This window comes from Xenopus tropicalis, chromosome 8 (genome assembly GCF_000004195.4).
Source record: "Xenopus tropicalis strain Nigerian chromosome 8, UCB_Xtro_10.0, whole genome shotgun sequence".
NCBI classification, from domain to species: domain Eukaryota; kingdom Metazoa; phylum Chordata; class Amphibia; order Anura; family Pipidae; genus Xenopus; species Xenopus tropicalis.
In genome coordinates this window covers 43,830,548-43,949,795 of record NC_030684.2, presented here as the reverse complement: position 1 = coordinate 43,949,795, position 119,248 = coordinate 43,830,548, and the positions used below count along the sequence as shown (strand labels likewise).

Here is a 119,248-nt window from a genome sequence, read left to right as displayed (position 1 = left end):
TTTGTTTTTTTATAGCTTCTATTTGTGCATTTTAACATTTAACACAATACAAGTATATACATACATACATACAGTATATATTTACATGAAGTAGATAATGACCAGCAGGTGGTATGGGGAGACATATTAATAATACATTATATATGTGTGGGGCAGAGCATCATAAGTGTCTAGGAACATCAGGATTAGCCTCCAGCCAGGGGGGGGGCCTAGATTTTCATAGGTCAGTTTGATCAGTTGAAGGGCTTTGTTGACCAGTGCTATCCAGGCTGGTACTGTGTGAGGTTGAGCTGCCATCCATCTGGTTATCAAGAGTTTTTGGTGTAAATTACCATATACTTGAGTATAAGCCGAGTTTTTCATCACTAAAAACGTGCTTAAAAAGTAAACCTCGGCTTATACTCTGCATACCTGCAGTTGCTGGCTCTGGTCCACTGGACGCGCTCCTCGCACCCCACCCCCCGTGGACGGGCGTGTTTCCGTGCGTACCTGCACGCGTGCACGTATGTGTACAGCCGCGCACCGGCTTGTCACCGCCGTCAGTACTCGGCGCGCACCGCAGTTACGTACTCACAGCTGGCGCGCAGGTACGCACTTCTCAGCTCTGTCAGCTCGCACCCAGGTATGCACGAACTTTTGGGTAAGGTCCTGCTTCCTGGCCAGTATTCAGCCTCCTCCCTGCCCTCTGGGCTCCCACTGGGGATTTGTACATGGCTAGAGCTGCACATGTATATGGGCCGTCTGCTCTTTCCTCTTATATGGGCTGCTGCAGGAGTCTCTTGGTGTCCAACTGCTGGATTAGGCTCCTTTACCATGTGTCTCTACAGCTGTTGCTGAACTACATCTCCCACAATGGAGTGAGTTCTACTACTGAAAACCCTATAACTGATTCCTTTCCTGTGTTTGTGCTTGAAATGTCCTACCTCTTGTTCCTTCTGTTGTTGATCCACAGCTCTCAGTATCTGCTATCAGTAGGTGCAGGGAGTTGTAGTTAATAGGTAACAGGAGGAACACAGGTTGGACACTCCTGATGTGGCTTATCCCTTGTCCTTGTATAGAGTCAGAGTGAGAGCCAGAGTCAGCCAGAGTGCGCGCAACTGCAGGTATGCAGGGACACATGTGGAGGGAGGGAGGTATTTTGCCCTTGTAACTACTATTGTAGTACTGTGGTGGGACTTGTACATTGCGGTCCAAGTATGGCAGCTTCCTTAGCCTTCCCAAACTTGCTTTTGTCTGCTGCTGTAGCATTTTTCTTTCCCTAAAGTTATCTATTTATTTATCTGTTATTTATTTGATTATTGAAACTTAGCAGTAGCGTTTGCATTTCCCATCCTAGGCTTATACTCGAGTCAATACGTTTTTCCAGTTTTTTCAGGTAAAATTAGGTACCTCGGCTTATATTCGGACCGGCTTATACTCGAGTATATACGGTAAGTGTGGACTAGTGATCTGGATTTATTTAGGGGCAGTATTTTGGCCACAAACCTCAATAGCCATACCTCTGGGGAGCAGGGGCCAGGAAAAGCTAGTTCATTCACTATATATTCCACCACCTCTCTCCAGTAAGTGGTAAGTTGTGGACAGGACCAAATTATGTGGTAAAAAGCAGCACCCCTTTCCCTACATTTGGGGCATATGGCACCTGGGTTATGTCCCATCTTTTCCAGTTTGCTAGGGGTAATATAGATTTGATGTAAAAATTTACATTGGGGGTCCTAAAGGGCCAGTTCAGGGGATACTGTATTGCAATGTTAGTGCTGAAAATTGAGACTTGAAAGCAAAGTGAAACTGCAAGTATCGATAAAACCTTATTCCCTGGCAGGCAGGCAGATCACATACCCTCAGGTTTCCCCCCAGTCTTTCTTCTGCATGCCAAGCAATTGGATTTTATAGGTGGCTTGTTAGTCCATTTGGCTGATGATAATATTCTGTACACATAAATATGCCATTGTGACCAGTGGCCAAATGAATTTACCTATCTCCATAATTCCATGCAAATTCAGGACAGCATACATGGTCTGATGGTAGCCAGACAAAATTATTAATGATGAGTGTAGGACAATCTCTGCCTACCCATGTACCCGTTTTAAGGTGCTCTTAAGGAGAGTCATGGCAGACAATGTGCCACGTTATTGTTCCCTTTGAAAAGACTGGAAAACACTCTACTTCTATTGCCAAATAATGAGACCAGGGTTTATAAATGATTAATCTACACCAGTGATCCCCAACCAGTGGTTCGTGAGCAACATGTTGCCCACCAACCCCTTGGATGTTGCTCCCCATGGCCTCAAAGTAGGGGCTCATTTTCAAATTTCTGGTTAGGAGGCAAGTTTTGGTTGCATAAAAACCAAGTATAATGCCAAACAGAGCCTTCTGTAGGCTGCCAGTCCACATAGGGGCTATAAAGTAGCCAATTAAAGCTGTTATTTGCAACCCAGGCACCTTTCATCATGATTGTGTTGCTCTCCAACACTTTTTCCAATTGAAAGTTGCTCGTCGGTATAAAAGGTTGGGGATCCCTGATCTACACTCTAATAGGCACAGTTACAGAAAAGTAAGTCACTGGAGGTGCTAATTTTTAGGCACCCCCCCAGTGGTTTTACCCCAGGCCAGTGCTCCACTTCTTTAAAAATTGAATTGGCCTCAGAATTTGTGTGCAGTGCTTAGAAGGAAACCATCATCCTCTTTGTTCCCAGCAATCATTTTCACTGTGCTTTTGGGTCTGCTCATGCGCCAAGCCTGACCTGCAACAGGATAATTACAGTGGTGTGAAAAACTATTTGCCCCCTTCCTGATTTCTTATTCTTTTTCATGTTTGTCACACAAAATGTTTCTGATCATCAAACACATTTAACTATTAGTCAAAGATAACACAAGTAAACACAAAATGCAGTTTTTAAATGAGGGTTTTTATTATTTAGGGAGAAAAAAAATCCAAACCTACATGGCCCTGTGTGAAAAAGTAATTGCCCCCTGAACCTAATAACTGGTTGGGCCACCCTTAGCAGCAATAACTGCAATCAAGCGTTTGCGATAACTTGCAACGAGTCTCTTACAGCGCTCTGGAGGAATTTTGGCCCACTCATCTTTGCAGAATTGTTGTAATTCAGCTTTATTTGAGGGTTTTCTAGCATGAACCGCCTTTTTAAGGACATGCCACAACATCTCAATAGGATTCAGGTCAGGACTTTGACTAGGCCACTCCAAAGTCTTCATTTTGTTTTTCTTCAGCCATTCAGAGGTGGATTTGCTGGTGTGTTTTGGGTCATTGTCCTGCTGCAGCACCGAAGATCGCTTCAGCTTGAGTTGACGAACAGATGGCCAGACATTCTCCTTCAGGATTTTTTGCTAGACAGTAGAATTCATGGTTCCATCTATCACAGCAAGCCTTCCAGGTCCTGAAGCAGCAAAACAACCCCAGACCATCACACTACCGCCACCATATTTTACTGTTGATGTTCTTTTTCTGAAATGCTGTGTTACTTTTACGCCAGATGTAACGGGACACGCACCTTCCAAAAAGTTCAACTTTTGTCTCGTCGGTCCACAAGGTATTTTCTCAAAAGTCTTGGCAATCATTGAGATGTTTTTTAGCAAAATTGAGACGAGCCATAATGTTCTTTTTGCTTAAAAGTGGTTTGCGCCTTGGAAATCTGCCATGCAGGCCGTTTTTGCCCAGTCTCTTTCTTATGGTGGAGTCGTGAACACTGACCTTAATTGAGGCAAGTGAGGCCTGCAGTTCTTTAGATGTTGTCCTGGGGTCTTTTTTGGCCTCTCGGATGAGTTGTCTCTGCGCTCTTGGGGTAATTTTGGTCGGCCGGCCACTCCTGGGAAGGTTCACCACTGTTCCATGTTTTTGCCATTTGTGGATAATGGCTCTCACTGTGGTTCGCTGGAGTCTCAAAGCTTTAGAAATGGCTTTATAACCTTTACCAGACTGATAGATCTCAATTACTTTTGTTCTCATTTGTTCCTGAATTTCTTTGGATCTTGGCATGATGTCTAGCTTTTGAGGTGCTTTTGGTCAACTTCTCTGTGTCAGGTAGCTCCTATTTAAGTGATTTCTTGATTGAAACAGGTGTGGCAGTAATCAGGCCTGGGGGTGACTACAGAAATTGATATTGAAATTGAAAATTGAAATTGATAAACCACAGTTAAGTTATTTTTTAACAAGGGGGGCAATCACTTTTTCACACAGGGCCATGTAGATTTGGAGTTTTTTTTCTCCCTTAATAACGTAAACCTTCATTTAAAAACTGCATTTTGTGTTTAATTATGTTATCTTTGACTAATAGTTAACGGTTTTTGATGAGCAGAAACATTTTGTGTGACAAACATGCAAAAGAATAAGAAATCAGGAAGGGGGCAAATAGTTTTTCACATCACTGTATATTATGTTCCCTGTGTGTCCTGTACATCAGTGTATCCCATACTGTGCAAATCACTGATAGATACAGTAGATAGAGGCTGGTGTTCTCAGTTCCTGCTGCTTCAATCCAAACTGGGCACCCCACAAATAGAAAACATGGTAGGTATCACCTTACCCTCTTTGTTATGCACTGACACAGACTTTCATGGGGTACATGTCAAAGCTTGTGTTTGTGTAATCTGTGTACCTTCTAGGGAGGCTCGAATGGGTCCTATACGGTGAACTTCTGCTTTGGCCACTATAAAGGTAAACATTTCTGTCAGGAAAAACTTTGCGGGCCGCTGTAAAGTTTATCTTTACAACGTAGTTCGTGCTGTGAATTTAAAACACGCAACCACTAAAGGAATACAAATCTATCAATACTCTGCCATATTTAGTTCGTTCTCTATCCCGCCCCAGAGTGTAATTAGTAAATGCAGAGAGCTTCGCCTGCCAACCACAAGATGGCCATAGCGATGCGCTTCCTACGGAAGCCGGCAAGTTCAGTTTTGTTTTGTAAAGATGGCGGAGGCTACAGAGCCTGAGCCAGCGAAGCTGTCGGAGCTGCTAGTAAAGGGATGGCGATTCTTGGATGAGGTAGAAGAAAGTAACGAGCCGACCGGAGCCCATGAACTCCAGGACAAAGTAAAGAGAGGAATCGGGTCGCTGGAGCAGGCTACTCGGATGGTTACCCAGCTGGAATTGTTCAGGTAGGGACTGCAAGCAGATTTAGTAGAAAGGGGCGTGGCGGGGAGGGCCTATAAGGTGCGCAACATCGGGTTAGAAGTGAGTGTTGTGAGGGCAGTTGGGCCTGGGTACACCCCGCCTTGTATTGTGTGCGCTACTGGCACTAATAATATATTGTTAGCATCTTAACTAACTGCCATGCTTGTGCTTTAAATCCCAGTTTTAACCTATAGGCTATTTTACCAACATGGAAATTGTAGGAATAAAACTGGATCTCCTTCCTACGATTTTCTCTGCTCTGTATAAAATGAGGGGAGGGTCTCTTTAGTGGAAACATTTTTCATGTGGCTCTGCTAGAAGTATTTATACAAGCGCTACTGCAAAATCACAAGTGGAACATGTTTTCTGATGCTGTAAATCCACACCATCGATTTTTACATAGTTAAAATGCATCTAGATTGTAAGCTCTACGGGGCAGGGACCTCTATACTCTTGTGTCTTTGATTCTTTACCTAATGCAACTGTATTCATTGTTATACTTTGTATTTATCTATTATCTTAATAAACCCCTGTTTGTATTAATCTATTCTACTGTACAGCGTTGCGTACATAAGTAGCGCTTTATAAATAAAGATATACATACATACATACATCTCATGTCATGAACAGGACCCCCCCCCCCCCCAAACACCAGTGTATTCATGTCTGTAGGCAATACTCAAAGCAGAGCTGTTGTTGCAGAACTACAACCTCAGTTGGGCAGCCATTGAAGTTTAATGCTGTTAAGTATGCCAGCCCTGGGTCCCAGACCCCCCAACAACACTGAAAATGTGTTGTCACTTTGTGCCTTTGAAAGCAAACTTGAAAGTCTCACATATGACTTTCCAGTAATAGGATGGCAGCCTGCAATAAATGTCAACATTCAAACTCGGGTTAAAATACTGTCCTACTTTGCTCATATATAAATAATTAATTTAGTGTTTCCATTTTGCAGTCGTAATGAGGATCTGGAAGAGATTTCATCCACAGATATCAAGTATCTCCTTCTACCTGCACTGCTGGGGGCCTTGACATTGAAGCAGACGGGTCTCAGTAAGAGATTGCAACACCTGGAGGCTGCACGCTCCTATTTCCTGGACTTTCTGACAAGGTGCCATGACTACAAAGTGTCTAAGTTTGAACTTCCCCAGCAAACTGCAGGGACAAGCCAAGGAGAGCAAGAAACATTCAACATGATGCGGCCAACACCAGCTCCTGGCCTGACTGCTATGGCTGTACAGAGGCAGGCAAAGATTGAGAGGTAGGAATGTGTTCTAATAGTCGAAACCAAGCACTTGTTGCTTATCCTCTTATTGATAAGAAGGTAATAAATACTAAATGTTGAGTGTCCAACAAAATAGTGCTAAATAGCGGCTAAGGCTGATGTGACACAGTGGTTTCTCCATCTCTGGCAGGAGAGAAACCAATATTTCTGTTTCTCATAACTCCGCAAATGGTGTGGATTTCCATTCTGCATGCACACTGCTAGGTGGATTGCATTCCTGCCACCGCGGTTTCATATGAGCCTAAGGCAGTTGCCCCTGTAACAAAGACTGCTGTACACAGCCATGTCCACTGTAATCCAATGCCCATGACTCTCTGATATGTGCCCTCTTAGTGTCTAATACCACGCCTGTTGTTTTCCTTGGTGGTGGAAAAAACTGCCAGTCTGCCACATGGAGTGTAACTGCATCCGCCTGTCAGTATTCAGCAGATTCCAGACAGAAAATGCTCATTTGTGCATTGATTGGGGAGGATTTGCATTTTTCCACTGGTGAAGAAAATGCAAAGCGTTAAGCCTAAAACTGAAGAATGATCCAGTAATCCCTTCCCAGAATACTGCCCATTAACTTTAATGGAAAGTCTATTTACACCATTTCTATCATTTGCCTTTGTACTTCATTCTCCAAAAAATTCAGATAGAAAACAATGCTTGTGCCATAGGGCCACAGTGCTGAAGGCAATGGGTTTCTTAAGCTCTGCTCATTTTCATAGCAGTTACTTTTAAAAATGTTAAGGCTGTGAAAACAGGGTTCCTTTATTACAGTGATCCTCCAATCAGTGGCTTGGAAGCAACATGTTGCTCACTAACCCATTGGATATGGATTACAAAAAAAGCATGTGCTTAATTTTTAATTTTTGAAAGCAAGTTTTAGTTGCATCAAAACCTGTGTACTGCCAATCAGAGTCTCCTGTAGGCTATTAGTCTACACAGGGGCTACCAAATAGCCAATCACAGCCCATATTTTGCATTCCCAGGAACCTTTTGCTTGCTTGTGTTGCTCTCCAAATCTTTTTACATTTAAATGTGGTTTACGGGTAAAGAAGGTTGGGGACCCCTGCTTTAGAATAATCATACAGCACCATTGTAGCATTAAGATTGAAGCTGCCTGCCCTCACTGTGATCTGCTCATTTAGTAGGGTTGCCCAACAAATGAATCTTTGAACAAGCTGATTCTACAATATTGCAGGCTTATGGTGGCTAATTCAATCATATGGCCCTAGGGCTTTAAAGAGATACTGACACCAGAAATGAAAACTTTTTTACATCTATCAAAACATTGTCTTTGCACAAGCTTTATAATTTTGCCATAAAAAGTATTTGCTGATGCTTTTCCATTCCTTATCGGATCCCCCATGTTCTTCTATGAGGGGGCGGCCATATTTGTCTGTTAGCATTAGAAGCTGTAACCGACAGGCTGAGAAGGGACAGTCAGGTTGGCAAAACAGTCAGGTGTAGGAACTTCAAGTAACAATTACTTACAAAACCAGCCCCAACAGTGAAAAAAGATCAACATGACCTATAGGGAACTTTTTATGTACAGTGGAGGAAATAATTATTTGACCCCCCACTGATTTTGTAAGTTTGTCCAATGACAAAGAAATGAAAAGTCTCAGAACAGTATCATTTCAATGGTAGGTTTATTTTAACAGTGGCAGATAGCACATCAAAAGGAAAATCGAAAAAATAACTTTAAATAAAAGATAGCAACTGATTTGCATTTCATTGAGTGAAATAAGTTTTTGAACCCTCTAACAAAAAAAGACTGAATACTTAGTGGAAAAACCCTTGTTTGCAAGCACAGAGGTCAAACGTTTCTTGTAATTGATGACCAAGTTTGCGCACATTTTAGGAGGAATGTTGGTCCCACTCCTCTTTGCAGATCATCTCTAAATCCCTAAGGTTTCGAGGCTGTCTCTGTGCAACTCTAAGCTTGAGCTCCCTCCATAGGTTTTCTATTGGATTAAGGTCCGGAGACTGACTAGGCCACTCCATGACCTTAATGTGCTTCTTCTTGAGCCACTCCTTTGTTGCCTTTGCTGTATGTTTTGGGTCATTGTCGTGCTGGAACACCCATCCACGACCCATTTTCAGTTTCCTGGCAGAGGGAAGGAGGTTGTCGTTCAGGATTTCACGATACATGGCTCCGTCCATTTTCCCGTTAATGCGAATAAGTTGTCCTGTGCCCTTAGCAGAAAAACACCCCCAAAGCAAAATGTTTCCACCCCCATGCTTGACGGTGGGGACGGTGTTTTGGGGGTCATAGGCAGCATTTTTCTTCCTCCAAACACAGCGAGTTGAGTTAATGCCAAAGAGCTCTATTTTGGTCTCATCAGACCACAGCACCTTCTCCCAGTCACTCACAGAATCATTCAGGTGTTCATTGGCAAACTTCAGACGGGCCTGCACATGTGCCTTCTTGAGCAGGGGGACCTTGTGAGCCCTGCAGGATTTTAATCCATTGCGGTGTAATGTGTTTCCAATGGTTTTCTTGGTGACTGTGGTCCCTGCTAATTTGAGGTCATTAACTAACTCCTCCCGTGTAGTTCTAGGATGCTTTTTCACCTTTCTCAGAATCATTGACACCCCACGAGGTGAGATCTTGCGTGGAGCCCCAGAGCGAGGTCGATTGATGGTCATTTTGTGCTCCTTCCATTTTCGAACAATCGCACCAACAGTTGTCACCTTCCCTCCCAGCTTCTTGCTAATGGTTTTGTAGCCCATTCCAGCCTTGTGTAGGTCTACAATTTTGTCTCTGACATCCTTGGACAGCTCTTTGGTCTTTCCCATGTTGGAGAGTTTGGAGTCTGCTTGATTGATTGATTCTGTGGACAGGTGTCTTTTATACAGATGACTAGTTAAGACAGGTGTCCTTAATGAGGTTGACTAATTGAGTAGAAGTGTCTAACCACTCTGTGGGAGCCAGAACTCTTAATGGTTGGTAGGGGTTCAAAAACTTATTTCACTCAATGAAATGCAAATCAGTTGCTATCTTTTATTTAAAGTTATTTTTTCGATTTTCCTTTTGATGTGCTATCTGCCACTGTTAAAATAAACCTACCATTGAAATGATACTGTTCTGAGACTTTTCATTTCTTTGTCATTGGACAAACTTACAAAATCAGTGAGGGGTCAAATAATTATTTCCTCCACTGTAGATTCATAATTTGAAAAGTTGTTTTTCCATGTCAGTATCACTTTAACGATTAAATTACAACCAGGGGTATATGAGTTGTCAGATGCGGACTCCGATCTAACGGAAAAAGCAAACCTGCCTGATAAACACCTGCCCGATTGAATGAATCTGAAATGCATCCTGCGTGTCATTTCTTTTTATTATTGTTCAATGGTTTCCTGTTGTATAAATTAGGTGTTTGGTTAATTCCCCATCTCTCTTATCCCAGATACAAACAGAAGAAAGAGTTAGAGAGTCGTCTCTCTGGCCTACAGGAGGCAGTGAGGAGCGGATCTGCTGATGAAGAACAAGTCAGGGAATTTTACCTTTTACAGCTCCAGCGATGGGTGTGCACTGCCTTGGAGGAGATAGACAGCATAGACCAGGAACTGCCAATGGTGAAGGCAAGAGAGGCCATTAAGAAGGTGGGTGAGTGACAAGTCACTCTCCAAGACTACTCTTAATCCACAGTAATCAGAGAAAAAAAAGATACCTTTGCCCTGTATGCGTTTTATGCGGCACAAGTTTAGCAATAATATTCACTGGTATGGTGTGCCCCAGTAAATAGCACTTTCCTTGTCATTTGAACAGCAATGGTTTGTCCATATTTTGCAATATATTAATGCAAACCAACTACATCAAACCCATTGCTATCTAGATTATATTGTAAAGTGCCTGTAACCTGAGCTTTAAAGGAACAGTAACACCAAAAAATGAAAGTGTATAGAAGTAACTAAAATATAATGTGCTGCTGCCCTGCACTGGTAAAAGTTGTGCGTTTACTTCAGAAAGTCTACTATAATTTATATAAATAAGCTGCTATGTAGCCATGGAGGCAGCCATTCAAAGGAGAAAAGGCACAGGCACATAGCAGATAACAGATAAAGCACTATTGTATTCTACAGAACTTATCTGTTATCTGCTATGTAACCTGTGCCTTTTCTCCTTTTTTCCAGCTTGAATGGCTGCCCCCGTGGCTACACAGCAGCTTATTATATAAATTATAGTAGTGTTATTGTAGCAAACACACCAGTTTTACCAGTGCAGGGCAACAGTGCATTAGATTTTTATTACTTTAAAGCTCTTTCATTTTTTGGTGTTACTGTTCCTTTAAGTTAAACAGAGACCACAGCCTTTAGCCAATCAGCTTGAGCTTGTATGCACATTAGCTTGATCTTCTTTACTTTAAATAAGAATCCGATGGAGAAATTGCCTTACAGAACCATTACTGGCAACTGACGCCTTTTGGGTGTCTCACAGGTTGTTAACTTTACACTATAATTAAGAATGTGCAAGATGTATCTTGATAAAAGTTTTATTCAAAGCAAAGAAGATTGTGTGGGTGATTATTTTGTTGCAACCCTCTGCAAGTGGGACTTAGAAAGGCATAATTATACTACCCATTATTTGTAATTCTAAACACCAGTAATTAAGTCTAAGCAAATCATTAAAGCAAAAAATTAATCTCTGAAATTGCCACTGTTTTTTTCTTAAAGGGAGCTGAGATCCCCCATCCTTCAAGGCCCACCAGGCCACCAATGAAACCCTTCATACTGACTCGTGATGCTCTGCAGGCTAAGTATGTACAGACGCTCCCACCTCTTCCTGTCCTCTCCCATTCCTTTCACCAACTGCCAATCTTCCCTTTGCATTTATGTTGGCAAATGATCTTAAAATGCACATCTTTTTTAAATCCCAGGGTTTTTGGGGCAGGATATCCAAGTCTTCCGACTATGACAGTGGATGACTGGTATGAACAGCACCAGAAGAAGGGAATCCTGCCAGACCAAGGCGTGCATAGCAAACCAACAGGTATCCTATGGTTCACCATACATTTCTGTATTGAACCAGTTATTATAGGCAGGCTACACTGGCTGAGAACAAGTTTTCATTTAGTGAGAACAGTTTTTCTTTTAGGGAATACAATTTTTTAGTGGGGACCGAGCCCTTCCTGAGGTTCAGCCATTGTGATTGTTGAACAAAGTGTCTGTCACTTGTACCCACTAACTTCATATTATTGTCTGGTTCTGCTGGGTGGGTGTAATATCAGTCATGAGTAGCAGAGAGATATTGGCTTTGGTTTAATATTGGTACCAAATATTATGATTAGTTCTCTACACACTTATTTTTTTTATCTCAATATAGTTTTATTTCAAAATAAGCATGAATCATACAGGCTACTATACAGGTATTGTAGTGTGTACAAAAAATCAAGACCGTAATGTGATGGAGCATTTTGGTAAGACAAGGATTGCGGACGTCAGTATAACGGGTAGTCTGTAGGCGTACCATAGGGGGCCAGAGGGGTTCTCTTGCGGGCCACTCTAGGTCCCTATCTTTTGTAGTCTTATATAAAAGCAGGGTAACTATAACTATGTACAATGGACAGGTTATGTTGCTTTGAGTTTTGTTAGGGGGACGGTCTGATGCCTTATTGCTTTTCTGTGTTCGATGGGGTTACAGTGAGAGGAGGGAGGTAGGGTAATCCGCCCCATGTCTGTATACAAGCCATGGCTCCCAAATTTTAATAAATTGTTTATGCGAATCAGATCTGTACACACTTTTAATGCCTATTCCTTTATGTACTACAGATGAGGAACAGGAAGCAGCTTTGAAAGAAAGGAAAGAGGAGCAAGATGATCCAGAAACTCTACAGAGGGCACGAAACTGGGATGACTGGAAAGATACCCACCCACGTGGCTATGGGAACCGCAAGAATATGGGCTGAGTTCCTGTTACAGCTCCCATTTTTTTGTATTATGTTACTATGTGACTTTATGAAATTGTTGGCTCCATTCATCAGGCTTCCTGTCACATGGGACTTGGTGTGCAGTGCCACTGTGTGCTTGGAGCCATGTGCCAGATGGGGTTATTCAGCAAGCAATAGTGATTTGTGTGCCTTCACTGTATGTGCTCTGGCCCCTTTTCACCCCATACTTGAGATCCTGTTAATATTTATTTCTTTAGTTTTTTTAAATAAATATTTTTTTTCTGCTTAAAGTGCATCTTTCTATTTGCCTTTATTACTGAGCTTCCACCTTGTTGTTGTATGGTAAATTTATGACAAAGTCTGAATCGCTTTCTACTGTCTCAGAGGTATCCAGTATTTATTACACTGGCCTTCAGGCTGAGCCTCCATCTACTTGTCTGGGCCTTCTGCAGTTTGGGAACTTGGCAGATACCAAAAATATTTTGTAAGCAATAAAATGAAAGGAGCCGAAATCTGTCTATTCTGCTCAGTAAAATGAAGATAGTGAGCAGCAAACAGTCATCTGATGTGTCTCGGGTCAGTTCTAAGCAAGACAACATCAAAAGACTTTTCCACCCAGCTTCATTTTGATACCGACTGTGTCGAATCAGCCAAAATAAACAGCAGGTGGTGCTGCTGTTTCAAACTAGATAGGCAAATTGTGTAGAAATGACTCCTGATGTCCTCAGTTGGAACATTCCTGCTGAGATACCAGGAGAACACTACCTGCCTAACTGCATAATACTGATGGTAATGTTTGGTGAAGGCGGGTTAATGGTTGGTGTTTTTTTAATGTTTTTGGTTAGGTCAGAGGTAATGAGAGTAAAAGCGAACATTATGGCTACAGCATACAGTGATATCTTTCCTACTTTGTGGATACAGTTTGACAAACACCTTTTCCTGTTTGCTGAGACAGGTGTGGAAAGAACTTGGTTGGCCTGCAAGAGCCTCAACCCAAATAAAAACTGCTGAGATGAACTGAAGCTCCAGCTGTGAGCCAGGCCTGATATTATTCTGACTTAGTCCATTGCAGTTCAGCTTCCAGCAGTAAATTGCAAATTGAAGCACCCTGTTTCCCGCTGTTGCTTTTGGTGTTAGTATAGGAACTTGGTGTGGGAACTGATTGCTATAAAATTCATTTATTTCTCTATAGGCCTCTTATAAACTTTCTATTTATCAGCTTTTTGAAATGAAAACCCTGACATAATACGGTAGAAAGTTCCCTGGATAGAGCATTTTCTCACTGCTGAGTCCCTCTCTCCCAGAAATATCTTTGCAACACACAACTAAAAACATGGGACAGTAGGTAACTCCCCCTCAAAAGAATCCAGTGGGGCACACAGATAACAGGCTGAGTTTGTTTTGGAGCAAGTTCCGTTAGCCCTGGACCAAGGGCACAGAGTTTCATCATAAAACGGAATGCTCCATGTTGTTCGTGCAGGGGGATCTGTCACAGGTGCATCTCATGCAAACAGCCTTCACTAGAGCACCCTATTTATTATCACTCCTTTGGTAAGCGCTTATGCTGTCGGTGGTATTGCAAACATTTTCTTATCTCCTGTATCCATGTAATAGTATGCCTTCATGTTAATTAGTGGCCAAAACCTTCACCCCTCCAACTTAGAGGTGGTATCGCCCAATAATGGACTTTCAAGACTCAGCGTAAATTAAAAACAAAAGCTAAGAGCCATGAAAACGATCATCGCTGCATATTCCAGGGACCTGCAAGGTGAGTCCTTGTATATATGTTGGGGGCCACTTTTTGCCCTTTATAAACAGCTGCAGAATGACATTTATACACAGGGCAAGTGGAAGGTGATATTGCCCAAGCTGTCTGATAGCAAGACCTGTGTAAATAAAGCTTTTAGCCTAACTCAACCTGTCACTGCTGAAAATGATAGATTTTTATAAACGGATTATGTAGGCAATATTTAGGGCAAATGGTTATTTAAAGTAAATCAGACAATATATTCTGAGAAAGGGAAACTGGCTTATAGCTCAGTTTCATGTATCAGACACAGTTTAAAATACTATAACTATTGCTTTCATTTTAGAATAATGAATGTGACAGAATGCAGAGCAAATGTAGGATATCAAGATAGGGTAGGGGTCCAAAGTGTTTGAAAGTGGCAAACTAGCTTTTCTACATGCAACACAATTTTGAAGACATCAGAAATGCAGAGAGGCAGGCAAGCAGGCAGACTTACAGGAACAGTCCAGTGTAAAAATGAGTAAAATAGATATACTGCCCAAATAAAACATATTTGTAATATAAGAAACATTTTTTATTTTGCGCAATATCTAAATTACCCAGTTTCATTTTTACACTAAACTTCCTTTAAAGGAGAAGGAAAGGCATTTTGACATTTTACTGCCAATAGATTTGTCACATTAGTGCCACCTAGAACGCTATATTTATTCAGCAGAAAGCTCTCAAAGCTCCCTCCGATAGTAGCTGCCATTTTAGCTTTGTCTTGGTAGCTTCCTGCTGCAGCTCTAGCCTTATAGCTCAGATTACACATTCCTAAGGGAGATGGGAGCAGGAGAAGGGAGGGGGAGTAAAGAGAGAACTGAGCAGACTTGTGCCCCAAACCTGAAGGAGCCCTAAAAGAGAGGAAGTCTGATACTGAAGAACATGTTCCCAAAAAAGGAGACAAGAAAGCCTGTGTTTCTTTTGATAGAGGACTCAGGAGACCTTTCTGATAAAGCTTACTTAGTTTTTACCTTTCCTTCTCCTTTAAGAGAGGATGATGGCTTTATGTGTAGATTGCACTGCGTTGGTTTCATTTCTCATATGTCTGCTTTATATTCCTAAATGGACTGTGTAAAAGAAATGAAGCATGTCATGTTACTACCCTGGTATATCTTAAAGATTATAATGCACTGGCACACTTTTGTTATTTACACAATATGTCCCCTTTATTCCTAACACTCAATACTGTGTATTGTAGGGAGCAGGTTGTCTCTGCGCTCAGCTTTGCGCTCTCTGCCTGCTACTCCTGCGCTGCCCCAGCAGCAGCTCCGCCCATGCCTACAGCTCTTCGCTGTTCTCCAATGGATCTTCTCTTTTCTAGTCATGGGTGAGTTCATTATATTGTGACACTGATATTAAGTTCTCTCTATTATTGTCCTGCACCTAAGTATACAATATGTAATATTAAATAGGACACTGTCTGCCAAGAGTTTGCATGTATTTGACTGGGTTTCTCCGGTTTCCTGCAACCCTCCAAAAACATACAGGCAGGTTAATTGGCCCAAGGCAGCCGACTTGCACTTGCCTCTAAGAGAATCCACTAGCCACTTGTTCTGTTTTGGTGAGGCAGTGAGTCGTTGATTCTCTGCTTGGGTATAAGTACAGGCCAAGAATCAGCTGATCCACTGGTATCAGCCCAGTTGTGTATCTGCCCTTTGAGCCACTGGGTCAGCCTGGGTGGAGCCACTGGGTCAGCCTGGGTGCAGACACAGAGCATATTTTGGCATACATTTTGGGGCTGTGTGTCTGCACCTGGGCAGACACATTGACTTCAGGAGCAGACTCAGAAGGTAAGATATAGTTAACTTCCCCGTATATTGCTATAAATGAAATAAATGTTTATAGCACTTAGGATGTGTGAAAATAAATGTAAAATCTACACTGTTTTGTGGCATAACAATAATTCACGTCTGTAGCATGAAGAGGAAGTAGAAAATCTGTACGTTCCTTAGTGCTTCTGAGAGGCAGCCCAGTTATGTAATAGTTAAAGCTGAAAAATGACAAAAGTTCATAAAGTTCAAACTTTGCGAAATATTCTCTGTTGATCTAGGAAGGTAAATGTAAACACCCAGCAAGGCAACTGCCATTCCCAATCTGGAGAACTCCCTACATGAATCTCCAATGTTACTTAATATCATTTAAAATGTAATTGATTTACTGTCATTAAGGTTTTTGTTATTGCTGCTGCCTTTTTTTGCCTCAGCCCAGGGCCGAATGCTGTGATGGCAGGGCCTGAGGCACAACAACCTTTCTAGGGTGCCATCAGCCCTTCTTTTGCCATCTAACCCTGTCCTGTGCTAGCCTTCATTTTTTAACCTTCAACCACTGCTCTTTAGGGCATCACCCTATTTGCATCATCTTTATTCCAGCAAAGCTTATATTTACTTTATCTGTAATAATGGTCCATAATTGCCATTTATATTGCTCAGTTCTTAATATAGTAAGCACATCCCTAGCTCCAATTCAACATCATACCCCCAGCTACCTAGAAAGTTTTGACTGATGGAGCCTAAAATACTAAGGTTAATGCCACACAGGGTGGATTCTCAGCCAGAAGATAAGCACAGATCGGAAATCTGCCCCATGCTTCAAAAATCTAATTATTGTGCCCAGGGCCGCTGCTGGCCAAATGGGTGCCCTAAGTAGAAATTTACTTTTGTGCTCCCTCCCCCAAATATTACAGAAGTAAAAATAAAATAATAAGAAAAAACACCTACTATAGGGGCCCCACACACAGTGCCCCCAATATCCCCCATAGTAAGTGCCCCCAATAGCCCCCATAGACAATGCCCCCATAGTAAGTGACCCCAATTGCCCCTATAGATTGATTGAACTATCCGGGACAGCGGGATGCACTATAAAAACCGGCGGGACAGTGTTGGGGGGTATGTTATAATATCTAAAAACATTTTTTTTGAGCAGCTGGGATGGTGCCCCCCTGGGCATCAGCCAGGTGCAGGCACATTTAGTTAAATATGCCGCAAAACTGTATATGCGAGCAGTTTGCGCCAAATTGTGCATAGTGCTGATGCAATGATGATGGCTGTAGGCCCAACAATCAGATTTTTAAAGCATAGGGGCTGATTCCCCGGGGGGGGGGGGGCATTCTGGCAGTGTTAGAGACAGTGAAAGAAGCTGCTTGAGGGAGAGTTAGGATGGCAGAGGCTAGGCCGAAGCAGCAAATTAGTGTGTTAGCCTGGTGTGGAGCCCTTGTGAGGTAAATGTGAGTTAAAAGTGCTGAAGCAATAAAGCTGGAATCTGGTTAATAAATGAGAATGCTTGTATTCTGCTATAATCGTACATTCTAAACCTGTGGGTCCTGCCAGTTTTGGCCAGCTCGCAGGGTGAGAGAGAGCCATAAATTGAGAATATACATTTACTTAATGTTTTTGTGCCCTTTGACCAGGCTTGTTGGCCCTTGTGATTCTTATTTATCTTTTCTTCACGGGTCTTTGGCCAGTTTCTGCTCTCTACATAAGCTGGATTTTGCTGGACTGGGACACGCCCGAAACTGGTAAAAATGTATTTTGCCCAATCCCTTTTAAATCCATAATAACAGCCAGATAGTTAGTCTTATTATTAAATCTGCGTTAGACCAGTAACATCTAAATTTTGATTGGTTACTTAGGGCTACTGGTCTGACAGAAACAGACGTGTGTAACACCTTGTATTACATAGTTACATACATAGTTACATAGGGTTAAAAAAAAAACCCATCAAGTTCAACCCATCCAAGTAAACCCAGCACACACAACCCACACCTACCAATCTATACACTCACATACATAAACTATAAATACAACCACTAATACTAACTATAGATATTAGTATCACAATAGCATTGGATATTCTGATTGTTTCAAGAACTCATCCAGGCCCCTCTTAAAGGCATTAACAGAATCTGCCATTACCACATTTCTAGGAAGCTGTCAGCTGTCGACATGTGCAAACCATTGTTCAGTGACATTGCATACTGTAGTTGTGTAGTTATGAGAACTCTATTCCATTCCAGATTATTTATTTGCCTCTCTTTTATTCAGTACTTGTACTGTTATATTCCCAGTGTATGCTGCTTTCATATTTTCTCTTGGCCCCCAGGAGGTCGACGCAGTCACTGGGTCCGGAACTGGGCTATTTGGAATTATTTTCGGGATTACTTCCCCATAAAGGTCTGCTGCGCATTATTGCATGTGAAAGACAAATGCAAGTATTACATCGCCATTGTATGAATGCAACACAACTGCTCTCCTCTATTTCTACATCTGGAGCCTCTGTGGCAGCCTGGGTGCAGACACACAAAGAGGATTTTGACTCTAAAATAAATACTCACACGTTTCGCTGCTCAAAACTGCACCAGGTACAGGCACAGAGGAGGGCAATTGTGAGCGTAGGGGCTGTTTCTCAGCTTATATGCAGTCTGAGAAACAGCCTTGTCTGGAATTAGCCTTAGCTTTATCTTTACAGATTTTTTAGATTTACAGATTGGTAACTGAATTTACAAGATTTGATCACTGTTGACATCCCGTGTGGCATCAGCCTTTTGATTAATTGGGCTCGGAATGGAATCTAAGGGGTGGGGGAAGTTTCAGCAGGCCTTCTGGTGATCCTATCAGATGGCAGTTGGCTTGTATAAACTAAACATTTTATCTGCCATTGCTCCTTCATGGAATGCTTGTGTGCAAGTGAAAGTAATGCAGCTCCCTTTCACTTCCATCCAGAACCATTTGTTTGGGCCATCAAATCATCTTTTGTGTCAGGGCTGCCCAACTGGAGGCCTGTGGGCTGGATGTGGCCCTCTGAAGGACTTTTATGGACCCCAGTCAGCACAAAGGATCCATAGACCTCACAGTATGACCTCATCATTTTAATTGAATCCAGGCCTTGAACATGTTATATGAGAAATAATTGTAATAGGGTGGACAGCCCTGGTTTGGGTCATTGGCACTGCGGTGGAAGATCTCATGCTTAATACGCATAGGGCTTCTGTCATAATACGCATAGGACCTCATAGGTCATTATTTCCCCCAGCACCCTTTTCTAGTTTCCTTTCATTTATGGTGCACAACTTCACTGGCAGTCTGTGGATTCTGGCAAATGCCAGAGGGGCTGCTGTAAGATGCCATAGACACTCACTATTTATTTAGGCCTGCTTGTTATCTCTTCAGATTTCTTACTTACTCCTCTCTTACCAGCTTTTCCTTTCCTTGCAGTTAGTGAAGACTCACAGTCTGCCTCCTGGCCGTAATTACATAATTGGATCACACCCACATGGTATTCTGTGCATAGCAGCATTCTGTAACTTCAGCACAGAATCTACTGGTTTCTCCAAGAAATTCCCTGGAATCCGTCCCTACCTGGCAACACTGGCAGGCAACTTCCGGCTGCCACTTCTACGAGAATATATGATGAGTGGAGGTGGGTGCATAAAGAAAGTTGTATCATACTTACTGTGATTTTCTTTTTCTGGCCTGTCCAAGTCAGCTTTTTTGTCACCCCTGACAACCTGTAGGCTGCTGCCTGAGGCAAGGTTCTCTCATGGCTGCAGAACCCCTGCTTTGGATGCACAGATCTTTAATGCTGAAGGGCTGTGGTTGCCTTGCCCAGGTACAGAAAACTGAAATATACGGTGTAACATGTCTAAAAGAATTCTTTTTAGAGCTACTTTAGAGCTTTTTATAGTTTTAGAGCTACTTCCATGTTTCAAAGCCTCCGTGTCTCTGCCTGCCCAGTTTCCCACATGTGCTGCTTTTGCTATACAGAACTCCAGGAACATAGTTCTGCTGTAAAGGCTAAAAGTGCTCTGTACCTGCAAATCATCCTTTCATGATTTTTATGGTGTAGTGTTTATAACTAAATTACACTATGTATATTACAAAAATTAATTCTCCTCTCACTGTTTTTAGTGTATTTGTGGCTAAAGTTTCCACTGCCTTTTACAGTGTTTTATTTACAGTATTTGTGGTGTCACTACTCTCTGCCTTGGACTGTATAATTATTTAGGATCCGAACTCATTGTTTTTGAAAGCTTGATTGTACCATAATTTACAGGTGCATACTGTGCATGTATATATATCACATGGCTGTGGGCATTTGGGAAAATAAGAGGATGTTTAGCCTCACTTCGATTTAAGTATTAAATATAAAAAATGTTTTGCTATTTTGAAAAATGGACTTAATGCAGGATTTTGCTGAATGAGCGCTATTAACAGATGAGTTTTGTAATAAGCCTGTTTTCCCATGACAGAATCCCTCTTTTCTGTTTCCAGGATTGTGCCCAGTGAATCGGAAGGCAATCAGCTATGTACTGTCTCAGAGTGGCTGTGGCAATGCAGTGGTTATTGTAGTTGGTGGAGCTGCTGAGTCCCTGTCTTGCCAGCCAGGCATTACCACTGTGATCCTGAGCAGGAGGCGAGGATTTGTGCGACTTGCATTGGAACAAGGGTCAGTAATATCCCATATATCAACTTATAGGGTAACAATGTCCAGGCAGTGCTTATTGCAAGTTAATCAGCTAAAGGTCCAACCCAGCTTTGCATTTATGTTCATTTGTGCTTTTTTTATTTACACTGAACTAGCAGATGGTAACTGTGATTGGTCGCTATGGCATATACTGTTTTAGGCAGGGATATATTTTATTCTGCTATAGGTTGAACAGCTCTTTCCAGCTGTATACTAGGAGGTGCACCATGAAGGCATGGGATTCTTGAAAGACCTTAACTCATAAGGTTAGAAATATTGACATAGAAGTTGCAAAGTTAAAGCAGGTCTGGACTGGCAAACTGTATATTCTGGCAAATGTCAGAGGGGCTGCTGCAAGACTCAGTAGGCAATTACTAGTCATTGGGTCTGTGAGGGACTGTTTAGGCCTCCTTGTGCTTGAAATGTTGGGACCTATTTTAAATATTAGTCTGGCATGGTATCAGGAGTAATTCTTTAAATGTTATAATAATGTATATTTAGGCTGTGTAGGTCTGGAGAAGAAAGGAAAGTGCTAGCAAATGTTTAAATGTTACAAAAGCATTTAAACATGAAATCAACGCAATAGCACCAATACAGTATCAACAAGCATAATATCCAAGGCTATTGTGATACTAAAATCTACAGTTAGTATTAATGTTGGTATATATAGTTTATGTATGTGAGTGTATAGATAGGTCAGTATGGGTTTGTGTGTGCTGGGTTTACTGGAAGGGTTGAACTTGATGGACTCTGGTCTTTTTTCAACCCTATGTAACTATGTAACTATATGTATTCATGCAGCTTAGTTACCATCAAGTCCAAGGTACTGTTTTATTATTACAGAGAAAAAGGAATTATTTACTTAAAACTGACTCAGTGGGAAATGGGCATCTTGTAATTTACAGCTTTCTGTGTAACAAGCTTCAAGGTAAGGAATCCCAAACCTGCAAACATCACTAAGTTGGTCTCTGGCTTTTTTTGCTTGTGTAGGGCAGACTTGGTTCCTTCCTTTTCCTTTGGTGAGAATGAGCTGTACCAGCAAGTCCAATTTCCAGAACAGAGCATTCTCCGTACTGCTCAGTGGAAGTTCCAAAAGCTCTTCGGCTTTGCTCCATGTTTCTTTTATGGCCGTGGCATAACATCCATAGAATCAAAGGGCTTTTTGCCATACCCCCGACCAATCACAACTGTTGGTAAGTATGGATTTTTATCTACAACTATAGACTTTGATATATACATTCCTCACTTACCTTTTCATTTTTATTGCTATATTCTAGTGGGTGAGCCAATAAGTGTTCCCAAGATCCAGGACCCAAGCCCACAGACTGTGGATCTATACCATAACATGTACAAGTGCTCCCTGCTCAAACTGTTCCATGAGCACAAGACCCAGTATGGACTGACAGAGGATGCTGAGTTACGGATCCTATGAGGGGCAAGGAGGGGAGAGGGGTGTAGAGTACAGGGCCTGTGGGGTGGAGTTTGGATTCAGGGAATGTGGGCATGGGTGGGATGTAGCTAAAGCCAACTATTACTTTAGGGACCCTGATGCATTTTGTGCTGTATCATGTGCATGCTTTAGCTTCTCATTTTTGGATGCTTTTATTTTTAAGTGTTACAACATAAATATTTTATGTTGTACATTAGATCAGATATGTATGTACAGTATATATAGTGTATCATGTTTTGGTAATTTTTTGAAAACACAAAATAAAAATGTATACATAAATAGGTAGATGTTGTTTTTACCCCCGAGTCTGTTTTTCTGTAATCCATGTCCTGTCTATATTGTGCCTGAGTTATCCAATTGATATTAATTTGTGTCAATAGACTTGGCTTAATGCCCCAAAACCAGTACTTTTCTGTTATTTAGCCCACCATTCTCCTCGTACTCAAGGGAAGAGAACATAGCCAATAGCTTTAATGTTAGGGTTGGGTGTTGAAATCAGGGTTTGGGGCTATGCTTTTCTTATAAGGCTCTGTGTTTGCTCAGTTTGTCATGTTTAGCTATGCAACTCTGCAACTGCTTTTGTTTATAAAGCAACCTCATAGTTTATAAAGTGCACCCACAGAGTGAAAATCATAAGGATAGGATAGGATCAGTGTGTCATTCTCGCTAAATGGTTTTCAGGTTTTCCCAAATCATTTAGGTAAAGGTGGCCCTAAACAGGCCAGAGCTAGCAACATTCCAGGCTTAGCAGCATATTTGCCCTTGTATGTGTTCAAAATAATGGCCGGGAGGGGGGGGGTTTGTGCATGTTTGGAAATACTATTGGTCAAGGAGCTCATTATTTTGGAAAGAGACCAGTCCTAGACTGGCAATATGAGGATTCTTGCAAATACCAGAGGGGCTGTTGGGCCCATGGGAGGCAGCTTGGGCCTCTGTGTAGTCTACCTGCCAGGGCCTATTTTGAATCCCAGTCCCACCTGGAAGAGACATTCAAGGCTCATCGCTGCAGAATACTGGAACATGGCTTTTCAAGGAGCCATAAGGGGCAAATTTGCTAAAGGAGGGGCATCATTTTTTCCATAACTGAAGGTTGATCTTTCATTATTGTTGTTCAGGCATTAATCTGTGTCTAGCTTATCATGTAAATATGCTTTTTTTAAAATGTTAAGGCCCTTGTAGCTTTTCTCAACCAGTGTATTTCAGTTAGAATGTCCCCCACCCACCACTTATGACTGGAAGCCCCATATTACTGCTTGTGGCAGGCAGTGTTTGGCTCAAACATGTGCATTTTTGGTCTGAGATGAAATAGTAGTGACAAGCTTTTTCCATTTATATCAGTGACGAAAGGCTTGGGTTGCTGGATTATGATACGTTTTCCCTTTGACTGAATTTGAGGTTTGAAGAAGTTTTTCTGCATTACAGATTCTTCTGTTTAATTTACTGTCTCCGTGACCAGTTGGGCACTGTAGGAAACTGGCTTTCATGATCCTTTTTCAACTGTAATTGGACAGAGATGCCATAAAAGAGGCATCACATCTCAACATTGCACAATGGAAATGATGACAGAGCTCATGTAATGTGCAATTCATTTCCTAGATTTGAGATTAAACCACGCACTATAGCTATTTTATGGGTGCACTTGAATGTAGTAAAGAACTGGGTTAAGTAACGAGAAAAGACGTACACTTGATCAAGGCACACCATATAATTCATTTCCTACTCACAACTTAAGTGTAGTAAAGAAGTAAATATCCTGTATTTGCACAAACAGGAAATATATCTTCCTTCCTACTCAGTATCACACTTTCTCTGCCCAAGATTAGCACCAGTATCACACTGAACATAGTGAGTTTGAAAATGCTTAAAGGAAACTTTCCAGTTGCCCTGGAAGCCAATCTGTCAGAGTTCTGCGCTGGTTGTAATGAATTAATATAAATCCTGCCGTAAGTTGTGACTTGCAATTGACGTCTATTAGTTATGATAATACAATCAGTAGGTATTAATTTCTTCTGAAGAGCAAATCTGAACTCCTCCCATCTGTCCCCTCCCGCCACCAGGCGCTTGTGGCTCAGTCCAGCAATGGATTTGAGGGGAAGTGGGGTACCCCTCTCCTGGGCATGCACCAATTAACAAGGGAAGGGGAGGAGCCATTGGAGGACGGGTGTATAGGGCAGCACCAGACCCAACTACAGCCCTGCTGTTTGGAGTTTACATAAATGAAAACTACCTCTCACTGATTGTGAAAGCCCATAAATATGTATTTTCACACAGGCAGCACAGAGGAGTATGGAGCACTTCTCTGCTGGCTGATATATACCTCTGGAGAAAGGATGTATGCCTTTACCCATATAATACCTAATGCTGCTTCTCAGTGCTCATCTCATATGCCCTTGGTATGCTAGGACTGTATTAAAGTGAAATGTGTTGTTGTGCATTGTTATTTCTGCCCTGCAGCTGCACTTTTTGTTGGCCTCCCCTGCTCCTGTGTGGGATTAGTACAGTTCCACATCTGTGGGCCTCTAACCAGTCCATTCATATGCGGGCTGTCCCCAAGCTTTCTCCCAACAATGGCTACCTGCTGACTGGAACTCGTTCATCTCTGTGAATTCCAGGACACAACGTTATTTTTGGAGTCTTTTGTTTACCTCTAATCTGACACCGCAGGGGTTCCTTAGCTCTGTCACTACTGTAGGCAAGTAGGTTACATCCCACCCTGACACACAAAAAGCAGAATGTTTTCCCAGGGCCTTCATTTTTAAATCCATTTACTCTTTCCAATATAAGTACCAGAATTTATATATATATTCCAGTGCATTATTATATATATATAAACTGCTGCCTAAACTAAATCAATCAGCTTGACTTGTTTTAAAGAGTAATGGTAGTAGCCAGGAGCAACATCTAGGGGCCATATTTACTTTAGCTGATCATATTGCCACTTTAACAGCCCCTGCTGCAATGTATTTTTATCATAAGACATTTTATTTACTTGTCACATGTTTCTTTCCTTCTGTGTGACAAATAGTAACACTGATGTTGCTGTAAGCAAACTGGGATTACTTATTCCATTTACAGTAGTGGTTGTTCTGTGTTCCATGCTCCCATCAATGCCGGACACAGTACACCCTTGTGCTGCCTTATCCCCCTGCTAGATGTGCATCTGGACACAAAGCCACTTTATTACCTGTCCCAACAAAGGAAGCCACAATGAGTGACAACAAGAAACATTCCAGCCTTGAAAGCTCGGGGGGACAATCCATTTTATTATGAGCCAAGCTCATTCTGGGAGTTTTTAAAGCGTAACCATGGGAATGTTTAGAACCAGGCGACAAAGCCAAGAATTTTTAGGAGAGAGAAAATGCTGAGTAGGATTGGATAACACTGGGATAACACTGGACAAGTCATAAGACTACTGCTCAAACAGAAACCCAGGGGTTAGTGTAACTACAGTTCAGCTTGCCCTACCTTCCCACTACAGGAATCATATGGGTACAAGTTATGTGATATTTGGAGAGTTTTAATGCTAGAGTTTGAAAAAAATAGTTATTTTAACTATAGTTCCCCAAAACCAGTGGAAATGAAGTATGGGATCACTTATGCAGAAACCCATTATCCAGAAAGCTCCGAATTATGGTGCCATCTCCCATTAAGTCCATTTTAAGCTAATAATTCATTTTTTTTTTCAAATGATTTCCTTTTTCTCTGTAATAATAAAACAGTAGCTTGATGGTAAGTAAGCTGCATGAATCCATATTGGGGGCAAGACAATACTGTTGCATCGATTTCATGTTTTTGTCATATTGTAGCTACATCTTAACAGCAACAAAATGCCCAGTTGTCTCAGCAGTAGAGAGACATTTAATAACTGATATGCCGGAGTGGTATTCTCATATAGAGGTTTGGTTTTCTTAGTCTTTGAGCATCAACTGAACACTTCTACACAAAAGAATCCAATATAGCAGGAGGGCAACTCCGCTCTGATTACACAGGGGTAGTGGTTATAAAGGCAAAACTACACAGGAAATTTTGGCAGATGGTGTTGGATCAACAGAATACATCCTACAAGTTGGATGTAGTCACATGGGTCAAAATAATGGAAACGATAGAAAAATCGGAAGTGTAAACTACATGAAAGAATTGGCACTGGACATGACATACCCATCAGGGAACTCTGGGCTGTGTATACATCTCACAAGACAACATTTGATGGTGAAAGACTTTTTTTCTCAATGAAATACATTGACTGCTGGATGTAGATGCAGGACCAAAACCCACCATCCAACTTATCTGATGTAACTAATCTAAGCCCACAAAATCTGAGCCCTTAAACAGCCCTTAGACTGCCAACCCTTGACTGGATTCTTGGTCCACCTGCCAATGGCCCATCCAGCTCTTCGTAAAAGAACATATACAAAGACTGTATAGGATTGTTCTGTTGCAGGTATTTTGGAGTGGGACAAGTGCAAATAGCAGGGCTACACCTTCCCCCACACCCCGTGCCCGTCTGGAACCTGTCAGCTACTTGTCACAGCTACTAAATGCCAGAAAATATCCTTCCATAGACAATACTGAGAATTTACATGGCATTTCAGGGAGATTAGTCGCCCGCGACAAGGGAGATTTGCCACGTGGCGACTAATCTTTCCGTGTGTCATAGCCCTTATACTGTAGAAATAGACTCTTCCAACCTCAGTGGGAAGTTTGAGCTGTATAATGTTAGTATTCCTCTGCAAAATGTATTAATGAAAATTAAATACAAATTGAAAAAACACACAGACACTGGTACAAATGCCCTCTTTACCTTTAATACAGCAAACAGATTCTTGTCCCTTTCAATGTCACACAGCTGAGAAGTTCATTATTTTGGGGACAATTCCTCATAGTGTCCCAATAATGTACAGCTTTTTACAGGGTTCATTGCTGGAAAAGCTTTAGAAGTACCAGTTTAATGTTCAAATTAATATTTACAATTCACAGTTATGGGCTACAGGTATGAGGTCTCTTATCCAGAGACCAGATATCATTTTTTTTTCTCTGATAATAAAACAGGACCTTGTATTTGATGGTAACTAAGCTGCACGTATCCATATTGGTGGCAAAACAATCCTGTTGGGTTTATTTCTTGTTTATTAGGTATGGTGACCCAAATTACTGAAAACACCATGTGCAGAAGGCCCAGGCCCATATAACAGATGCCATACCTGTAACGATGATCTTGCATCAGAAGACCTTCTTATATTTTTGGAATGTTCTGCAGCTCTCTTTCCTTCCAATAACTCTCTCCTTCTACATTTTTAGCTAACCTGTCCTTCTTGCTATACATTTTAGGTGTCAGGAGATTCCAGGTAGAGGTCCCCTCTGCTTCCCATGAGGATTCCACATGGCCTTCTTCATATTCCTGTGTTGCACCCTTCTTTGAGGACAGTCTCCATTTTCCTTTTTTAAGACTGCTGCTAATTTGTGTCTGAATCTCATCCTGTTCATCATTGGTTTTCCTGCTCTCTGCAATATCTCCCTGTCCAGTTGTTTTTCTGTTCTCTCCTTCTGTCACATAATCTTCCTTTTCAACTACCTCTACATGGGGAAGATAGTTTTCCCCATGTCTGTGTTCTTTCATATTGTTTTTGTCCATAGAGTTTCTCTTGATTGTGCTTTGATGATACACACTCTTCCTTTGCTTTGAGTCTTTGCTGGCTGTCCATCCAACCCTGTGCTCTCTGGCACCTTCTTCATTCTCATCTCTCACCATTCTGCCATTGCTCTGTGTCTCCTCAGCAGAAACCACAGGTAAAGGTCCTGTTGTCATATGGGGCTCAGGCTCTGGATGGGGCCCTGGGTGGTTTGTATGCATACACCTCCTGTGATGAACTGAACTTCTTCTCACTGTCCTTATCAGCCTACGTCTATACCTGTCATTGGCCAGAAAGTAGAGTATTGGGTCAATGCAACTGTTGGCACTGGCTAAAGGGCGTGTAATCTTGTATGTGAAATTTATCACATTGAGTGCATAACAATTGACACCTAGCAGACGGGCATAATAATACAGGGTTCGAGTGATGTGAAAAGGCATGAAGCAAATAGCAAATGCTATCATAACAATGACAATGGTCTTAATGGATCTCTTTTTGTATGATGGTAGAGTCTGATGGTTCCCATTGACAAGTGGTTTCATTAGTTCTCTTGCCATGAGTCCATAGCAGCATGCAATTATGAGGCACGGTATCCCAAAGAGTAGGCACATAATTCCAGTACTGTACTCCACATATTTGTCAAATTCTTCAGGAAGTGTGGTATCATGACAAATTGTGCCATTAACCTTTGGACTGACTGTGACAAACATTAAATTGGGCACAAGGCAGAGCATAACTGATAGCCATACCAGTGCACAGATCACATGGGCATGTTTAGCATTCATACACCTCAGAGTGGTTATAGGGTGGCACACCCCCCGGTAGCGGTGCACACTGATGCAGGTGAGGAACAGAATGCTGGAATAGAGGTTGGCATAAAAAAGGAATCTTACAATCTTGCAGAGAGCTACCCCAAAGGGCCAGTTGTTTTGGTCAGCATAGTAATAGACCAGAGTGGGTAGAGACAGAACATACAGTGTGTCAGACAGTGCAAGGTTAAACATATAAACTGTTGTGGGGTTCCATGGTCGCATTTTGGCAATGAATATCCATATAGCTGTTATGTTTAGAGGCAGGCCCACCATAAACACTCCACTGTAGGAGATAGGCAGCAGCAAAAACTTGAATCCCTCATTGAAAACACAACTGTCCTCTGTGTTATTAGTTAGATTCTTTGGCAGCGGTAGGGTTGTGAGCAATGAAGGGTGCAAAGTTGCCATGATGCCACCAGCCATCTGCAAAAGCACAAAGAAAAATGTAAATTGGATTAATACTTCTGTTAATGGCTACCATAGTAAATAGTACACACCAATCAGAAGAAATTCTGCCCCAATTGAGTAGAAAACTGGATCTGTATAAAGCTTTGGATGTATGCCTGCTGTAAGCAGCAGTCCCTCATAGTGGGCCATTCTAATAATAGAGGAAACGTCAGTAATGAAAAAGTATCTGAAATCTTTATGATAAAAAAGGTATATTTTTATTATTGAGACATTTTATCATATTCAGCAATGTTGGAAGAATGTTACATTTCAATTTTGCTGAGGACTTAATGTTATGTTATTGATAACAAAGCATTCTGTCATGCAAGGCAAAACTTTGCCCACCACGTCATTACCCTTCGGCTAAAAGAAGAAAGTTGGGTCAATGACAAGCCCCTGTTGGCTCCCTGCACTGAGCAGACCTTGTTTTTTATATTTTCTTAGCAAGTACTTCTGCTCTTTAAATGCTTGGTGCTTATAGCTAGGGCCCTATTTTCTATTTAGCTATCTTTATCTGCATGTGACCTTTTAGGCTTTCAAAACAGCACCTGCACCTTGTGGATTTGCCTGGGACACCCCTCCTATATTAATACTCTAACCCAGTCTACCAAGTCACATTACAGTGTGTGGAAAGGGTAAGTACCAAACACAAAGTGCTCAACAGCTCTTTATGTGTCTTCACCTTTCCTATCCCTGCCACATATATTTTGTAGTAAACGTGTATCTTCTTGGCTATAGGTCCAATGATTGGATTATTGATAGGGCCCTACAGAGATCCATCGGATGAGGGCCACATCAACATGTTAATGCACTCCAGGTCAGATGGGATTTTCATACCTGCCTAACTGATATCTTGATCATTTTTGGCCATAAATCAGTTGGGCAGGCCAGTCGATTGTCCCCATACACTGAGCAGATAAGCTGCTGACTTGGCCTAAAGGGGCCAAATCAGCCTCCTTAATCTGTTTTATACCTTTACCCTGCAACTCACACCACTTTAATTTGCCATGCAGTGAGAAAGAGAAAAATGATTAAATCTCTGCTATCATGGGCAATGAACTGTTTCAAAATGCCTTTCCACCTGCAACAATAGGAGTTCTGGTGGAAAGGTGACTTTGCACTTAATTGCTGTATATTTATACTAATTTATTTATTTACTATTATAATGTTGTCTTCCTTGTGTGTACCTTTTTATATTGTAACATTTTACAACCCCATGCAGCCTAGTAGAGTCAGGCACAGAGCTGGCATGATAATAGACAACACATTTACTAGACACATACACAGTGTCATTAAATGATCCTGTCACACACCAGAGTGTCTATACAAAACCCTATGAACATATATGGGTAGAAATGGGAACCCTCCTTTTAACGAGGTTGTGTGCTAATGAAACATCCTCATACTGGTAAATGGTTCCCTATAAGGGGATATTTTAGGTTTCATTTCTCATTTGTTGTTTTAGCATGGTCCTACTCACACACAATAAACCAGACAGAAAGTTGTATTTGTAGTTTACTGCATATTGGGCCATACAAGAATATAAGACTATATACTGTATATATCCCAAAATAAATCCACTTTATAGAGAAATTTACTCCAGTTCCACATTCCTGCACATTTTCCACGTGTCTGAGTTAGCCAGCCAGTTACAATCATAGAGGGTATCGAGATCCATCACAGAGAGGCTAGTATGGGATTACTCCATGGCACAAAACCCTCATTAGAGTGCACAAAATTAGCCCAATAAAATGCAGTGAATTGCAAAATGCTTTCTGCCCACTGGTTTAATAAATAAAACAAAGCAATAGTTTCTGTTATTATGCAGAAGAATTCGAGACTTGGTTAATTTGAGCAAATGTGAGAGAAGCGGATTTGTGGTGAGGCCACAAAAACCCTTGGCCTAGGGTGGCATAAATTTAGGAGTGGCATGTCGGCATGCCAGCATGCCGCCTAGCCGCAAGTAATATGTGCTCACTTATGGGCACTGGGGGTGGGCCGCGCATAAAACTTCAGTGCATCCTGTCCCCAATGCTCAGTATGTGAGCGAAAAGGATGCGTGTGTGCATCTGGGAGAAGGTATTTCATTCTATTAGGGCAGTGGCACATGGGGAGATTAGCCGCCAATGATAAATCTTTACTATTGCGGACGACTAATCTCCCCGAAATGCCATCCCACCAGCAAGAATGTAAATCGGTGGTGGGATGGTATACACATCACTTTAGCCACCTGAAATTGACTTGCAAGGAAACTTTCGGCGACTTCAGGGCGACCGGAGCAACGCGTATGCCATCCCACCGCTGATTTACATTCTTGCTGGTGGGATGGCATATCAGGGAGATTAGTCACCTGCAATAGTGACACAACGGTGCAGAAGTCCATCTGGCATAATTTACAATGTTCACTGTCAGGGGCGGGCCAAGCCGACCGGGCGCCCTAGGCAACCCGGTCGGCCACCTCGCCCCTGCACCTTTCCCCCACCTCGCGTTTCAGCGCACATGCGAAGTTCCGGGGGGGGCGGCTACGCGATACTTCATTGCCCCCACCGTGTAATGACAAGCGGCGGGGGCAATGAAAAAGGAGCTAGGGGTAGGCAGGAGAGGCTCCTATCTGGCGCCCCCCAGTCGCTGCGCCCTAGGCCAGGGGTCGGGAACCTTTTTGGCTGAGAGAGCCATAAACACCACATATTTTAAAATGTAATTCCGTGAGAGCCATACAATATGTTTGACCGCGGATGCTGCGGGGCAAGGTAGGGTGGGTCCCAAGGATGCCGGATGCGGATGCAATGTGGAGGAGGGCGTGGTCTGTGCTCGGACGTTATTTTTTTATTAAAGATTTGGCAGTGAGCCAGATGCAGCCATCAAAAGAGCCACATCTGGCTCCCGAGCCATAGGTTCCCTACCCCTGCCCTAGGCAACTGCCTTTTCTGCCTACCCCTAGTTCCGGCCCTGTTCACTGTGTATGAATGAAAATTGCACCAAATTCTTTGGACATAAGTGTACTGTGCCTATTGACACTGGGCATGAAAGGCACCCTGGACTGTTTAGCAGAAGATAGTGGGCAGGGTAAGACTGGGCCTGAACAACAGTGGAAAAATATCAGATGGGTCCCTCCAGCCCATGTCAGCTCCTTGCCTGGAACTTGTGCACTCCACCCAGCTGCAAATTTAAGTAACACGGTATGGTGTGGCCACAATTGTAAGGCGACGTGACACGGCTCATGTGTTCATCCACCATGCTCAAAAATCTTAAATTGGGTGCAGAGCAGAGGTTAAGTATATACTGTAGATGAAGCAAAGGTGATAAATTGATTTATTTTGGTCACATATACAGTGTTTTTACAGGCAAAATTTAAGGCCTAATCTTTCCCTTATCAAGCCTGTCTGTATATGTGACCTAAATAAATCACTATTTCACCTTTTCAGTAAGGAGTGCTGCAGTATTGCTTCCTCCGTAGAAATAGCTGAAATCAACACTACAGAAGGTGACAGTTTATAACTGTGAATGCTCTGAAGTTGCACTGGCATTTAATGCTTTATTATCAGGCAATTTGAGCCAATTTCAATTAAATTGCTTGCACATCACTCAGTGTGTGGGACCCTCAGGCAATTGTTTTGATCTCCTGACCTTAAGTTTCTTTTGAGATTTGCTCATTCAGCTTATATGTCTCAGAGTGGGCCATACAGGGACTGGATTACATGCACCCAGTATTATACATTATTCTATTAGTGTTAGCACAGCGGTCTGTAGAATATCATTTGGGTTGGGAAGCCATGACTAAAGGATAATACATGCAATTTTAGTATCGCCATTAAGTAAAAAAAATATTATTTTTATATTCATTTTCATATACTACTCTACTATACTACTCTGGGGAGGATGGCTTTTGTACAGCTTCTTAAAAACAGTCACTAGGGGTCATTTACTAATGCAAGTGCAAAGTATAAAGACCAAATATGCAAGCAAAGTAGGCAGTGTAATTCCAGTGCAGAGAAGCTCAGGCATCAGAAACTGCATTGCAGTATGCAAGTCAGCTACGTGTGTGTGTGGGTGCAACATGCAAAGGGGGGCCCTGAAAGTAACAGCCCCTCAAGGCAGGTAAACATCCCTGGGCTCCTATTCACCCTGTACTTTGCCCATTGTACCTTATTCAGAATAGTGTGTAAGCAAATGGTGCAAGGAGCAAGTATATAGGAGCATGTACGAAGGCAAGGGCCTTTTTGCGTAGGAAACAGATCCACTTTGTGTACATTTTTATGCTTTGCACTTGCTTTTGTGTTTGCAAATGAGGCTTTGTGGGCACAATTTAAAGCAACGTTTCCTGTAAGCCACGATCTCATGAGCACGCATATATATTCTGAAGCCACATGAGGTTTGGAAACATATAACATTACGACCACAAATGCAGTGTGCAGACTTCTTTTTTATCCACAATGTAGCATTTTTTTCAAGAATCCCAGAGTAAATGGGCCTGTGAGGAGGAGATGTACCTTAAACTGCCATTTTGCCGTGTCAGGATTGTGTTGTTTTCTGTGTTAGTTGTCAAAATGGTGTCAGTGGATGATTCTTTTGGATCAAGCATGCTGGGTATAATGACAAAGTCACTGGGGGGACCCTAGACCTACTCTCACTTGCCTCAAGGGTTCCCCAACATCAACAGGTGCACTTATGTGCAATTGAGGGCAGGAGAAAGTGTGCTGGAAAAATGTGCTGGAAAAATGTCTATGTGGCCACAAAACTTCATGCAGCTACTGGCCTCTTGGTGGGTTGCCAGCATCTGAGCATTATGGGGATTCCTGATGCCCTAAGGCCCGAAACAAGGATGATCTGTATCTCATTCAGCCTTTAGTACAATGACACAAAGTAAGATTCTTTGCCGATGCTTAAATCTGCGCTCCCACGGGCAACAAATCTCCAATAAATGCGTTGTAGGGCAGATTTAACCACGGGTGACAAATTTTACCCTGTGCCATTGCCCTTATTGGAATAAAATTGCTGGCTAATGATGACAGTGGCAGAGCTCCTATGTCTTTTTCTCAGAAGCAAATGTTTGTCCCATGATTACTGAACAGCTTGGAAGTAAACAACCCAGTAGCAATTATCACGCCTTCATAAAGTGCTGCAAATCACAGGCAGTCCCTGCCAAATTGGCCCCATTCACTTCTCAGTTATCTGCTGGGCTAGTTACATTGCACCATAAAAGCCAGCTCCATTGGACAATAGGGCTTATTTTGTGTCACTGAGCACCTATGTAAGAGGATCCCACTGTTTTCTAGTACAGCTTAGTTTGGGCAGTGCCCAGCATTAATATGTGCAATACTAGGACACTGCTCACTGAGGTAATATTGTCTTCGCTTAATATATAATGCACAGGCTCAGGGCAGTTGCCCACTATAAACATGATTATCATCCTTTATTTTTATAATGCCAACATATTCCACAGCACTTTTTAAAGTTTACACATCACTTACATTATTCCTTGCCAGTGGCGAGCCAAGCTGGTCAGGCGCCCTAGGCTAGCTCCCACTTGCCCACCAAAGAGCGGCCGTGCACTTTGACCAAGTAGGGTGGATGGAGAGTGATGAGTGGGTGGCACGGGGATTGTGCAGTGGAAATATAGGCCTGGGCAAGGGATAGGCAGACAGAGAAGATACGTGCCTAGCATCCCCTGACCTAGAAGTGTAACTAACAAGGAAGCAGACCTCACAGCTGTGGGGGCCCAGAGGTACAGGGGGCCCAGTGTATGTCTGATTCCTTCATTGTCACCTGCACTGTTGTGTGTGTGGGGGGGGGGTGACCAGCATTTTTGCTCCTGTTAGAAAATTTCCAGGCCCGCTCTGCACAAAATCACAGGGGACCGGCAATGGGAGCAAAATCATAGGTCACCCACGATTTTGGGCAGAGGGGGCCCAGTACTCCTTCCATGGGGTACAGGGCCCCCGAAGTTATGCCCCTGCCCCCACTGTTGTGCCCTAGCCATATGCCTCTTCTGCCTACCCCTAGTTCTGCCCCCAGTCCAATACACAAACGTCAATTTTATTATAAGTCAGTTAGATGATGCTTGTGATTACTGGCAGGAAACAGTTTCAAGATGTACCAGAGTAACTGGGTACAATTTTTTGTAATGGCATCGCTAGTAAGTCTTTTCCCCACCTAGAAGCACATGGGCATAGACATGTAAATGTGGCTGTTAGCGATGTGTAGGTTGAAAAAACACAACCTGCAATAGACTCTAACCCACAAAACCATAACCCACAATATGGTGCCAGTGTAGGATCTGCGCCCTGCCTGTACCCACGTCTTTCCGCATTGAACATTTTTCCTGTACGTGCCTTAGGTTCCAAGACTGGGAAGCTTCAATGCTTGCCCAAATTTTAACCTTAACCCATCTGACCTAAGGGGTAAACCCACAGGTCCCACTGGTTGTGGGCAACCTGTTCATCACTAGCGGCTATGATCCTTTATGAATTTACAATTCCCAAGGTGCTGGTGTCATATGTGGGTTTAACAGTGATAGATGTCCAACTTAGGTAAGAATGGGAGTTATGTGCTTACCTGTTGTAACACAGCCCCTTGTTACTCTCCGGTACACAGCATCCCAGGCAACAGGATTGCCCTCCTCATGTCTCTTTCTTCTCCAACTTGGTTTTAGGCATTTAGTCTCTTATAGCCGACTGTGAGAGGAAAGTTCTGACTCTGGATCTCTAAGTCAGCGTAGTCTTTTGTCCCTGTCTGTGTTTGTCCTCTCCACATGTCAGTAATCAGTTCCTCAGTCTCTCAGCTCCTCTCTGGGACATTCCTGTGAGGCAGCCCTAGTGTCTGCTGATGGGACGGGGGCAGGGTTAAGGGGAGAGGTAACAGGGGAGGAGGGGACACTAAAGGGGGATGATTTCAGAAAAGTACTAAACAAACTGCAAAAGCCTAAATAGTGTGAATTTTTTATATATATGAAATATACTGAACATTCAGTGCAGGACTGCATGCAAACATAGAAACATAATGCATAGTATAAGAGTATTTTTTATCCTGTCTCTCCACTCAGGTATTCAGTGTAGCTTCATATCAGAGCTGCCAACAGAAACTTTGGGGCCCCGAACAAGTTATTTATATGGGGCCCCCCATGAACACAAGCGTGCAGTACCAACATTTTGCCCACACAGCTGCAATATAAACAGCTGATGTTACTCTATAATAAGCAGTTCATATAAACAGTATATATATATATATATATAAAGAGTTCCATTGATTAAAGATCAATTAATTGTCAGTTCATTGGGGGGCAGTGGAGTTTGCCTTAAGTTTAAACCCTACACTCCTTCCTGCCCCTGCTCTACACTGTCATTGCTTGATATTGAAGTTACGTGAGTCTTGGCAAAAGTTACGTAAACTAGTCAGTAGTAGTTCATAAAGATAGTAAGAATAATTAATGTGCTAATAAGTCAGTATTTTAATGGGGGGTCAGTTTATACTATAAGTTACACAAGTTTCTTTGAAAATAATGTAAGCTTTTGCATAAATTACATAATTTGTGTAAGCGTAGTATTAGGTTTTTAATTCATTGGTGGTCAGTTGAGTTTGTCTGTGCAAAGCCTCTCTGCATTGTCTTTTGCTTGATATGCAAGTTACGGAAGTTTTTGGCAAGTCACACAGTTTTCTAGGCAGTTTTTGTTGAAGTTACATAAATTGCGTAAGTTTTGGTGTAACTGTATGCTTAACTTAAGCGATTTACGTAACTTTCAGAACTTACAGAAGAAGATTTAACGGGAGCCTGATGCAACTGTACCCCCTCTCCCCCCTGATGGTGGATTTCCTTCCTATAATACACAACATGAAAAAGATATTCTAATAAATGGTACTTAGTGATGTATTTAATTATATTCAGTACTTGTGTCAAAACTTGTGTATAACACCAATAACACTGGGGGCACATACTTTGTATATAAAACACCCACCCCTGTGGCTGTGTACCTTTATATGTTAACAAAATTGTTCAATTACCTACAATGTCTTAATATTTTACAATTAAGGTTATATTATTCCTAATACTCATTACACTTCATGAAATGTATATGAGATAAAGCAACCCCAAAAGGGGTTTATGTTAACTTTTATTATGTTACAGAATACCCTACTCCTAGTTGCCATTAATTTTCATTATCTATTTTTTTTATAGACCTTTCCATTATTTGCCTTCTTCTTCTGCCTCTTTCTTCCTTTTGAATGGGGGTCTGTGAGGCTACAATTTTATTGTTAATGTTACTATTTATTATTTATTTTACTATGCAGCACTTCTGACATTCATATTCCCATCTCTTGTTCAAAGCATTACCTGGTTGCCAGGGTTAATAAGACCCCAGCAACCAGATAGCTGCTAAAATACCAATCTAGACAGCTGCTGAACAAAAAGCTAAATAACTAAAGAATAATGGAAAAAATCCATAAAATGAAGACCAACTGCAAATTGTCCCAGAATACTAATTTCTACATCACACTAAAAGTTAAGCAAAGGTGAAATACCCCTTGAAGCTTTCTCTGAGAGCTGACCGCTGGGATTGTGTATAATAATAGAGATCACAGTCCCTAAAGTTGCTGGATAGGCCCAAGGCTATAGATAGTAAGGATTCTGAAGGAAACATTTACAATAGATGTGTGAGAAACAGGTCAACTTCCCAGGTATAGGGTGGCCATAAACAGTTTTGTTGTGGGACCCAGTAACTTCCCATATCACTGCAGGGAGATGAGTTACAGCTAGATAGCTGGCAGCTGAATATTCTAGATACAAAAATGTTCTAAAATTTCCAATTTACATTTTGTTTATGCAAAAACATGACCCCAATCTACATTTTTACATGCATTTTGTTCTTTGCATGTTGTGTGTTCCTCTGGAACTGGGATGAACTCCTACCATTTCTATTGCATTCAGCAATCATCTCCATCCCCGTATGTACCACTTGTGCCACATGATGGATGGCACTGGAATGTACAGATTAGAAAACATAAAAAAAAATACTTATAATACCTATACACACAAAGTTGTTCGACAGGGTTTGTAATATCGCATTGTGCCACATATAACCACTTTATATGGCTATCCTGTTAAATCAGAGCTATCGCAAACTGTGAGTGATACTTGGGTTAACCAGGCCTTCCATTTAAAGATTACCTTGGTTGATGAGGTTCCAGTTTTGGTGAGGCTGATCTTTGGTCACCCATGTTCTTGGCCAAATAGGTCTGATACAATTGTTTGGTCCTGGGCCAATGACTGGATCAACAGGTAAACTTTTCTCTGCTGGTTTATAAATGCACATGACCGGTGTGCCATTAGCCTAAGGGTACTTTGTTGCAGACTGGCAATGTGTAGATTCTGGCAAATGCCAGAAGGGCTGCTGTAAGATGCCATAGACACTCACTATTTATTGGGCTGGTGGGGGGCTATTTGGGCCTCTGTGTACTTGCAATGCCAGGGCCTATTTTGAATTCCAATTGGGTCCTGCTTTGTTGTTTTGTTGTCTGTGCTTATCTTTTTTAACGACAGTGACAAAACATCAAGGGTCCCTTCACACTGACATTAATGTAAATCACCAATGGGAAAACATATGAATCGCGTTATTTTTGCCTCGCGAGGTAACATCAGGCTACAAAGTATAAACAAAGTGTTCTCCCTCCACCGTTTAACATTAATGCCAGCTGGAAGGGAACATCCTCTGTGCCATTGCCATTGATTGTTGGGTAATTCTGCTCCTGGACATTTCTAACTGTGTGATGGATTGCGGCCAGAATAACTGCATCAACCTCTCTGTACACTGCAACTCTGGTGTGAGAGGCAGGGTCGGACTGGCCTCTGCAGGGCCCCTGGGGTTCCCCAAGGAGCCTCCACGCACCCCAGGGGCCCCTTCTGCATGCTCAATACCCTCCCCTGAGCAAGCATACCTTTCTACTTATCTTTGGTGTATCAAGGGAGGGAGATCAGACAGCAGGGGAGCGCCATGGGGATCAGGTCTGGTTTGGCGGAGCCCACAAGGGCCTGGGCTCACCAGTTTTTTTTCCTGGTGCCCCGTCGGCCCAGTCCAACCCTAGTGCGCTGTATATCAAGAGGATTTCAAGGCATGGCTATGGATGGGCAGGGGCAGATGCTGCCCAACTCACTGCTCATTGCACAGACCACAGCAATGGAAGGGGGTCCCAATTTGCTAATATAGAGAATGCAGATCCATCTATAACATACTAAAAGTTAATTTAAAAGACTACCTTCCTCTTTGAAAAAACAACAACAAAAAAAAAAAACTAAAACGGGAAACATGAATGAAACCCAGACATTTAAAACACATATTTATTCCAGAACAAATTATTGGTTAACATATATAAATCTGTTTTAGGGTGACCTGATCACTTGAAAATTCAGGGACACATCTAATTAATACATGTTGCAGGACAGCACTGATTGCATTTAAAATAAACTGCAATCAGTGCAAGTGATCTGGTCACCCTATTTTATATATTAACATATTACTCATAAATATGTTTCCCTGCTAGTAAAGAACTCAAAGTTTAAATAATGGGCATTTCATGTGGTTCACATGTGGGTGACATCAGAGCAACAGTTGCCTTGAAAACTACACTATCTCTACCAATATCTCTACAGCAGGAAATAAAGGTGCTAAACAAATGTTCCCTTATCGTGATCAATTTAAATATGTTAACATTCATGTAGGTAAGCTCCACTGGTGCAGAAGCAGGCAGGGATGAGTAACTTCTCTCCTAAATGCTGACATAAATTGTAGTATAATACAAAAAAACAACTGTTTGCACTCATATAGGAAAGCTTGTGCATGCAAACTGTCTGCTTGTAGTAATAACAATATGGGTTTGTAGCTTTTTGAACATGATAGCATGTAAATAACCTATAAATATGTGTGAGTGAGTAGCAGTATTGATATGAGATGTCCCTCAAGGCAAATGGTTCCCAAATAATAGTGTTACCGCTGCCATCTAATGGCAATTAAATGCAATTTACACAAAGCAAGGTGTGTGTTTTGTGCTCCAGACTGCCAAGATGCCAATATAGAAGCAATACAAGTACTTGCATCTCCTAGATTTCATTGATTTACAATATATGAAGCTTTTGTACCACCACCTGGCTGCAGAATTATAGCTAAGGTTCATCATACTTAAACATTGCATTTTAGCTTGTCAGCAATCCTAGTTGTCAGCACCCTTTGTGTGAGGCCAGGGACCTTGGAAAGGAAGAAAATATGTTACATACTAGCACTACAGCATATAGAAATTCCTAAACCCTATGCTGCTCAGATTTAATACTACAGCATTACTGATTGCTCCAATGTAGGTAGAAGAAGAGCACTGGATGGACTGAAAATAAACATCTTACATAGTACATCTAACATAATCCTACATTCAATCTTACATATCAATGCAGAATACCACCCTCTTACAGGACAGGCACATGCTAGAGTAGCTGTTCTATATAGACCATGTCTGACCTGGGAAAGATTGGTCTTTGCAACAATCTGCCTGGGGTTTTGAATTGTATTGAAGTTGCCCACTTCACTTTGCCTATACTGTATATGAAGGATATTTCAAGCAACTATCGATGGCATAAGCTCTTCTGAGGGGGGCACGCACAAAATGAGAAATGTCCAAAACAGCCCCAACTGGCCCTATATTGTGTAAATGTTTTAAGAGAGCAAGCTCTGACATACAGGGATTTCTATTCATCTCAGTATCTAAATGAATTAGTCTGGCTTTGCTCCACTGCTTCCAAAACATTGACCTTTTATTTCTATCAGTACAATACTGACCTGGAGGTGGCTTTGCTGGGTTTGCTTATTGGAACCAAGGCAGAATTTTTTCCCATCTCGGGCCTAAGGTCGAATTGTCGCCCATGTAAACCTGAACTCTGATGATCTCCACTCACAAGTGCTGAGTGGGGTCTTGGAGAGGTCGGGGTACTAGGCATTCCCTCAAACAGAAAATATTCAGCATTGCTATAACTCTCCATCACACAGCACAGACTTGCAGGGCGGCGCCTGTGGAAATGCAATTTCGGTTTTATAACAATACATATGGCCAACTAATAGCATGGATTATGGACACTAACATTACTCAGGGGGCAAGTAGTTAATACTCAGCCAGGACAGGGATACAGACCACATTTCTACACATTTGCACATCATCCAAACAATGAGAAAGAAGAGCTTATCCTTTCAAAATGGCATTTTGTGTAATGCAATAAAACTTTCCTACAGGTCTCAAAGTCTTTCTCTGTGTTTTTATCATAATACATCCCCTATTGTAAAATATAATGGTATTAGGAATTACCAAAACTATACAAAGGCACCAGACCACTGGATGCTGTTATAGATGTTATGGATCTCCAAGGTGACAGTTATTTGCTTATATCTTGGCTTATTTTTTTTATACAAGTCATGTTAAAGTGACATCACTAAGTGCTGCTTTTTGAAGACCATACATCCAGTAATGGTAATTGCAGAGCTTTTAGTTATAAAGACTGCAATCTCATAAAGGTACGATGTCACTGCATGCATTTATTTATATAAAAAGAATATACTGTAACACTCAAGGAGACATATTGTGTAAAAATCAATAACGTATCACTATACTCTTTAAATGTAGAAGGAATGTACTTTAAAAAAGATGGGTTTTGGGCTGGTTTATTGAGAAATTCCCCCTAAGCCCTACTAGTCCCACCCATCTGTTCTACTTCCTCCTGCCTCCCCTCCCAGCCTGCGCAGGAAAGCAGATGGCACTCAACACACTGCACTGTAGGATAGGAGCCAACCAGCAGCTAGCCTAACCTGATAGGGAACTGAAGTCTGTCTTTGCTTGTGTGACTGCAGGGCTGTTATTGGCTTTCCCCCTACTACTCTGCTTCTGGCAGAGACCCTTAGTACATGTCCATAGCAGGTCTAAACGGAGCTCCAGTTAAGGGGCCATTTTTAAAGATAATGATAATTTTTAGGCCAAAGTAAAACCAGCACCATATATTATTCATTATTGCCTACAAGATTGAGGGGGAGGGGTGTCACTTATCCTATATGTCAAGTTCTTCTGTGTGTGGTATTCTACAGCATATTTATTGTATCTCAGCGGTGTAACTAGGAGAGCAGGGCCCGCCTGGGAGTGGGAGTGTGTTGTGTTTCCCAGTGGAGGGGCAGACTTAGGGGGGCTTGGTACAGTTTTTGCACCCAGGCCCATGGTCCCCTTGTTACGCCACTGTTGTATTTATAATATCGGTTAGCTGGAGTAGCTGATAAATATAGACTACCAGTCACTAAGAGAAGGGAGTTTGTAATACATTAGGAGGATTTATCACCTGGCTGTTCGTGCTAAAAGTTGGGAAGCTGAAGGATTACGTGGAGAAACAGGAGCACATGTGAGCAGGGAAGAACTCTCTCTTACTGAGGAGAGACCTGAAAAATATGGCATTAGACTTATCAGTCTCACCTATATACAGAATACATACATTTTTATGCAGCCTCACAATATACTAGTGCCAGTCTTACCTTTCTCGTTATCTCCCTGCAGGGTATTGGGGCTTTTCAATGGGTTGACATCAAGAAATCTGCTCACTATAACCCAGCCCCGAATGGATCCAGTCTCTTCTCCTCGCTGGGAAAGGAATGCTTGGAAATGATGGTCAGTGCCACTGTTCAGTGGGTTTACTGAGACACAACATTCACCTAGAGGCATAAGTAGAACTGGTGGGTAACATATATTTACTTCAGTACATTTTCATTGCCTTATTTTACTTTCTATTTCTGCAATTCTTGTTTTGGAATCTGTAATAAATGAAAAATTGGCATTGGTACACCCAGCACTCTGTAGCCCAGACACTAATTATTTCTCGACTTGGGCCCACCAATATCCAGGAAAGCACAGTCTCATACATGCCCACTCCTAAAACTGGCCAATTGTTGGTAAGTGAGCAGCCAGAAGACCAACTGATAAACAACTGCTTTTTGTAGGACAAAGCCCAATAAATAGTGACTGTCTATGGCATCTTACAGTAGCCCCTTTGCCTGGATCTACTTTTAAAGCCATGTCTTTCACATGTACACTGTTTAGTAGAAAAGGTTCTGCACATGATAATGCAGGTCTAAAAAAAGTGTCAGTAAGTGCCCCCTACCATATGACTCTCCCCCATCTGTGGATCGAATGTTAAATAGTATGTGCCTGGTCAGTGCGGATCTTCTGTCCTGGCCAACCAGTGTTATCTGGAGAGATACACAGTGCAAGTTGTTGGTACAATGCATCAACTAATGAATTAGATCATTCATTCTCCTTGAAATGCTTCTTACTTCTGGCAAGTCTAGATCCGACCATCCTAGCTTCAGAAATGCAGAGCCCTCAGTGCTGTGGGTGCTGTTTTCCTTGCTTTGTGGGGATCCTACAGAAAAGAATTAAGAAATAGGTTGGTGAATAGGGGTACACTGGCATATATCTTAATACTGTCCTCCCCATGCATTCTAGAGCTATTAGAATGCTGCCATAACTTCTAATACTAATGAATGGAAACATTAACCAATGCAAAGTATTTGCTGCTGTTTTGTCGCCTATACTAAAGAAAATTAAGTGCAGGTGTCCAGGGAAATTTTCCATCCCCGATTCATACCTCTATATAGATTTAATGTTTTCAATTCATAAATCCAGTATACTTCACATTTTAGCAGACCATCATTCATTATATTCCCGTGTTTAATGTGAAACAAAACCTTTGCCTATCCCCTATGTCTATAAATCAAGTGTTGCCCCAGCTGACTGTGTGGACAAAGTTGTGTCATTTACTCCTACACTCATGTTACAGTTAAAACCTGTACTTTTAAAGGACAGAATAATATGAAATCATGGGCAAATATTTAAAATGACACAGCAGAGATAGATGTTTGTAAGACAGGACAGGAGGAGAGGAGGGAAACAGTAAGGTTCAGAAAGAAGCTGCCTCACCCCTCATACACACAGATCTGAACTCAATGAAACCTTTGGATCGGCTCTGAGTTTTAATAATGGCCTCAATGCTCTGGAATCTGACGGTGCAGCTGGTATCTGTGAAAGCAAGGAGATAGCATTGACATCAAGTAAGAGAATTACTCTAGTGCTCTCATACAGAAAGAGATAAATAACTGCCAGGCTTTGGGATGTCTATCTTTTGACAGTCTGAGAAGGTATACATATTTTTCAATCTGACTTTATCTTAAGTGGAATAAAGCTTTGTAACAAATCATGACAGTATCGCTAATGTTACAGAACTGAGCACAAGGGGGCAGTATTTACTGTCTAAGAGCTGCAAGCAAAAGGAACATGCATAACTTCTGTGGCACTTAGAATATGGTAGTACAGACTGCATATTTTGTAGCTGCTAACTGCAACTCCTTAACACATCTACTGTATGTAAACGCATTTAGTTTCATTATAATCCATGATGTGTATGACACCTTGCTGGGATGTGCAGTCGAGTCCAACCTCAAAGGTGGCAAACACAGGGGAGTGGTCACTGGTCACAATGTCTTCTGTGCAACCTGTAATGAGATAATGTGGCATTCAGTTATCTGTTTCCAAATATCTATGTAGGAATACAAACAGTATTTTTGACATAAGATACGATAGTAATACCTAAACACCCTGGTGTGTGGGACTGGGTCAGTGTCTGTGAAGGCCAGCCTGAATGCCTTATATTATTATCTATTTATATATAGCATCACTATATTCTGCAGCACAATTCTGCATCATTCACATTCCCTAACCACTGGAACTTACAGTCTCATGTCCCTATTACATTTACACACACACACACATACACACACACACAGGTCAGTTTTATCATTAATAGCTGAAGGGTCGCATGTCTGATATCCTGGGTTTAATAGAACTTACCATAAGATGTGCACTTGATATCTGTGTCTGGGTATGATGTCCAAAGGACACGGTCACTCCAGCATGGGGCAAATAAACGAGTCTAGAGAGAATGGTTTTGTTAGCTCAGTTCTTAGATGAGTAGTCTAATTATAAAGGAAATGTAATATAATGCACAAGGTTTGCTCAAGTTCTAGTAACCCATAGGATACAGTATTTACTGACCTGCTGCTTGAAGCTAATTTCTAATTGGTTGCTGAGGGATATTAGGCCTACAACAAACTTTGGGCCAGTTATTACATTGCCACTGTGCTGTGACACTGGAAGCCAAATGTAATCATAGGCATATTATGGTTAAAGCTTTAGTCTCACCAGTAGAGGTGGTACTCTATGAAGACTTAGGGAGAATTGTGTATAGCTACAGCTATTATTTACAACTACATTTATCTATACTTTTGTGGTAGTGGGTATTGTACAGAGGGGAAGGCTAATAGCAGTATGTAATAAGAGAAAGCAAAGCTAAAGGGGTGATGTGCACACACACATGGCAAGGGAGGGAGAGCAAGGCTCACTCCAGTAGTCCTGGCTTTGTGTAGATCATAGCTTCGGGTCCCTCTCTCATAACGACAGGTTGGGGGAAATGTAACTGAATCCTCCTCTGTGAAGTACAAAGAAAAATAAAAGTCAGATACAGATTTTCCCTTACATGTTGTTATTTAACAAATACATTAGAAATAGTGATATTTCTCAAATGTATTAATGTATCAATGGCACATTTAAGAGGTTATAAATATTATACCAGTATAAATGATAAAAGGACACATAATCAGGTTCATCCAAATTAATCCTATGGCTTATTGCATACTGGTGCATGAAATGTGTGCCTGTGAGAACTGCCTGTGTACAGTGCATATTATGCAGAGAAAACAAAGCTATACAAGGAAATAATCTGATACTGGCCAAGCAGTGTTCCCCACATCTGTACAGCAATTACGGTTCCTATTCTCCTGGGTGACTGTCTAGCAGATTTCCCCTATGTTTGCACATAACTTTCCTACATCTGCAATAAATAGAACAGGTTTGTTATTTTCTGGGAACAGGAAGAGAGTTTAATTTGGACCAAAATAAAGTAGAGTCAGCTCCAAACACAATCACCTACCTGTTTTATTTGGTACTAGAAAAAATTAACTATTTGTACAGTTTTCCACATTGTTTATTGGGCCCTCCTCTTTGATTTTCTTATGGCAGTCACATTGTTAAAGGCAGTGAGAAAAAGAGAGGGGAAATCCCACCAAGGCAGTACATCCCATGTACAACCAGGTCTGGATTTAAAATATAGGCTCTTTAACAGGTCCAGACCAGAATTCAAAAAAAGCCCTGGCATTTGAAAAAAAAACAACCCACCTAACCAGGCCCAATAAATAGTGAGTGTCTATAGCATCTTACAGCAGCCCCTCTGGGATTTGCCAGAATCCACAGACTGACAGTGCCTATGTGTCTTTTCAGAAAAACCTGTGTTCAACAAAAGGCTAAAATTTCCTAATACAGTGATTCATGCAATGGCTAGTGAAGCAGAAGAGTGCCCTCAGTGGGGCCCCTGACTCATGTACAGTTTCAATGCATGAAAAATTAATCTCATTCCTAATGTGGTTCCCTTAAATTCCTCATGTGGGGCTCAAAAAACTGCATCTGACACACACTATTAGTATGCAGAACTCCTTCGGGGAATTCCCAGCCTGCAGGAGAATGCACTGTTAAAGCTGATTCTGCACTAGCTCCAACTGTGTATGCTCCTGCTAGCCACGAAGAGGATCAGAAGGGAGTAAAGAAGGCGCCTGTAATCTCTGCTGTGCTGCACTGCATTTTTATTTCACTTGTTCAAATAGGGGCACTTTTCTATAAAATAGACTATTCGGGGTGGAAGAGGTGAGGGAGCTGATGATTTTCTACCCAGAGGGGTTTAGTTCTCCTTTAATATAAGATAATAACTTGATGATATCTTTCAGTATGAGCTATGAGAAAAACAGATCATCTTTTAGCTTATTTTAATTATCTTTATTTCAGTTCTATTATCTTATTAAGACAAATGTAGAGGGAAAATAAAAAACAAAGGTATAGTGGCCCTTTCATATTTTTATAATTTTTATCTGATTCTACTAAGCTAAAAAGGGTTAAGAGGCAGGAGTTCGACCATACATCCTGCTAATAGATTTTATTCTGCTGTCACATGTTTGTTTGCTGGACACTCACTGAATCCCAAGAAGATTTTCTTCCTCTCACGCTCCTGGCTGAGTTGATCTACTGGAAGCAGAACCTGATATCGGCCACTGTACACACACTGAAGGATATCCTGTATTGAGAAGATAAAGTACCTATCAGGAAGACCATGTGTATAGATCATAGGGCAAAAGGGAAGATTATGTTATTATTGTGATTATACTTCATTTACATAGTGACAGCACGTTTTGCACTGCTTCAGGTAATTGTAAATGATTCCTACTTCAGTCCCTGCCCTAAATGGATTTACAGTACAGTTCCTGACAAACGTTAATCAGTGAATAACAGAACATGAATTTAATGGAAAATGGCAAAAGGCATTAGATTATGGCTGGATATATTTGTATCAGTGTAAAAATACAAGAAAAACCATTGGCATCCTAGTTAGGGGTGCATTCACATTGCAGTAACACTATTCAGTACAGACATATTAGTGAATTAAGGGCTCATTTAAAATAGGAAAGGCAAGGTGCAAAGTGAAAAAACAGGCAATAAGCACCATTTTGCCCACAGTGCACCCTGGCACCTCTGAGTTGCACCTGGGGATGTAATGTGCTCCTAAGCTATAAAGGTGAAACTACTACCAGGGATCTCACAGCAGCTGTTGTGTGCTAGTGCCAGGTGCTATAACTGTGTGCAATGTTCAATGATGGGCACAATTTTGCCCCATTAACACACACTGTATAGTAAATTACCTCTTGAGTATATAGGGTAATTTTTTAATCTTGAGAACCTGAGTGGATACATTGGAAATTTAGACATTTTGGGTTATTACCAAGAGGGTGTTATATAAAGAATCTTGAAACATGTAAGTGGTAAGTTGGTTATAAGGAGAAAGAAGAGGAAATAAACGAATAGGAAGCAAAGCAATAATAATAAAACCTAAATAGTCATTACAATGTGTAAGGACTCTGGGATAGTCGGTACCTGCAGGGGCATGCTTAGCCTGTAGTTTAAATCTCCAGCCCAAAAGAGATGTGTTAACCTCAATGGGAGCTGGAAACACTTTAATGACTCGTCTCCAAGTGTCAGTCCTCGCAGAATTTCCCCATAACTCTGATTCCTCCTAAAATAACAGGGTGATATAATTAATTATCAAAGAAGACAGCAAACAATAACTAAACCCATAAAGCGCAGCACCTGACTCATAGATAATAAGGAACTTTTTATGGATGATGAATATTGGGTAGAAAATCTCCCTTGTCACGGGCGACTAATCTCCCCAAACTACCATCCCACCGGCGAAAATGTAAGTCGCCGGTGGGATGGCACATGCTGCGCAGGCGATTTCGGCAAATCGCCAACGTTTTCCTACAATGTATATAAGTTGGGATATCTCCCCATGCAAATGGCATAATTTGTACTGAATATAGATCCCCTCTTCCAGTGCCATCACATTTTTTCTAAAATGAATAGCAGCTTTCACCCGGAGGCCATTTTACCTTTGACAAACCATCAGTGACATTTCCATACAGCACGTGTGCTGTAAAGTTCATGCAATGAAGAATGCAGGCTTACACAGGCACAGGCTTTTACTTTGATAAAAAAAAGTTCTGCTTGGATTGAGCATGTAATGATTAAGCTGAGCTCACGAGAGGAGGTTAGGAGAAAAAATAGGAGCAGACAGCTGTATATGGGAACCAGTAATGGCATCTCTTCATTGGCTGCTAGACTGGAGGGAATGTTTAGTAATATGAGTTGAGAAGAACTGAGCATGCTCAGTAGCCAATAGCCAAAGTAAATTCCTGAAGGGGGATGCAAGTGGGTTAGAGGAGGAGAATGATTCCCAAGTGATTAAGGGGATGCAGCAGCCTTACTATTAACCTTTGAACAACCAGAGTGACAGGTATCTAAAGATTTAAAAGAGGCTGTTCATTGATTAAATTTTTGCGTGGGGGGTTTCCTGTTCTACTGCAACTTGTACCATAGGTTACTGGAACAAGAATTTGCCTATGTAAAAATGATCTCCTGCTCAATATGGTCATACTTATTTAGATATTGATTTACTGCGTCAAGAAATCTTCATGTACGCCCTTTGTGATCCAGGTGTTGGAAAAAGGGTCATATGACTAGACCAGTTTAATCTTGCCAAGGCCTGAGTGGCAAACTTGAGTAAAGATCTGCTCATTTGGCCACCTAGCCCATGGCTGGCCACATTTAGCCTGGTAGTTACTACGGTAAGTTACTTACTTCTGCACTTTCTCATTTCCTGACACCAGGTGACAGGTGACAAAACCCAATGATATTCCACAGAAGTCAAGAGATGCACCAACAGCCCCCCGATGTCCTGAAGTAAAATAACACTTATGGTAAGGTCATATTATAATGTGCCCAACAGAGCACAGGATTCCATGTCACAGTTACCACATACCCAGAGTATTGCTCATTCCTGTTCTCACACTGGAAATCTGCACATGAGAAATCAGACTTTCATATTCTTGTTTCACCAGCAGCACGAGTTTCACTCCCCCCAGAGAGTGCATAGAGACCTTTCCAGAGGGAATGGTTGACAGTTAATTCCACACTAATGCCTAATTCATCAAACCAAACATTCCACTATTTTCATTAAGAAACTGAGATTTATAAGTCTGCATTATGCTGGGCACACGCCCACTAAGATAAAGTCATTCATCCTGGTCTTGGAACTAATGGATCTGTGGCCAGTTCAGCAACACTAAGGTCAAACCAGCTAATAAATACACCAATCTCTACAATGTTCCAAAATTATAACCGATTTTCTGTCAATAGTTGATATCTTTTGGGCCCTAATGTGAAAGGTTGTTGGAGCAGTTGTACTGATAATAAGTAATTTGGCTGGAAATATCTGACCATGTGAGGGTAGCATATGTCCTACCTAGGAACTGTGCCATGATCTTCACTGTTCAAAGCTGTTGTAAGTAAGACTTTTCATTAACTGCTTATAATGTAGCATAAAAACAGAATATCCTAAAGCTTATCTTGCTGCTCTACACATCACTGGAGATGAACAAACTAAATATGGAGTGAAGCTTTCAGTACAGGCGGCAAGTAAAGGTTATAATACTTTTTATATGATATAATTTTGCCTCGTTATGAACCAATATCATGAGTGTAAAATAATCTACATGGAAGATCATGGACACAGCTCTATATAAAATAGACTATATACATATGATTAATATCTCCTGTATCAGTATGTAATCTGTAAGTTTTAAATTACAGGTATAGGACCTGTTATGCAAAATTCTCAGGTCCCGGGGTATTATGCATAAGGGGGATTTCTGTAATTTGGATCTCCATACCTTAAGGGGTTGTAAACCCAATCACAATGCTGTCCTACTGCACACTCTAGTTTTGAAGTTGTCGAAAAACGATGATATTGTATCATCCCTTGTGAGTCCTTACCCGAAGGCAGGTGCTCCGATGCCCATGTGCCCAAGGCTTTCGCCAGTGAACAGCATGTGCGGGCAGACCCACCTTCGCCGAAGCTAGGGTGGGGACCACCAAGTCTTGGCCTAGGGTCAAGCCCAGAGGACTATGACACCTATCCAGGGTGCACAGATCAAACACAAAAAGTGTGCGGAAGTGTACGGGTGCAATGCCATTAATTGCCTTGTTCAGGCTCCAGCTGGCAGCTGGGCAGTTTCAAAAATAAAATTCCTCCCACAGGAGGTAAAGCATGATTAGGCATAATAAGCATGTGCAAAGCCTCCGACAAAAAGGTCGGCAGCTCTTCCCTAATGGGAACACAGCTTCTCCGCTTTCATCAAGCTTTCTGCTTCGTCACTAAGTAGCACTTATCTGATCTGATACTGATAAGAACAGATACTACACTTGATCTTAGCCAAAAGGCCTAGAAGCAATCGAAAAACGATATTATAGATGTAAGAAAATTCACCACTGAGCATTCTACTGACTAAAAAGCTCAATATAAGTGCAGGAGAAGTAACCAATGAGAATGCACTATGTCAGGCATCTGTTATCTTACATATAGAGATAATTATGTCATTTTTTTTCTTCATATACAGTGGTGTGAAAAACTATTTGCCCCCTTCTTGATTTCTTATTCTTTTGCATGTTTGTCACACAAAATGTTTCTGATCATCAAACACATTTAACTATTAGTCAAAGATAACACAAGTAAACACAAAATGCAGTTTTTAAATGAGGGTTTTTATTATTTAGGGAGAAAAAAAATCCAAACCTACATGGCACTGTGTGAAAAAGTAATTGCCCCCTGAACCTAATAACTGGTTGGGCCACCCTTAGCAGCAATAACTGCAATCAAGCGTTTGCGATAACTTGCAACGAGTCTTTTACAGCGCTCTGGAGGAATTTTGGCCCACTCATCTTTGCAGAATTGTTGTAATTCAGCTTTATTTGAGGGTTTTCTAGCATGAACCGCCTTTTTAAGGTCATGCCACAACATCTCAATAGGATTCAGGTCAGGACTTTGACTAGGCCACTCCAAAGTCTTCATTTTGTTTTTCATCAGCCATTCAGAGGTGGATTTGCTGGTGTGTTTTGGGTCATTGTCCTGCTGCAGCACCCAAGATCGCTTCAGCTTGAGTTGACGAACAGATGGCCGGACATTCTCCTTCAGGATTTTTTGGTAGACAGTAGAATTCATGGTTCCATCTATCACAGCAAGCCTTCCAGGTCCTGAAGCAGCAAAACAACCCCAGACCATCACACTACCACCACCATATTTTACTGTTGGTATGATGTTCTTTTTCTGAAATGCTGTGTTACTTTTACGCCAGATGTAACGGGACACGCACCTTCCAAAAAAGTTCAACTTTTGTCTCGTCGGTCCACAAGGTATTTTCCCAAAAGTCTTGGCAATCATTGAGATGTTTTTTAGCAAAATTGAGACGAGCCATAATGTTCTTTTTGCTTAAAAGTGGTTTGCGCCTTGGAAATCTGCCATGCAGGCCGTTTTTGCCCAGTCTCTTTCTCATGGTGGAGTCGTGAACACTGACCTTAATTAAGGCAAGTGAGGCCTGCAGTTCTTTAGATGTTGTCCTGGGGTCTTTTGTGGCCTCTCGGATGAGTTGTCTCTGCGCTCTTGGGTTAATTTTGGTCGGCCACTCCTGGGAAGGTTCACCACTGTTCCATGTTTTTGCCATTTGTGGATAATGGCTCTCACTGTGGTTCGCTGGTGTCCCAAAGCTTTAGAAATGGCTTTATAACCTTTACCAGACTGATAGATCTCAATTACTTTTGTTCTCATTTGTTCCTGAATTTCTTTGGATCTTGGCATGATGTCTAGCTTTTGAGGTGCTTTTGGTCTACTTCTCTGTGTCAGGTAGCTCCTATTTAAGTGATTTCTTGATTGAAACAGGTGTGGCAGTAATCAGGCCTGGGGGTGACTACAGAAATTGAACTCAGGTGTGATAAACCACAGTTAAGTTATTTTTTAACAAGGGGGGCAATCACTTTTTCACACAGGGCCATGTAGATTTGGAGTTTTTTTTCTCCCTTAATAACGTAAACCTTCATTTAAAAACTGCATTTTGTGTTCAATTATGTTATCTTTGACTAATAGTTAACGTTTTTTGATGAGCAGAAACATTCAAGTGTGACAAACATGCAAAAGAATAAGAAATCAGGAAGGGGGCAAATAGTTTTTCACACGACTGTACACTGTAATCAAACACGGGAATAAAGGACAGACTTCCGGATAATGGATCCCATACCTTTATAAGCTATAGTCCTACTGTGTTTGCATCATCATAAAAATAAGGACATCCTAATAAATGATCCAACAACTATCTGCTAAGTGTAAATATCTTTGGAGGAGAGGTTTACCATATTGCTTCATTTACATGCTCCCTACAACAAAGTCCATATTTATTGCAATGAACATTAAAAATAATTTATAGTAGGGCAGACCATGGCTGTACCTCTGTTTCTATATGGCAGGCCATCTATTTACTATACTACATGTTCAGGGAACATTTTTATGTTTTATTATCAAAAATTACCATAAAAGTATACTGAATTTTATGTAAATGCTCACCACTTTGAACTGTTTCCCTGTGTGGGATATCAGTGCCAGTCTTAGAAACTCGGCCCACTCACGGTCTCCTTGCGGGTTTTCCTGGGTTCCAACCATGTATAAATCATGTGAGACACAGGGGCCAGTGTCCTCCAGACTTCGCCCTAGCCCTCTCGAAGACAACCAGGAGGAGATTGAGCGTGGAGGGGGGGAACCACCTGAGGACACAATGGAGTTAAACTGTGTCTGTAAGACTTTTTAGATATTCTTCTGACTTGGGGAGTCAATATATTCCTGTTTATAAATTTTAAAAATGTAAAGTAATGCAATACATATTGTGCCTGTGTAAGTCAAAGATAATATAAGGGAACTGCTATCAGCCCCTGTATATGCCTGATGCCAAACGGAGCTGATTCTTGGCCTGTGGACAAAGGTAGGCTCAGAATCAGTCCTTTAGTTAACATCAGCCTTATTGTGTGCCTACATCCGGAGCCATTGTGTCGGCCCAGGCGTAGGCTTAGGGCCGTGGCAGACGGGGAGATTAGTCGCCCACGACAAATCTTCCTTGTCACGGGTGACTAATCTCCCCGATATGCCATCCCACCCCCTTGAATGTATATCGCTGGTTGGTGGCATATGCGGTGCGAGCGACTGATCTTCCCGTCTGCCATGGCCCTTATAGAGTGGATTTCAGCTCCTAAATGCATACCAAAATCCGCTTCATGTGCAGGCTGATTGGCCTGTGTTTATTTACAGGCTGAAAATCAGTCCTATGTGACATTAGCCTAAAGGTACCTTTCACTTATATAATTACCCATATTCCAGGTCCCGACAAACAAAGACAAGCTTTTGGGGCAATTCTTCTTAGGTTGATTTCTGTCTTGTTGTAACCCCTAGAAAAACACAGCATGGGGCAGTCACTCTCTCAGCTCCTTTCGACAATAGGCAAACTATTTCTGTTTTATTACTCACATCTTGAGGATCTGTTTTGCCTGTTCTGTTACTGGTGGCAGTAACTGGTACTCTTGGGGACATTGAGCCACGAGATGCAGGAGAGGTGGCAAAACTTGTGAGACTGTCCTTCAGTGTTTGTACAACCTATGGAGGAAGTGTGACTAGAGTTGCAACTGGGTGATGCACAATGGGGAATGATGCCCCCACTCTGGACTATGGACAATTCAGATTTTAAATATTAAGAATAAAACATTACTAGTAGTCATGAAGACTGAAAATGAAGAGAAAGAAACTACTACAATGGGAAGACCTTTGCTGTAAGAATTAGGCATGCCACAAGGCAATGCAGTGAATCAAGGCAGACTTTATGGGACAGCTTCTCACAGGTGAAGCAGGTGACAGACTGGAGCACTGGTTGCCGACATAGAGTATATTAGTAACAAAAAATACACTTTTCAGAAGATAATTTCTCTTCCTCACACACACTGAGGTCCTCCTCCAGAAGCAGTCGTGTAACTATAGAGGAAGCAGACCACACAGTAGTGGGGGCCAAGGGAACAGAGGGGTCCTGACCAAGGGGTTAGCTTCCTCTATAGTTAAGAAAATAACCTTCCCCAGCCCACTCTCCTACCTGGATGCAAGAAGAAGGGATCTGAGATGTGAGAGGGCAATGGGGGAGGAGGGGGCGGGGAGGGTCCCTCTGAATGTTTTCTTTCGGGGGAACCCAGCACGCTATTGTTACGCCACTGTGCAGAAGCCCTCCAATCAATGTTTTCTCTAAGGTGTGCGCTTGTGTGCACACATGCAAATTTTGAGACCAGCGCAAACAATAAATTGTGGTGAGCAAAAGAATTTTGTGTGAAAACACATCATTTTGTACTGTGCACAACAGTTTTTTAAAAGTGCACACAAAATAATTTTTTTGCGTACACAGCCAAGAACTAATTAGAGGGAACCTCTATCATGGGGTAGTGCACTAGCAGAGCCATTTAGGGCATCGACACACGGGGAGATTGTAAATCACCGGTGGAATGGCATACGTGGCACCACGATTTGCCGAAGTTGCCTTCGGCAAATCGCGGCGCCACATATGCGATCCCACCGGCGATTTACATTCTAGCCGGTGGGATGGCATTGCGGGGAGATTAAGATTTCAAGATTCAAGAATCAAGATTTGTTGCGCAGTGACTAATCTCCCCACGTGTCACTGCCCTTAAGGGGAATCCTCCCCCAACAACACATCCCACTATACGTATCAATCTCCTAACTCACTATGTAGCCCTAACAAGGTACAACCTCCATCTGCTCTGGCTAGGCCAAAGAGGAAGATCTCTGGCTCTTGAACTTCCTTATATAGGCTCTTAAATTCCCTACAGGCCAACCTTAAGTGCAAACACCCACAGAGTGACTAACTCGTCTGCAATAGATCGCTGCTATCACGGGCGTGAAGTTTTCCACTCCAAAAAGGGTTTCCAACAGAACAACAGAAGTCATTGGTGGAAAGCCCTTCACATTGATTCCGAAGTGACGCAAAATTGCCTGCAGGAGGAAACTTCACGTGAATTCGTAAACCGAAGCAATGCAAAAGGGCTTTCCACCAGCGACTTCTATATTTGTCAGTGGAAACCCTTTTCGGAGCGGTTACTTGCCCACGATAGCAGGGATCTATCTGTTAATTTACTTTCGTTAATTTGTTGATCTTATAACGGAAAAGGGGGCAAATCTGAAATCATCTGCCCTTCATCAATATGGTTTAAATACAGTAAATATATAGTACTGTCTCTGTGTTATCAGAAATATCACCTTATTTTCCAGACTGGCAATGATCTCATGAACAGCAGAGATATTATTCATTAGTCTGTCCAACATCTGTAACAGGGATACAAAATTATATATATATAAAATTAATATATATATAATATATAATAATGTTTACAACTATATATATGGCTTAAAGTGAACAATGACTGGCTTAAAGGATGAAATCAGCATTATATGCAGAACTGCTCAATAGAAGGATGCATACATCAGACATACAGATTGCACACCAATACTGACAGATACTGAAGGCAAGGCTCTTGTCATGCTCTTTTCCCCTTCTTCTCCCATTTCCATGCTCTTTTACCCTCTTGGTCCTCCAATCTCCATGTTCTTTCCCCCTCTTCCCCTATCCCCATACTCTTCCCCATTTCCCCCCTCTCCACAACTTCCTCAATCTTTGGCATATTCCACCTTATATATAAGGGCTGTAGGACAAGTAGTGTTTTGACCACTGTGGTGTTCAGGAAGTACTGCTTATTTTAATCCCCCAGTTATCATGCTCTTTTCCCCTTCTTCTCCCATTTCCATGCTCTTTTACCCTCTTGGTCCACCACCATGCTCTTTCCCCTTCTCCTCCAATCTCCATGTTCTTTCCCCCTACCCCCCTATCCTCAGACTCTTCCCCTTTCCCCCCTCTCCACAACTCCCTTAATCTCTGGCACATTTCACCTTATATATAAGGGCTGTGGGACAAGTAATGTTTTGACCACTGTGGTGTTCAGGAAGTACTGCTTATGTTAAAACCACCTTCATTGCCAATAGCAGAGCAGGCACCACTTGCTAAATTCATCTATGTGGATGGGATTCTGGGACATACTGCAGCCTGACACGTTCAAGGCAGTAATATCTATTTATATGTATCAGGACTGAAGAATCCACAATGCCCATGGAAGTCTCTCCTGCATACCCCAAAAGAAATGTCTATGGATGCAGGAAATTCAGCTCAAAATCCAGTTTTGCCACTTAAAGCTTTGAAGGGTTTACATACTTGCTCATCTTCCGAATTAAAATCTGAGATCATCTGGCCAAAAACCTTTGTAAGTACCCTCAGGCTGTTCCAGGTGACTCCAATCTCTCTGAAAAAAAGCAGAACCCCAGTTTATTTGAGGTAGATTTCGGAATTCCCTGCAACCTTAACAGTAAGCATTTTGCATGTTTGAGTTTGAATAATCCTTTCATTAAACCAGACACCAATAAAAAATGCTGAGTAAAGGTGGCCATACACGAGCAGATCCGCTCGCTTGGCGATGTCGCCAAGCGAGCGGATCTTCCCCCGATATCCCCACCTACGGGTGGGCGATATCGGGGACCATTTAGGTAAAAAAAATAATAATCCGATCGTTTGGCCCTGGGGCCAAACGATCGGATTATGTGGGCGGCAATGGGGCAGTCGGATCGGGGACCGCATCAACGAGCCGATGCGGTCCCCGATCCGACCAGATTTTCTAACCTGGCCGATCGAGATCTGGCCAATTTCAGGCCAGATACCGGTCGGCCAGGCCGCTCTGCTCTCCCCATACACGGGCCGATTAGCTGCCGAATCGGTCCAAGGGACCGATATCGGCAGCTATAGTCGGCCCGTGTATGGCCACCTTTAAGCAACCATTTAGCTTTTCAGTAAAATGACTTGTGAGTTTATATCATAGTAGCTGTGGATAGTAAATAAAAATCAAGTTCAACATTTTGTCCCAGGAGAACATCTTTGTGCAGTGCATAAGAGATGTGGGCAAAATTTAGGTACTATGTGCTTGTGTTCATGCAAGATTTCTGGCCCTGTAGGTAGCGCTAGAAAGTCCTTAAAGCAGGGAGACATAACAGGCATCATAAAGTTGGCAGTTTAAACCTGTACATGAATTTGAGATATATTAAGCTCTGCTCAAAATAATAATAATAATGACAGGGCAGCTTGTGTAAAGACATCAAAGGTACATTGATGTGCACTTTCACTTGGGAGTTTCCTCTTCATCAGTGCTTATCAGAATGGAAACATTTCCATATGGCATTAATTGAAAAAGACAGACTGTATTCTTGCTAGAGGTACATTTTTGGTAAAGACTGGTAGAATAACTGGCACCTGTCTAGCTCTCTGCATTGCTTCTCTAACAGAGGACTCAAGTGGAACAGGCCCAGGCCTTGTTTTCTGGTGTCTTCCACATCTTCCTGCAGTAACGTCCTCTGGGTACCAAGGGCCATTCCTCTCTGGCATGATACTATCCTTGTACCTGTGTATGAGATATCTTTCCAGCCTGGGGACTTCATAGTTTCAACATCTGTAGAAAATAAATAGCATATTAAACAATGCAATTAAATCTAATAACTTGTAATTTGTTAATTTGTCATTTGTGGAACAAACAAGGGAAGGCTGCCCATTATAACAGAAATGTTCCCCTTTTACCCAAGCAATAGAGAAGGGATGGGGAAAAACCAGACATGCTGAAAATATGACTCAATATTTTCAAGCCAAAAGAAGGCCCTAAGACCCAGTGGCTCGGAAGCAACATGTTGCTCCCCAACCCCTCGGATGTTGCTCCCTGTGGCCTCAAAGCAAGAGATTCTTTTTAAATTCCTGGCTTGGTTGCAAGTTTTAGTTGCATAAAACCAGATGCAGTGCCAAACAGAACCTCCTATAGACTGCCAAACCACAGGGGCTACCAAATATCTAATTGTAGCTCTTGTTTGTTACCCCCAGGAACTTTTTTCATCCTTGTGTTGCTCCCTAATTCTTTTTACAACTGAATGTTGCTCATGAGTAAAAAAGGTTGGGGACCCCTGCCCTAAGAGCTCATTTTTTCAGGCCAAGATATAGCCACTCTCCTTAATAAAGGAGGTGGGGAAAAATAACGCATTCATTTAAATTACACAAATTCTTAGAAAAGTACCCTGATCAATTTAATTTTCAGGTTAATTAATGCTTGTAGGAGGTAAGTTAACTATCGATCTTGAATCAGAAGAGGGGAAAAAAGACAAAGTGGGATGGCAGGCTGGTTTCTGGCAAATCTGGGCAGCTAAGTGGCAGATGAGATTTAATGTGGATAAATGTAAGGTCATGCACCTGCGATGTAAAAATATGCAAGCCCCGTATACCCTTAATGGGACTGCACTAGGCAAATCCATAATGGAGAAGGACCTTGGAGTCCTTGTAGATAATAAACTTGGCTGTAGCAAGCAATGCCAGACAGCAGCTGCAAGGCAATATAGAAAAATTATAAATAGCGGAGCACCACGAGGATAAAATTAAAATCCAGTCTTTATTCCATCATTAAGCGTTAGACCCTGAGGGATGTGCATGTGCCTTTTATTTATGATGGAATAAAGCCTGGATTTTAATTTTATCCTCGTGGTGCTCCGCTATTTATAATTTTTCTATATTGTCTTGGCTTTTGGACCTTTGGGAGTGGGTCTGCGTGACAGCACACTTGGGCTTGCGGTAAGTGCTCCCGTGTAATGTATTTTGTACTTTTAGCAGCTGCAAGGGCAAACAAGGTTTTGAGCTGTATTAAAAGGGGTATAGATTCACGGGAGGAGGGGGTTATTCTCCCCCTTTACAGAGCGCTGGTAAGGCCCCATCTAGAATATGCTGTTCAGTTTTGGTCTCCAGTGCTCAAACGGGACATTATTGAGTTAGAGAGGGTCCAGAGAAGGGCAACTAAGCTGGTAAAAGGTATGGAAAGTCTCAGTTATGAAGAAAGACTGGCCAAGTTGGGTCTGTTTACACTGGAGAAGAGGCGCTTAAAAGGTGACATGATAACTATGTATAAATATATAAGGGGATCATATAATAACCTTTCTAATGCTTTATTTACCAGTAGGTCCTTCCAATGGACACGAGGGCACCCACTCCGTTTAGAAGAAGGGAGGTTCCATTTAAATATTCGGAAAGGATTTTTTACAGTGAGAGCTGTGAAGTTCTGGAATTCCCTCCCTGAATCAGTCGTGCTGGCTGATACATTATATAGCTTTAAGAAGAGGCTGGATGGATTCTTAGCAAGTGAGGGAATACAGGGTTATGGGAGATAGCTCTTAGTACTAGTTGATCCAGGGACTGGTCCGATTGCCATCTTGGAGTCAGGAAGGAATTTTTTCCCCTCTGTGGCAAATTAGAGAGGCTTCAGATGGGGTTTTTTGCCTTCCTCTGGATCAACTAGTAGTTAGGCAGGTTATATATAGGCATTATGGTTGAACTTGATGGACGTATGTCTTTTTTCAACCCAACTTACTATGTTACTATGTGTAAATGCCAGAGGGGCTGCTGTAAGATGTCATAATTTTCTGGGCTAATGGGGGCTGTTACTTACAGTCATTAACCTGCTCAGTGCTGAGTTCTGCTTCACACCCCACAGGATACTGTAGTGCTGTGATCAGTCCATTCTGTTTGTGCATATATTCATACACCAAGTCGCTGAGATGCTCAAATTTCTTTACATCTACACCCTGCACAGACTGGAAAGGTGGAACAAGTCAGATATATGGGACCTCCAACAAGAGCATATTCAGGAGATGAAGGAAAGGGGCACCACAGAACCCAGAGGCACAATAAAGAAGAAAGCACAAAGGCACACAAGCTCACATGTCACTAGTGTTACTGAGAGAACAGTATGGCACCATAAGGGTACAAAGGGAACGATCACTGGTATAGTAAAAATGGCTATAGATAGCTATCTATGGTGCTGGCCAAGAACCTTGGCTCAAAAAACACACATAGCAACTACAAATGCCTTGTTCCATTGGACACTCTCAGGACCTTCAGCCTTTTAGGGCCGTGACACACGGCCTTGAAAGGAAACTTTGGTGACTTCAGCAAATTGCGGCGCTGCGTATGCCATCCCACCGGCGATTTACATTCTAGCTGGTGGGATGGCATTGTGGGGAGATTAGTCGGCTGCGACAACGGAGTGGCTCATGAGCAACGCATTGCTCACCATCCCCTTGGATGTTGCTCTCAGTGCCCCCAAACCAGGTACTTATTTTTGGATTCCTGACTTGGTGGCAAGTTAGGGTTGAATAAAAAAAAAGATTTACTGCCAAATAAAACCTCCTGTAAGCTGATTGTCTGCATAGAGGCTTCCAAATAGCCAATCTTAGCCCTTATTTGGCACCTCCATAAAATTTTATAATCCTTGTGTTGCTCTCCAAGTCTTTTTACATTTGACTGTGGCTGGGGAAAGGTTGGGGATCCCTGACCTAAGCCGTCAGCAACTTGACAACCTTCCTTACTACGTTACTCTTCCCTAACACACTCACTAAACACTGTTTTTTTCTCTTTAACTAAACACACAACCAATACTTACTGTTATGTATTTGCATAAGATGTGTTGTGTTTTATAAAGTTATAAGAGGGTAAGCTGTCTGCATTACTATACTGCACTACTGATTTAACACTTTTACCTAAACAGCAGGAATTCTACACGCACACTGGTCTCATGTCCTCTCTCTCTTAGATTGTAAGCTCTTGCTAACAGGGCCCTCCCCCTATCCTAACAATATGCAATTATATTGCATATTATATATGCATCTATTCTGGTGAAATGATTTTCTGCATATATAAATTATTATGTCTTGTATTTGCGTCACTCTGGAAGATGGTGTAATATAAATAGTAATAATTATCTATCTATCTATCTATCTATCTATCAATCATCTATCTATCTATCTATCATCTATCTATCTATCTATCTATCTATCTATCTATCTATTTATCTATCAATCATCTAGCTATCATCATCTATTTATACATAATGAATACTGAATATATTTAATCAGGAAAGCTTACGCGCACCCAATGCAAAAAATAATCTTTTCAGAATCAGAAGATTGATACTGACTAATTTAGGTGTTAGTATCATGTTATCACTGCTCAGAAATGGGTAAGCCAGAGTGAGCAGACCATTCAGAGAAAATGGACAACGTTCAAAAATAGGTGTTGTGGTTTTTGTTGCTGCCGCTGCTGTAGCAATATCAGTAGTAGTAAGGTGGCTGCTGGGACAAAAGGTGCTTGCCTTGTGTCCAGCAGTGATTGTGGTCATACTGGGGAATGATGATAGCAACTGCCCAGAAGCGTAACAACAGAAATATGGATGGAGCACTTAGTGCTACATGTATAAATAATACAATAATAAATAATAAGCCTTGCTCTGCTCAGGGACTATAATTACTGGGGGAATGCACCCCTCATTAATAATACTTTTAGCTCTCCTTTAAAATACATGCAACACACTGCAGCTTCAACAAAAGAAAAAACATAAAAAAAATGTCCAGGTATGCATGTCCTTAGGGCAGGGTACACATAGAATGAGATCAGAGTTGTATCAGAACCAGTGGCAAACCTGCACAGAGAGCAAGCCACAGTCATCTGGCAGGACACGGTATGTGTGTATCATATGTTGGTACCTATAAAAAAAAATAAATAAATAAATAAATGTAGCAACAAAGTTCATCATTATATATATATATATATATTTTAGGAAACTACCACTAAATGCACCTCTTGCTTCATTAGGGGTAATGGAATAATAGAAGAATTAAAAGCAACATGGTGGCTCAGTGGGTAGTACTGCCTTTCAGTATTGGGATCCTGAGTTCAATACCAGCCTAAGCATTCTCAAGATTGCACTCTGTGTGTAGATTCCTCCAAAAAAATATGACCAAGTTAATTGACTGATAATTGGTAATAGACCATAGCGTGTATGATGGTAATAGACCACAGTGTGAATGTGATAATGACCTTAGACTGGGGCAAGGACTGATGTTAATAATGTATATTTTGCCTGTAAAAACAATTTGGAATATGCCAGCACTATATAAATAACGGGTAATAAATATTTATTTGCTCCTGGTCTAGTGCAGATTGTCTGCAGTGATTGTAACGGGGGTTAATGTGCTCAGTGGTCTAACTGTCATGTCTGGGATCATTGGAGTGCTTATAATCCATTTTCTGCAGTGGTCTAACTGTCACGCCTGAGATCATTGGAGGGCTTATGATCTATTTTCTGCAGTGGTCTAACTGTCATGTCTGGGATCATTGGAGTGCTTATTATCCATTTTCTGCAGTGGTCTTACTGTCATGTCTAGGGTGATAGCGGGTGTGTTTGGTGGGCCACTGCTGTTAGGTTCTCTGGTTGACCCCAGTGTGACAATGGATAGTATCTTGAAAAATTACACAGAATGTCTAGTTGCTGCAGACTTATTGCTACTAGATACTGGTATTCCATTCTGACTTCCATTCTTCAACTTTCAATTACAATTTGTATGTGATTGTGAGGGCTAAATTACCATAGCAACCAGTCACCAGTTGCAATTGCAATTCTAAGAGTTGCAGAACAAAGGTTTCAAAAAACACAAAAAAAGGTTTAAAGGTGAACAACTCCTTTTAAGTCATGGTTTTGTTCTGCTAAAATGGCAGTAAACAGAAAGAGAACATTATATGTTGTTGCAAATGGAATAAGATAACTCACATGAGACATATTGCAAATGCCCCGTTTACAGATTCACTCTGACGTACAAGGAAGGCACCATCCCGCCCATCTCGTATCAGTAAGTGCTCTGCCCATGCCTGGCTCATATCTGCATGGTACCAGTGCTCGCCCATTTCCCTCTGTGCCACAATTTCTTTCTGAAATTAAAGGTGTTTAAAGAATTTAGAGGCTAATCAACAGTTTCTATGATGTGAAGCCAAACTGTTATGGTTACAGAAAACATGTATGTGAGTAAAGTAGTAATAATTACTGCAAGAGGCAAAAGGTAGAAGCACGTTGTCCTTATCATCTGCAATAGGGGAGGTAATAAGGACAGGGCCACATTATGGCCTGTGTCAAGGAGAGCCCCAGCCCACTGCTTAACACTTTTGACTCTAATTCAGTGGAAGAGCTAAGGGGGTAGTGGGTACCCTGTGCCCAAAGCCTGTACTGCACACACTGCAAATCAGAAAGGAAAGGGGGCAGCTGTCCAGCAGTGCCTAGATCAGTACTGTTTCCTAATACAGCACTGCAGTGACAGATAAAGTACAGGGAGTTGAACAACGCAGTTTGCAATTAATAGCCCCAAAGACCTAGCAATGTCAGCGGCAGCAGAAATGGTATTTGCTTTGTACATTTGTTTTTTTAGGGGTGCACCAGTGTTTGTGCCTAGCACCTGCTCTAGGTAAAAACATGAGTTTCCCTATAACATTATCTGAGACACCGCAATAGGGGCCACAGGAACTGCAACTGCTACTTTTACCTACATCACTGATTTTGACACAAATGGACTTCCCCCTGGTTATAAGAAGCTTGAGGAGGACTACCCCCTGCTCCGAGGCTGCTAAACATGAAAATACCCAATATATAATGAGGCCACACTGGAGCTCCCTCAATATACTACTTGTTTAAATACAGGCCAAAGCTAGCCTTACAGAGAGTGATATTTTAAAGAAGTGAGGGGGAGACAGTATATAAAGGGAGCACTGAATTTCTAGGCTGCTGATAGCATCACTGATCCAGATACAAAAAAACTAAATCTTTTTTGTTTCAGTGCTCTCATATGCTTTCTAAATTGAAGTCCCAAATCATAAGCTATTTTACCACTGTAACACCACTTTAATAATGCAGGTAGATTAGATATTTCAAATAAAACAAATGACCCTATGCCTTACTATTAATTTGGCATTGATTCTAATTAGTTACTGCCACATACACATGTTAAATATATTGAAGCACCCTTTTGTGACCCAAGATTTATTCAGGACCCCCTTCTCATGAAACAAGATTAAATTAAATGAAAACATGATCATATCCTTCACCCTGCTTTAGTTTTGAGAATCTCTAAAAACAAATTAGCATAAAAGACCCAGATCACCTGACCTGAAGGCTGTGCCCCATCTATTTCCATGTACCCCCTAAAAGAGTTGTTTCACATTGTGGCATCCTCTGGTCTAAATATTAGTCCAAGTCAATGTGAATGAATAAATAGTTGAACTTGCTCTCTATTCCATATGTAAGTTGTGAGTGAACCCCTGGGGGCATGGGTAAAGACTTGCCTGTTAATGCTGATTGCTGCAGGGTCCTCACGTTGTGTTGTGTGAGCTGTTGCAGAGAAACTAGTGAAGCAGAGTGAGTAGGAAGGAAACTGTGTCTCATCACCCACAGAACTGTGGCTTCTACAGAAGAATAAAAGCGTTGGACAAAAAGCATATTAAATGTGAATTTATTCAGAGATATCAAATCCAGTTGCTCAGGGAAAAACTTAAAGAGCCAAACTGAGGGAACAATGGGCTAACAAATTCCTTTTTCTGTCAGTTCAAGTCACCTTATGGGGTTGTGCGAGGTTGTGTAAATCTCTCTCCCACTCCAAGGAATTTCCACTAAATTAATTATGGGAAGTTCATTTTTAATCTTGTTTCTGTTCATCTCTGAGCATTTAGTAGGCAGAAAAAGCTAACCCTGGTCTCCAGGTAATTAGAAGATGGACAGGGGTTATAATGTGGCAGACCCATTTTTCCCTCCTACCTCTAGGGCTGGTACCACACGGGGTTATTTCTTGGCCTTAACATGAATCCACTATGCAAACAACTAAGTAACCTTCCTGTCCCTGCACAATTTCCCATAGGAAAATATTCTGTCAATAATAATGGCAAGTTGACTCACAGACTTCTGAGACTGAAAATTGGAAACGTAAAAAGTTAAATAATCTGTATATATAGCACTCAGTCTTCGGCTTTGTAGATTATAAGGTCATGGAAATGCTCATTTTAGAATCTCTGCAAAATGCTGCATTACATGTTGACACTATATAAATAAAGAACTCAAACAATAATTCTGAAAACTTGTGTCAAGTGTATATAACTGTAGGGCAGACAATCTGTACAAATGCACAAACGTTTTGCTATGCAGCCAGATGCCCCTGGCAGTGGGGATGCAGAGTCTATTACCTCTTGAGCAGTAATGTCAGAAAGTTAAGACCTTCTCCCTCATCCTGTAATCCACTTGAAGCCTTTTCTTTAACCTAAGCTTCTTCAGACAGCTAATAATAAGTCACTGTTTCTGCTGCCTCCCCCACCCTCCCTAATAGGATTTCGGATTTCTCTCCCATCCACTTTTTTTTCATGAATTGGGGGGTCAGACATATATAAGCGGTAGTGACAAGGGTCACCAAAACCATCAGTGCAACTGAAGTCCAAGAGAACTGATACAGGTAAAATTTCTGTAAGTATCTCTACTGTTTATTTTATATTTATTCATATATTTCTCTATGAGAAAAAATAAAAGTCGGTATGGGTTATATATAGCTAGGGGAAAGTAGTGGGTGTATTATATAATGTATACATGTATATTTGTACTTTTTCATTATTCTTAATGTGTGTGTGTGCAAGCATACACTATGTACACAATAGACTCTATGTGCAGAATCTTCTCGACTTTTACAGTTCCCATATATAATTAAAGAGTTGATAAATTAGCCCCTAAAGTTTTTTTCTGTGTAATTCATGTAAATCTTGGAGATATGAGCCAATATAAATCTAATCTGTAATCTCAATCTAGATACAAGATCAAACAGATTATAACTGTATAACTGAGAAAGGCATTTATGACTGGAGCGCCCATGTGGGCTCTAATATACTGGAAAAACAAATAGAAAATGAGAGAATAATATATGAATAATTTTACCGATTTGTAAATACTAGTACTAAATTGCCAACAGCAACCAATCATCAAATAGTGCTGAACAGTCGACTACAGTATGCAAAATCAAATTTTGGTTGCACAGAGGCTGATTTATAAACAAAGGTGCTCAATGGCACAAGAAATCATCAATTAGTTTTGAATAGTCTACTACAAGTAAAAGCAAAGACTGTTACTAATGGCAGCCATGGTACCTATGTTCACATTTGAGGCCTATAGCCCTGTCTTATATTAAAGTTAGGGTTAGAATATTAAGGATATATGATGGTGCAGAGTAAATAAGGACTTTTGGGAATTGAAAAATGTATAACTAGGACTTGTACTTGCATGCAGAGGTCACTGACGGACATATGCTGAATGCAACAGCTATACTTTATGACAGCGTAAGCATTATTGATAGAATCAAATTTCTATGTAGGTACCTGAAGGCCTGTACCTAGTGCGGTAGTTTTAGGGGGGTGCCTATATTTAAAATACTTTAAAAAAATCTATGAAGCCTGCCACTGCAGCTTGCAGCTAGATTTGGCAGTGGAGCTGAGGGCACGTGCACTTGATCAGGACATGCATGTGATTAGGAAATGCACATGGTCAGGACATACACAGATTGTCCTGCACGTGGACCCATCAGCAAGAGGAGAGGTGGAAGTGCGGTGCAGTGATTACTGAATGATTTTTAAGTTGGAAAATATAGGGTTTTACACATACTATTCTGCCTTATTCCTCCCTCTGTTTCTCTCTACTTCTGTTCCTGTGCTGCTATGAGTCTCAACATGATGACACAAATGAAAATGAGATTCGAAAGGTTTTGTGTTCTTAGCTGGCTGATAAGAGGATAGACATAAGAGCAGCTACAACTTGTTGTGGTTTTGGACTGAATGGACCTACTATGGGATGTTGTCTTTATTTCTTTATTCCTTACACTACATTTTGTGTAAGAAGCAATTTACACCTTTATCCACTCTGATATAAAATATTTTATAATTAATGAATTGTGCTTATTTACTGTATTGTATTTATTGCTTGTGCAGTTTTCCTTTAAAATACTACAATATACATATTTTTTGCTGGCCATTTGCATTAGAGGTAATATTTCTAGCCTATATATTCAAAGGGAACTTTGAACAGTTTCAAAGTACAAGACTAATGTAAATTCCCAAAACTAAATTTTTAAAAATTTTAGCAATCAGCTGATTGCATTTGAACATTGTCAACTATCAACCAGTATAACTGTAATTGCCTTAGGGACATCTGCTAAATAGGCTGTTGCACACCAGACGTGAGTTGCCTGCAAGCAGTCATATTATATCAAGTTGTTAGCAGTATGGTTTTTGGGGATACAAAAAATATTATCTGAGCCAAATCCCGGTGCTACTTTCTGATGGATATGCTTGCTAACTAGAAACAAAATTATTTTTAAAATAAGGACTACCTTCAGATTAGTAAGAGAATTGCCACTACATAAATACTTTAAAAGGTGTCAGCAGGGACTATAAAGGTCCTTTAATACTTGTATATTTAATTTTTAAAATGCTGTTGTATCCCAATATTTCAATAAGAATAAGAAGCCTGTGCAACATTAAAAGAGCCCAGTGGGTGGAAATCCTCCTCTGGGTGTATAGACCATAAATTCACTAGGCAGGATGTTACACAACACTGGTGAGCAAGTGTGGCTTATTAAAAAAAAAAAAAACCTGTTATAAATGTATGCGATAGCAATGTATTCTAGGAAACAGACATTAAAGTACCAAATGTTTTACTTTTTTAGACAATTCCTATTTTGGATATAATGCTTTATGATGCCAAAAGAGGCAAGCGTAGAAGTAGCTTGTGGGTTGTTACTGTTAATGATGTTATCAGCAGAAAATCCCACAGCTAGGTCTTATTATATGAGAGCAACACTCCCACCTTCTCTCAGCACGTATCGAAACTAAAAACCCGCAAATATAGAGCACACAATCAGGCATAACTGCATCCCAAGAATCTTAGTGTAACATACACTGGTATAAACAACAGCAATAAAGGTAGAATGATACTATGTTTAACCTGCTGTGTAGCCTGGGGGCACTATTAATGCCTACAGAGTAATAAACAGGTCAAAGTTTGCTCCAGGTCTGTTAAACCAAACCATTTGAAAAAGGAAACCAGTAAGTGCTGCCTGCTATTAGGCCCAAGCCAAGTGTTATATTTGTGGTTCTGTCACACTGAACGGATATTTAAGACTGCAAAAATGACTGGGCCCTTTACAGCTCTATTGCCTATATTACACACTGATTTTTTAGCTTTTTTTGCGAAGCACTAGCAAAGTCATATCTTTGTCAATATCACTACTGTAAATGGTGCCCCAATATAATCCCTTTCACTAGGATATCTTCTTCTATTCATGGTAAACAGTTTTGATATGATGTTTTGATCTATATTTGTATACCTAACCCTAAGCATGATAATATTTTATTAAACTGAAGTTCAAATACTACCAATCAGGGTGAGAGTGAAGACTACATAGACAATCTACAGTTTCAGGCATTATATATAGAATAAGAAGAGAAATATACAGGTAGTTGTCTGTGACAATGTTAATGTTTCTTATCAGTATTGTTTGACAGTAATCTGACTTCCTGATAAAAACACGCACCTAAGGGCTCTGGCACACGGGAAATTAGTCGCCCGCGACAAAACTCCATGTTCGCGGGCGACTAATCTCCCCGAGTTGCCATGACCCGCCATCCCACCGGCGAACATGTAAGTCGTCGGCGGGATGGCACACGCGGCGGCACGTGTGCCATCCCGCAGGCGACTTACATGTTCGCCAGTGGGATGGCGGGTCATGGAAACTCGGGGAGATTAGTCGCCCGTGACAAGGGAGATTTGTTGCGGGCGACTAATCTCCCCGTGTGCCAGAGCCCTAAGAACCATTAACCTTGTATCTCAAACGCCAATATAAACGCCATTTATGTCCACTAACAGATATATTGCAGTACAGGTATGGGATCTGTTTTCCAGAAACATATCCAGAAAGCTCCAAATTACAGGAAGGTCATCTCCCATAGACTCCATCAACTAATTCACATATTTAAAACTGATTTTCATTTTCTCTGTAATAATAAAACAGCACATTGTATTTGATCCCAACTAAGATATAATTAATCCTTATTGAAGGATTGAAAACAATCCTATTGGGTTTATTTTTTATAGAGATCCAAATTACAGAAATATCCCTTATCTGGGAAACCTTATGTCCCAAACATTTCTGCAGTAAAACAAGAAACAGTACCAAATCATTCAGAGCGTGCTTAATGCATAGATTACACATGTAGCTAAGATCTAATCATTGTACAGTTCCCATTTCTTTCTCAGAGGCCAACAATCTTGCACAATTGTCAGGCCTTATTATGGTTTGTTGTGGTAACCAGGTGAGCAGTTATGAAGTGGTGTGCTCCAAAATGGACGCACAATTCATTAAAGTAATTATGTCCACACCTGTTCCTGCACTTCTTTCTGGGTAGAAATTGCTTTCATCCTGCACCTCTAATAAATGGTGAACAAGTGCACCTACTGATGTTGGGAAACCCTGGAGCTACTGTCACCCTGAGCCTGGTGGTAGCAACAAAGTTTTCACAGCGAGTTGCATCAATAGACGCACCAGACTTGCACCACAATTGCCAATGCATCACACAAGTCACTGATGCCATCACATAATGAGGTTTCTGGACAGCCCCTTGAAAAACCAGGCTATCCAAGTCAAAACCTGGCATGTGGCAACCCTACAGGGTGGCTCATTATTTGTGTCACTATCTGTGCTCTGGTAATTTAATTATCTGCCTTGCAAAGGTCAAACAGGGAGTCACTTCAGTTTCCTTGTTAGCCCTGTTTTATTCAAGAATTTTTGTTTAAAACAATAGGGAAACATAATGTTCAGCACAAGACCTCTTTACTAACTTATGTGGAACCGGGGGGGGGGGGGGGGGGGTACGGCCCTTTTAAGTTTTTTTTTACCAATTAAGGACGGGTGCTCTAAAGTAAAATGTGAGGGGTTTGATTGGGTTGTAATGATTACTAAGGATTCAGCCTGAGTTTTGTGCTTCTCTGTTTAAAAATAAAAAGCTTTGTTTATCACAATTAGCATATGCAACCTACTTAGTCTGTCGTTCCCAAATATATTCACTTCTCCATATTTGAACGGTGCATATATGAATTATTCATTTTTTTAAATACAGGCTGCAACAGAAAACATGGCAGAAGGTTCCAAGTAAGTATGCACTGACGCACTGATATTTTTGTGTTTGAATTATGAAAGCTGTCATCTGTCATCTACAGGCACAACTGCCCTAGATCGCATTAAAATGAATGGCTGTTAAGCTAACTGGGTGATCGTTTGCAACACAATTATTCTACCCAAATTAGGTTATGATATGAACCACACAATAAAAATCAAGCTCCAACAGCAAAATTAATGCAAGTATCAGAAAGAATATCTTGGTCCAGTTTCATGCATAGCTCCTTAGTACTACCAGAGCCGCCACTGTATAGTACATAAACTTCTAGTTATGTTACATATCCCCCCCCCATTAGCTCTGTAGTTATTTTTGCAGAAAGCTGCAAAAATACAGTCTGGACAATGGAGTTGGGAAAATATTTGTTGCAACTTTCACCATTATGATGATGTTGCTAAGATTGACACAGCCTGTTAAATTACATAAGTAATGTGCCTATATTTGTTGTTTATTTGGTACCTATTTGTGTCTTTGGTTTGTGACTTTGTATGTTTATGTTTTTGTGTTTCTATGTGTCTCATCAAGTCAATTCTTGCGCACCTGTTACTATTTCCTCTATCGTCCACTTTTTTTTCCAAAGGTCATGCTTCACAGGCCATAGTTTCATTTTAAAATGCAAGATTGCTATTGCCCATCAGAACCATACTGGCAATATGTGGGTTCTGGCAAATGCCAGAGGGGCTGCTCTAAGATGCCATAGACAGTCACTATTTATTGGGCCTGGGGGGGGGGGGCTGTTTGGGCCTCTGTACACTTTAAGTACCAGAGCCTATTTGAATCTTATTCAGGGCTTGTTGCCCACCAGTGGATCTTCATGCAGGCCCGGATTTGTGGAAAGGCCACAAAGGCCCGGGCCTAGGGTGGCACAAGTTTAGGGGCGGCATGCCGCCCCGCCGCAACAGAATTTTAAAATTTGGCTCCCATACGGAGCAGTCGGGACCTCTCCCCACTGCTCCGTATGGGAGTTTAAATGTGCGATTGCGCATGTGCACTCAGGGGGAGAGGGCGCCGCGCCATTGCGCATGCGCACTCGGGGGGGGGGGCGGGGGCGGCCTCGGGGCACCGCAAAGTTAAATCCGGCCCTGTCTTCATGCACCCCAGGCTGCTCGAGGATTCTATAGACTTTTCATAACATCCTTGTAATATAATGTGGTCTTTCAATGTGCAGTGTATTATTGATGCAATAAAAACCTTCCTTTTTGAGCTGCAGCTGAGTGACTGCAGTATCTATCCTGTATTCAAATATGTACCCTTTACCTGTGATAAATTGCTTAATTGATGTATTCCTTGCCTGGCACCTTTAAAATAGTCTATTGATGAGCAGACAACATTTTATACAATGTAGATATAAAACTTGTTTGCAGGAAACCACAAACCTCAGAATTAACTTATCATTTTTTTAGGGTATTTAAGAAGTCCAGCGCTGATGGCAAGGTAAGATCTTTACTACAGCTATTCTTCTATGCCAGGTGCCCATACAAATGCACTGTAACTTGGCCTGTAACTTACATCAGCAGATTTAATGTTGATCGTATTAATGGTGATTAAATCACTGGTTTAATTGTAATCTTTAAAGAATACATAATGGATTAGATCCCCGCTTTAGATAAGAGGATATAGGATATATGCACATTTGCCATTCTCCTTCCTTTACCACTTTAAGACCACCCCTCCCCCTAGAAGATGCATCTTCTTGGTGACTTTCATGTCCCACAGTGCTATTATATAAGATGATAATGGGATTGGATAGGGTTATCTGATTACAAAACTAAAGGAATCTTTGTAGCGTGAATGTAACTCGACAAAGGTTCATTTAATATCAAACTCTATATGCAATGGTAATAATATGCCCCAGCCAATAATAACACTACTTTCTGTCTGTTTTTTTAGCTGTCCATCTATCTAGCAAAGCGGGACTATGTGGACCATGTGGACCATGTTGAACCTGTAGGTCAGTACATCAGCATAATTCCCCATTATCTGACCAAACTGGTCAACATTTGCACACACACACACATATTGGGATTTGTAAAAACCTTATTTCGGATCAGAATTTGCTTGGAATCATATGGATTCAGACTATTTGGTATATTAGTTGTGATCCTGCCTGCCTGACACAATTGTTCAGGTGATTGCTGAATGATTGGATCATGCTCTCTACTGAATTTGCCATTGTATTTTACTGAATTGGCCAATGATCTTCTTAACTGTCAGGTCCAGACAATAGCACTCAATCAACAATGTATTCAGTGAGATAAACGACCATTTATTGGCTCAAAATTATACAAAACAATTCAAAAAAGCAAACATACTATACCAAATGACAAACAGGTGCATCCCAGTGCCTCATGGTACCCATACTCCACTCTCCTAACGCATTTCGCACCATTGGGTGCTTCATCACCTCCTCTGATGAAGCACCCAATGGTGCAAAACGCATAAGAAGAGTGGAGTATTGGTACCATGAGGCACTGGGATGCACCTGTCCAATAAATTGTTTTTAGGGGGTCTATGATTTAACTTCCATGGTTAAATAAATGTAGCTGTGTAGCAACCTCTGTACTGAGCATATCAAATATCATCTTTTGCAGATGGAATGATTCTAATTGACCCTGAATATCAAAAGGACAAGAAAGGTAAAAACATTTAGTTAAACTATAAATACGTTGTCTTCTATGAGCATGATCCTATATAGGCACACATAAGGCACTCCATTATCAGTTACAAGTGAAGCTGCATTAATAGCCCACAGATGCAATGGCATTCTTTGATAATGGTGGGCTCTGGGATATTTTCTGCACTCTCCATTGCAATCTGTGTTGGGAGGCATCATGGAGCTCTGCTGTATTTTTATTACTCTTGCTTTTCTTGGAGAAAGTAGATACAACCGACTGCATCAGTGATCACAGACTAACAATTTGCAACTTGCCTGAATGTGCAACTCCTTGCCCTCCATCATGGGAGAGTAAAGAGCTGCACCTTAATCAGAATACTGTGCTTCCTGCTTTAAAAGGACCTGCATCCATTGCTAGAGAGTGACACTTGGGCATCCCCTGGAATGTACCAAAGTAAGTTATTTAGATATGGAAGGCATCCCTATGGAAGATAGGGTTGTACACTGTGAAAGATGAAAGGAAAAAAAGCAGCAAATACCCCAGGAGCAAGTGTTCAGTACACAAGCACTAAGTTGTGTAATTTTCAGGGTATTAGTAAACGACCCAAAGGTAGGAAGCAGAGGTAGAGAGAAAACAATTTGTCCAGTAGATAGAATACATTTTATAAAAATCCAATAAAAAGGCATGGAAGATGACATAATATAATTATTTAATATAATGATTATCCATCTCATTAAAATGTAATTAGATATGTACTGTATGTATGTAATTTTTATTGAAATTGCTCTGCTTGTATATACGGCACTCTATTGAAATAATACATTAATAGAACTGATGGGGAAAAATACAATAATAGAATTTAAATACAAAATACAGTTACAGTCAAGATAAAATGCTAAGTGTAAAGAGACAAGAGAGAGACAAGCTACCTGCCCTGTAAAGCTTACAATCTATTTAGGCTCATTAATACTTATTCTCTCTTTCCTCTACAGTCTTTGTGACTCTCACATGTACTTTCCGTTATGGACGTGATGACCATGAGCTCATTGGCTTGAGCTTTAAGAAGGATCTGTACTTTCTGCATTGTCAGGTGTACCCCCCATTGCCTGAAGATAAAAAGGCCCTCACTCCGCTACAGGAAAAGTTAGCTAAAAAGCTGGGACAGAATGCATTTCCCTTCTGTTTTAATGTGAGTATCCTATATGTGCAGAGTTTATGAGAGCGGATAGGCTGTGCAATGACCAAATCAGAATCACAATGTCCCACCCTGTTTTACAGATGGCCACAGATTTGCCATGCTCAGTGACACTTCAGCCTGGACCAGAGGATACTGGGAAGGTTAGTTACAGGTGCACTAAGAATAAAAGTCCATTGGACAAAACCATGTTGCATTCTCAAGGTGACCACTAAACTATAATTATATAATAAATACACAGGCAGAAATGTGCTTGTACAGGTATATGACCCGTTATCCAGAATGCTAGGGACCAAGGGTATTCTGGATAAGGGGTCTTTTCGTAATTTGGCTCTCCATACCTACTAAAAAATCAATAAATCATTAATTAAACCCAATAGGATTGTTTTGCACACAGTAAGGATTATTTATATCTTAGTTGGGATCAATTACATGGTACTGTTTTATTACTACAGAGAAAAAAGTAAATCAGTTTTAAAATTCTGAATTATTTGATTAAAATGGAGTCTATGGGAGGCAGGCTTTCCGTAATTCGGAGCTTTCTGTATAAGGGATCCCATACCTGTATACCTTATATGAAATAACTGATGTAACTGTAACTGAGTTGCCTCTAAATAAGAACCTCTAAAAGCTATTTGTTTGAACAACAGTTAACCAGACAAAACACTGAAAAATTATTTCTGGCTGTAGTCCACTTACCTAATTGTTATCCCTTTTTCATTTTCTCATGAAGTTTTTTTTTTCCTTTACAGAAATGTGGAGTTGATTTTGAAGTGAAAGGTTTCTGTGCAGAAAATGTGGAAGAGAAAGTACCCAGAAAGTAAGGGTCATATGCCCCTTATTGGTTGTCCTCAGGGCAGAACACAGGCGGCAATAGGCACTTTAGTTGTAGTGACTCTGTAGGAAGCAGATGTGCAGCTTAAGCCTTCACACACAAATTGTTGGGAGCAATAAGTTCAAACAGGGATACTTCTTATTGAATAGGGGCACAATTAGTGGCTGATAATATCCATTTTGCCCATTTTACTATCCCTCACTGTCTCCAGCTACCATAGCACTGCAGAATACAGCCCTTACATTCACTAGTACTTCACTCACGAGGGGACCCCTCACCTACTCTGCTGAGGCCTGCACCACCCCAGTTCTAGATCCACATCCACCTATTTCACAGGGGCAAATTTAAGAGTCTTTTTATAGCTAAATACCATCCCATTTTCTTTTACTGGGGAGTCACCAAATAATTCCTCTACCCTATATAACTCATCACACCTGGTCAAAAACGTAGCTGTACAGATACAATCCTAACCCTCTACTGGACACTTTTATCATATAGGGATGTTACCTTTACCATTTCTATTTCTAGTCTGTAGTTCTTGACTTCAAGTTTGTGTGAGGTCTGTGACTGCCTTCCCTCCTGCCTGTCCTTGCTTTCTTGTAATTATGACTTTGCCTGGCTTCTGACTATACTCTACCTCATCCTTGTCTGTACCTTGCATTCAGCCTCACCATAATCTTTGTTTATAGGTCCAGCACCCTTCACCTCCTTTGTAGGTGTCTAGGAACTTCATGCAGAGAGTTTTTGCAACAAAGCAGCTGAGGGTCCTTTCATTGTGTTAGGGGCTATTTAGGCAGAAGAGAATGCTATGGTTGGGTTCCTTGAGTGCACCTTGGTTTTGAGTCACCCGAGTTCACAGTATGTCCCAAGTACTTGCAGAGGATCTTTGTTTATTGCCTGATTTCACCAATGAGTGTAATGTTGATAATTACTTACTATGGCAATATAGAAACAGTGTGCAGCTCATCATCAGGAAAGTGCAGTTTGCTCCAGAAGCCACAGGACCTGCCCCATGTGTCCAAACAACACGGCAGTTCATGATGTCAGACCGACCACTACAGTTGGAGGCTTCTCTGAACAAAGAGGTAAACTTTGAACTAATATAAAAGTTAAACCTGAACTAATGTGTTATCATAACCAGAACCGCAATTACCTTTGGCATGTTTCTTCATGCTTAACACTGCAAATATGAAGCAGCTTGATATTCTAGTATGAAGGCAGAGAGTTAAAGGAGCAGGAAAACTAAAATTACTTGGGGTTACCAAATGTTAGCAGAAAACCCAGGTTAATTCTGTATAGACTTGGCATATAGACATGACTATTCTGTCAGTTCTTATACTACAGGTGAAGAAGGTCTCACTCATTAAAACTTACATTCTAGAGGAAAGAAGACATTTCATGAAGAACACAGTAAAAGCTACATAGAATTTGAGCTTAATGCTTTCACCTTATACATACAAAGGAGAGACAGCTAGGAATAGTGAGAGCTTCCTGAAAGAACAATGCTTTAAGTCTAGGCATCACATAAATGGGAAAAAATATTTTAAAAGAATGGTATAGCTCTCAAGGCATGTATGTAAAGAAGGCGACTCAAGAATGAATAGGAACATTTTTTTTAAATAATGTATTTCTTTCTTTTTTTATTCCTCCCTTTGTATTTTCACAGATATATTACCATGGGGAACCCATTGGTGTCAATGTAAAAATTACCAACAACACCAGCAAGATTGTGAAAAAGATTAAAATCACAGGTGTGTGAGACCAATTTATAACTCTTGGTTTAACTATTCAAATGTGCATATTCATATGAATGTGATAGATTATGCTAGATTATGCAAAAAAGCACATAAATTCTAGCACAAACATGCTAGGGGGAGAAGAATTTATTAACATTGTAGACAAACATCACCTGTTGTGTTGCCCATAGCAACCAATCGGCAATTAGATTTGAAAGGTCACTAACAAGTTAGAAATCAAAAGCAAAGATATAATTGATTGCTATGAGCAACATCACTGGTGATGTTTGTCTCCAGTGCTAATAAATACACCCCTAAAAGTTACTAAACTTTTAGTAACTAGGTAAATAAACAATCTTATTCTCTCGTTACATGCCTTCTAATTACCCATTTTCTGGTACTTAAGATATAGTCCAGCACAGTGGGTCAAATCAGCTTGGTCACACTGGGCAAATGATAAATTCCATTAGGGTATTAGTGTCATTGACCTTAGACACCACAAAAGGCATCTGTGGTGAGGCTTAATTTCTGTTTTTCTGCTCAGCACCTTTCCTATACATGTTAAAGTTGCCATGCAAACAACTGCCTGGTTTCATTTCAAGTTACATTCCTTCATTGTATAGTTATAGATTTGTTACCATGGGTTGGTAGGGGCAATTTAAATGCCAAATTGGAAATCACCAGAACAAAAAAATATTTTACAAAATATTAAGACTAAATGCAAAATGTCATGGAATAAAATTGTTTTTGTTGATGATTTTTTTGGTTTTGATGATAAAAGAGCTGATGAAAATTGACAGATGTGCAAGTGGGGTTATTTAAGGAAATACAGGCCAGTAAATTTTCATGTTGGCTGTTGACCCAATGCATGTAACAAATTGACCTAACACAAATTGATTTTAAGGTGTCATACATTTACAGTCATTCTGGTAACAGACTGGAAAGAAATATGTGAGTGTGTGTGGGGTTATTTATCTCAGGCAGTAATATGTAGACACATTCAGTAGACTGATCTTATGTTAAAATGTTAAAAAATACAATATTTCTTCTTTTGCATGGGTGTAGTGGAACAGTTGACAGATGTGGTTCTTTATTCACTGGACAAGTACACCAAAATTGTATGCTGTGAGGAGATGAAGTAAGTGCACAAGATAAGGCAGGACTGAAGTAACAGAGAGAGAGAGACAGAGAGAGATATAATAATAAGATTCAGAATCAAATATAAATATATGAAGCACAGATAAATCAGGCCATATTTCTGTTCTCTCTTATATAGATGTACATGATCATAGGACTCATGCAGTCTAGAAGTATCTGGGTGTGTGTAATGGACAATAATATAGAAATGTAGTGCTGAACTCTTCAGGTTAAAGCAAAGATGAATTCAGTGCCATTAATCCAACTTTGTAAAAAATAAAAAGGACCTTATTTATATTCCTCCCCATGTGAAGACTTTAATACTCTATCAAAGCCAGAAATAAGATCATAAATAATTACTGCTTAGTGATGTTATTAAGTCTCTGGTCTTTTTTAGAACCTTGATAAAAGAATCAAGTCTCTGGTTTTGTGCCTTTATGTGGTCATGAAACTCCTTAGTAACTCCAACAGGGCGACATTATTCCAAATCACAGCAGACCAGAGTGCATGGGTACAAGCAGATACTAAAATATGTCTCATAGAGTGTGGTTGTTGTTAGTAACATAAAAAAATTATCTAAGAGTATTGTAGCTGCCACTCATTAAGAAATATGCCAATGGTCTTATTTTCATCTTGCACTTTTTACTCGATTTGCATTGTTAGTTTAACCCTTTATTTTACAGCCTCTTATTTTTTTTTGTTCTCAGTGACACAGTAGCAGCAAATGGCACTTTCTCTGGGTCTTATTCTGTGACACCGCTTTTGGCCAACAACAGGGAGAAACGTGGACTGGCTCTAGATGGCAAACTGAAACACGGTGACACCAACCTTGCATCATCTACAATGTAACTATAACATTTTATACTCCTTATTAGTGCTTTCTAATCTGTCACAATAGCCAGCTTGTAGCCTAGACCATACCTACTAGTCTCCTTCTTTTGCAAGTATTTAAACGCTAGCATTTTGAGTTGTTCATATATACAGTATGTGTAGGCATGTGTTTAGTGTGCATAGTATAAGGCATTATATAAACTAAAAAAAAAAATGTGTAGAGAACAGTGTACTGTAAATGTAAATCATACTTTATCTACTATCATCGCTTAGCCTACGGCCTGGCATGGACAAAGAGGTGTTGGGAATGCTGGTGTCGTATAAAGTCCGAGTAAACCTGGTGGTGGCCAGAGGAGGGTACGTAAATGGAATGCACTTACATTTATATATGTGAATGTGTACAAACTGCAGTGGTTGAAGTACAAGAGTAAAAAAGAATATAATACAATGGGTGGGACTTTGTATAGATAACAGATATGGCTGCACACAGTAGAGCTGATAGCAATCACACAGTAATAAAACAGGGAGTTGAATTTTAAAGCAAACCAATGTTTTTTTTCCACACATATAAGGGCTTCCTGCACTCACCACAGAATGATTCTTATACTCTGTAATGGTCTAAAGGTGGCCATACACGAGGCGATTTCGCTCGTTGTGCGATGAACGATTATATCGACAAACGATCGTATGGCGATCGAGTTTCCATACGATATGCCATCCACGGGCAACGATAATTCGGGAAAGATTTCGTCGCATCATTATCGTAAAATACGTACGATCGAATGTCGTTGACTTCCGCTGCTGGCAATCGTGACATGCGCAGAGAACAATCGTTGAAAGACAAATGTCTGACACTCACACCAACTGGCAGATTTTATCGTTAAACGACCAAAATTTTTAAACCTGGCCGATCGATTTTGGGGACGATAATGTCGGCTCGTTTAGTGGGCCGACGATCGTTCGTACACCACCAACTATACGATAACTTAACGATAGCATCGGATTGTTCGGGAATCGGTCGTTTGTAAGTAAAAAATCGGTCCGTGTATGGCCACCTTAAGGGTGAGAGAGTTTCCAGTAACATGATTAATATGCCACATTCTCGTCCCAGGGAGGATCATTGTTTTAATGATGCTACAGAATCTGTAATGAGAATTATCCTTGTGTTGTCTACACCATTTGTTATTTAGCCTCATAATTTTATATAATGTTTCTTATCACATCCCCAGACTTCTCATTCAAAGGAAATGTCACAGGGAGCTAAATACTCACCCACAAAAGATCTCTGCTACCATGGGTGACTAACCACTCTGAAATGCCTTTCCACCGGCAATAATAGGAATCACCAATGAAAAGGCCTACACATTGCTTTGGCTTTCTGAAGTCACGCAAAGTTGCTTGGGAGTAGTTAGTCACTCATGGTAGACCTGTTCAAGTGACTAACTTGCTCCATGTGCCATTAGCCTAATAATCCTTTAAAGGTTAGGTAATCCTTGCAAGATCTTAGGGTGGGGGTCCCCAAACTTTTTGACACATGAGCCACATTCAAATGTAAAAAGGGATGAGGAGCAACACAAGCGGGACAAAGGTTCCTGGGGGTGCCAAATAAGGGCTGTGATTGTCTATTTGGAAGCTCAGTGTAGACTGGCAACATACAGGAAGCTCTGTTTGTCAGTACATTTTTTTATGCAATCAAAACTTGCCTTTAAGCCAGGAATTCAAAAAGAAGCACCTCCATTAATGCCACTGGGAGAAACATCCAAGGGGCTGGTAAGCAACATGTTGCTCACGAGCCACTGGTTGGGGATCACACGGAGCTACTTGACATTGCTACAAAACACCAGAAAATACCCTGCCATAGACAACACTGAGAATTGTCTCTGCTAAAACACACGTTGAAACAGTTATCAGTATTGTCTATTCTGTAGCTGCGACAAGTAGTTGGCTACAAGTAGCTCATTGTGTCATTCCCTCACTATTGGACAGTCAAAAGCAGACACACATGGTAAAGACCAAGATATATCTAGATATATAAAACATATCATGCATTAGTACACTTTTTTGTTTTCAAGCCAAGGGCTTTTGTGGATTAAGTCCTAATAGAGAAAATAGAAAGTATTGTCTGTAGTTTGGGACCCATGATTAATATCCAAAAACACTCCTAAACCACTTACTATCACCAGCATATTTTCACGTGACAGTCCCGTTGTACTCACAGATCTACCCAGTGACAGCATTGGGAATGTATCCATGGTGATGGCAAGATATTTGGTCACTGCCCATTTTCTCACAGCCCTTTAAGTCACTGTAAATCTTATATCTTCTCTTTGTCTTTGCAGAATTCTGGGTGACCTGACATCAAGGTAATTAAAGGAGAATAAGTTAGCATATTACTGGTGCAAAGCATTACCATGAACATGCTTTTATATAAAAACAGAATATTCGGGGGAGAATTGTGTACACAAAATTAATTATACCTAGAAATCTGTATGGCAGATGGTTTATACAGAGGATGGTTTGTAAATAAAGAATATTTCGTAGTATCATAGTATATTATAGTAAGATCAAGGATCTCATTCACTTAATGACTAGCAAATTTGCAAACCAGGCAGCAATATTTTTTTACAATAATGACACCAGCTCAGTATTAGTATGAGTTACCTAAGCATTTGATTAATTGTATTGGTATCACATGGTAGATCAATTTTGTACTGTTTAAATGTATGAAAATTAGCAGTTCTTCATATTGGCAACATCTATTGTTTCCAATTGTGAATCAATTCAAGGAAGTCTGTTGTCTGATGAAAGAAAAAAGAATTCTAAGCAAGTTTCCTATATATACATATATTAAACACTTTTGATGGTTCTACAGTTTGTAGATATGATTGCTGTTGAAGGAGGTATCTCTTGGCTGTTTATATCTGAACTACTGAGCCTGACTTCTGAAACCAAGCAGCCATGTTTGCTTGGGAAAATAACTAAAGCAATTTTAGTATATTACTGGAAAAAAAATGTTTCCCCCCAATAAGATGACAGGAAAAATGTCAAGCTTTAGTAAATCTACAGTTAAGTATCTCACACAATATCAAAAGCAATGTCTTATTATACTGTACATTACCTTACATGGTACATTGTTTTACCTTAATGCCATTGTTCTTCTAAATATCATTATATCAATCAGCCTGCTACTTCACACTTCAATATCTACATTTGTACCTGGTATTATTAAATGTAGCTTGTTATTTAACTTATATGTTTTTGCCCTTTAGTGATGTGCTGGTAGATCTGCCACTTACACTGATGCATCCCAAACCATCTCCGGGTGAGTATATTATTATTATTATTATTATTATATATTAAATAGCTTAGTTTGCCTTTGCCTTACACATAGCAGGCACATTATCCCCTTTTTTTCAGAATGGGTCAGTATGTCTGCACTCTTTTAGCACATAAAATAATTATGTGGTGCTTGTGGAGCTAGAATCCTTGCAGAATATCTCCATTCAATTCCAACAACTAGTAATATGGGAACTGCATCACATGATTAGGCACTAGCCACTTTAATAGGCATAAATATGCCTTATGAATAGGCTTGAATTGTTGAATTATACCAAGGTATGGTTTTAAAAGATATTGAGCTGAACTTTCTGTAGAATCTTTCTGTATCTGTGCTTTATTGGCAATATAGATCCAACTGGTACACTACAGCCAGTCATTTGGGTGCAGTGGATTTCAATGGCAGCTTCACATGCACAAGTACACATCATCCAGCTGCAAGAAACACTATATTCCAGAGTTTTACACAAATATGACAGAGTTACTTTGAAATACTTCCTGACTTAACTATAACATTTAAAAACTAACACCCTGGCAGTCCCCAAATACTTACCTGTGTCTTCCTCCGACACCTATTTAACCATGGCTTCTGCAGCACAAAATACCCAGAAAGCTACTGCACTTATAAAAGCAGTGTCTCTGTCCTATGGAGTCTTTGCTCTGCCTGCAAATCCAACATGATTGCTGCAACAGCCATGGTGAAGACTTGGTGGGGAGGTGGTAGTTTGGACAGGTTAGGGTGATGGCACACATTGTAATTAGGTGCCCGCAATAAATCTTCTCTACCGCAGGTGACTAATCTCCTGCAAATGCTTTCCCATCGTCAATAATGTAAATTGCTGATAGGAAAACATACTCGTTGCTTTGGCTTTGCAAAGTAGCCTGAAGTTGCCTTGTGAAGAAACTTTGGGCTACTCTGGGAAAACACTTTTAAACCTGCCAAATCCTCAAAGTGACTGATATCCATAATTCATGGCTTGTCTCAAATACTGTACCTATAACAGTTTTTGGATTTTTTGTGTATAGCATTTAAAATGTATGTCACAACCTTCTGTATCACATAAGATTTGACACCAGAAATACTCATATTTTGTCACAATTTGTTGATGCTGCAACATTTGGACACATGGAACCTACAGACCAGACAAAGTAAGTAACAGCGATTTTTTTATATTAACACCAAGATCATTGTTTAGTAATACTGGACACTGTAAACCCTGCCCTGTGCACCCATAACCATACTACTAATGCAGCTCTGTTCCCAGGGCAGGAAACAGAGACAGAAACTGAGGGTCTTGATCCTAATGTCTGTTCTATTGTATAACTGAAAAAGTGTATCAGAAATAGTTTTTGGGTAGATCTTGTCGTGGTCATGCCAGTATTGGTATAGCTATATTTTAGTGTAACTGGCTAATAAAGGCACTCTCTTTATATATATGCACATTAAAACTCTATACAAATAAACAGAAACTGGTGGAATTTCACTGTGCCGAGTTTAAATTAAACTCTTTGATTAATATGCCGCACAGTGACTGATGAAGTTAGAATCAACAAGATATTTCTGCTTGTTTTCTTTGTATAACTTTAACATCCTCCTCTATTACAGTTGTATACCTATACTTCTTTTTGTTTTCATATCTGTTTCTATACCTAAACTTGTTCTTGTTTACTCTGCAGCATTGAGGATGTGGTGATAGAGGAATTTGCCCGGCAAAAGCTTCAGGGAGCAGAGGGTGAAGATGACAAGGAAGATGCATAAAGTGAAAGCAGCAGTTGAGAAGCTGACAATGCAGATTGTAGAATATTGCACTGTACTCTAACACTAGTCTTTCCCTGGCATATAACCTTGTGAGTGTGTGAGTTGGTTACTGGTCCATACATATGCATCCTTGTTTACATGTGGTATGAGATGTGGTCTTTAGCTCTGACAAACATTACCAGACTAATTCTTAAAAATAAACAATAAATGGAAATTCTTGCTATATCTTTTAGTCTTGTATTCTGCTGTTTCTTTAGAGGTTCACTATCACTACTGCAATATTTCATTATGGAAAGTAGCACAGAAAGATCAGCAACTGATGCCATCTGTAGTACAGCAGCATGATTCAGGGGTAGCACATTTTATAATATAATGTGATATCTTAATTTTCCAGTGTGGAGGGCCTTCAACATTGATCTTGAATGTTATTTTCTGGCTAGTGTTCATAACAAAAGCTGTGTAAATTCTTAAATAATTGCATCTCGTGCAGCTCTAGGAATAATAGGGTAAAGCTCTTGCCTACCAGGCAGACAAGGTTATGCAATGCAAGTCTGGCATTATTGTTTGACCCACTGGAATGGGGCCAGGGGAAGTAAGCAGACAAATGCATAGCTAAACAGAACCAGGTCAGCATGGCAAAGGTCAGAGTAATTAAAACACAAGCTAATGGCAGCTAAGTATAGTCAGATGGAACACTACTGACCTGATCACAACAGGCAGGGCCAGGTAAAGGATTAAACTAGAGCCAAAATATAACAAACAGCACCACAAAAGTGATCTTCTTGAAAAAAAGTCAAGCCATCCAAGTGGCTTCTTCATATTAAGTGAATGCTAAACCCCTAATGGGAACACAGACACCAACATTTAAAGTACAATGGCCTCACTGAACTGTTTTGTTGGGAATTAGTGGAAACTCACAGGTGCAAAAAGTGTAATCCAGTCAAAATGGTCCCATGAATCTTGTGCTTTGGTGATACCATATACCACAACTGGGGCTCTGGAAACTGCCAAAACCAGCATTTACCCACCACTGGTGTCCATAGGAATCAAAAGAAAATACCAGCTCAAAGCATGATAATGTACATATCTGGTGGAATCATGTACTGGTAGTTTCACATTTTTCCCATAGGCACCAATGTTTGGGTTTTGTTGGGTTTGGGTTTGTTGGGTTTTTAGCTTAAAAAATACAACACTATAGACAAGATATTAAAAATCCCCATGAGTGCCATCAACTGCCTCCAGCTCAATAGTCGTTGTTTTGGTCATGGCCCTGTTCATCCCAGAGACCATACTGCATTCCACTCGTACTATCCTTCATTCCGCCCAGACTATACCTACTTTTACTCAGACCAAGCTCCTTGTTCTTTACCATGAAGTAAGGGCAACAAGCACATGGCAGTCCACTCTATGCAGATGTCAAAAAAGCTACAGAATGCTATATATGTGGTGTCTACGTTGAAATTAATAATTTGCTAAGCAAGCAACACTCTCTGGAGGTTAAAATGTTAAAACTGTAAACAGCATAAAATAACTTCCTGTGTCCAAAAATCAGCTCTTAATGTATGTCCTTAATCAGTAACCTATAATTACTGAAAAAGGATGGTTTAATGTGTTGGGAGCCATGGGAGGAAATCACAATATTTTTAAGCTGTCTGAAATATGCTGGGCTGAAATTGACCTTTATGCAATGGCACACAGTTATGTGAATCACCAGCTTCACCTGGGCCTGAAGTTTGGTAAATTTGTAATTTACTCCCGACGCTTGCCGCCTACATCATCCCTGACCGGCCCATTAAAGTCCTAAATTCCTCCTCCAGACTAGTGCCTGGTAGGTCACCCCTCTAGTGTTGGCACAGATATTATGCCTGCAAAGATAGCAATCCTACACACAGGACCAATGTCGGACTGGCCCACCAGGATACCAGGAAAACTCCCGGTGGGCCCAGGTGTCAGTGGGCCCTCCTGCTCCTGAACATTTGGCCTGCTTCATGGTCATTCACAATTTCTGAATGGGAACAAAGAGGAGAAATAGATGGAAATATAGATGCTAGCATGTAAATAAAAGAGACTAGGAGAATATAGAGGTTGGGTGGGGAAAGGAGGAAAATAGTTTAAAGAGTGGGCCTATGGTTAAGGTTTTCTGGTGGGCCCCTGGGGTCCCAGTCCAACACTGCACAGGACCATTGTCCCTCTAAGGTAAAGAATGCACTGAATCCACTATTTTAGAATTCAGCTGAACCCTGAGTCCTTTGCTAAAGATTAGGCTGAATACTGAACTGAATTTAAATCCTAATTTGCATATGCAAATCAGGACAAGAATGGGCTAAAAATAACTGTGGTGAAAAATGTTCAACTTCCATGTTTATGTCATAAAAAGTCACATGAATTTAAGGATTCAGTTCGGCCAGAAACATGGATTCAGCCAAATCTTAATCCTGCTAAAAAAAAAAGGCCTAAACCGATTCCTGGATTTGGCGCATTTCTATTCTAAGGCAATAAATTAACATTGCTTAGGTTGATGCCACACGAGGTGTAGGGCTGATATTTTCGGCAAGCGGAAAAACGCTTGACGAAAATTCAGCCCTACGCCTGCTACTTGTGCCTGCACCCGAGTGTATCTCATTCATTTGGGTGCAGGCACAAGTAGCAGGCGTAGGGCTGAATTTTCGCCAAGCGTAAGCGTTTTTCCACTTGCCGAAAATATCAGCCCTACGCCTCGTGTGGCATCAGCCTTATTTGGCCACTGTTACTCACCCCTCCAGCTTGCATTAAATACAATTAAGGAGCGGCACACAAGGATATGCTGATGTGAGGATATCCCCTGCGTTTATTGTGTCACAAACAACTATTTCTTAGAAACACAAAATGCCTGAAATGAAGCAGGGTGCTTGTTATAGTTCAGTTCTTGTGTGCACCTTAAAAGAAGCATATTTATTAAGGGAGTAAAATAGTCATTAAAAAAAAGAAACAATTTTTGTTAAACTCTACACAAGATATGCAAGTTGCTTTTCCAGTTTTATTACCACTGGCTACATAAGTTTACTACACGATATTGCTCCTATTCACTTGTAACATTTTGGAGTAGTTTCCAGCAAAATGCAACCTTCTGTACATACTCTTAAAAATATGTGAAGCATATAAACAGGAAATTAGATTAACCTATAAATATGAGTTCATTTTACAGAGAAACCGTTTGTCTATACCTATCTTTAATGCAATAAATGCATATACACGGTGAAAAGGAATACAACACTCGTTACAATTTCTGGCAATTTTATAGATATTAAAATATTAAGAAAGGAATTAAAAGTGAAAATGTGTTGTGTAATTTGCTTTTCCTTTTTTTTTACATGCAACTTAAAGCTCATTTTCCCCTCATGGAAGCTTTAATCATTATCAACGCAACCTCTTCCCTTGAGGTGTACCAAGATGGCGGAAGGTGGCTGCGCGCACTGCCCCGCCCTCTCCCGTGCCCGCGCATTTTTTTTTTTTTACCCTGGTATTGCGCGTTCCTTTTAGATTGCGTGTGCGCGCTGCGGTTCCGGTTGGATTTTTCCCCAGCTCGGTGATCTGACGCTTTATCATCATGAGCTCGGCAGGCGGCGGAGAGTTCGGAAACCCGCTGCGGAAATTCAAGCTGGTCTTCCTGGGGGAGCAGAGCGGTCAGAGCCAGGGGACAGGAGGGTTCAGTCCATTTGTGTGGGATGGAGGGGGGGATGATATGTGGGAATAGTCTAACCTAACCTTCCCTCATTTATATCTGCTTTATTAATATATATGCAACGTTACTGCTGGTGGAAATGTGTCAAAATGGAACAGTTTGTACAGGCGGGTGGGGGTGGGGTATATATTATTTATTATAACCCTGCCCATACTGCAAACACATTACATGTTATGTATAGGGGAATGGTTAGGTGTGTTCCTGTGTGAGATACAGCTGGAATGGCAGGGCCCTGCTTCTCTCCCATCACTAGGGATTGAGGGGCCACTGAGTTTACATGGTGGCTGGGCCTTTATACAAATAGACTGTAAGCCTTAGTTATTAAAGGGATGCTGTCCACACTGGTGTCTGTCATCTGCACCACGTCATTTTAAAGGCAATGGCCACTCTAGTGACATAATGAAAGGAATCAAATGATAATTCAAAGTAACTCTGAAAGGTGTGTAAATTAAAACTGTTCAATGGGTTTAAAGTTATTTGCAAATGTCCTTGTTGGTAAAGAAAGTACCTGTCTGGCTGTATAGATTTTCTGCTCTCCTGGTTCTGACTCCTGAAATAATGTAGCAAAAGCCTGTTGATTAACAGACGCAAAGGGGGACTGGCTTGAGCGACACCGTTTCAAGAGCCATTACCGACTGAATGCTTTAAATAGCAATTATATTTGCAGATAACTTTAAAACCGTAACATGTAATGGAAGGTTTTTGGGTGGAGAACTAAAGTTATCTCATTACTGCACTATTTAGGGTTCACTCTAACAGCTGCAAGTAAAAGTGACAGCTTGAGGGCCCCACTTTGAGAGACAAGTATATGGCTGTTGCTTTGTGGCATTTGCCTTTTTGATGTACCCATTGCGTAGCGGCAGTTACAAATATGCCTTGAATATGTTTTATATGCAGGTCCATTTTAAACATGTCTTTTGGTGCAGCAGGGATATTCCCCATTTTGATATGCTACAAACTCCTGCAATATTTATGATGACATCATGTTAATTGATTTTTCTTTTGATTTGGTTATAACCTGAGTCAAGTGTTGTCATTTATTGACCACTGAGTATTGTATTGTCCCTTTGGTTTATCACTGATAAATAACCAGGCATACGGGGCAGCCAAAACAGTGACGTAAGAACTCCCAATCTTTTTATTCTACCTATGTAACCCATTATGTTTTTCAATGGGCACTATGTTTTAAATGTGCTTAGTACAAGCGAATAGCTCCTTTCATGTAGGTGTGTGATTTTTCCCTGTACAGGCTATGAGCAGTCTTGTTAGGGAGTTGCTCCTTTTGCTGTGCTTTGGCTTTTCATGTGCCGCTGGTCATGCTGTTAGCATTAGGCTCCACCCACTGGTTGCTAGGCCACACTCCCGCTTCTTCAGAAGGATTTTTATGCTTTGGGAGGGGATGAAGAATGTTATGGCCTAAGAAGAAGAGAGCAGTGGTGAATTATTTAAGGCTAAACTTAAAATTATTTATACATCAGTCCCTTAACATGTAAGTTTGATTCATACAGGGGGAGGATAAAAGTAAGGTATTTCACTTTAAGTGGTGTTGAAGTGGTGTAAACACCACCAGCAAAATACCCTTTAAGTGGTGTTTACGGTGATGAAAAATTAGCTTTAAAACAAGAAAATGGGACCCTCGGGTGTTTCATTTGCATTGCTTGGATGTCGGATACAGCTGTTTAGTGATGTTACTGAGATTATATACATATAGTGAATAAAGTACCAGATATAGTAAAATTTAAGGATATTATAAGTCACTGAGGAGTTCCATGACCCTATGAAAGCACAAGGCCAAATGCCAAGCTCTGTTCTACAGATCATGGAACTCCGCTTTCAGCAATGTGACTGAAACACCCGAGAATCTGTACAGGTATTAATAAATTATGGGCACACTGCAGTGAGACACTGGAGATGGTAACAATTGGTTTAGGTGTCCAAGCACTGGCAGATGCCCTCGAATAATCTAACTCAGTGCTGTCCAACTGGCGGCCCGCGGCCCCCCTCTGTGTGGCCCCCCACCTGTCTGGCTGCTTTGATGGCTTACCTTTGAGTAAGCATTAAATGGTATCAGTACTGAGATTAACTGCCCCCCCTGCATGGTTCTCACCTCAGATTCAGGCTGTAATCCCTCTGTATTGTTTAAAAATGTAATCCCCTGTGTTTTTCACACCTTTTAATACCTGCATTGTTCACCCCCTGCAGTGTTCACACCTCAGGCTCAGACTGTAATCACTCCCATTGTTCCCTTCTTCACACCTCAGACATAGGTACTGTAGGCAGAGTATGGCACATACAGCCAGCATAGGGCAGGTAGAGTATGGCACACACAGGCAGCATAGGTCAGGGAGGGTATGGCACACACAGGAAGGGTAGGGCAGGCAGAGTATGGCACACACAGTCAGGGTAGGGCAGGCAGAGTATGGCACACACAGGCAGGGTAGGGCAGGCAGAGTATGGCACAGAGGCAGCATAGGGAAGGCAGAGTATGGCACACAGAGGCAGCATAGGGAAGGCAGAGTATGGCACACACAGGCAGAGTATGGCACACACAGGCAGGGTAGGACAGGCAGAGTATGGCAGCCCTATGCTGCTTGTGGGAGGTGAACCTGGCAGGGGTTTGTTGTGGGAGTTTGTTAGCAGTTGGAAATAGCCATTAAATGGTCCCAAAGGAGTGTAATTATGTACTGGGGGTTGCTCTACTATCCACAGGGGAGGAGGAGGCATATGGCATTTAAGGGTATATCTTAATATGACATAATTCTTTCACATATGAATGATGGTTGATATCCCCACTGTAAGGACCAAGCATTTGGGATTTTGCTGTGCTACCACCATTGTGATAAAATAGGTGTGGTTTGAAGTGGGTGTGGTTTCAAAAAGGGGAGTGGTCAAAACTGGCTTCCATTAGCGGCCCTCCACCATGTATGCTAGAGAAATTCCGGCCCTCGGCACCGTAGAAGTTGGACAGCACTGATCTAACTGATCAGCCAGGGGGCCAAAAAGATAGATCCCATGTAAGTATAACCACCTTCCTATTAGCCTGTTTGTTCTGGACAACAACCTAAATGGACAGTGTAGAGCTATGGCTCCTCTTCATTTTGTCATCTGCCAATGCACTCACAAACATAATGCATCTGTTGTCATTTGGTTAGAATATGCCTAAATATCTGACCAAATTAGTGTGTGTTTGGCTAGCTTTGCCTTAGGGCAGTCAGTAGTTACAGGGATCTTTGCAGATATGTGACTTAAAGGTACCCCAATTTGGATGCTTGACTGACTTACTCTGCCTTTTTTTTTTTACTACTGAAATCGCTGTAGGTATTTTGGACATTTTTGGGTGACAAAATTACGTGTCTGTCATTGCCCTTAAAGTTACTTATGTGACTTGTTTCTTCCAGTCTTCAATAGCTAGTAAACAAGGGAGGTATGATGGCAAGTTCAGAATAACATTGGCCATTAGGATGAAGGGCACTAGGAAACAGGCTTTCCTTTGCCTGATTTTGTGGATGTTTTGTGCAATAATAGAGTATAATTGAGCAATAGTATTAATTCAGGTACACAGGAGTAATATATTTAAATTAAATACCGATTTAATACCGGCACTGTCACTCCATTGAATTGGGCATGCAGATGTATCTAATGCACCCAGCATGCCCTAACTAAGGTTAATACTCCTAGAAATCCCCACAGTGTGATACAGGCTCACGTGCTGATTGATGTGCTTTCTAGAGTTTCTATATTGATTTTATTCCTCCATAAAAGCAGGTATACAGTGGTGTGAAAAACTATTTGCCCCCTTCCTGATTTCTTATTCTTTTGCATGTTTGTCACACTTAAATGTTTCTGCTCATCAAAAACCATTAACTATTAGTCAAAGATAACATAATTGAACACAAAATGCAGTTTTTAAACGAAGGTTTACGTTATTAAGGGAGAAAAAAAACTCCAAATCTACATGGCCCTGTGTGAAAAAGTGATTGCCCCCCTTGTTAAAAAATAACTTAACTGTGGTTTATCAATTCAATGTTCAATTTCTGTAGTCACCCCCAGGCCTGATTACTTCCACACCTGTTTCAATCAAGAAATCACTTAAATAGGAGCTACCTGACACAGAGAAGTAGACCAAAAGCTAGACATCATGCCAAGATCCAAAGAAATTCAGGAACAAATGAGAACAAAAGTAATTGAGATCTATCAGTCTGGTAAAGGTTATAAAGCCATTTCTAAAGCTTTGGGACTCCAGCGAACCACAGTGAGAGCCATTATCCACAAATGGCAAAAACATGGAACAGTGGTGAACCTTCCCAGGAGTGGCCGGCCGACCAAAATTACCCCAAGAGCGCAGAGACAACTCATCCGAGAGGCCACAAAAGGCCAGGACAACATCTAAAGAACTGCAGGCCTCACTTGCCTCAATTAAGGTCAGTGTTCACGACTCCACCATAAGAAAGAGACTGGGCAAAAACGGCCTGCATGGCAGATTTCCAAGGCGCAAACTACTTTTAAGCAAAAAGAACATTATGGCTCGTCTTAATTTTGCTAAAAAACATCTCAATGATTGCCAAGACTTTTGGGAAAATACCTTGTGGACCGACGAGACAAAAGTTGAACTTTTTGGAAGGTGCGTGTCCCGTTACATCTGGCGTAATAGTAACACAGCATTTCAGAAAAAGAACATCATACCAACAGTAAAATATGGTGGTGGTAGTGTGATGGTCTGGGGTTGTTTTGCTGCTTCAGGACCTGGAAGGCTTGCTGTGATAGATGGAACCATGAATTCTACTGTCTACCAAAAAATTCTGAAGGAGAATGTCCGGCCATCTGTTTGTCAACTCAAGCTGAAGCGATCTTGGGTGCTGCAGCAGGACAATGACCCAAAACACACCAGCAAATCCACCTCTGAATGGCTGAAGAAAAACAAAATGAAGACTTTGGAGTGGCCTAGTCAAAGTCCTGACCTGAATCCTATTGAGATGTTGTGGCATGACCTTAAAAAGGCAGTTCATGCTAGAAAACCCTCAAATAAAGCTGAATTACAACAATTCTGCAAAGATGAGTGGGCCAAAATTCCTCCAGAGCGCTGTAAAAGACTCGTTGCAAGTTATCGCAAACGCTTGATTGCAGTTATTGCTGCTAAGGGTGGCCCAACCAGTTATTAGGTTCAGGGGGCAATTACTTTTTCACACAGGGCCATGTAGGTTTGGATTTTTTTTCTCCCTAAATAATAAAAACCCTCATTTAAAAACTGCATTTTGTGTTTACTTGTCTTATCTTTGACTAATAGTTAAATGTGTTTGATGATCAGAAACATTTTGTGTGACAAACATGCAAAAGAATAAGAAATCAGGAAGGGGGCAAATAGTTTTTCACACCACTGTATGTGGCTGGAAAGAAAGACACCTGCAAAGAGATGGTGACTGTCACAATTAATGCAGTTAAGGCTATAAGATCTATGGCTGCTCATCTGCATGTTAAATCAGCATAATGCGTCCTCTCTGGATGGGAGGTGGCAGACAAATGTAAGGTCATTTAGTGCAAATCTGTGCACACGTGAGATGTAATTCCAGGGCAGAAATGTATTAGACTCAAAAAGGGCTGCAAAACTGTTTTTATAATATATTCAGACTAGAACTAATCATCTGTTGCGGTTGTGTTCAGGTGAGCAGTATGGTAGAAATTCAAATAAAGCCCCTCAATCCTGGCTGATCATGCATTGAAATAATTATTCTAGTTTCTATTATCTATATTTGTAAAACGATGACTTGAGAAATTGATTCCTATTTAAATATAAGTAGGAGACCTGTATCTATTAGTCTTTCCATAATTTGGGTGTCAGCACCTTGACTACTAGAAAATAATGTAAACATTAATTAAAACCAGTTGGATTGTTTTGCCTCCAATAAGAATTAATTATACTTTAGGGATCAAGTACAAGGTACTGTTTAATTACAGAGAAAAAAAAAATGAATTCTTAAAATTTTAATTCAGGAATCCCCAACCTTTTTTACCCGTGAGCCACATTCAAACGTAAAAAGAGTTGGGGAGCAACACAAGCACGTTCCTGGGGTTACATATAAGGGCTGTAGTTAGCTATTTGGTAGCCCTATGTGTACTGGAAGCCTACAGGAAGTTCTGTTTGGCAGTACAACTGGTTCTTATATAACCAAACAAAAATAAGCACCTGCTTTGAGGCCACTGGGAGCAACATCCAAGGGGATGGGGAGCAACATGTTGCCCCTGAGCCTCTGGTTGGGGAACGTTGTTTTAATTATTTGATTAAAATAGAGTCTGAGAGAGATGGCCTTTCCCTAATTTGGAGCTTTCTGGATAATGGGTTTCCAGATAATGGATCCTGTGCATTGCATTACATTGGGAGAAAACTGTAGCAAAGTTGGATATTGCTAGAGTAATGTTACATTCTAGGTGGTAGGCCCTGATGGGGAAGCAATAGCATTTTTTCAGAAATAGGCCCCCTCTTCAAGTGTGTATGGCGATGCTGGAGCACAAGTGTCCCAGCAACATATACTTATATTAAGTGAGCTGGGACACTTGCTCATATGACCCAGCATGGCCACCCATGGAATGGCCTGGCGCAGAGGGCACCGTGTTTAGCTCTGTTTCTGAATAAATCCTATTGTTTCCCCTATGTAGAGTGCGCCTCTGATGGGGGAAATCAACTTTCTGTGATAACTGCCCTTCACATTACTGTTCTCCTAAACGCTTAGTAAAGTTAACAACATTTGTTTTTTCTTAAATCCTCATGATTTTTGAGTAAGCCGATTACTGTCTGAGCTTTATCAGTCAGGGCTAAAAGGTCACAGAGTACCTGAGGGGAAAGCTGCTGGCCCTCCCGTCCGGCCAGTGTCATTCTCTGATCGGATTATGCTGTGTGTCTCAGCGCGTGCATCTCTGTCCCATGGCTTAGACCTTTTTAGTACCATGGATGGTAGAGTCTATATTGGTGGTATAAAAGGTCAAGTGATGTAGAGTCTCCATTTCCTGTTTGCTCTTTGATCTATTCCATGCCAAATTCTTACACAGAAGTTAAAAGAGCTGACAAGCATTTAAATAAAATTAAATGTTTTTCTGTTTCCTTTTAAATAAAAAAAAAACAAGATATCAAGTTCTTATTTTCTGGTTGGTACCAGACTCAGTACCTGCAGCACTTTAGTTCTGACCATTGGCATTATCTGCATGGAAATTGTCTCTTACCCCAAAACACACAGGCAGTGTAAATGGCTACTGTTTAAGTTCCCTACCATACACATTAAGGTCTGTTTAGATCGCAAGCTTAGGGACTGGTGCTAATGATAACAAGCACTTGGTAGATTTATCAATGTCATATTTAGAGTAAAATATCATTAGCATAAGAAAAAAAGTTATTTACTTTAATTTTTAAAAGCTTGTAACCACTTCTTTGCTGGAATATTTCCCAGAATACTGCTAATTTGCTGGTGATTTATTTGCTTGTTTTTGCACATAATGTTTTGAAACCATTTTATTTACATCACATTCAGCTTTACTTCTAGTATGTTACAGATCCTGGTTTCTTAGCCTTAGGTCCCCAAATATTGCTGGGCAATAACATTCTGCATCATCTAAGATCTAGATGATCTAGATCTAGATGGCATTCTTGCAGATAGAGTTGAGCCTGTTTAGGGCAACTTTTCAATTTGTCTTCATTTTTTTATTGTTTGGTTTTCGAATTCTTGGCATTTCTGTTCTGCCTCTTCCCAGCCTGCAGCTGGTTGTCAGGGGCACTGAGCTCAGCAACCACAGACTGAATCATTGTGAGGCTTCTATTTTATTGTTATTACTTTTTTTATGATCTTTCTCTGCATGCCCCTCAAACTGTTCATCTTCTGTTGTGAATTCAGACCTGCTGTCTATGCCTAAGAGCTGGCAAGCATAATACGTTGATAACACAAAACCATGTAGCCCAGTTGCATATTGTCTACCAGTAGTTTATTGGATGGTGACTTAACCCTTTACTCTCCCTGCACCATAGGAATCAGATAAAGGGTACACCTACAGAAGCCACGGGGTTCAAAGTGATCTATAAATGCGCCCATTTCCGAACCACTCCTTTACCTGGGTCTCGGCATTGGGTGCATGGTGTGGCACATACACTACATGTCCTCATATTAAAGTATTTAACCCTATGACTGCCAGCACTTTCTTTGCTAAGCCGTGTAACCATAAACCCAAAAATATAGATTCTGTGTTGTTGACAGGCATGTTGACAATATCTATTTAATAAACAGAGGTTACATTGGGTGCATTGTGCCTATATGAATGGCAATATAAGCACAATGCACCCAATAAGTGTTTATGTGTATCAGGAAGGATTGATGACCAGCATATACCCACATATTTTATCCGTGTTTCCGGGACCACTTTTAGACCGTCACATCTACAGAGCAGGGTTGCATAGTGCCCGGCATGCTATGGTTAGTGCTACATAGGACTTGGGATACCCGCCGCATCATTGCTATAGCTACTTTTATGCTTACACTCAGAAAAGGGAATCCCTGGTTTAAGGATTTTACACTGATGGCTGAAAGAATGATGCAATCTAACTTCCCCCTCTCTCTTCACTTCCTCTGCAGTCGGTAAGACGTCTCTCATCACCCGCTTTATGTATGACAGCTTCGACAACACATACCAGGTGAGCATCTGAAACTCTGACCTTTGACTGAAAGACGATAGCTTTAAAACTCTCTAATTAAAAGATTAATCCAGCCTAAGGATTATGCATTGCATGATGTTCTTAGTGTCATCATGGATTACCCACCAGTTGTATGTTTGACTTCAGATATGCTGCTGGTTTGGGGCAAGCTCATGTAATGAATGATTTATGTAACTGCCAGCCACATGCGAGTTTTGTGCAGTTGTACATTGAATTTATAAAGGAACATATTTAATTAAAGATATTTATAGAAATGTGCCCTAAGTGTAAGCTTTTCACTCTACTGTGCATGCGCCTATTATGTAGTCACAGCGAAACGAAGCAGGAAGGAGGAAGCGCATTGCTCCAGGTACCCCGGGCTGGTGCTGTTTTCTCCTAACAGGGGCACCAGCCCAGGTACGAGGTAAGCGATTAAAGTCACTTGGGGGTGCCTAACATTTTAGCACCCCCAAGTGACTTAGCCTTTCCTTCTCCTTTAACAATTTGGCACCCCTACTCTATAGGGGCTGCTTTCAGTGTTTTGTTTTCAGGCTACTAAAAACTATGCTGTCTAAATAGTTAGGTTGTGTAACTAAAAATTAACTTTTAGTATGATGTAGAGACTTCTAGTTTGAGACAATTTGCAATTGGTCTCCATATTTTTATTATTCTGTTTATTATTATTTGATAATTATATTATTTTTAATTAGTTAGTTTTTTGTTTTGTACCTCTCCAGTTTGGAATTTTGGCTGCTATCTGGTTGCTGGGGTCCGATTTAACTTAGCAACCAGACGCTGGTTTGAAAGAGAGAGACAAAGATATGAAAAGAGGAGGGCCTGAAAAGAATGATAAGTAATAAAAGTAAAAATAATACAGTTGTAGCCTCACAGAGCAATAGTTTTTGACTGCTGGAAAGAGTCTGAAGAGGAAGGCAAATGAAGGCTAATTGAAAAGTTGTTAGTATGTTAAAGAATGGGCCATTCTATAACATACTAACAGTTAACCTAAAGATTTTACGGCTTCATTTTAGTACATCTACTACTAATACAGAAAGCTAGAGGAACTTGAATCCACTGTCTTTTTTTTTTTTTTCTTTGCAGGCTACCATTGGAATAGACTTTCTCTCCAAGACTATGTATCTGGAAGACCGCACGGTGAGTTGGTGAAAGGAGCTCACTGCCAGTTCTGTACAGGACTTGCTACATAACAGTGGTCTGGCAATAGGTTAAGGAAGAAACTGTAAGATGCTCAGTTTTTTGTTCGGTTAGAGCCCTTGGATTGTTTAAAATGCAGGTTTTAAAAGCACATTTTAATAACACAGAAGAGGTTTCTCCAAAACCTTCCTATAATTTCTTTCCTGGTGTCATGGGCATTAATAAAAGTACAGATTACATACTAATGTATCCAGATTCAGAATAGGCCCTGGCATTTTAAGTATGCAGAGGTCCTCCACCAGCCCACTAAATAGTTACGGTCTATGGCAGCATACAGCAGCCCCTCTGGCATTTGCCAAAATGTCTGGATTGCCAGGACTGTCAGGACAGACAGTACTTTACAGAGGGTCCTAACTGTTAGAGGTTACAGTAAACAGAGATGGTGATATGAGTTATAAGTGTGGGGATGGCCAAACTGTGAGTGATACAGTTGCGTTGTTCATCCAGCAGCGACAGACAAAAAATTTGACATTTGTGGTCACAAAAGTTTAGTTATCATAAAAATAACTTTTTGTTCTATAGTTATGTGGAAGTCCAGGAAAGACATTTAAACCCCTGTTTAGTACCTAGTTCTACAGTCAGTTATCTGCAATGTGTGCCATATAGGCTCTTGGTAAACAAATCCTGAAAAATCTACCTTCCACTACCAAGAAATGTCCTGTTTTATATGTAGAATGACAGTTGACCCCTGTTTATTTCCCAGATTAACACTAAAACCATTGTATTTCCTACAACTAATCTGTTATTTGTTATGTAAACATGAGCCCTCTAGCCCCACTTCAGTTGGAATGGCTGCCCCCAATGGCATCTTTAAAAACTATGTATGAGCCTCTAGTGATGGATAACAGTACAATACAATCTACATTAAAATGCTGTATGGTTGGCAGTGCAGTGAGTTTCTGGCATCCAGAAGACAGATTCATACAGAGGCTACATTTTTATTTTTGCTTTCATAGTCTTTCTGATGAGACCCTATGGGCATTTTAAACACAGCCTGGTTACTAGAGTAAGTAATATTCTAGCAACCAGATGGAGTGTGCACAGTGACGGTTACAGCATTCAAAAACCACAATAAAAAATTAAAGAGCAACCACAAATTTGCATAAATCTGTACTGCCTACATCATGCTGAAAGTTAATTTTAAGTTGAGCCTCTCCTGTAACTTTATATCTGGTAATTATCGCTCTTGCTTTGGCTCCTGTCTTCCATGATAAGGCACTTACTATCTGAACTTTGTTTAGTGGGGGCAAGGACATGTAAATTTAATTATATAAAGAGTATTTTCTTTTAAACAATTGATTTGATTTCTATTCCATTCTATTTTCTAATGTACTAAGTGGGTTAAAAGGAGCTTTTCCTTTTATCCCCAATCCATCAAGCGACTTACTAACTAATCTGTATGTGTTTCTTAATGGAGTATTGGTGCCAATGTTTGAATTCTGGGTTTTGTTCTTATATATTGAAACTGTTGAAATGGTGTTTCTGCATTTTTTTTATTTTTTTTTTTAAATGTTTGACTGTTTTTTGCTTTTTCCGGCCTGGTACCAGCAGGTGCGGCTGCAGCTCTGGGACACTGCTGGACAGGAACGGTTCCGCAGTTTGATTCCCAGCTACATTCGGGATTCAACCATTGCAGTGGTGGTGTATGACATCACAAGTAAGTTCAACTCCCAGTCCAAGGCAACCTAAATCATTTTAGGGCCAAAAACATGTGCCTTCTCTTTGTATATTTCCCATTCAAATCCGTGAGCTCGCTGGCACCTTTTAGCTGGGTGAAAAGAGCAACATGCACCTTTGGCCCTTCTGCCATTTTTAAGCTGTATACGTCATAAACTGTGTAGATTATGGTTTTAATTTTCATACAAGATAAATAGGAGATGATCCAAGCTCTCTTCTAAACTATTGAATAAATACCACCCCCATATATTAATAAATTTGCCTAGGTGCAGTAACCCATAGCAACCAATAAGATGTTTGCTTTTAAATAGGTGACCAGTAAATCCTACCTTTGATTGGTTGTTATAGTTTACTGCACCTGGGCAAACTTAGTGCCTTTTATTACATTACCTCAGATGTATAACAAAGTACATTTGTTGCCAAAATTGTATTTGTTTATTTGTGGGTGTGCTTGATTGATGGGTGAGCGTGCCTAGACCATAGCTTGTCTGTGAACACAGCAACTATGTAGCTCTGATCTAAATTCTCCTGCCATAGACTTGTTCATGTCAGCCTGTGACCTTGAGATGCCTATGAAGTCAGTCTGCTCCAAAGCATTTCTTATCTACAAAGGAGTACAGCTATGGGATCTGTTAACTGGCTCTGTATAGCCACAAAGTTCTGAATTAAGGTGGCGACACCACCACCACCACAGTGGGCCCTAGATATGTGCCTCTTTTGCCACCACCTAGTTCCAGGCCTGGACAGAACCCATTTTATTCTCCAGTATTTGGAGTGACCACGGGTGGAGAAGGATGTACTTCCCTTCAAGGGCAGCAGCTGACAAAATGCCCCTTGTTTATAACATTTAGGCTAATGTCAGACCAGGCGTATGGCGTATATATTTGGCAAGCTGAAAAACGCCTGGTCTGACGTTAGCCTTAACTGGCACACATTCCTCCCCCACAATGCACAGGTGCGTTATGTGTACACTGCATCCAGTTCAGTTAAATATAGAAGTATGGCTGCATTTTAGACCAGGACTGTTAAATTCAGGTGTTTAATGATTGTATTGTGATGGCAAATTGAGCATTGTTTAGTTTATTGTCTGTGATGGGTGGAATTGTAGAGCAGCTATAGTTCTCTTGCTTCCTTGCTCTCTCTGCACATAGTGCTAGAGTGTGCCTCAGGCATTATGTTAGCTGGCCTCTTTCATCCATACACTTTTGTTTAATATGTGCCAAATAACATTACCTTGTGTCCTCATTCTGAATTATCTAGAAAGATTTGCTCGGTACAGAATAGCTGCTGTGCTGTATGTGAAATCCACTTATGCTAGATGAAAAGTAACAGTAAAATGAATTATGGCCGCTGACGCCTCATAAAATCAGCACTATTAACTTAGCCAGTCATAAAGCTCACTGGCTGCTGTAGTTGATCATGCTAGTATGCCCTGGCCCCTCTCTATGCACATTTAATATAACATTTTAAAAGCATTTCATTTAAATAAAATGTACTATAGTGAATGTAATAGTGACCTTAGATTGTAAGCTCACTGGGGCAAGGACTGATGTGAATAATGTATATTCTTTGTGCTGGGTGCTATATAAGTAAAACAGAATAATAATGTTGTGCGACTGCTCATTTGCGAGGGGTGTATGGAATCCTTTATTCATTCCTTATCCTTAATGATTTGGTTTTTTTCTGCCAGACCTGAACTCTTTCCAGCAGACATCCAAATGGATAGATGATGTGCGGACCGAGAGAGGAAGCGACGTAATAATAATGCTTGTCGGGAACAAAACAGATCTGGCAGATAAAAGGTAAAGGCAGTATAATGTGAGGAACACAGATGACCCAGAGGATCTGGTTAGAGTGTTTACACCCCTATAATATATAAAATGTTTGTCTTTGTGCTGCAGTATAACATGAAATAGAAATATTGCTGGCACAGGGCTGCTTAGTGGTTATTAATTATCTTCAGAACAAGTGTCTGATAATTTAACCACTTCTTAAATGGTGCTTCTGGTGTTAATATTATTTTCCCTTGCAGTGATGAAGTTGGACAAGGAGTATTGTTTAATGATCAGTTTTTGTGAGAACCTGTAGTCTATTGCCTCTTTTCCTGATGTTTTTTCCTCCACATAAGCTAGTTTATACATCTCTTATGTTTTGCCATTATTTTGCCCATCATATTTTAGTTTGGCATTTTGAACCCCCCGCCCCCCCTTGCCTTACCATATTATAACGTGCTGTAGTACATTTCCTTTGCTCAGGGCAAGGATGTTGGTCTCCAGTGTGCAAGTGCCACCAGCAAACCATGGTTTAGAAGGATTTGTGCTCTTAAAATGACAGTCCAATAAAGTCCAATAAATCCTATACTATTTTTAAAGACTTGCTTTACGCATTGGCTGAGTATGGTAGCCCCCCTTTTTCTAACAGACATTTGGTGCATCTTAACTTTATGTAACACATATGGAACTAGTCTGTGGGTGCTGGTGGCCCTTGGGAACTGTATGGTACACATCTTGCATCATTTTCTTTTCTTTCATTGTATCCTGGATTTCTCCTTCTGTTGACTTTTCAGTTGATATTTAGTTACTTTCACCCCCCATGTTTAATTTGCTTTCCATTTTCTTTGGGTTTATTTGGTTTTGTTCCATTGCTATAGACAGGTTTCTGTACAGAGAGCAAGAGGCAGCTCGGGAACTGACTGTCTTGTTTATTGAAAGGAATGCTAAAGCAGGATTTATTGTCATACAGGTACGTTGCTTACTCTTGTAGGCTATGAACAACAGCACATGGTGTATTGTGCAGGGAAATTATACAAGGGAAAAGTCTCCAGTTAGATCAATGGCTCATACTTTACCATATATTTCTTATGAAACATAGAAGCTAACCATGCCCTCCTGGGCTCACCATTAAAAAAACAAAAACACAGTCAATATGAAATCAGAGAATGAATGTGAGCCTTCCCTGCATATTTTGTTTTGCAGGGTTTGCCATAGCCAAGTAGTTGACAATACATGTCTGTATAATCCAAATAAACCAGTTTCGCCAATGGTCACATTTTCATGAGCATTAGAGAAATTTTTGGAATGCTTACGGAATATTAACAGTATGATAAGTGGTGTAGCACTAGTAGCTCCGAATCTGGGGCAAAATAATCAGCTGGCTCTTAAATGGCAGAGATTTCCCTTCTCAGTAGAATAAGGTACAGTTCAACTGTTGCTGACCCATATAATTCCCTACCTAGTGTCACATATAATTCCCTCCTACTAAGTAATGTAGTACATTCTCTTTGTAAGTCCCCTATTAAAAATGTTCTTTTTAGGGCAGTGGCACACAACATTCCTAATATTCTCCAGCACAGCCAGCAAAACGTCCGAAAAAACCTTTGCATTGGTGTCCGTTTTAACAGCCGCTGGTAAAGCATTTAAATCTGATAGGAAATTGCCTTCTACATTTTCCGGTAATTTATATGTTTTACAGGGGTCCCTGCCCCATAAAGCTAACAATCTAACAGAGACGTTGGGAGGGTCCAGGCTGGCAGCAAATACAAATCACCTGCAACCCCCTTCTGGGTGCAATTTCCTGGCCCCACCCAATCGACATAAACCTGTGGGTTTTGGGCCAGCCCCAGGTTATTAATGAGCAAGGTAAAATGTACTAAATTAAAGATTAATTCCTGAGTCTGAGTTTCACAAGGAACTTTAAACCTATAATACTAATGTCTATGGGGACCTTAACATTCACTTGCCTAAACAAATACATAGCAGTTAGAAACACCTTTCTCCAGCTACACCGTATAACTGCTCCAAGCCAGTCTTTATTAAAGTTGTGGAACGCTTTAGGTTTAATGGTTCTTTTTGAGATCCCGGATGGAAACCAAGTTTTATTGGCAGTCAACACAGTGGAAACAGTTCCATCCCTAAAACCCACAAAAGAAATATCACTGGTACAGTTGCCTCCACCTGTATAATCTATAATATTTGAAACCGGGTTTATCAATCCTCATCCCATGTGACTTGCAATGTATGCTAAGAGAAATCACACGTCTGGCAGAAGAGTGCCCCCCTATCTATTGATCTGCCTTCCATAATTTCTTCCCTTTTTCCTGTTTGTATCTCTTTATACTATCCTGCATACAGACAGATCACAACTGAGGAGGGGGAGCAGAGAGCCAAGGAGCTGAGTGTAATGTTTATTGAGACCAGTGCCAAGACTGGCTACAATGTCAAGCAGGTAAGGCTTTCACAGTAGCTTTCTTACTGAAAATGTTTGCATTCTGTGTTAAGGGATGATATAGGTAATAACTATATAGGTGATCTCACTGCCATCTGAAGATGGTGTGGAGACCACTAGATATTATTTTGTATCCAAAATTCTCAATTTGATTTTTCCAGCAAAGCAGTTATGTGTTTTCTGCAGAAGTGTGAGTAAAGATACATTGAAACTAAATCTGTCAGTGATCTGAACTGAATACTTATGGCCTGTGACATAAATGAATTGCTTCAGCAGTTCCATTCTCTAGACCAGAATGGAAATGCTGAAACATTTTTCAAATGACTTTATAGTTTTGGGTGCTCCACCGGTACTTTAGATTGACTGTGGCCAATGAGGGATGACTGTAGCCCTGAAAATACAGCAAACCTTGGAATGGTGCTACTGAATTATTGTAACAGTGTCAGTAGCCCTTTAAAGTTGCCTTGTGTGATTTTCTTCTGGTGTTTTGGCTGGTTTGGCTCTTGTTGCTTCTTCATCTGTGCGCACTTGGCCATTTCAGCATTGCAATCATGCTGCAATGGGGCTTCACTGTCTGTATGACCTGTGGGCCAAATGGTCAGATTGTATGGCTGCCATTGTTTGTAGGCCAGTAGCTTATAAGGGAACTATGGCCGTTTTTCAGGTATTGTAAACAAGGGCAACAAAGTTCTGATTAAATGTAAGCTTGTTTCGTTTCTAGCTTTTCCGCCGTGTGGCTGCGGCATTACCTGGCATGGACAGCACACCTGAGAAGAGCAAAGAAGACAGTATCCTTTAACTGCTGCCCAGAGGCATAATAGTTTGAACATCAGGATGGGGACCAGTATTTGCAGAACAGTAAGGTTTAAGGCCCCTGGCACAAATGCGGGTATATCTGCCATGGTCCTCTGAGCAAGAACAGTATAGGAACAATGAGAAGCCAAGCCATTATAAAACATTATATTCTGCATCCAGGAAGATGAAAAGCTAGAGCAATGGTGCCAAACTGAAAAAAAACAATAATATGATTTTAAGGGTTTGGATTCATTTCGGACAGGCACTTGGATTTAGCTGAATCTTGCCATAAAAATCTAATTCAGCCTTATCCTACATGTATTCGGTGCATTTCTGTTTATGGGAAATTTGATAATACTAGAGTGCCCTCAGATTCACATCTCATTGGTGAACGAGCACTTAAAGAGCTGGTTATTATCAAAAAGGAAACTAGGCTAAAAGCGTATTGCCATTGTTTACTTATTTTAAATGTTTTTTTTTAGGCAGGTTCCTGTTTGTAGTAGAGGGGATTAGGTACTATTGGCACAGTTAGGCTGCTGTATGGAGCAGTATTATTCAGAGAATGTGTAAAGCCAGCTGGAGCACTTGTGGTGGAGCAACTGCTCCCTCTACTGGCCAGTAAATAACTTAGCTGCAGAGGTTCAAATTACAAGTCAGAATGTTTGAGTGGAAATTGTCAAATCTGATCATTTGATCTAAATGTTTGTGGCCAGACTGGCCATCACAAACAAACAGCTCTTTTTTTCTGCAACTAGATCATAGAGGAACTTTTCAGGCTGTCTACTTCAGATGCTCTTGTACCCTGCCATAAAAACAGTGGATAAGGTCTGACTTTCTAAACAGTATAGCCTAAAGCACAGTTCATAGTGTGAGTTATAATACAGGTACAGGACCCCTTATCCGGAAACCCATTATCCAGAAAGCTCCGAATTACGGAAAGCCCGTCTCCCATAGACTCCACTTTAATCAAATTATTCAGAATTTTAAAACCGATTTCCTTTTTCACTGTAGTAATAAAACAGTACCTTGTAATCGATCCCAACTACGATATGATTAATCCTTATTGGATGCTAAACAATCCTATTGGGTTTAATTAAAGTTTTATTGACTTTTTAGTAGACTTAAGGCATGAAGATCTAAATTACAGAAAGACCCCTTATCCGGAATAGCCTTGGTCCCGAGCATTCTGGATAATGGGTCCTATACCTGTACTATGTGACTGATTTTAAAGCCAGGGCATTGGACAGTCTGTTTCATGAACCTTTGCATATTCCATACAGGCATGTGCTGTTCAGTATCTCTGTTTACGCTGTACTTCCAGCCTACCATATACAGGCTGAGACTGGCAATCTGTAAATTCTGGCAAATGCCAGAGTGGCTGCTGTAAGATACCATAGACAGTCACTATTTACTGGGCTGGTGGGGGGCTGTTTGGACCTCTCTGTACCAGAGCCTATTTTAAATCCTAGTGTGGTCGTGGCATTGTATCACGTATTCTGCAAGTAACTAAAAATCAGTTATGAATAATGACAATTACATCAACAATACAGTTAAGATCCATATGAGAGCCGGATGTGGCCTGCAGGGCGCCAGTTGGGCTGCACTGCTTTAGGGTATATGACTTGTTGACCAATAAGGCCATATTGAAGGATAACACACAACTGGCCATACATAGGGATTGCCAATGCTGTTCTGTTAATTTGGTCGAAAAGCCAAATGAGCTGCTCTTCTTTACTTCCTCATCTGCTGATGAACTGACATTAACATTTAGTTTAAACATATCAACTGCAATCTAAGCACAAATTTCCACCGAGGTGGCAGGGCAGTATTTGACCAAGATTTCAAGGTCTGGGTGTGTACAGCCAGTGTAAAGGTGGCCATACACAGTGCAAACTGCTCGATTGGCGAGATCACCAAGTGATCGAACTAAAACGATGGGTATATGTGCTGTTGGACCAAGGGCTGCATCAACGAGCCAATGCAGTCTCCAATCTGATGGGAAAATCCAACCTGCAGATCGAGATCTGGGCAATATTAGGCCAGATATTGGTCAGGTAAGTCTGTTGGTGGTGCCCATACACAGGCAGATTAGCTGCCAAATTGGTTTGAAGGCCACCTTAAGACACAACAGTAAGATGGAGTGCTGTGTAGCATTTATGTATATGCAGGAGCTGCCAGTGTGCAGAGAAGCATATTTCTGCACATGCAGGTAACAGTGTTTTTATACTGTGTAAGGGGGAATTACTGCATGGTGCAGAAATATTTGTGGAGAGTAGATCAGCAGCGAAATGAGCTGTTAGGCCTGTATAACTATACTTTCCTTAACTGCCTTTTTTTTCTCAGTGATTGACATCAAGTTGGAAAAACCACCCGAGCAGCCAGTGACGGAGAGCGGCTGCTCATGCTAACATCCTATAATTCCTTTTGGCCAGCACAAGAAATACTGGCTACCATTCTAAAGCATCAGAAAGGAAAGCAAAGCGTCTCTATTTATCTCTTAGATTCCCAGTGTGTGGATGCAGTGTGTGCTCCATCATCTTAACAGGGGTTTGGGTAACTCCCAAAAAGAAAAAAAAAAAGACACTGACCCCCCCTTTCATCTCACTCAAACTGCATGGTGTTGTGTACGGTCAGAGAATGAGAATTTTATGTATGTATAGTTTTTATTTCTTGCACTGTGGGCGCTCAGCCTGCCCTATCAATTCTCTCAGTGTGACAAACTTGCCAGAAAATGTGTGCTGCGTTTTCATTTGTTCTTGTGAATGCACCAGGATGCAGCCATTTTTACAGGAATGATTGGAACCTCTTCTCCACAAAAGGTTCCGGTTCCATACAGGAAGACGGGAAAATGAATTTAAAGCGTTAGGCATAGGAAGCCTCTGCAGTCAAGCTGTTGCAAATGCAAAGCTCCCAGGGTGCTGGGAGTTGTCGCCCTGCCAGTGCTGGAGTGCCAAGCACTTTTATGGCATTTCTTTATTTTACATTGCAGCTGAGCAAATATTTCGCTGATTAGTCCTGCAGTTAAGGGCTTGTAAAATCAACTGTGTATTTCTACTTATCTTTCCTACACAGTGCCTGTAACTGATTATATACTTGTAGCTGGGTCTGTAGAAACCATATTTGCTGTAACTGTAGGAACAAAAAGGTTCACACAACAGACATAAATCTCCAGCCTACAGGTAATTTGTAGGGAATTATCTGATCACAGTGATATCACTCGTGGCCTGCGGGTAAGGTTTCTGCAAACCCCTGTTTATAACAGGAAATACTCCCTACATGACTAAGGATGTGTTTCTGCTAATAGTGCTAGGCTGATAACATTATACCTTTGCACTAGGCTTTATTGCTTGTGCCAGTACCTGCACCCCAACCTTTGGCTTATCTAATGCTCCTGTACTTTCCCTGTGCTGCATCCTGGTCATGCCACTTAGCTGTTTCTTTGTATGCAAGGTCTGCCTCCCTGTTCTGGGGCAGCACCTCTGACCTGTCAGTTGTATTGTTATTGCAAATATCTGGATTGTAAACAAAAAAAAACAACAAAAAAAATATTGATAATGGATAACTTATGGTGAAAATGTTCTCTCCACTTGAATACTCTTTGGATGTCTTATAATGCGTATCTGCCCCATATTACCTATTCATAGCTGTTATCCAAGTAGGTGTGAATCTTACCGAGTATCTACTATATGAACACAGCTGTGTCTCACTAAATAAAATGTTCGCCTATCACTTTTTGCCTCCATATTTTTTTTTTCCTGGGGGCTAATTGGGAGTCATGATTTTATTAAGAACAAGTTGAAGGGCAACTCTGGCTTTCGAACCCCACACAACACAGAAACCCCTAATATACCTATCACTGTAATCTGTTCCTTTTAAACAGTATGAATAAATACCATTTTTATATGCTGAAATCCAGCTGCAAAACAGCTCTTCTCTTTTTGTATCATTTGAAATCCTGGTAAGGACAGTGGGACTAAAACATTGAAGTTACAAATTATAACAACTTCTCCACAGCCTACAGACAGCATGCAGGAACTACATAACCCACAATGCATTATTGCCATCATGTGTGCAGGGATTTGTTTGAGTCTCAAAGCAGTCAGGAGAGCAGAGGGGGTGCTTAGGGAACTGTTCCAAACCATATTATTACATTCCAAATCATGAAAAGGCTGCATTTTTTTTTTTTAATTGGTGTATATTGAAAAGTTGCTTGAAATTATGTTTACTTTTCAAAAAGAGCTTAAATGTTTGGGTGGAGTTCCCTTTTAAACAGCGATGAGTGGACAGTATCAAATCAATACCTTTTTGGCAGTTATTCATTTTCATCTCTTACTACTGCATTTGTTTAATTTCAGAATGTTTAGGAGTCCTAAATTCATTTCAGATCGGCGTGCTTAACCACCCATAAAAGTGAATTCTTCCTGGTACCTACAGCTGATAAGGGTGGCAAACTTCACTTTAGAAATGTGCTTGAATGTTCCTGGAGGCAGGGTGAACAAGTGCAAATGGAGAATGAAGGACACTTTAAATGCCAGAAGGTATAAGGCATTCATGCATTGGCCTATAGGTTAAATATATATACAGTATATATATCAATACCACTCTTGCACTCTCATTAGTGAAGCTGGTGTAAACTTGCTGGGAGAATTCTTTAATGGAATGCCAAACACTTATACAGTGGGGAATGTACTGTATTCCCTACAGCGACATAAGTGCACATACTCTGCATAGCTACAGCATTTCCAGTGCTCTGTACATTCTGTGTGGACTTTACAGAGAAATCTTCACCACTTCAGAGCTCCCTGTACAGCAGAGAGTATAGTGTTCTGTCAATACTATTATTGTTTATGACGTGTGGCATATCTGTGCTGGTATCCAAATCCTGTATGTATGAATAAAACAACACTCACATACTTTAAGGGGAGAGTAGAATGTTGTTCTTCCACATTTCAGCAAGAAGCAACCAGTCCACGCTCCTGTTTATATGCTTGGCTTTAATGCATGTATCCGCTATCCAAGCAATGGGCACAAATTATGGCCTGTTTTTGTCAGTGATATACCTAGTTGTTCCCAGTTAGCTGTAACTCTAAATGAGGGGAAAAGGTAGTTTAAGCAGCCAGATTATGGTCTCTCTATTCTAGGGCTACCCAACTGGAGGTCCGCGGGCCAGATGTGGCCCTCCAAAGGCTCTTTACCAGGCATCGCAATGGTTACAAATTAGGTTGTGACAAAAAAAATTCATACAAACAGCAACAAGAGGTTCTCTGCACTCGCCCATTATCAATATATATATAGGGCATTAAGCTATCAAGAAATGCCCTCCACTTTAAACAAAACAAGAATTGTTTGTCCATATATTGCAATGTACTTCAAGCTGGCCAACTACATTAAAGTCATCCCCAGTCTGGCCAGTCTTACACGGATTTTCATCTGAATAATTAAGGATTCTACTGCTTCAATATACATTTAACAAAGGGACTGCGTTGTACCTGCAACTTGCTTGCTGTCAAGGTTAAAACCCCCAAATGGCGGTCCTTTTATTGGCTCCAATGGGATCACCTGACTGTAGCTGGGAAGGGTGGGAGCTACAACATGGAGCTGGCCACTGCTCCTGTATAAACTATAGCAAAAAAAGGGAAAGTTGTGCTCACTACTAAAATGTTAACCATTAGGCGGGGTTGTAATCAGGCTGTGTATATATTCATATACAGTGGCTTGCAAAAGTATTCGGCCCCCTTGAAGTTTTCCACATTTTGTCACATTACAGCCACAAACATGAATCAATTTTATTGGAATTCCACGTGAAAGACCAATACAAAGTGGTGTACACGTGAGAAGTGGAACGAAAATCATACATGATTCCAAATATTGTTTACAAATAAATAACTGCAAAGTGCGCGAAAAAGTGGGGAGAGGTCCCCATTGCTCCGTAAGGGAGCCAAACTTACACATTTTGTTGCGGGCATGCCGCCCCTAAATTTGTGCCGCCCTAGGCCCGGCCCTTTGTGGCCTCGCCACAAATCCGGGCCTGTATGCGCTTTTAAATATACTTTTTTGATTTGCACAGAAATCCCAGTGTTGCAGGACAAAGCACTACAGGACCTTAGGCAAGCGTTACCACCTGAACCTGAGCTCTCTCTGATGTCAGACGTGGTGTATTCTCAGCAAGCCGAAAAACGCTTGCCGAGAATACGCCCCGCTACTGTAAATGCGTCCTACCTTTGCCTGCATCCGAATGAATGAGATACGCTCGGGTGCAGGCACATGTAGCCGAAATATGCATAAAAACGAGAGACTTTGCATTCTCTTGCGTTTTTCAGCTTGCCGAGAATACGCCACGTCTGACATCAGTCTAACTCTTAAAAAAACAACAGATAAAAAGGGAAAGGTGAAAAAGACAACTAATCTTAAGGTACCTAAATGTAAGGTGCGCAAACAATTTCTCTGCATGAACTTGATATTTGTGAGCTTGTACAGGAGAGCCCTCATGTAGCTTCACACCAACAGCTGCCTTTGCCATACCGGGTATCAAGATACAACTCCTGTTTTTTCTCAGGCAGCACCAGAACCTCAACATGCTTAGATTGACACGGCAAGCTTTACTACAGCCCCTACACCTTTTACATCATCTATACCACCACTATTATATGAGTTTATGGATTGGATAAAAACTACTAAACAATCCATTGTTAAACAGACCAACCTAAACATTTTATTAAAGGGGTGGTTGACCTTCACGTTAACTTTTTGTATGTTAGAGAATGGCCTATTCTTAGCAACTTTTTTCTTTATATTTTATACTTTTTGATTTATTTGCCGCCATTTGACTCTTTCCAGCTTTCAAATGGTGGTCACTGACTACAATTATATTCTCAATGTTACTTTCTGTTACTTTTTATTTATTTATTTACTTAATACTTTTTATTACTTTTCCTTCTATGTATGGCCTCATCTATTGATATTCCAGTTTGTTTTTCAAATCGCTACCTGGTTGCTAGGTTAAATTGGACCCTAGCAACCAGATAGCTGCCGAAATTACAAACTGGAGAACTGCTAAACAAAAAAGCTAAATAATTCAAAAACCACAAAAAAAAACCCCCAAAGAAGACCAATTGCAAATTGACTCAAAATAGCACACTACATTATACTAAAAGTTTATTTAAAGGTGAACAACTCCTTTAAGACACCTATTATCAAAATGTGAATTTAGAGCTTCATACATAAAAACTCACCCACGTTCTGTTCATTCCTATGGGATTTTTAGAAGCATATTTATCAAATTGTGAACTCTAACTTTGACCTATTGATAAGTACGCTTCTAAAAAAAACCTATAGGAATGAATAGAATGTGGGTGAGTTTTTATGTATTAAGCTCTAAACTTACATTTTGATAAATGTGCCCCCTAGACGGTGGCTCATCTACGACCAGTAGCCATCAGGATTCTGAGGAAAAACAGGGGGCCTTGACAGATGTAACTACACCTGACACTGACTCAAATATCAAAGAAAATGAATACACTATAACAACTCCAGATACAGCAAAACGCATACTAAGGGATATGTTAGCAACACTGGAGATCAAAGATGAGACCACAACTGCCTCAAAAGTCTTTAAATTAATTTCTTCAGCTAATTAACAGTAAATGGTCAAGGCTCCTAATGTGTACTTTGCAATTGCCTGTCTATCTAAATATACTGCCCGACCGGTAGAAGCTGTGGTCTTTAAAGGTGCAATGGTCCACCTTACAAAAGGCATATGTTCATGCCACTTCTCTACAGAGAGCAGCAGGAATGGCACATACAGCCAGACATTGGTGTCAAGAGGTTCTACACTAACTACCGCTATCCCAACAGGAATATACCAGACAAATAGAACGCCTCTGCTATGCTTTTGCCTTCCTAGCAGACTCTTCTATGGACATCTTGAAGCTGGCATCTATGTCGAGTATTAACACTGTCATAGTCCGAAGAGCCCTATGGTTAGGACACTGGTTGGGGGATGCAGCTTCACAACATAAATTGCTAACCCTAAAATTTACAGGTAACATAGTAACATAGTAAGTTGGGTTGAAAAAAGACATACGTCCATCAAGTTCAACCATAATGCCTATACCTAACCTGCCTAACTACAAGTTGATCCAGAGGAAGGCAAAAAACCCCATCTGAAGCCTCTCTAATTTGCCTCAGAGGGGAAAAAATTCCTTCCTGACTCCAAGATGGCAATCGGACCAGTCCCTGTATCAACTTGTACTAAGAGCTATCTCCCATAACCCTGTATTCCCTCACTTGCTAAGAATCCATCCAGCCCCTTCTTAAAGCTATATAATGTATCAGCCAGTACGACTGATTCGGGGAGGGAATTCCACAACTTCACAGCTCTCACTGTAAAAAATCCTTTCCGAATATTTAAATGGAACCTCCCTTCTTCTAAACGGAGTGGGTGCCCTCGTGTCCGTTGGAAGGACCTACTGGTAAATAAAACATTAGAGAGGTTATTATATGATCCCCTTATATATTTATACATAGTTATCATGTCACCTCTTAAGCGCCTCTTCTCCAGTGTAAACAGACCCAACTTGGCCAGTCTTTCTTCATAACCGAGACTTTCCATACCCTTTACCAGCTTAGTTGCCCTTCTCTGGACCCTCTCTAGCTCAATAATGTCCCGTTTGAGCACTGGAGACCAAAACTGAACAGCATATTCTAGATGGGGCCTTACCAGTGCTCTGTAAAGGGGAAGAATAACCCCCTCCTCCCGTGAATCTATACCCCTTTTAATACAGCTCAGAACCTTGTTTGCCCTTGCAGCTGCTGCCTGGCATTGCTTGCTACAGCCAAGTTTATTATCTACAAGGACTCCAAGATCCTTCTCCATTATGGATTTGCCTAGTGCAGTCCCATTAAGGTTATACGGGGCTTGCATATTTTTACATCCCAGGTGCATGACCTTACATTTATCCACATTAAATCTCATCTGCCACTTAGCTGCCCAGATTGCCAGTTGGTCAAGATCCTGCTGCAGGGATGTCACATCCTGGATAGAATTGACTGGTCTGCAGAGTTTTGTGTCATCTGCAAACACTGATACATTACTCATAATACCCTCCCCTAAGTCATTTATGAACAAATTAAACAAAAGTGGACCCAGTACAGAACCCTGAGGGACCCCACTGAGAACCTTACTCCAAGTAGAGAATGTGCCATTAACAACCACCCTCTGTACCCGATCCTGTAGCCAGTTTTCTATCCATGTGCAAACGACTTCACTAAGACCAATAGACCTTAGCTTAGAAAGCAGTCGTTTGTGGGGAACGGTATCAAATGCTTTGGCAAAATCCAAATAGATTATATCTACTGCATCCCCACTGTCCAGCTTCTTACTTACCTCATCATAAAAAGCAATTAAATTGGTCTGACATGACCTGTCCTTCATAAAGCCATGCTGATTACTGCTCATAATGCCATTCTCCACTACATAATTTTGAATGTGATCCCTTAACAAGCCTTCAAATAACTTGCCCACCACGGATGTCAAACTTACAGGCCTATAATTGCCAGGCTGAGATCTTATTCCCTTTTTAAATATGGGAGTGACATTCGCCTTCTTCCAATCACTAGGTACCATACCTGATGAAAGAGAGTCTGAGAATATCAGAAACAAGGGCCACTGCAATTCTGCCCCTAGCTCTCTCAGTACCCGAGGGTGTATTCCATCTGGCCCAGGTGCCTTGTTTACATTTATCGTGTGTAACCCTTTAAGCACCATATCCTGTGCCAACCACTGTGATTCCTTGTTTGACCCAGAATTTAAAACAGATTATATCTGATGTTTTTTTCTCCACTAGCATGTCAAGGACGGTGGTCAGAGCCCAAAAGCAAGATGGCAATAAACCTATTGGCAATCAGAGCAGCCAAAAATGCCATATACACCTATTAGAGGGCAAACCCCTCAGAATACAATCAGAAATGACACAACAGTGGCGTACATCAGCAAGCAGGGAAGTACCAGGAGCTCCCAAGCCAAGAGGTAATGGCAGTTCTCCAGTGGGCAGATGCTTTATTTATACTATGTAATTTTAGGAGTTTATGCATTCCCTCCACTAGCAATTTCACCATGAGTGATCCGCAAGATAAAACAGGAACAGGCAACAATAATTCTGAATACACCAGATTGGCCAAAAAGGTCACGGTATGCAGATCTCATCTTGATGTCCATAGCCAGACCATGGCACCCACCACTCCACTCAGACCTCCTGACACAGGGCCCAGTCGAGCATGACAACCTGGCAGTGCTTCATTTGACACCTTCGCCACCCAGATCCTCATGAAAGTGAGGAAACCTGTTACAGGGAAACTTTAAAGGAACAGTAACACCAAAAAATGAAAGTGTTTTAAAGTAATTGAAATATAACGTACTGTGGCCCTGCACTGGTAAATCTGGGGTGTTTGCTTCAGGAACTCCACTATAGTTTATATAAATAAGCTGCTGTGTAGCCGTGGGGGCAGCCATTCAAGCTGAAATAAAGGAGAAAAGGCACAGGTTACACAGCAGATAACAGATAAGACACCATTGTATTCTACAGGGTTTATCTGTTAAGGTCCCCATACACTATAAGAACATCGCCAAGCGAGCGGATCTTTACCCGATATCCCCACCTACGGGTGGGCGATATCGGGTAGCAAGTTTCTTTAAAAAAAAATAATTTGCGGCCATGGGGCAGTCGGTTCGGGGACCACATCAACGAGCCGATGCGGTCCCTGATATGACTGGATTTTCTAACCTAGCCGATCGATATCTGGCCAATTTCAGGCCAGATATCGGTCGGCCAGGCCGCTCGTTTCTGCCCATACACGGGCCGATTAGCTGCCGAATCGGTCCTAGGGACCGATATCGGCAGCTTCTATCGGCCCATGTATGGAGGCCTTTAGCTGCTATATAACCTGTGCCTTTTCTTTTTTTAAATGGCTGCCCCCATGGCTACACACCAGGGTTTATATAAACTCTAGTAATGTTTCTGAAGCAAACACAAAACTTTTACCAGTGCAGGGCAGCAGTACATTATAGTTTAATTTCTTTAAAATATATACATTTTTTGGTGTTACTGTTCCTTTAATATAATCCAAATTCTCAGTATGGCGGGAAGCGTCAGTCCAAGCCATTATTGAATTCCTCATGGCTGGCTTCCACTGTGGCTCTTAGCACTCTAAAAAGACAGACTTCAGCAGGACTAGGAATAGCGGTCCAACAGCTTTTTCAGGGAGTTGCCAGGGCCCGTCCACAATTCTGTGACCCTGTACTGCCCTGGTATCTCAAACTTGTACTGTAAAGAGCCCTGGTTGATTATACATCAGGACAGAGTAGTTACATATAGTTACATAGGGTTGAAAAAAGACCAGTGTCCATCAAGTTCAACCCATCCAAGTAAACCCAGCACACCTAACCCACACCTACCAATCTATACACTCACATACATAAACTATAAATACAACCACTAGTACTAACTGTAGATATTAGTATCACAATAGCCTTGGATATTCTGATTGATCAAGAACTCATCCAGGCCCCTCTTAAAGGCATTAACAGAATCTGCCATTACCACATCACTAGGAAGGGCATTCCATAACCTCACTGCCCTCACCGTGAAAAACCACCAACGCTGCTTCAAATGGAAGCTCCGTTCCTCTAATCTAAAGGGGTGACCTCTGGTGCGTTGATTGTTTTTATGGGAAAAAAGAACATCCCCCAACTGCCTATAATCCCCTCTAATGTACTTGTACAGAGTAATCATGTCCCCTCGCAAGCGCCTCCTTTCCAGAGAAAACAACCTCAACCTCGACAGTCTCACCTCATAGTTTAAATCTTCCATCCCCTTTACCAGTTTAGTTGCAGTCTCTGCACTTTCTCCAGCTCATTAATATCCCTCTTAAGGACTGGAGCCCAAAACTGCACTGCATACTCAAGGTGAGGCCTTACCAGGGACCTATAAAGGGGCAAAATGATGTTCTCATCCCTTGAGTCAATGCCCTTTTTTATACAAGACAGCACTTTATTTGCTTTAGTAGCCACAGAATGACACTGCCTGGCATTAGACAACTTGTTATCAACAAAAACCCCTAGATCCTTCTCCATTAAGGAAACCCCCAACACACTACCATTCAGTAGATAGTTTGCGTTTATATTATTTCTACCAAAGTGCATAACTTTGCACTTATCAACATTGAACCTCATTTTCCAGTTTGCTGCCCAGTTATCTAATTTTGTCAAATTGCTCTGCAAAGCGGCAGCATCCTGCATGGAACTTATAGTTTTGCACAATTTAGTGTCATCAGCAAAAATAGAAACAGTACCGTCTATGCCCACCTCCAGGTCATTAATAAACAAGTTAAAAAGCAAAGGACCAAGGACTGACCCCTGCGGTACTCCACTAACCACACTGGTCCAATTAGAAAATGTTCCATTTACAACCACTCTTTGTACTCTATCCTTCAGCCAGTTCTCTATCCAATTACAAATATTATGTTCTAGGCCAATATTCCTTAATTTGATCATTAACCTTCTGTGAGGTACTGTATCAAACGCTTTAGCAAAGTCCAAGTAGATGACATGAACTGCCATTCCAGCATCAAGGTTCCTACTCACCTCCTCATAAAAGGCGACTAAATTAGTCTGGCAAGATCTGTTACGCATAAAACCATGCTGGCACAAACTAATAGTATTGTGAACTGCAATGTATTCAAGTACCCTATCCCTTATTATCCCTTCCAAAAGTTTTCCTACTACTGATGTCAGACTAACAGGCCTATAGTTTTCAGGCTGAGAACGGGATCCCTTTTTAAATAATGGCACCACATTAGCAATCCGCCAGTCTCTCGGCACCATGCCAGACCTCAATGAATCCTGAAAAATTAAGTGAAGAGGTTTGGCAATCACAGCGCTCAGCTTATTTAATACCCTGGGATGAATCCCATCCGGCCCTGGACCTTTGTTTACCATACCTTCTTTCTCACACAAAGTAGTATCCCCCCTTTCACATCAATGAGGACATTAATCTACCCTCTCTTTGCCTACATTCTCAGACTCCAGGGGAAAAAATCCTTCATAAATTAGATGTGGTCAGGGCGGTTATATATTGCCTAGAGAGGACCAAAGACTTCAGGACAACCAATTCCTTCATAGTCACTTATGTGGGCGCTCGGAGTGGCTCCACAGCTAAAATGTTATAAACTCCACATATTCCATTCTGCCCCAGCAGCCTTTGGGAGAAAGGTTCTGCAAGCAAGAATTCCACCTTAAAGATCAGTACAGACCCACCTTTCAAGGGGGCAGCTTTTGGACGTCCACTAGTGTTTGCATTTACAGGGATGCTTAAGAGAAAAAATCCTTTTCTCGAAGGGCCAGACTGTAATTGCAGTAAACCCCATCCTTCATAGTTTAGTGTAGTTTTACATGATATTACAGTTGCAGGTTAGCTCAGCATAGTTTGACATTGATGTTGTATTAGCGTTGCATGTTCTCTTTTTATATGTGTTGTTTGACAATGGCTCCATCTCGGACACCTTAGAAACAAAAAACTAGTATCAGCAGGTGGAGCACAGACTTTTATGGAAGGGAGGAGCTGAGATTCTTTCTGCTGTCCTGCCTCTGGAAGTCAACGAATCCCCTAGTGTCTGCACTGACAGTCTGGGCCTTTGAGAAAAGGATTTTCTGGTGAATTAAAAAATCCCCTTTTCTGGTATTGCACAGGTACTCAACCCAATACAGGACTCTGACTTGGGGGTGAGAGAGTGGCAAAGGGCAGTGTAAAGGAAGCCACAAAATGACATTGGTGCAAAATGGGAAGTTGGCAATATGAGTGGAGGAAAAGGGCAAAGTACAGCAGCCACAGAGAGAAGGGGAAGTAATATGCAGAGGAGACACAAACAAGGCAATGCCGGGAGAAATAGACTCCTTTTTAATATTTAAAGCAGTTGTTCACCTTTGAATTAACTTAGCATAATGTAGAATATTATATTCTGAGACAATTTGCAATCTGTCTTTGTCTTGTATTATTTATGGTTTTATGGCTCTGTAGTTTGACATTGGCAGCTATTTGGTTGCTAGGGCCCAAAATAGCCTAGCAACCAGGCAGTGGCTTAAATGAAAGACTGAAATATGAACAGGAGAGCACCTGAATAGAAAGATAAGTAATAAAAAATGACAATAACTATAAATTTGGAATGGACCCCCATTTGGAAGTTTGAAAAAGACAATAGAAGGCAAATAATTCAAAAACTATTCCATAATATACTAGGGCTAACGTCCCAAGGAGTTGCCTGCAGGAGAAAACTTTGTTCGACTTCGTAAAACCGAAACGTTGTATAGAAATCGATGTAAAGAGAGTGAACCTTTAGCAATGAATGTGTAGCACTCTGCATGTTTTGTACCTCTAAGAGTGCTGGGTAATGTAGTCCTCTGTGCTTTCCACTACAGTACAGTAGAACTAGTGATGGTCAGTCTGCAGGACTCCAACCAATCATAGGGGGACAGTCTTGGTCCTGCCCCCCGGACCCAGGAAGGGGAAGAGGAGCCATCGGAGAGGAGAGAGAGGTGCTGGGAGATTTAGAGACTGGCAGTCGGGTTGCCAGGTTGGCAGTTTTTCTTAATAAAAGCCCAGGTGGGTTTCCAAAGTACAGACCCGCCAAGGTACAGATTTGGGCTGGTTTTTGGAGCCTTGGCGGGTTTGTAGTTTGGAAAGTAGCTAAAGTTTTTCCCCTCTGACGTGCCTGTTTC

At 41.0% G+C, this 119,248-nt stretch overlaps 6 protein-coding genes and 1 pseudogene across 9 annotated transcripts; 4 read left to right on the top strand and 3 right to left on the bottom strand.

The window, feature by feature from the left end:
* The first annotated feature begins 4,914 nt into the window (after positions 1–4,914).
* igbp1 (immunoglobulin (CD79A) binding protein 1) lies at positions 4,915–12,591 on the top strand. Its single transcript, NM_001078972.1, has 6 exons — positions 4,915–5,118; positions 6,090–6,395; positions 9,821–10,016; positions 11,088–11,170; positions 11,291–11,403; positions 12,183–12,591. The coding sequence occupies exons 1-6, from the start codon at positions 4,931–4,933 to the stop codon at positions 12,317–12,319; spliced, it is 1,023 nt and encodes a 340-aa protein (NP_001072440.1). The 5' UTR covers positions 4,915–4,930; the 3' UTR covers positions 12,320–12,591.
* Positions 12,592–13,917: 1,326 nt separating this feature from the next.
* dgat2l6 (diacylglycerol O-acyltransferase 2-like 6) lies at positions 13,918–22,283 on the top strand. Its single transcript, XM_002934893.5, has 8 exons — positions 13,918–14,069; positions 15,292–15,420; positions 17,500–17,607; positions 18,192–18,262; positions 19,304–19,508; positions 20,360–20,534; positions 21,543–21,745; positions 21,830–22,283. Exons 1-8 carry the CDS (start codon positions 14,030–14,032, stop codon positions 21,982–21,984), a joined length of 1,086 nt encoding a protein of 361 aa, XP_002934939.1. The 5' UTR covers positions 13,918–14,029; the 3' UTR covers positions 21,985–22,283.
* A 4,508-nt stretch (positions 22,284–26,791) lies between these two features.
* p2ry4 (pyrimidinergic receptor P2Y, G-protein coupled, 4) lies at positions 26,792–35,635 on the bottom strand. Its single transcript, NM_001030462.1, has 2 exons — positions 35,447–35,635; positions 26,792–28,867 (listed from the first exon to the last, which is right to left on the bottom strand). Exon 2 carries the CDS (start codon positions 28,865–28,867, stop codon positions 27,236–27,238), a length of 1,632 nt encoding a protein of 543 aa, NP_001025633.1. The 5' UTR covers positions 35,447–35,635; the 3' UTR covers positions 26,792–27,235.
* Positions 35,636–39,205: 3,570 nt separating this feature from the next.
* On the bottom strand, positions 39,206–63,411 carry LOC100496685 (phosphatidylinositol 3,4,5-trisphosphate 5-phosphatase 2-like). Its single transcript, XM_031890860.1, has 23 exons — positions 63,263–63,411; positions 62,135–62,198; positions 60,107–60,251; positions 57,886–58,081; positions 56,800–56,887; positions 55,794–55,859; positions 54,009–54,134; positions 53,851–53,929; positions 53,058–53,254; positions 49,428–49,545; positions 49,247–49,343; positions 47,984–48,122; positions 47,030–47,129; positions 45,352–45,437; positions 44,801–44,882; positions 44,362–44,445; positions 43,874–43,972; positions 43,228–43,316; positions 43,056–43,143; positions 42,433–42,609; positions 42,243–42,339; positions 40,708–40,935; positions 39,206–40,125 (listed from the first exon to the last, which is right to left on the bottom strand). Exons 1-23 carry the CDS (start codon positions 63,394–63,396, stop codon positions 40,098–40,100), a joined length of 2,607 nt encoding a protein of 868 aa, XP_031746720.1. The 5' UTR covers positions 63,397–63,411; the 3' UTR covers positions 39,206–40,097.
* Positions 50,689–50,899, bottom strand: LOC116407369 (annotated as a pseudogene).
* A 2,500-nt stretch (positions 63,412–65,911) lies between the features above and the next one.
* On the top strand, positions 65,912–84,403 carry arr3 (arrestin 3, retinal (X-arrestin)). Of its 3 annotated transcripts, NM_001102817.1 has the most exon segments (18): positions 65,945–65,986; positions 70,678–70,709; positions 72,138–72,168; positions 72,625–72,685; positions 73,326–73,370; positions 74,342–74,538; positions 74,628–74,687; positions 75,297–75,364; positions 76,329–76,464; positions 77,046–77,130; positions 78,181–78,253; positions 78,960–79,093; positions 79,096–79,097; positions 79,357–79,440; positions 81,423–81,446; positions 82,353–82,405; positions 83,559–83,568; positions 84,097–84,403. In NM_001102817.1, coding segments are annotated over 13 exon segments (960 nt in total). In that variant the 5' UTR covers positions 65,945–65,986; positions 70,678–70,692; the 3' UTR covers positions 79,408–79,440; positions 81,423–81,446; positions 82,353–82,405; positions 83,559–83,568; positions 84,097–84,403.
* Positions 84,404–87,689: 3,286 nt separating this feature from the next.
* rab41 (RAB41, member RAS oncogene family) lies at positions 87,690–108,207 on the top strand. 2 transcript variants are annotated; one of them, XM_012967863.3, is made up of 8 exons: positions 87,690–87,840; positions 96,509–96,567; positions 97,669–97,722; positions 99,331–99,439; positions 101,150–101,261; positions 103,590–103,683; positions 104,405–104,471; positions 106,822–108,207. In XM_012967863.3, exons 1-8 carry the CDS (start codon positions 87,765–87,767, stop codon positions 106,884–106,886), a joined length of 636 nt encoding a protein of 211 aa, XP_012823317.1. In that variant the 5' UTR covers positions 87,690–87,764; the 3' UTR covers positions 106,887–108,207.
* Positions 108,208–119,248: the final 11,041 nt, after the last annotated feature.

Bases quoted from the DNA above. Each gene is read 5' to 3' on its own strand.
- igbp1 (NM_001078972.1), top strand. From the start codon at position 4,931: ATGGCGGAGGCTACAGAGCCTGAGCCAGCGAAGCTGTCGGAGCTGCTA. The intron at 5,119-6,089 runs GTAGGGACTGCA...TCCATTTTGCAG, and splicing joins ACCCAGCTGGAATTGTTCAG to TCGTAATGAGGATCTGGAAG. The intron at 10,017-11,087 runs GTGGGTGAGTGA...TTTTTCTTAAAG, and splicing joins CAAGAGAGGCCATTAAGAAG to GGAGCTGAGATCCCCCATCC.
- dgat2l6 (XM_002934893.5), top strand. From the start codon at position 14,030: ATGAAAACGATCATCGCTGCATATTCCAGGGACCTGCAAG. The intron at 19,509-20,359 runs GTGGGTGCATAA...TTCTGTTTCCAG, and splicing joins AGAATATATGATGAGTGGAG to GATTGTGCCCAGTGAATCGG. The intron at 21,746-21,829 runs GTAAGTATGGAT...GCTATATTCTAG, and splicing joins CCGACCAATCACAACTGTTG to TGGGTGAGCCAATAAGTGTT.
- p2ry4 (NM_001030462.1), bottom strand. From the start codon at position 28,867: ATGGCTGGTGGCATCATGGCAACTTTGCACCCTTCATTGCTCACAACC.
- LOC100496685 (XM_031890860.1), bottom strand. From the start codon at position 63,396: ATGGGCGAGCACTGGTACCATGCAGATATGAGCCAGGCATGGGCAGAG. The intron at 53,930-54,008 runs GTGAGTAATAAA...GTGTTTTTCTAG, and splicing joins GCAAAACAGATCCTCAAGAT to GGGTTACAACAAGACAGAAA. The intron at 47,130-47,983 runs GTACCGACTATC...TTCTCAATACAG, and splicing joins GGCTAAGCATGCCCCTGCAG to GATATCCTTCAGTGTGTGTA.
- arr3 (XM_012967879.3), top strand. The intron at 72,169-72,624 runs GTAAGATCTTTA...CTGTTTTTTTAG, and splicing joins AGTCCAGCGCTGATGGCAAG to CTGTCCATCTATCTAGCAAA. The intron at 76,465-77,045 runs GTAAACTTTGAA...GTATTTTCACAG, and splicing joins AGGCTTCTCTGAACAAAGAG to ATATATTACCATGGGGAACC.
- rab41 (XM_012967863.3), top strand. From the start codon at position 87,765: ATGAGCTCGGCAGGCGGCGGAGAGTTCGGAAACCCGCTGCGGAAATTC. The intron at 97,723-99,330 runs GTGAGTTGGTGA...GCCTGGTACCAG, and splicing joins TGTATCTGGAAGACCGCACG to CAGGTGCGGCTGCAGCTCTG. The intron at 103,684-104,404 runs GTAAGGCTTTCA...TTTCGTTTCTAG, and splicing joins CTGGCTACAATGTCAAGCAG to CTTTTCCGCCGTGTGGCTGC.